Here is a 109868-nt window from a genome sequence, read left to right on the forward strand (position 1 = left end):
GGCCGCGCCGGGCTCGGCCAGCAGCCGCTGCTCCAGGGCGCGCAGCCAGTGCCGCAGGGCGAGCAGCTGCTCCTGCACCTCCGCTCTGAGCTCCGAGCGCACGCGGGCCCTGCGGGGGGAGCAGAGACACTCGGGATGGGGGGGACGAGGGACTGTCCCCCCCCCGAGCCCCAGGCGAGCCCCCCACCCACACAAACAGCGAAAAATCCACACCCGAGCTCATGGCTGTGCTCACCCCACCCTGATCGCCCCAGCCCAGTGGTGCCCAGCTGTGCCCAGCATTGTCCAGCGGTGCCCAGCTGTGCCCGTACCTCTCTGTCTCCTCCCTGTCCCACGGCGACCCCTCCACACTCTCCCCGGTGATCCCAGTGACCTGCGAGCAGAGCAGAGGGACGCTGGGAACAGGACCCGGGTCCTGGCAGGGCACAAGGCTCCACATCGCCCCTGGCACAGGACCAGGTCCTGGCAGGGCACAAGGCTCCACATCGCCCCTGGCACTGCCGTGGGGAGGTTTGGGGTGTTGCTGTGTCTGCCCATCCCCAGCAGCCAGGACAGAGCTGCCCTGGCTAGGATGTGTGGGGTTGATGTGCCCAGCAATGTGTGTTCTGTCCATCCCAGCAATATGGATTCTGTCCCCATCTGCTGACCCGGCTGGGGCAGTGCCCCTGATCTCCTGGCACACATTCTCTGCTAATGGGCCATCTTTAAACCAGCTGGGCAATCATCTTTATCTTCCCACAGCCCATCCTCCCTCCAGGAGATATCTCCTGTTCATGGCCAGTCAGTCCCAGGGCATGGCTGATAAAATTCCATCATCCCACTGGGAGATGCTCCAGCCAGGGCAGGAGCCAAGCCTTTCCTATCCAGAGAAAAACTGACATTTGGAACACCAGAGCAGCCTTTCCACTGGATCCCAGAGGAAAACCAGACCCTTCCACATCATCCCTGGAGCTTCAGAGGAAACTGCACCTTCTCCAGGAGCACTGCTCCAGCTGAGCCACATCTGCCCCTGCAGGAGGATGCAGCACCATGGAATGGGACTGTGCCACCACCCTGACTGACTGACTGTGCCAGCTTGGATTCTGACTCTGGCAGGGTTGGGATTGTTCTGTGTAATGCTGCATTTCTATTTTAATTGTTCTAGTAAAGAACTGTTATTCCTATTCCCATCTCTTTGCCTGAGAGCCCCTTCATTTCAAAATTATAATAATTTGGAGGAAGGGGGTTTACATTCTCCATTTCAAAGAGAAGCTCCTGCCTTTATTGACAGACATCTGTCCTTCAAACCAGGACAGAGGATCCCCCAGTCTGTCCTGTGATCCAGCATGACCAGTACAGCTCCAGCATGACCAGTACAGCTGCAGCTCCTCAGAATTTCTGTGCTACACCCCGATTTCCCAGCCTTTTCCAGCTGGGATCACTCCCAGACCTCACCCTGCTGCCTCTCAGTGCCCACCTGTCCCTGGTGTCCCTGCACCTGCTCTGTGCACTGCAGAGCCACAGTCCTGGCCGAGCCCAAACTGACCCAAGGCAAAAAATGACCAACAGAGAACTGACCCATGGAGAACTGACCCATGGCAAAAAATGACCCATGGAAAACTGACCCAAGGCAAAAAATGACCCATGGAAAACTGACCCATGGAGAACTGACCCAAGGCAAAAAATGACCCATGGAAAACTGACCCAAGGCAAAAAATGACCCATGGAGAACTGACCCAAGGCAAAAAATGACCCATGGAAAACTGACCCATGGCAAAAAATGACCAACAGAGAACTGACCCATGGAAAACTGACCCATGGAGAACTGACCCACGGAATCCCAGCACACCAGCACGGGGCAGTGGTGCCCCAGGTGCTCCTCATGCTGCAAGTGCAGACACTTTGCCACAACACACTGGAGAAAATACCAGGCAAACACCAAAATCTACAAACCAGCGATGCCCTGGGACAGACACAAGCACGGGGCACAAGCAGGGAGCTGTAACTTCACTCCCCAGAGGGACTGGCAGGAGGGATCACACCTAAAACCTGAGGGTGATGCTGCTCCCACAGCCCGGGAGCTCTAATTAACTGTAATTAACTGTTTGCTAATCCTGGTGATTAATTAAGTCAAGTCACCTGGCTGAGCACAAGGAGGGGGAGACATTGCTGGGAAATCCTCTGGGAAATGGGGCACAGTGATGCCACAAGGATGGAGATGGACCCAAGACATAAGCAAGGACATGATCACATCTCCAAGATGTACCAGGGAAAGGAGCCCTGGAATGTGGGCTGGATAAACGGGAGAGAAATGTGAGCTGGATAAAGAGGGGATAAAAGTGTAGTGGATAAAAGGGAGAGAAATGTGGGCTGGATGAACGGGAGATAAACGTGGGCTGGATAAACAGGAGAGAAAAGTGGAGTGGATAAAAGGGAGATAAATAAAACCCCCGTGCTGCAGGGCTGATGCTGCACTGCTGCCATGGGTGGACCCGGGGAAGGTGACATGAGGCAGCTGAGCAGGGGGCTGGGAGTGCCTGGGATGTGTCTGCTGCAGAAAAAACCTCAGCCAGGCTCTGGTCAGGAGCAGCTGGGAATTCCCTGATGAGGGGAAGAGGCAGCAGGCAGGTGCTGGTGCCACGGCAGCTCCTCGTGGCTGCGGCGCCCGTTGGGGACATGCTGGGGACATGTGCTCACTGCTGTCACAATGCCACCAGCAGGGCCCTGACCAGCCCACAGCGTGGCCACCTGCCCCAGCACTGTCACCAGGGCTACCCACCAGCTGGACATGCCACCAGCAGCGTCCTGCTCCCTCCTGCCCAGGGCCAGCTCAGGGTCCAGGGAGGGAGCAGGGTGGCACAGCTGGGGCCACCGTGGGGTGGTGGCAGCTCCAGCACAGTCACAGGTGATCCCACAGCCCCCCTGACCCCTGCCAGTGGCCCCCTCATGACCAAGTTCTGTCTACAACTGTGGGCCTCCACTGAAGATATCAGTGTGTTTCAACATTCACTAGAACTCACTCTGCTGCTCTGGCATTTGAAACCTTTCACTCTCTAAAACCATTAGAGCTCATCCTAAAACTACTGACTGACTTCTACTTAAACATAACTTTATGTGTGAGTGGTTTAATGTACTTCAATCCATGCAAAGGCTTTGATTCAATCCCTGCACTCTGATTTCTCTCTGAAGAACTCGGAGATTCCCTGACACTCTGACTGGGGTGAGCTCTCACCCCAGGGCAGGACTGGGGAACTGGGCAGGTGGGGATTCCACCAGAGGTGGGCAGAGGAAACCGAGTCTGCACTGGGAAATGCTTAAACCCAGCTCAAACCTGGCATGGCTTGGGCTGGGGAATTCCAGCCCCAAAATCTGAGAATTGCAGCCCAAAAATTATTGGAAATTTCAGTCATAAAATCTTGGGGATATTGTGACTCAAACCCCAGGAATTCTGCCCCAAAAAACCTGTGATTCCAAGCTTAGAACTCTCAGGATTTCAGCCTTCAAACTCTGGGAATTTCATCCCCAAAATCCTTTGCATTTTAAGACCCTAACCCTGGGAATTCCTGTCCCAAAAAACCCAGAGATTGTGGCCCCAAAATCCTGGAAATTTTGGCCTCTATATCCTGGAATAATCAGCCCTGAACCCTTGGAAACTCAGCTCCAAAACCCGGGAATTTCAGCCCTGAAAATCTGGGAGTTCCAGCCACAAAATCTGGGAATAGCAGCCCAACAATCCTGGAAATTTCAGCCCCCAAATCCCGGGAATATCATGGCTCAAACCCCAGGAATTCTGCCCTCAAAAACCTGAGGATTCCAAGCTTAGAACTCTCAGAATTTCAGCCTGAAAATCTTGGGAATTTTGGCTTCAAAACTCTGTGAATTTCAGCTCCCAAATCGGGGAAATCCTGCCCCAAAATGCTGGGAATTCCAAGCTTAGAACTCTCAGAATTTTCAGCCTGAAAATCCTGGGAATTTTAGCTTCAAAATCCTGGGAGTTTCAGCCTTAAAACTCTGGGAATTTCATCCCCAAAATCCTTGGAATTTTAAGACCCTAACCCTGGGAATTCCCACCCCAAAACTCCATGGATTCTGCCCCCAAAATCCTGGGAATTCCTGCCACAAAACTCCAGGGATTATGCCCCCAAAATACTGGAAATTTTTGCCTCAGAATCCTGAATAATTTTGCCTCAGCATCCTGGAATAATCAACCCTGAACCCTTGGAATTCCAGCCCCAAAACCTGGGAATTTCAGCCCTGAAAATCTGGGAGTTCCAGCCACAAAATCTGGGAATAGCAGCCCAACAATCCTGGAAATTTCATCCCCCAAATCCCGGGAATGTCGTGGCTCAAACCCCAGGAATTCTGCCCTCAAAAACCTGGGGATTCCAAGCTTAGAACTCTCAGAATTTCAGCCTTCAAACTCTGGGAATTTTAGCTTCAAAATCCTGGGAGTTTCAGCCTTAAAACTCTGGGAATCTCATCCCCAAAATCCTTGGAATTTTAAGACCCTAACCCTGGGAATTCCTTCCCCAAAACCCCAGGGATTCTGCCCTGAAAATCCTGGAAATTCCTGCCCCAAAACCCCAGGGATTCTGCCCTGAAAATCCTGGGAATTCCTGCCCCAAAACCGCAGGGATTCTGCCCCCAAAATCCTGGAAAGTTTTGCCTCAAAATCCTGGAATAATCAACCCTGAACCCTTGGAATTCCAGCCCCAAAACCCGGGAATTCCAGCCCCAAAACCCGGGAATTCCAGCCCCAAAAATCTAGGAATTCCAGCCCCAAAATCCAGGACATGCGGGACAACCGGAGCTGCCGGACAGCTCCGGGAGGGCACCGCGCTGCCAGCCTGGTGCCCACCCCCGCTTTCCACGGCTCTTGGCCAGTGCAGCACGGCCGGGGGGGGGGGTCTGGGGGTCGCTGGCCATGAGGAGGGGGCGTGGGAGAGGCCGGCCGGGCTTTGTGGAGCCGCTGTACAGAGCGTTCCCGGCGCTCGCCAGCAGCGCCCGGGGCGGTGGGCACGGGGAGCTGGCAGCGCTCGGTGCCAGCTCGGGACAGCGGGCACGGGTCCCGCACGGCCAGCACTCGGGGCCTCAGGTGCCACCGCTGGGCTGAGGGAGGGTTTTGAAGCCTTGGGTTTTAGCTTTTGTGTTTTTCAGAATTTCTGCTGCTTAATGTGCAACTCTGGAAGTTCATGTTGGGTGTTCTAAGTTCTCTCCACAGGGGAGTTGGGCAAAACAATTCATTCTCGGCTGGAGAACCCAAGGCAACCAGTCCCCAAAAAGCAGAAACAACAGCGAGGGAAAGGGGGAAAGCCAAGGGGCTGAGACTTCATAGCCTGGGGCTGTGGTTGGATAATTAACCCCAATAAGTCGATGAACCAAAACTTATAAAAGTGTACAACTCGTGACCAGAATCCATCTAGGATTTGATTTGGGTGTTTCCCCGGCCGGGCTCTTGATGCCCAAGGTGGATCCTTTCAATAAATTCACGTTTTATCCCTTTTTCTCTGCCTGGTCTCTGTTCCAGCTCAGCCTTTCCAGGCTGGTTCAGCTCGGGGGGCGGGGAGGTTCAGCCCCAGCCGCAGCAGCAGCAGGGCAGGGTGACAGCCAGGGCATTAAAATGGGGAACACCGTGGAGTTCTCCATGGTGACCAGCTTGGCCCGGTCACTCCCAGCTGAAGGGGCTTTGGGAGGGACAGGGGGGGTCAGTGGGGCACGAGAGCGGCGTGGAGGAACACAGGATGGTGAAGAGTGTCCCTGGAGTGCCCCAGGAGCAGCCTGGATCTCAGGGCATCCCCCTGTGCCCCTTTTCCCAGCAATTCCGGGGGTCCCACTGCCTCGGGACACCGTGCCAGGGGTGGGGGGCACAGAGTCCCCTTGGCACATGGATGTGAGTCCCGTGGCTCGGCCTGGGAGTGGGGGGCTTCTCAGCAGGAAACACAGCTGGACCCCAGCAGTGTCGGGGGTGGGGGGCGTGCGGGGCTTCCAGCCCGTGACGTGGGACTGGGCCGTGGCCAGAGGGCTCTTGGTGGCCTCATGAGCTTTAGGAGAGGCGACCGGCCCTGGGGGAGGAGCCAGGAAGTTTGGGGGGTAAGCAAGGAATATCTTGGGAAGCAGGGAACACCTGGGGAACACCTGGGGAAATTTCGGGGGGCAGTGAGAGCCCCCAGCAGCCTGTGCCACCTGGGGGAGTGTCCTGCTGTTCGGGGACCCCTCCTGAGTCCCTCAGTGCTGCAGCAGCCTGTGACCCCCCCTCTCCCTGAGCCCCCTTGTCCCTAACGGCCGCACCCCTGCCGGCGCGGACAGACGGACGCTGTGGTTAATTGCTGATGGACAATGCAATTAACGTCCCACCAGCCGCCGCCATCTGTCCCGGCCTCCCCACCCGGCGCTGCCGACGTGCTTGGCTGGTCCTGGCACAGCCCAGACCCCACCAGCCCCTGGACATTGCAGGGGTCCTGCGAGGTCCTGACGGCTCTGGCGCTCCTGGCACAGCGCCTGGGGCTCCTGGCACCGCTCTGGGATGATCCTTTCTGCCCGGGGAGTCCCAGCCTGGCTGTGTGGTGGCACCTGTGTCACTGGGTCGGACACACCCCTCGAGCCACCTGTGCCAGTGCCTGCACTGATGTCCCCAGGTTTGCCAGGCTTTCCCTTCTGAACGCTGCTGTGCTTCCAGCCAGGCCAGGCCTCACATCCTGAACCATCCTGAGCCCCCTGAACCCCTCAGCCTCGCTGCCATCCACCCACAACAGCCCAAAAAGGGAGAGCACAGCCCCCACTGGGCAGAGGCCAGGGGCAGGCCCAGCGGTGGTGGCAGCACACATGGGACAGTGCCATGGAGGAGAGTGTCCCTGCCCAGCCCAGAGCCCTGCTGATGAAGGGACAGGTCTGTCCTCACACAAGTGATGCTCAGAAGCCCCCAGAGCACCAGCAGCACCCACTCCCCAAAACCAGGGGTGCAGTGGCCCAGTGGGGCAGCTCTGGGGGTGACCCCCTGGCCCTGCTCTGTGCCCAGCAGCACCCGGGGTACAGCCAGGCCCTTTGCCTGCACCAGGAGTTGCTCAGAGCCCCAGCACCTGTGACACTTCACCACGACCTTGGCAGCTCACACAGCCCAAGGCACGAAGCTGCAGGAGGCACTGGGAGCCCATGGCCATGTTGGCAAAGCCAAGGGGTGAACAGACCACGCAGAGCTGCCGGCTGGTTTCAGAGGATTCTCGTTTACTGCCCTTGCAGGCGAGCCCTGGGTCCGCGCTGCTCCTTTTACAGAAACTTCGCGGTATGTACAAGTTTAGTGTTTTGCCCCCAAAAAGAGATGTGTTTGGGTCATCCATGGACCCCCACTGTCCCCATGAGTGGTGGTTGGGGCGTGGGGGGCCCCGGGAGTGGGGACTGTCCTGGAGCCGCGTGCGGTGGCATCTCATGCAAAGCCAAACGGGGTAATGAGAGCAATAACGACACCAGAGGCGGAGGGTAACATGACTGGATTTACAGGAGGCAGATGAGAGCGGGTGGGAAGGAGGAGATGTGTTGGAGATCCGCAGTGAGCCCGACACCACACTGGGAAGCCACCCCCGGGGAGGAGGGGCTGTGTGGGGCAAGTGGGGGCCAGGTGACCCTGAGGGTGCTTCTTGGGCCATTGGCTGCTCGGGCACTGTGGGCCCAGTCTCTGGCTGGGGACTCTGGCAAGTGCAAAGGGTGAGGGAGAACGTCCCTGTGTCCTCAGGTGTGGCCCCACCGGCCTCAGGGCGGGGGACGGGCTCCACGGCGGCGATGAGGGGAAGTGGTATGGACATCCAGCCACACTACAACAAAGCGAACAGAAAAGATGGGATGAGACAGGGAGAACAACCCATGGAATGAAGCCCGGCCGTCAGCACCGCTGTGGGACCGGGACAGACCGGGGAGCTCGGCGTTACCTGTGCCGGCGAGCACGGCCGAGCTGCTGCCGCCTCCGGGGCTCCCCTCGAGCCCATCCACGACCTGCTGATGTCGGAGACCCAGCTCAGGAGCTCGCCCAGCGGCACTGGGAGGTCTTTGTTGGGACTGGAAAAAGAGGTCTGCCAGAGAGAGAGCGCGTTAGCGCTGGCACGGGGGGGAGCCAGGGGATGGAATTACCGCGAAGAAGGAAAAGGAGGCCGGTTTTACTGAAATCTGCCTATTCCTAACAAGAGTGTGTGCCAGGCTGCTACAGCCTCCCATGGCCACCCTGTGCTGCAGGGGGCCCTTGGCCCTCACGCCCTTTGCGAGGGTCAGGAAAACCCACATGCCTCTGGGGGGTTCTGGGTGCAGGAGCTGCGCAGACCCAGGCTGGGGCACGGGCTCTGGCAGACACCTGCCAACGGGTCACGGAGTGTGAGGAAATCACCCTCGAGCAGAAGCACTTCCCAGATACACGGAGAGACAGACAGACAGAGCGGCCGGCCGCGGCGGGCGCGTCCCGGAGGACGGGTGAGCGGGTGGGCTGGCGGAGGCAGGCACGCAGCGAAGCCCCTCGGCAGGCGCAGTGGCGAGCGGAGGCAGGTTCCCCCCGCGTGGCGCGGAAGCACCGGGCAGCGCCAGCGCGGCACTTACGGTCGGGGCATGGGCTCCGCGGCGTGGTGGTGGTGGTGGGGACGTGACAGGAGGCCAAGACAGGGAGATGAGGGGGCAGCTCAGGGGCCGGGGTGCAGAGCCCCCTCCTCGCTGCACTGAGGGCGCGTGGAAGGGGTCCAGGCAGCAGCTTCAGGGCTGGTGTGGTGTGGCTGTCCAGTGCCGAGGAGCCCGCAACGTCCTCCTCCAGCACATCAGCTGCAGTAGGGTGGGTGCACCGCGGGGCCAAGGCAGTCTCCTCCTTTGGGGTGCAGGGGCTGAAGCCGGCAGGTTAATTACAAAAGAGTGCTAAGTGGTTAGATCCAAACTGGGAACTGTTTTCCTGGTGTCCGGCTCGGCCGCGCCGTGTGCGAGCAGCGGCGGGATTGGCGCCGCCAGGAGCAGGAAGGGTGTCCGGCTCCCGGGGCGCAGGGTGGGGAGGGTAGTGTGTATTCTCTCTGTTCTCTTAATATACAAACACTGTCAGCACATTCGCATATATTAATTTATTAGTCTTTTTTTTTTTCTTTTTTTGGTTAAACTTGAGGCACTGCTTTGGGAGAAGAGTGGAGGTTCAAAATTAAAAAAAAATACTAGTGATTAGCCAGCAGCGTTGCCACATGCGGAGCGGGTGAGGCGGCACCTCGGGGGGCTGGCAGCTCTCAGGCCGCGTGGAGCAGGGGCCCGCACAGCCTGGGGCACTCCCTGCTCGCCTCCCACCCGCAGCTTCTGGATGCGGCCAGGGCGAGGGCAGCCACCTCCACGGTGCCCTGGGTACCCTCCGCGTATCTGCGCCCGAAACTCGAGGAGGAGTAGGAGGAGGAAGAGAAGGTCATGGAGAAGCTGGAGCCAGTGGCGTCGAAGCTTCCGCGCCGGGAGCCCGCGCGGGAGCCGGTGCGGGAGCCCGAGCGCGATCCCGAGGCGGAGCCGGCGCTGCTGATGTTGTAGGGGCTGTAGTAGCCCTTGCTGGACTGGGAGGAGGCCTCCAGCAGCCGCAGGCCGGTCCCGTCCTCGATCATGCTCCGGTCCATGGCATCCTTGTAGGAGATCTTGAGCTTGGTCTTGGGGCAGGTGAGGTACTTGGAGTAGGTGTTGACATCGCGCAGCTTCTGGGCAGTCCGTGCGTCGATGGTGCCCTTCTGCAGCGCCTCGTCCAGGGAGACGCGGCCTGGGGCGTCGGGCTCGATCAGGCCCCCCGTCAAGTACTGCACCTCCAGGAAGCGCTGCCCGGCCTCGTAGTACAGCCAGCCCTTCTTCAGAGCCTGTGCCGCCGACATCTTCGTCTTGGTCCGGGGGTCCTCGAAGCCATAGAAGGCTTTCTGTGCCAGGTTGATGCGGTCCACCATGATCTTGTCAACCAGGCCCTTGGTGACCGCGTCGGCGACGGTGCATTTGTCACCGGTGTTGGGGTCGATGATGCCGCCGGTGCAGGCCTGGGCTTCCAGCAGCCGCTGCCCTGTGATGTTGTCCACCAGGTTGCGGCGCATGGCCTCCGTGATGGACACCTTCTCCAGAGTGTCCGTGTCCAGGATTCCCGCCACCGGCCCGGTCTCTTCAGTTGGGTCAGTCCACATGGAGATCTGGGTCCGTGACAGGGCTGGGCTGACAGTGTAGGAGGAGGAGGATCCAACTGAGGACGACCGCGACCGGAAGCCACCCATGTTGCCAGAGAGCATGTCAGCAAACTCGGTGATGGAGAGGGTGCCCGAGCGGTACTGGTCCAGGGCCGACTGGTCAATCAGCCCCTTGCCAATGGCATCGTCGATGTCGTACTGGCGCCCCGAGCGCCTGTCAATGATCATTGACTTCACCACACCGTCGGAGGAGGAGGTGGTGATCTCCTCCCACTCGCACTCCTGCTCTGACAGCTCCAGGTAAGTCTGGTGGTCAATGAGGCCCTTGCGATAGGCTTCGTACACGGACATCTCCTTGCCTGTCTCCGGGTCAACGATCACCACCCGGCGCTTGCGGACGGAGGACTTGGACGAGGTCTTCCTCTCGCGCTTCTTCTCCTTCAGAGGCAGGAGGCAGAGGCCGGTCTCTGGGTCCGTGATGCACCGCTCCATGAGCTGCAGGTAGGTGAGGTTCTCCTCCGTGTTGGGGTCGAAGAAGCCCTTGGTGTCATCGCTGGGGTCCAGCAGGATATCGTTCATCTCCTCATCGAAGAGGCCTCTCTTGTAGGCCACCTCCACGGGCAGGCGGTGGCTCTCCTCAGGGTCAATGATGCCGCCAGTGGCGATCTGGGCCTCCAGCAGGCGGATCCCGTGGTCCTTCAGGATCAGACCCTTCTTCATAGCTTGGAAGAGCGAGATGAGCTTGCCGGTGTAGGGGTCCCGGTAGCCGGTGACGGCCCTCTCGGCAGAGAGCAGCTTGTCCTTGAACTCGGGGCCCACAATGCCCATGCGCACGGCTTCCTCCACCGTCAGCTTGAGGCCCTTGATGGGGTCAATCACATAGCCCGTGGCTGCCTGCGCCTCCAGGAGCTCGAAGGCAGTGCCGGGCCGGATGATCCCCTTCTTCATGGCCTGGTAGATGGACAGACGCTCCTTTGTGGAGTCCACGAAGACACCAGCGATGCAGCTGGTGCCCTCCAGGAACTTCTTCAGGTTCTTTGAGACCTCCTCGACAGAGGTGAGGCCCTCCTGGAGGCGCTGGGCTGTGGCTTCGTCCATCACCTGCGAAAGGACCAGCTCCTCCACGGTGATCTGCTTCCGCAGTCCCCGGAACGTGAGCTTCCGCGTGTCGCAGAGCGGGAGCAGCAGGAGCCCGGAGCTCTCGTCCTTGCGGCAGCGCCGCAGCAGCTGCGTGTAGCTGAGCTTCTCGTCTGTGGAGGGGTCCACGTAGCTGCGCACCTCGCTGGGCTCCGACAGCATGTCGTACGTCTCCTTGTTGATGAAGCCCCGCTGGTAGGCCACCTCCAGCGGCAGGTGGAAGCCCAAGTGCGGGTCAATCACGCCACCGGTGGCGATCTGGGCGTCCAGGAGCTTGAGGGCCTCTTCGCTGGGAATGAGATCCTTCTTCATGGCCTGGAAGAGGGAAATCTTCTGTTCGCTGTACGGGTCTCTGTAGCCAGTCACGGCCCTCTCTGCGGACAGGAGCCGGTCGTGGATCTCCGGCCCCACCACGCCCTTCCTGACCGCCTCGTCCACGGTCAGCATTTCATTCTTCGTGGGGTCGATCATGAAGCCGGTGGCTGCCTGGGCCTCCAGGAGGGAGCGGGCCACTTCAGGGTTGATGAGCCCCTTCTTCAGCGCCTGGTAGACACTGAGCGTCTGCTTGGAGGAGGGGATGTAGATGCCAGCCACGCAGCCTGACCCGTAAAGGTAATTCCAGACGGTCTCCACGTCCAGGAGCTCCCGGAAGGTTTTGGAGCCCTGTTTCAGCAGGTTGTAGATGTCCTGCGAGATAATCTTGGCCTCGTAGAGGTCCTCGGCTGTGATGCGGCGCCGGATGTAGTCGTAGGACGTGAGATTCTGCTGCCGGATGATCTCGGTCTTCTCGATGATCTCAATGATGATGATGATCATGCGCTCCTTGGACACGCGGCCCGACTGGAACTCCTCCATGAGATGTTTGCGCTGCTCCTCGGGCAGCAGGTCCGAGTGCATGATCTCCCACAGCGACATGGAGGAGCCCGCCCGGCTGCCCACGGGGATGTCCACCTGCGTTTCCTCGAACACCTTCCGCGTCTCTGCTTCCGTGTACATGTGAGTGGTTTCCACCACCTTCGGCTTCTCGGGCTCCCGCAGAGGCAGCAGGTACAGGCCTGTCTCGGGATCCTCAATGCACCGCTCCTTCAGCTGCACGTAGGTGAGGTTCTCCTGAGTGTTGGGGTCGAAGAAGCCCTTGGTGTCATCAGTGGGGTCGGAGAGGGTCCTGTTCATCTCCTCGTCCAAGTAGCCGCGCTTGTAGGCCACCTCCACGGGCAGGCGGTGGCTGTGCACGGGGTCGATGATGCCGCCCGTGGCGATCTGGGCCTCCAGCAGGCGGATGCCGTGCTCCTTGACGATCAGCCCTTTCTTCATGGCCTGGAACAGGGAGATGGTATCGCCTGAGTAGGGATCCTTGTAACCCGTGACAGCCTTCTCAGCTGACAGCAGCTTCTCGTGCAGCTCGGGCCCGACGATGCCAGCCTTCACCGCCTCGTTGACGTACAGCTTGCGGTTCTTCACGGGGTCGATCAAGAACCCGGTGGCTGCCTGGGCTTCCAGGAGGACCACGGCAGTGCTGGGCCTCAGCAGGTTCCTTTTCATGGCCTCATAGATGTTCAGCTTCTCCTTGGTGGCCTCCACATAGACACCGGCAATGCAGTCGCTGCCATGCAGGAATCTCCTCACCGCGTCGGTCTCAGAGAGGTCCTTCACTGATTTCTTGCCTTCCTTCAGCTGCTCGTACTGGGTTTTACTGATGATGCGGGACTCCAGCAGCTCGCTGGCTGGCACTGGTGCTCGCAGGCCACTGAACGTCAGCTTCTCCTGCTTTTTGGTCTCTGCCTCCTCGATGATGGTGATCACAATCTTGATGATCTTCTCGATCGTCACTTTGCCGGTCTTGTACTGCCGGAGCAGCTCGCGCCTGTGCTCCTCGGTGAAGTACTCGGAGTGGATCAGTTCCCAGATGGTCATTGTCTGGCCCTTCATGCTGCCCACCGGGACCTCGATGGTGGCTTTGTCGAAGCACTCCTTGGCCTGGCTGTCGGTGTAGACCTCCTCCTGCTGGGACTGGATGGCCTCGTCCGACAGGGGCAGCAGGCACAGGCCAGTCTGCTTGTCGCGGTGGCAAGTCTTCTGCAGCTCGGCATAGGTGAGGTGCTCCTGGGTGTTGGGACAGTAGAAAGCCTTGGCATCATCTCGGAACTCGGCCAGAGCTTTGTTTATCTCTGGGTCGAAGTAGCCGCGCTTGTAGGCGACCTCAAGCGGGAGCCGGTGGCTGTTGACAGGGTCAATGATGCCACCAGTGGCGAGCTGGACGTCCAGCAGCCGCAGCCCGGTGTCACTGGGGATGAGGCCCTTCTGGAGTGCTTGGTAGAGGGAAACCGTCTGACCCGTGTAGGGATCCTTGTAGCCAGTCACTGCCTTCTCTGCCGACAGCAGCTTCTCGTGGAACTCTGGCCCCACCACCTCGGCCTTCACTGCCTCATCCACAGAGAAGAGCTTGTTGCCCACGGGGTCAATGATGTAGCCGGTGGCAGCTTGGGCCTCCAGTAGGGACAGGGCAACCTCTGGCTTCAGCAGGTTTCTCTTCAGGGCCTCATAGAAACTGAGCTTCTGGCCCGTGGACTCCACCAGGACGCCGGCGATGGCATCCGTGCCCTTCAGGTACTGCCGTACGGAATCCATCTCTGCCACATCCTTTACGGACTTCTTGCCCTGGTGCAGCTGGTTGTAGAGGTCCTTGTTGATGATCTTGCTCTCCAGCAGCTCGGCAGCGGGCACGGGGCCCCGCAGGCCCTCAAAGCACATCTGGCTCTTTTTCTCACTTTCCTCCACAACCGTGATGACGATCTTGATGATCTTCTCCACTGTGATCTTGCCAGTCCTGTACTGCTGGATCAGGTCCCGCCTTTGGTCCTCGGTGAAGTATTCGGAGTTGATGAGCTCCCAGATGGTCATCGTCTTCCCTTGGAATTTGCCGAACGGCGCTGTCACTGTGGCCTTCTTGAAGACATCCTTGGCTTCCTTGTCGGTGTAGACCAGCTCTCGAGATTTGGCTGCTTGGTCAGTGAGTGGCAGGAGGCACAGCCCCGTGTCCGGGTCGGTCACGCACCGCTCCATGAGCTGCAGGTAGGTGAGGTTCTCCTGAGTGTTGGGGTCGAAGAAGCCCTTGGTGTCATCAGTGGGGTCAGACAGGACCTGGTTCATCTCCTCATCGAAGTAGCCGCGCTTGTAGGCGGCTTCCACGGGCAGGCGGTGGCTGTGCACGGGGTCGATGATGCCGCCCGTGGCAATCTGGGCCTCCAGCAGGCGGATGCCGTGGTCCCTGACGATGAGATCCTTCTGCATGGCCTGGAACAGGGAGATCTTGTCACCCGTGTAGGGGTCCTTGTAGCCGGTGACAGCGCGCTCGGCCGACAGCATCTTGTTGTGCAGCTCCGGCCCGATCACTCCTTCCCGCACCGCCTCGTTCACCGAGAGCCTCGCGTTGCGCACGGGGTCGATGATGAAGCCAGAAGCAGCCTGTGCCTCCAGGAGCACCAGCGCCGTGCCTGGGCTGATCAGCTTCTTCTTCATGGCTTCGTAGATGCTCATCTTCTGGTTGGAGGGCTTGATCAGCAAGCCAGCAATGCTGCTCTTGCCCTGCAGGTACTTCCTGACATCCTCCCTCTGAGAGAGTTCGCCCACGCTCACAACACCCTTCGCCAACTTGTCTAAGCTCTCCCTGCTCAGAATGCCGGCATCAGCCAGCTTCTCTGCTGACACCTTCTGCCGGATGCCGTCAAAGGCGAACTCCGGCTCCCCGTTCTGGGCTAAGCCGTCCATTGCATCCCGGCCGTTGGGCACAGCCTTGATGTCCAGCAGCTGCGTCGTCGTAACCGCCTCCCCGGGCAGGTCGTCGGTCTGGATCATGATCTCCCGTCTCTGGGCCAGGGCTGCCTTGTACTCCTCCTGCATCTGCTCCAGCCTCTCCCTCAGCTTCTTGTTCTCTTCTTCCAGAAGTTTCTCCTGCTGCTGTCGCTGCCTCTCCAGCTGCTGTAGCTCCTCCTGCTTATGCCGGACGTTTTCCTCAGCTTCCATCTGATGCTTCTTGGCTTCGTCTAGCATAGCTTTCAACTGCTGCTTCTCCTGCTCCATCTCCTGCTGCTGCCGCTCCTGCTCTGCCTTCAGGTTCTGGGCTTTGTTCACCTCGTCCTTAAAGAGCTTCTCCAGCTTCGATTTCTCCTCCTCAATGAACTTCTCCTTCTGCAGCAGGGCATCTTTCTCCGTCAGGAAGCTCTGCTGGAGGAGCTGCGTCTCCTGACGGAGCTGAGCCTGCTGGGCCACCTGCATCTGGGGTGGGAGAGAGAATAGTGCAGTCAGACACCCAGGAGGGCAGTGGGGCACTGAGGGTGGGCTCAGGCAGGGGGACGGTCGGCAGAGGGGGCACGGAGTCACCCACACACTCCCCACATCAGAGTTAAGGAGCAGAGCCGGGGTTAGGGAGCCACACACAACACGGGACAGGATGAGCAGGGGAAGGACACAAGGGAGCCCCCAGCACTAAGGCTGGGAGGTGGGCACAGAGAGGAACACGGCAGGACGTGCCACAGGTGGGGGAAGAGCGGTGGGGATCCCACCTCCACAGCTCCAGGGGTTGGGGGTCCTGCTCCGACGCTGCCTGAGGGGTTTGCTACACTGGCCCCAACTCTACGCACATCCCTGACCTGCACAGGGGGCCCTGCCCCACCATCCCCAGCGCTGGTCCTTGGGGACCAGCCCAGGGATGGTGTGGGCTGGCCGGGAAGAGGGACCCTGTGCACCGCCACCACTAAGGGGGACCCACAGCCCAGTACCTCCTCTGCCTTCTGCTGCAGCAGCGCCGCCTCCTGCTTCAGCTTCTCCTTCTCCTTCTCCAGGTCGGCGATTGCCTTCCGCAGCTTTTCCGCATCCTCGTCGCTCTGGTGCCGCTGGATCTCCAGGGTGTGCACCATCGTCATCTTCTCCCGCGTGGCCAGCTCAGTCTCGTGCAGCTTCTCGCTGATCTCCTCCGCCTGCTTCTTGAACCGCTTGGCCTCCTCCTCAGCCTTGGCCTGGGCCATGCTCATCTCGGCCACTTGCAGCTTGAGGCGCTCAGCCTCGGCCGTGATGTCCAGTTGCCGCCGGCGCTCGGCCTCCAGCGTCTTCTGGAAGCCCTCGGTCTCCTCAGCCAGGCGCTGCTGCATCTGCTCCTTGTCCTCCTGCAGCTTCTTGGCGTGTTCCTGCGCCAGATCCTTCTGCTTCTGCAGCATCTCAGCCTCAGCCCGCAGCCGCGTGGCCTCCTGCACCGCCTGCATCTTCTCCTTCAGCATCTTCTCCGCCAGCGCCCGCTGCTGCGCCAGGTCGTCCTCGGCCAGCTGCCGCATGCGGGCGGCCTCCTGCGCCTCCACGCTCAGCCGGGCCACCTCCTCTGCCACCTGCTTCATCTTCTCTGCCTCCTCCGCCAGGAACTTCTGCGTGTTGTCCTTGTCCTTGAGGATCAGCGCCTTGTTCTCCTCCTCGATGCGACTCTTCAGCTTGGCCAGCTCCTCCATCTGCACGCGGACCTTGAAGAGCTCCTCCTCCACTTGGGCCTTCTGCCGGACGGCGTCGGTCACCTCCTCCTTCAGCCGCTGCAGCTCCTCGTCCAGGATGCCCTTCTGGTGGTCGGTCTCGTCCAGCTGCAGCTTCACCTTGGTCAGCTCCTGCTCCACCTGCGCCTTCTGCCGCAGCGTCTGCTCGGCGAACTTCTTGTGCTTCTCCATCTCGGCGTCGGCCAGCTGCTTCTGCCGCAGGGCCGCCTGCTCCGCCTGCGCCCGTTTTGCCGCCTCCAGCTCGGCCTCCTTTCGCAGCTTCTCGGCGTCCGCCTGCGCCTGCGCCTTGGCCTGCGCCTCCTCCTCCGCCCGCTGCTTCAGCCGCTCCGCCTCCTCCACGCGCTGCCGGGACAAGCTGGCGTCCTGCTCGGCCTTGCCACGGGCAAACTCGGCCTCCTCGGCCGCCCGCCGGGCCCGCTCGGCCTTCTCGCGCAGCCGGTCCAGGAGGCTCTGCTCCTGCTGCCGCGTCTGCAGCAGCTCCTGCTCCTTCTGCTGCACGGCAGCCAGGTGCGCCTTCTCCTCCGCCGCGATCCGCTTCTGCGCCGCCTCTCGCGCCAGCTGGATCTGCCGCTCCGACTCCTTCTCCGCCAGCTCCTTCTGCCGCCGTGCCTCCTCCACCATGGCCCGCAGCCGCTCCACCTCCTCCAGGGCCAGCCGCCGCTGCCGCCCGGCCTCCTCCTCGGCCGCCAGGATGGCCTGCACCTTCTCCTCGGCCTCGCGCCGCCGGCCCTCCTCCTCCAGCGCCAGCGCCCGCTGCCGCTCGGCCTCCCGCTCCGCCTGCTCCCGGCTGCGCTGCACCTCCTCCGCCTCCCCGCGGATGCGGTTCAGCTCCCGCTCCAGCTCGCTCTTGCCGGCCGAGGCCCTCTCAAAACTGGCCTTGAGGGCGCGGATCTCCTCCTCCACTTGCCGCCGCTGCCGCAGGGTGTCCTCCACCAGCCCCTTCTGCCTCTCCAGCTCGCTCTCTGAGGAGCGCTTCAGCAGGGCGATCTTCTCCTCGATGTCCTGCTTGTGCTGGGCCGCCTGCTCCTCCAGCAGCTTGCGCTGGTAGGCCTCGTCCTCGGCCAGCCGCCGCAGCCGCTCGTTCTCGGCCTCCTTCTCCTTCAGCGCGATCTCCGCCTCCGCCTTCAGCCGCGAGGCCTCGTTGATGGCCGCCAGCTTCTCCTTCAGGATGCGCTCGGCCTCGGCCCGTTGCCGGCTGGCCTCGTCCTCGGCCAGCTGCCGCTGCCGCTTGGCCTCCTCGGAGAGGGCGCGCAGGCGGGCGGCCTCCTCGGCCAGCTCCCGCAGCTTGTTGGCCTCCGCCTCCAGCCGCTGCTTGGACTTCTCGCTGCTGGAGCGGGACTCCTCCTCTGTCTTGGCCTTGCTCTCCAGCAGGATCTCCATCTCCGCCCGCAGCTTGGCCAGCTCCTCCTCCAGCTCTTTCCTCCTCTGGATGGCCTCGTTTACCTCACCCTTCAGCCGCGAGAGCTCTTCCTCCAGGAGCAGGCGCTGCTGCTCCCCGTTCTCCATCTCCGCCTTCAGCCGGATCAGCTCCTGCTCCGCCGCCAGCTTCTGCTGGGCCGTGCCCTCTGCCAGCTCCCGCTGCTTTTCCAGCTCTTCCTCCGCCAGCTCCTTCTGCCGCAGGGCCGCCTCCTCCGCCTTGGCGCGCTTGCGGGCCTCGCGCTCAGCGTCCTCCTTCTGCTTCTCGGCCTCCTCCTGCGCCAGCGACTTCTTGTGGGCCACCTCTTCGGCCTGCAAGCGCAGGCGCAGCGCCTCGTTGGCCTTCTGCCGCCAGCGCTCCAGCTCCTTCTCGGCCTCCTCCCGCGAGCGCTCGGCCTCCAGCTGCTGCTTCTTCAGCCGCTCGGCCTCCTCCTGCAGCTGGGCCACCACATCGTGCTCCTGCTGCAGCGACAGCTCCAGCTGTGCCGTCTTCTCGGCGAAGGAGAGCCTCTTGCTCTGCAGCTCAGCCTCAGCGCTGCGCTGGGCCACCTCCTGGGCCACCTGGATCTGCCGGTCCTTCTCAGCCTCCGCCTGCCGCATGCGTCGCTCGGCCTCCTCCGCCTGCAGCCGCAGCTGCTCCAGGTCCGCCACCGCCTTCTGCTTCTCGCGCGCCGCCTCGCGCTCCGCCTGCACCTTGCGCTTCAGCTCCTCCTCCGCTTCCCGCTTCTTCTGGCTCTCCTCCTTCACCTGCCGGCGCAGGCGCTCGGCCTCCTCCTGCGCCTGCCGCTTCTGCCGCTCGGCCTCCTCGGCGCGCGCCCGCAGCTCCTGCAGCTCTGTCTCGGCGCCCTCCCGCTGCCTCTCGGTGCTCTCCAGCTGCAGGCGGATGAGGCGGATCTCCTCCTCCACTTTTTTGCGGTTGTACTCAGCCTCCTCGATCAGCTTCACCTTGGCCTTGATCTGGTGGTCCGAGTTCTGCCGCAGCTGCATCAGCTCCTGCTGAATGTTCTGCTTCTGCTGCTCGGCATCCACGGCCACCACCTCCCGCCGGGTGACCTCCTCCTGCATGCGGAGCTGCAGCTCCCGCGCCTCTGCCTCTGCCTGCGCCTTGGCTTTGGCGTGGGCCTCGGCCAGCTGCCGCTGCTTCTCCAGCTGTGCCTCCACCTCCGCCAGCCGCTTCCTCTCCTCCTCTTTCAGCTTCTCGGCGGCTTTCTGGAGGGGAAACAGGGTGCAGGGGACAGAGAGGGGAGAGAGAGACAAATCACAAGGGATGCGGTCGCGCCGTGGAATCGATGCTGGCCCAGCCACGCACCGCCAAGACGGCGGAGAGGTGGCAGATGCGCGTGGAATGGCTTCGGCCCCTGGGCCACCGCACGAGTCGGTGACGCCAGCTTCCAGAAGACGTGTGGCATGAGAGGGGACACACGACAGCACAGGCAGACAGGCAAGAGGAGCCCGACAGCAGCGCAGGAAGCCACATTCCAGAGAGAAGGGACAGAGAGTGAGCGGAGCCCAAGCGATGACGATGATGCGAGCAGCGTGCACATCAGCACCGTGGCTCCCCTGGCACAGACAGCCCCTGGCACGGGCAAAGGAGAGAGACGGAGCACCGGGAGCAGAGCAGAGGGGAGCGGAGCGAGGGCGGTGCCAGCAGAGCCTTCCCTGCCGGGAAAGCCTCAAGAGGAGAGAGCAGTTCAGCTGGTTCTAACCCCTGCCAGCCCTCTCCAGGCAGCTGGCAGCAGGGTCTGCCAAAGAGCCAGCACAGCTGGTGCCCGGCTGGGGGCCGTGCCACATGCACCGTGAGCGAGACAGCCGCACGCTCTGCAGGGCAGCGCATGCAGGGGAGCCGGACCCGCACCAGACCCCTGATCCTGGAGCAGCACAGACGAAGAGGAGGGCGAGGAGGAGAGGGTGAGGCGTGGGGGAGGCGGAGGGTGCCGCGGGGAGAAGGCATGCGCAGAGTGAGTACCTGGTGCACGGCTGCCAGAGTCATCCTGGTTTTTTACCCTCCATTAGATCCCCACCAACACAAATATTCCCCAAGAAAAAGCACCGGCAAAGCGGCTCCAAGGGCAGAAACCAAGAGTTAGAGAGGTGACCCCGCACCACAGCCCGCGGGGCAGCGCCCAGCACAGCAGCATGCGCAGGCAGGTCCTGACTGCACTACGTGTATCTGGGAAGTGCCTGCGACCACCAGAGCCCCCAGTGCCCAGAGCCAGCTGGGCTCAGAGACCCACTGAGCTCAGAGCCAGCAGCCTTGCTCCCAGGAGCCCAGCAGGGAGCAGGAGCTACTGGGCCAGTGTCAGTGATGGGACAGGAGTCACAGCCATGGGCCAGTGTCAGTGATGGGGCTGGAGTCACAGCCATGGGCCAGTGTCAGTGATGGGGCCGGAGTCACAGCCATGGGCCAATGTCAGTGGTGGGGCTGGAGTCACAGCCATGGGCCAGTGTCAGTGATGGGACCAGAGCCACAGCCATGGGCCAGTGTCAGTGATGGGGCCGGAGTCACAGCCATGGGCCAATGTCAGTGATGGGGCCGGAGTCACAGCCATGGGCCAGTGTCAGTGATGGGACCAGAGTCACAGCCATGGGCCAGTGTCAGTGATGGGGCTGGAGCCACAGCCATGGGCCAGTGTCAGTGATGGGGCTGGAGTCACAGCCATGGGCCAGTGTCAGTGATGGGGCTGGAGTCACAGCCATGGGCCAGTGTCAGTGATGAGGGTGGAGTCACAGATGGGCCAGTGTCAGTGATGGGGCTGGAGCCACAGGTGGGCCAGTGTCAGTGATGTTGCTGGACTATAGCCATGGGCCAGTGTCAGTGATGAGGGTGGACTATAGCCATGGGCCAGTGTTAGTCCTGGGGCCAGTTCAGACCCCGTGAACCACATTCCTTTTTGGTTACACTGCCGGCCATGCTGCCCTGCTCCCCTCCCTACCTCCTCATCCTCCAGCCGCCGCAGCGTCTCCGTGATGAACTTGATGTACTGGGTGGTGAGCGTGGTCAGCTCGCTGAACTGTGTCCGCAGGTCCACGTACTGTGGGGACAGGGGGTCAGCAGGGGACAGGGGGGCTCACCCCAGCAGGACCCCCAAATCCATCCCTTCAGTGAGCAGCCACGCCCCATGAGCTTCAGGACAGGGGCAGCCAGACCCCTCCCCACCCGGGGCAGGGAGACCACCCACAGGGGCAGGGAGACACCCCCCCCTGGACAGCCAAACCCCCTCAGGGTAGCCAGACCCCCACCCCTGGGCAGGGAGACCCCCCCTTACCTCCTGGATGATGCTGTCCGACGCCGACTGCACCTTGGGCTTCTTGGCCGGCGATGCCACCGGCTCCACCTGTGCCTTGAAGCTCACCAGCTGCAGCTCGTAGTCCTGCCCAGGAGAGAGTCAGCAAAGCTCTGCTACGAGCCACGAGCCCCCTGGCCACCACCCCCTGCTGCCCCCCACCCCCTGCCCCGGGGCTGTGGGCGCACCTTGATGGCGTCGATGTACTGCTTGGCGTAGCGCTGGCACTCCTCCACCTTCTCCTTGTGCTGCTCACACTCCTCCAGCAGTTTCTGGGGAGACACGTGGGGGTGAGCCCAGGCACCCCATGGCCACACAAGAGTACATCTCACTCCTGTTGGGATGCCCCACTGGGGATGCCAAGCAGCTCCGCTTGCCCAATACCCAGGAGCACTCCGTGCCCACTGGGGGTGTCCAGGAGCCCCCCTTGCCCACTGGTGAACACCCAGGAGCCTCTCTTTCCCCCTTGCTCAATACCCAGGAGCCCCCTTGCTCAATACCCAGGAGCACTCCTTGCCCACTGGGGGTGTCCAGGAGCCCCCCTTGCCAACTAATGAATACCCAGGAGCCCCCCTTGCCCACTGGAGATGCCCAAGAGCCCCCCTTGCCTATTGGTGAATACCCAGGAGCCCGCTATGCCAAATACCCAGGAGCCCCCTGTGCCCAATACCCAGGAGCACTCTTTGCCCACTGGGGACACCCAGGAGCCCCCTGTGCTCAATACCCAGGAGCCCCCTGTGCCAAATACCAAGGAGCACTCCTCACCCACTGGGGACACCCAGGAGTCCCCGTTGCCCAATACCCAGGAGCACTCCTTGCCCACTAGGGACACCCAGGATCCCCCCATGCCCAATACCCAGGAGCACTCCTTGCCCACTGATGAATACCCAGGAGCCCCCCATGCCCAATACCCAGGAGCACTCCTTGCCCACTAGGGGTGTCCAGGAGCCCCCCTTGCCTACTGGGGACACCCAGGAGCCCCCTGTGCTCAATATCCAGGAGCCCTCCTTGCCCATTGGTGAGTACCCAGGAGCTCCCCTCACCCACTGGTGACACCCAGGCCCCCCCATGCCCCAGAGCCAGCCCTACCTTCTCCTGCAGCAGCTGCTGGCGCACGGCCTGGCTGTCGGTGATGGGCACAGCCTGGATGCCCTCCTGGCGCTGGCGGGCGTCGTGGATCCAGCGGCGCAGCGCGTCGCAGCTCTGCCGGTAGTAGCTCAGCTGGCGGCCCAGCTGCTCCAGCTCGCGCTGCCGCAGCTCGGCCTGGCCCAGCACGGCCTGCCAGCGCTCCAGCAGCGCCTGCACGCGCTCCCGGTACCGCTCCAGGTCCACGTCGCGCTCGCTGTGCCCGCGCACCATGCGCTCGTTCACCTCCTTGGCCTTGCCCAGCTCGCTCTCCAGCGTGCTGAAGAAGGGCTGGTGGCCCTCGGCCTCGGCCCGCAGCCGCTGCAGGAAACGGGGAAAGGGTCGGTGTGAAAGTTCCCTGACTTGCCCCATGGCCAACGTCAGCCCCTGGACCCAGCACTGCTCTGGGCTGAGCTCTGCCCTGGCCGAGCTGGATGGTGGTCCAGGATTGTCTGTGGCTGTGCCCAGGGCTGTTTGTGCCTGTGCCTGGTGCTTGCCCAGGGCTGTGCCTGTGCCTGGTGCTGCCCAGGGCTGTGGCTGTGCCTGGTGCTTGCCCAGGGCTGTTTGTGGCTGTGCCTGGTGCTTGCCCAGGGCTGTTTGTGCCTGTGCCTGGTGCTTGCCCAGGGCTGTAGCTGTGCCTGGTGCTTGCCCAGGGCTGTGGCTGTGCCTGGTGCTGCCCAGGGCTGTTTGTGGCTGTACCTGGTGCTTGCCCAGGGCTGTTTGTGCCTGTGCCTGGTGCTTGCCCAGGGCTGTGGCTGTGCCTGGTGCTTGCCCAGGGCTGTGGCTGTGCCTGGTGCTTGCCCAGGGCTGTTTGTGGCTGTGCCTGGTGCTTGCCCAGGGCTGTTTGTGCCTGTGCCTGGTGCTTGCCCAGGGCTGTAGCTGTGCCTGGTGCTTGCCCAGGGCTGTTTGTGGCTGTGCCTGGTGCTTGCCCAGGGCTGTGGCTGTGCCTGGTGCTTGCCCAGGGCTGTTTGTGGCTGTACCTGATGCTGCCCAGGGCTGTTTGTGGCTGTGCCTGGTGCTGCCCAGGGCTGTTTGTGGCTGTACCTGGTGCTTGCCCAGGGCTGTTTGTGGCTGTGCCTGGTGCTTGCCCAGGGCTGTGGCTGTGCCTGGTGCTTGCCCAGGGCTGTTTGTGGCCGTGTCTGGTGCTGCCATGGTGCTGCTCTCAGCAGGTTCTGCTCATAGCCCCCTGTTCCTGCTCCTGTTTCTTGGAGCAATGATCTCCACATACAACAGTCCATAAATCTCCCCATATTTTGGCCAGAGGCCACTCACTTTGCAAAAGGACTGTAAAAAGTGACTTTCCTAAAGAGACTTTGAGATCCCCAGTGGATGGAAGACACATCTATCGTCTGACAACCACGAGGATGTGTCCCATCTGTGGTTGCTATATCCCATCCTCTCTCTCTCTCTCTCTCCCCTTTTACTTGATTTCCTTTACAGCCCACTCTCTCTCTACCACAAAACTGAATTGTTATATGCAATAAACTGCATTACAGCTTTCTGCTGAACAAACCTGAGTCTCTTGCCTTTTGTCTTTTGCACCCTGGGGTCGAATGATCCCTCACGGCTCCCACTCGGGTTGAGCAATCGTGACACTGGGCACTGGTCAGGGCCGGTCACGGTGTCCCCCAGCCACCCCCCTGTGCCCTGGCAGCCCCTGTACCTTCAGCTCAGCCCTGCTGGCCTCCAGCTCGGCCAGGTCGGCTGGCACAGCCTGCACGTCCTTCAGCTGCTCCTCGTACTTGCGCAGCAGCTCCTCGGCGCCCTGCGTGCTGCGGATCACCAGCCCGATGGTCTTCAGCCTGCGGAACAGCAGGGGTCAGCCGGGGGGATGGGAGCAGGAGTGGGATGGGAGCGGGGGTGGGATGGGAGTGGGGGTGGGACAGGAGCAGGATTGGGACAGGAGCAGGATTGGGATGGGAGGGGGAGTGGGATGGGAGCAGGAGTGGGATGGGAGCGGGGGTGGGATGGGAGTGGGGGTGGGATGGGAGTGGGGGTGGGACAGGATCAGGATTGGGACAGGAGCAGGATTGGGATGGGAGCAGGATTGGGATGGGAACAGGATTGGGATGGGAACAGGATTGGGATGGGAACAGGATTGGGATGGGAGCAGGATCGGGATGGGAGTAGGGTTGGGATGGGAGGGGGAGTGGGATGGGATGGGGAGTGGGATGGAAGTGGGGGTGGGATGGAAGCAGGATTGGGATGGGAGCAGGATTAGAATGGGAACAGGATTGGGATGGGAGGGGAAGTGGGATGGGATCAGGATTGGGACGGGAGCAGGATCGGGATGGGAGTAGGGTTGGGATGGGAACAGGATTGGGATGGGAGCAGGATTGGGATGGGAGCAGGATTGGGATGGAAGGGGGAGTGGGACAGGAGCAGAATTGGGATGGGAGTGGGAGCAGGATGGGAGCAGAACAGATTAGCCAGGATCAGGATCAGGATGGGAGTGGGACAGGAGCAGGACGGCTTAGCCAGGATCAGGGTGTGAGTGGGACCAGGAGCGGGATTGGAGCGGGATGGGAGCAGGAGCAGGATGGGAGCAGGAGCAGGATGGGAGCGAGATGAAAGTGGGACGGGAGCAGGGTGGATTAGCCGAGATCAGGATGGGAGCAGGAGGGATTAGCCAGGATCAGGGTGTGAGTGGGACCAGGAGCAGGAACTGAGTGGGATGGGAGCGAGAGCAGGATGGGAGCAGGAATGGGATGGGAGCAGAATGGATTATCCAGGGGCGGGATGGGATGGGATGGGATGGGATGGGATGGGATGGGATGGGATGGGATGGGATGGGATGGGATGGGATGGGATGGGATGGGATGGGATGGGATGGGATGGGATGGGATCAGGGCAGATCAGCCAGGATCAGGATCCCATTGGGATGGAATCAGGGTGGGACTGGGACAGCTCAGCAAGAGCAGTACCCCAGATCCAGCAGGGAAGTGAAAAGGTAAAAAAGGAAGAGGAACAAAAGAACGAAGAGAAGAGGGAAAGAGAAGAAAGGGAAAGACTCTCCACGGCCTCCCAACCACGCAGGCTCGCTGCCAGCCCAGCTGCCAGGCAGTGACAGTGCCAGGGCACTCACTTCTCCAGGTAGATGCTGGACAGGCTGTACACCTGCTCCATCTTGTGCAGCGTCACCTCAAGCTCGGAGCGCAGCACGGGCGCCGAGCCCGCCGGCTCCGGCTGCGCCAGCACCTGCTCCGACTTCTGGCTGACCTTGCTGAGGTTCTGCTGGATGCCCTCCAGCTCCAGGTGCGTCTCCTGCGGGGACGGAGCCCCTCAGTGCTCCCCGCTCTGGGGCAGCAGGGGCGGGGCAGGGCACGGGGGGCTCGGGGGGGATATCGGGAAAATTCCTGCTGGAAATCGCTGGGGCAGCCCTGGGGCAGCTGGGCAGGGCAGGACGGAGTGCCACCCTCGGGGGTGTGACATGTGTGTGACATGTGTGTGTGACAGCCGTGTCACACACGGGATTTTACAGCCGTGTAGAGGTGGCACTTGGGGACACGGTCAGGGGTGCAGTGCCACCCTCACTGGGGGTTGTACAGTCATGTGGATGTGGCACTTGGGGACACAATCAGGTGGCACTTGGGGACACAATCAGGGGTGGCCTTGGCAGTGCTGGGGGACTGGATGGACCCAAGGGGCTCTGAGGATTTTCCAACCCAAACCGTTCCCCATTGTCAGTCCCGTCCTGGCACTGGGGTCCCCATCTGTCACAGGCGTGTCACAGGCATGTCACGCTTGTCACACACGTATCACACACATGGCACATGCATCACACGTCACACAAGTGTCACACAAACACATCATACACGTCATACACGTGTGTGTGTCACATGTGTCACACACGTCACACATGTTGCAGATGTGTCACACATGTGTCACACACATTACAGACGGACCATGCATGTGTCACACGTGTCACACATGTCTCAGGCATCACATATGTCTCACACACACACGTCACAAATGTGTCACTCACCTGCCACAAACGTGCTACACACACGTCACAAGTGTCACACATGCCACACACGTGTCACTCGTCACATATGTCACACATATCACATCTCACACACATCACACGTGTCACTCATGTAACACATGTCACAGGCGTGTCACACATCACAGGTGTGTCACACGCGCATCACATGCGTGTCACACATATCACACGTGTCACACACATCACACATGTGCCTCACAGACGTCATACACATGTCACACGTCACACACAGTCATTCATGTGTCACACACATGCCATAGGCGTGTCACACATGTCTCACACGTGCCAGTCACCTGTCACACACATGCCATGCACATCACACACACGTGTCAGAAGTGTCACACACATGCCACTCATGTGTCACACACTTGTCCCAGGCATGTCACACATGTGCCACAAGTGTGTCACAGACATCTCACAGTTGTGTCACACGTGTCACACATCTCACATGGTTCACACACGTCTCACACGTGTCAAACATGTCTCACACGTGTCACACACACATCACGTGTCACACACACGTCAAAGGCGTGTCACATACATGTTACACACATCCCACACATGTCCCATAAGTGTCACACTTGTCACACACATCACACATGTCATGCATGTCACAGGTGTGTCACATATGTGTCCCACATGTCCCGCATGTGTAATACACATGACACACATCACACGTGTCACACACACATCACAGGCATGTCACATACATGTTACACACATCCCAAACATGTCCCATACGTGTCACACTTGTCACATATATCACACACGTCCCACATGTGTCACACACATGTCACACACGTCACAGGCATGTCACACAAGTGTCACACACACATCACATGTGTCACACACATATAACACGTGTCACACACACATCACACGTCCCACACTTGTCACACACACACATCACATGTGTCACACACGTGTCCCAAACATGTCACAGGCATGTCACACAAGTGTCACACACACATCACGTGTCACACACATATAACACGTGTCACACACACATCACACGTCCCACACTTGTCACACACACACATCACATGTGTCACACACGTGTCACACACATCACAGGCATGTCACACAAGTGTCACACACATCACATGTGTCACACACACATCACACGTGTCACACACACATCACACATCCCACACATGTCACACACACATCACATGTGTCACACATCACACACACATCACATGTCACACACATATAACACGTGTCACACACACATCACACGTGTCACACATCACACACACATCACATGTCACACACATATAACACGTGTCACACACACATCACACGTCCCACATGTGTCACACACACATCACACGTCCCACATGTGTCACACACACATCACATGTGTCACACACATATAACACGTGTCACACATGCATCACACGTCCCACATGTGTCACACACACATCACACATGTCCCACACGTGTCACACACACATCACATGTGTCACACACACATCACACGTGTCACACACATATCACACGTCCCACACGTGTCACACACATGTCCCTCGTGTCCCAGCCGTGCCCACCTGCTGCTCAGCCTGGCGCTGGGCGCACTGGCGCAGCGCGTCGCCCTCCAGCGGCAGCCGCAGCCGATGCACCGTGCGGCTCTCGCAGCTCTCCAGTTGCAGCCGGATCTCCTTCAGCTGGGAGATGAAGCTGCGGCACAGAGACTCGTCCTGCTCGCCTGGGGGGCGGGGATGGGGAGGGGTCAGTGCTGTGGGGACACCGCGGGGACATCGTGGGGACATCATGGGGACACCGTGGAATGGGGGGGACGGGTCAGTGCCGTGGGATACCATGGGGACACCATGGGGACACCGTGGGGACGGGTCAGTGTCATGGGAACAACATGGGGACACCGAGGATGCTCAGCACCATGGGGACACCCTGGGGACACCCCAGGGGCACTTTGGGGACCCCCTGGGCACACCCTCGGGACACTTTAGGTACACCCTGTGGGCACTGGCACAGCTCAGTACTTGGGCACACCCCGGGCACACCTTGGGGAAACTCTAGGGACACTTTGGGCACACCCCAGGGACACCCTGGGCACACCGTGGGCACACTTTGGGCACATCCTGGGCACACCCCGGGGACACTTTGGGCACACCCCAGGGACACTTTGGGCACATCCCGGGGACACTTTGGGCACACCCCATGGACACTTTGGGCACACCCCAGGGACACTTTGGGGAAACTCTAGGGACATTTGGGCACCCCCTGGGCACACCCTGGGGACACTTTGGGCACATCCCGGGGACACTTTGGGCATACCCTGGGGACACTTTGGGCACATCCTGGGCACACCCCGGGGACACTTTGGGCACACCCCAGGGACACTTTGGGGAAACTCTAGGGACATTTGGGCACCCCCTGGGCACACCCTGGGGACACTTTGGGCACATCCCGGGGACACTTTGGGCATACCCTGGGGACACTTTGGGCACATCCTGGGCACACCCCGGGGACACTTTGGGCACACCCCAGGGACACTTTGGGGAAACTCTAGGGACATTTGGGCACCCCCTGGGCACACCCTGGGGACACTTTGGGCACATCCCGGGGACACTTTGGGCATGCCCTGGGGACACTTTGGGGAAACTCTAGGGACATTTGGGCACCCCCTGGGGACACTTTGGGCACACCCCAGGGACACTTTGGGGAAACTCTAGGGACATTTGGGCACCCCCTGGGCACACTCTGGGGACACTTTGGGCACATCCCGGGGACTCTTTGGGCACACCCCGGGGACACTTTGGGCACGCCCCAGGGACACTTTGGGGAAACTCTAGGGACATTTGGGTACCCCCTGGGCACATCCCGGGCACACTTTGGGCACACCCCAGGGACACCCTGGTCACACCATGGGCACACTTTGGGCACATCCTGGGCACACCCCAGGGACACTTTGGGGAAACTCTAGGGACATTTGGGCACCCCCTGGGCACACCGTGGGCACACTTTGGGCACATCCTGGGCACACCCCGGGGACACTTTGGGTACATCATGGGCACACCTTGGGGACACCCTGGGCACCCCCGGGGACCCCACCTTTCTCCAGGCCGCGCAGCAGCAGCTGGCAGCGCTGGGTGCAGGCGCTGTAGTCGCGCTGCAGCCGCTGCCGTTCGTCGGGCGGGAAGCGCGGCGCGCCCTCGCTGTCGCGCAGGAACTGCTGCCAGCGCTGCTCCAGGCCGGCCAGCGCCTGCCGCGCCTCCTCGGGGGGCAGCGCCGACAGCTGCGGACGGGGGGTCAGCAAACGGGGGGGCAGGCAGGGGACCACCCCTGGGACCCACCCAGATCACACTGGGACCACCCTGATCACACTGGGACCAGCCCTGGGACACCCCTGGATCACACTGGGACCACCCCAAATCACACTGGGACCACCCCGAATCACACTGGGACCAGCCCTGGGACCCCCTCAGATCACACTGGGACCACCCCAAATCACACTGGGACCACCCTGAATCACACTGGGACCAGCCCTGGGACCCACCCAGATCACACTGGGACCACCCCTGGGACCCCCCCGAATCACACTGGGACCCCTGGGACCCCCACGAATCACAGTGGGACCCCCAAAACCACACTGGGAGCCCTGGGACCACCCTGAGACAGGGTGGGGACCCCAAAGACACAGTGGGACCCACAGAACCACACTGGGACCAACCCAAGCCAGGCTGGGACCCCCTAAGCCCCACTACAGACCCCCAAGCCCCACTGAGAACCCCAAAGACCCACTTTGGACCCACCAGCCCTACTAGACCCTTCAACCCCCACTTTAGACGCCCCCAGCCCCATTTCGGACCCCCCCAGCCCCATTTCACACCCCCCAGCCCCATTTCACACTCCCCAGCCCCATTTCTGTCCCCCCCAGCCCCATTTCACACCCCCCCAAGCCCCATTTCGGACCCCCCCCCAGCCCCACTGTGCCCCCCCCCGCACTGACCGTGGCCTGGGTCCAGCCCTGCAGCCGCTGCATGTCCCGGGTCAGGTCCTGCCAGGCGCGGAGGCTGCGCAGGTCCCGCTGCAGCTCCTCCCACAGCTCCTGCAGCTGCTGGTGCTCGCTCTCCAGCCTGGCCACCCCAAAAACAGCGGGTTGGGGGTGAGCCGCCACCGGGAACCCCAAAAACAGCGGGGTTTGGGGTGAGAATCCCCAAAAACAGGGGTGAGAATCCTCAAAAACAGGGGTGAGAATCCCCAAAAACAGGGGTGAGAATCACCAAAAACAGGGGTGAGAATCCCCAAAAACAGGGGTGAGAATCACCAAAACCAGGGGTGAGAATCACCAAAAACAGGGGTGAGAATCCCCAAAAACAGGGGTGAGAATCACCAAAAAAACAGGGGTGAGAATCACCAAAACCAGGGGTGAGAATCACCAAAACCAGGGGTGAGAATCACCAAAAACAGGGGTGAGAATCACAAAAAACAGGGGTTCGGGGTGACAGGGACACCCAAAAAAAAAGGGGTTCGGGATGACCATCTCCCCAAAAAACAGGGGTTTGGGGTGACCATCCCCCAAAAAATCAGGGGTTCAAGGGTGACTATCCCCCAAAAAGAGGGGTTCAAGGGTGACCATCCCCAAAAAGAGGGGTTCAGGGTGACAACCCCCATCTCGGACCCCCAAAAACAAGGGCTTGGGGTGACCATCCCCCAAAAAAACAGGGTTTGGGTGATGATCCCCAAAAAGAGGGGTGAGAATCACCAAAAAGAGGGGTTTGAGGTGACAATCCCCAAACTGAGGGGTTCAGGGTGTCAGGGACCCCCCAAAAAAGGGGTTCAGGGGTGACAGGGACCCCCAAAGTGAGGGGTTTGGGGTGACAGTCCCCAAAAAAGAGGGGTTCAGGGGTGACAATCCCCAACGGGGAACCCCCAAAAAGAGGGGTTTGAAGTGACAGGGACCCCCAAATTGAGGGGTTCAGGGTGACAGGGACCCCCAAATTGAAGGATCAGGGTGACAGGGACCCCCAAATTGAGGGGTTCAGGGTGACAGGGACCCCCAAATTGAAGGATCAGGGTGACAGGGACCCCCAAATTGAGGGGTTCAGGGTGACAGGGACCCCCAAATTGAAGGATCAGGGTGACAGGGACCCCCAAATTGAGGGGTTCAGGGTGACAGGGACCCCCAAATTGAGGGGTTCAGGGTGACAGGGACCCTGAAATTGAGGGTTTCGGAGTGACAGGGACCCCCAAATAGAGGGGTTTGGGGTGACAGGGACCCCCAAATTGCGGGTTCAGGGTGACAGGGACCCCCAAATCGAGGTTTCGGGGTGACAGGGACCCCCAAATCGAGGTTTCGGGGTGGCTCCCACCTTTGCACAGCCTCCAGCGCCTCGGGGTTGGGCGGGGGCAGCAGGAAACAGACGGAGGGCAGCGAGGCCTCGGCACCGCCCGCGCTGCGAACCCGCCACTGCTGCGGCTGCGAGTGGCTCAGCAGCGACCAGGGCTCGTTCTTGTGAACAGTCACCTGGGGGGGCACGGGGGGGGTCAGGTGTGTGCGCCCCCAAACCCACCAGGGACCCCTGAAACCCCCAGAGACCCCCCCCACATTCCCCAGTGTCCCCCCTGCGAGTGGCTCAGCAGAGCCCAGGGCTCGTTCTTGTGCATGGTCATCTGAGGGGCACGGGGGGGTCACCTGTGTGCGCCCCCAAATTCCTCTAGGACCCCCCGAACTCCTCAGGGACATCCTGTAATCCCCAGGGACCCCCCACATTCTCCGGTGTCCCCCAACACTCCCCAGTTCTTGTGCACGGTCACCTGCGGGGAGGGGACAGGGGGGTCACTTGTGCACCCCCAAACCCACCAGGGACACCCCAAATTCGCCAGGGAACCCCTGTAAGCACCAGGGACCCCACACATTCCCCAGTGTCACCCCACACTCCCAGAGACCCCCAAACTCCCCAGAGACCCCCAAATCCCCCAAGCCACCCCAAATTCCCAGAGCCTCCCAAACCCTCTGAGCCCCCAAATCTGCACCCCCCAAACTCCCGGAGCCCCCACATTCTCCAGTGTCCCCCCACACTCCCAGAGTCCCCCCAAATCGCCCGAGCCCCCCAAACCCCCTAAGCCTCCCAAATCCCCGTGCCCCCCACATTCCCCAGTCTGCCCAAATTCCCAGAGCCCCCCAAACTTCCCAGTGCCCCCCACATTCTCCAGTGTCCCTCCACACTCCCAGAGCCCCCCCAAACCCCAAGAGCCCCCCCATTCCCATAGCCCCTCACACCCCCCCTGAGCCCCCCATAACCCCCCGAGCCCCCCAAACCCCCCAAGCCCCCCACATTCCCAGTCTCCCCACACTCCCAGAGCCCCCCCAAACTCCCTGAGCCCCCCAAACTCCCCCACATCCCCCTGAGCCCCCCAAACACCCTGAGCCCCCCACATTCCCAGTCTCCCCACACTCCCAGAACCCCCCAAACCCCCCAAACTCCCCCACATCCCCCTGAGCCCCCAAACCCCCTGAGCCCCCCACATTCCCAGTCTCCCCACACTCCCAGAGCCCCCCAAACCCCCCAAACTCCCTGAGCCCCCCAAACTCCCCCACATCCCCCTGAGCCCCCCAAACACCCTGAGCCCCCCACATTCCCAGTCTCCCCACACTCCCAGAGCCCCCCAAACCCCCCGAGCCCCCCAGAGCCCCCCTGTCCCCCACCTCCATCTGCTTGTAGTCGCACACGGCCCGCAGGGGGGGCCGCCCCTGCAGGGGGGTCTCGGGGCTGCGCGGTTTCAGCTGCACGATGCCCCCGGCCCGGCGGGACAGAGCTCCCAGCTGCACCTCCAAATCTGCCAGCTGCTCCTTCTGCTCCTGGGGGGCACGTGTGGGGCGCCTCAGCATCGGGGGGGGCTCGGGGTGGGGAGGGGCGCTGGGATTTTGGGGGAGGTTCCAGCGGTTTTGGGGAGAGGTTGAAAATAGCAGGAGGCGCCAAAGGTTTGGGGAGGGGTTGGGATTTTGGGGAGGGGGTCCCAGGAGAGTAGGAAGGGGAGGGAGGGGGGTCTGGGGGTCACTCTGGGGTCACTGTGAGGGTCCTCCCGGGGTCTGGGGGTCCCTGTTGGGGTCACTGTGGGATCCCCTCAGGGTCTGGGGGGTCACTGTGGGGGTCACTGTGAGGGTCTGGGGGTCACTGTGTGGTCACTTTGTGATCTGGGGGGTCACTGTGAGGGTCTCCCCATGTTCTGGGGGTTCACTGTGAGGGTCCCCCTGGGGCCTGGGGGTCACTGTTGGGGTCACTCTGGGGTTCACTGTGGTTGCCCCCCCCAGTTCTGGGCTCTCCCCAGGGTCTGGAGGTCACTGTGAGGGTCCCCCCCAGTTTCTGGGGGTCCCTGTGGGGTCCCCCTCTTGGGCTCTCACTGCCAGGTCCTGTGGGGATCCCCCTCAATTCTGGGAGTCACTGTGGGGTCTGTGGCTCACAGTGGGGTCATTGTGGGGTGCCCCCAGTTCTGTGGCTCACAGTGGGACCCCCCGGGGTTCTGGGGGGTTCCCCCGGTTCCTGGGGCTCACAGTGGGGTCTCCCCGGTTCTGTGGTTCACAGTGGGGTCTTCCCGGGGTCTGGGGGTCACAGTGGGCTCACAGTGGGGTCATTGTGGGGTTCCCCCGGTTCCTGGGGCTCACAATGGGGTCCCAGTGGGGTTTGGGGGTCCCAGTGGGGTCCCAGTGGGCTCTGGGGGTCCCAGTGGGGTTTGGGGCTCACAGTGGGGTCCCAGTGGGGTTTGGGGGTCCCCGTGGGGTCCCAGTGTGTCCCTCACCGCCAGGTCCTGCAGCAGGTCCTCCAGGCGCGTGGCCGTGGTGCCGCGGTCGCAGCTGAACTTGCGGCGCATCAGCTCCTCCGTCCTGTGCAGCTGCTGCTGCAGCGCCTGCACCTCCGAGAAGAACTGGGGAGGGGGGCAGGGGTCAGTATGGGGGGACAGGGGTCAGTATGGGAGCCAGGAGGTCATTGTGGGGGCCCAGGGGTCAGTGAGGAGTCAGCAAGGGGTCAGGGAGTTACTGTGGGGGGGTCAGGGGGTCATTGTGGGGGCCAGGGGAAAGTATGGGGGGTCAGGGGTCATTATGTGGGACAAGGGTCAGTATGGGGGGGGCAGGGGTCAGTATGGGGGTCAGGGGGTCATTGTGGGGGCCTAGAGGTCAGTGGGGGGTCAGCAGTGGGTCAGGAGGGCAGTGGGAGTCAGAGGGGGTCAGTATAGGGGTCAGGGGGTAATTGTGGGGGTCAGGGGTCAGTATGGGGGGTCAGTATGGGAGGCAGCCCAGCCCCGCCCCTCACCTGGAAGTAGCTGCTGTTCTCCCTCAGGTGTGTCTCCACGCAGCAGCAGAGCTGCAGCATCCAGCTCCACTGCGTCTGCAGCGCCGCCAGGAACGCCTGCGGGCACGGGGGCTGGCACCGCGCACCTGGGCGGGGGGTGCCCTCACCTGTGCCTCACCTGATCCCTACCTGTGCCTCACCTGATCCCTACCTGTGCCCTCACCTGTGCCTCACCTGATCCCCACCTGTGCCCCCATCTGTGCCTCACCTGATCCCCACCTGTGCCCCCATCTGTGCCCTCAGCTGATCCCTACCTGTGCCTCACCTGTGCCCCCACCTGTGCCTCACCTGATCCCCACCTGTGCCTCACCTGATCCCCACCTGTGCCTCACCTGATCCCTACCTGTGCCCCCATCTGTGCCCTCAGCTGATCCCTACCTGTGCCTCACCTGTGCCCTCACCTGTGCCTCACCGGATCCCTACCTGTGCCTCACCGGATCCCCACCTGTGCCCTCACCTGTGCCTCACCTGATCCCCACCTGTGCCCTCACCTGATCCCCACCTGATCCCTACCTGTGCCCTCAGCTGTGCCCTCACCTGTGCCTCACCTGATCCCCACCTGAGCCCCCACCTGAGCCCTCAACTGGGCAGGTGGGACCCCCCAGATCCCCCCATCCCTGCACTCCCCCAGGCCCCCCCAAGACTCCCATCCCTGCAACCCCCCACCTCCTTCATGCCCCTACCAGGACCCCCCACATCTCCCCATCCCTGCAGCCCCCCCAAGACCCCCCATCCCCCCCATCCCACCTCCAGGGTCTGCGCCCCCGGGTGCTCCTCCCGCAGCAGCCGCTCCCCCGAGCTGCGCAGCTCCTGGATGCGCCGCTCCCGCAGCTCCAGCTCCCGCATCAGCGCCTGCGCGGCACGGGGGAGGGGATTGGGGAGGGGGCACACAGGTGTGAGGGGTGGGGGGAGTGGCACATGTATGTGGGTGTGTCCATGGGTGTGTCCACGGGAGCAGCTGTGCCCACACGTGTGTCCATGCCATGGCTGTGCCCATCTCTGTGTCCATGCCACACCTCTGTCCATCCCTGTGCCCATGTCTGTGTCCGTGTCCATCCCCATGTCCATGCTGTGTCCATCCCTGTGTCCGTGTCCATCCCCGTGCCCATCTGCATGTCCATCCCTGTGTCCATCCCCATGTCCATGCCCATCCCTGTGTCCCTGTCTGTCCATTTCTATGCCCATCCCCGTGTCCATGCTGTGTCCATTCCTGTGTCCATCCCTGTGTTCGTGTTGTGTCCATCCCCATGTCCATGCCCACGTCCCTGCTGTGTCCATCCCTGTGTCCATCCCCATGTTCTGTCCATCCCCGTGTTTGTGTTGTGTCCATCCCTGTGTCCATCCCCATGTTGTGTCCATCCCCGTGTTTGTGCTGTGTCTATCCCCATGTTGTGCCCATCCCCATGTCCCCATTGTGTCCCTGCCTGTCCCCGCCGTGTCCCTGCCGTGTCCCTGCTGTCCCCTCACCGAGTAGCTCTCTTTCTTGGCGGCCATGGCGGGGTTGTTGTGGCTCCAGTCGAAGGCCAGCTCCTCCTCCTCGCGCTCGCTCAGCCACAGCAGCTCCTTGGTGGCGGCGCTGACGAAGCTGTGCAGGCTCTCCAGGTGCCGCAGCCGCGCCTTGGACGAGTTCTGGGGCAGGGGCAGGGGGGTTTGCTGCCTGCTCAGCCCCAGCCACAGCCCCCAGGGGAGCCCCCACAGCCCCAGAGCCCCCACAGCTCCACAGCCCCCAGGCTGAGCCCCCACAGCCCCCACAGCCCCCAGGCTGAGCCCCACACCCCCACAGCCCCCAGGCTCACCCCCAGAGACCCTGAGTCCCCAGGCTCACCCCCACAGCCCCCACAGGCTCACCCACACAGCCCCCACAGCCCCCAGGCTCACCCTGACAACCCCCACAGTCCCCCGAGCCCCCACAGCCCCCAGGGTCATCCCCAGAGCCCCCAGAGCCCCCCAGGCTCCCCTCCAGAGCCCCCAGGCTGAGCCCCACACCCCCACAGCCTCCAGGCTCACCCCTAAAGCCCCCCGAGCCCCCCAGGCTCACCCCCACAGTCCCCAGGCTCACCCCCTGAGCCCCCCCATCCTCCTCCCCAGATTCCCCTAATCCTCCTCCCCACAGCCCCCACACTCACCCCTACACCACTGTCCCCCCATCCTGTCACACCTTCCTCCCTCCAGCAGGTCCCTCCCATGTCACACCCCTCTGCCACCCCCCCAAATCACATCCCCCTCCCCATAAGCCCCCCCATTTGCCCCCCGCCCCCCGTTCCCCCCAGGCTCACCAGCAGCTTGGCGTACTGCAGCTCCAGCTTGCCCAGTCCCTCCCGGTACGCGCCCACGGGGCCGGGGGCCAGCTGGCTCTGGGGGAGACACCCCATCAGCACCGGGACCCCCCCCCTGCTTCCCCCTGCCCCCCACCAGGAGAGGGACAGCGGGGAGGGGGGATTCCCTCGGGGCACGGCGCCCCCCACCCTCCCAGGGCAAGGGCACAGCTGGGGGGTGGGGGGGCCAAACTTTCCCCAGATCACGCCCCCCCACCCTCCCACAGCCCCAGGAGTCGAGGGGGGTGAGCCCTGGGGACCCTCAGAGCAGAAAACGGGGTGGCCAGGGTGGGACAGAGCAGAGGGAGCCCCAGAGGAAATGGGGAGCAGGGGAGGGGGTAGCACTGGGGGGACAGCTTGGAGCAGAGTGGGAACAACCCCAGAGGACCCCCAGGACCAGGGGGGGCCCAAAACCCAGGGGTCTCACCTCATCACCAGGGGATTCCCAGCACCCTGTAGGGTCTCAGCTCATCACCCCCAGCACCAGGGGGTCCCCAGAGCCCAGGGGTGTCATCTTGTCTCACCCCCAAGAGCTGGGGATCCCCAGCAACCAAGGGTCTCACCTCATCACCCCCAGCACCAGGGGATCCCCAGCACCCTGTAGGGTCTCAGCTTGTCATCCCCCAGCCCCCAGGGGTCTCCCCTGGTCACCCCCAGCACTGAGGGGTCTCAGCTCCTCACCCCTACCACTGAGGGGTCTCTCCCCCTCCCCCCAGCACTGAGGGGTCTCTCCCCCTCCCCCCAGTACTGAGGGGTCTCTCCCCCTCGCCCCAGCACTGAGGGGTCTCAGCTCCTCACCCCAGCGCTGAGGGGTCTCCCCGGATCACCCCCAGCACTGAGGGGTCTCTCCCCCTCACCCCCAGCACTGAGGGGTCTCAGCTCCTCCCCCCAGCACTGAGGGGTCTCCCCTGATCACCCCCAGCACTGAGGGGTCTCTCCCCCTCCCCCCAGCCCCAGCTGCTCACCTCATCCGCCCGTGCCCGCTCCACCTTGCCGCGGAACTCCTCGATGGCGCGGTGCAGCCCGCGGTGCGCGCCCAGGTGCGTCTCCACGCTGGGCAGGTCGGCTCCCCACTCTCCCGCGGCCACTCGCCGCTGGTTCTCCTCCACCCAGGCCAGCAGCTCCTGCAGGTAGCGCAGCGGGGGCCTCGTCCGGCTCGGGCCGCCGCTGGCTCGATGTCACTGTCACCGTGGTGGCTGTCGCCCCCGATTTGAGGCGCAGGTTGTACTCGGTGCGGATGGACACCAGGCGCTCGTGCAGGCGGTACACGCTGCGGGAGGAGCTGTCAGCAGGGCAGGGGGCTCTGCGGGCATGAGGGGGCTTTGGGGGGCATGGGGGGCAGGGGGGCATGGGGGGCGTTTGGGGGCACAAGGAGTTTGGGGGCACAGGGGGGCTTTGGGGTGTACAGGGATCACAGGGGGCATAGAGACTTTGGGGACATGAGGGGGCTTTGGGGGGCTCTGGGGACAGGAGGCGCTTTGGGGGCACGGGGGGTTTGGGGGGCTTTGAGGGCACGGGAGGTTTGTGGGTATGAGGGGGCTTTGGGGACAGGAGGGGCTTTGACACATACAGGGGTCACAGGGGGTTCAGGGAACATGGGGAGTTTGGGGCATGGGAGCTTTGGGGGCATGGGGAGCTTTGGGGTGTACAGGGGAGTAGAGCAAACATGGGGAGTTTGGGGCCATGAGGAGTTTTGGGGGCACAAGGGTCACAGGGGCCATGAGGGGCTTTGGGGGCACAAGGGGCTTTGGGGTGCACAGGGGTCACAAGGGGAGTTTGGGGACATGGGAGGCTCTGGGGTCATGAGGAGCTTTGGGATGTACAGGGGTCACAGCAGGGTTCAGGGAATATGGGCAATTTGGGGTCGTGAGGAGCTTTGGGGACATGAAGATTTTTGGGATGCACAGGGGTCACAGGAGGCTTTTAGGGGTGCAAGGGCTGAGGTGAGTGCGGGGGCTTTGGGGGGCACAGGGGACATGCAGGGTCTGGGGGTCATGGGAGGCTTTGGGGGGCACAGGGGGGGTACAGCGATCATGGGGACTTTTGGGGTCATGAGGAACTTTGGGGTGCACAGGGGTCACGGGCAGTTTGGGGACATGAGGAGCTTGGGGACATGGGGAGTTTGGGGACAGAAGGAGTTTGGGGTCGCGGGCTGTTTGGGGACAGGAGCGGTTTGGGGTCACAGTGAGTTTGGGGTCAGGCAGTTTGGGGTCAGGCAGTTTGGGGTCACAGTGAGTTTGGGGTCACAGTGAGTTTGGGGTCAGGCAGTTTGGGGTCGCAGGCAGTCTGGGGTCAGGCAGTTTGGGGTCAGGCAGTTTGGGGTCACAGTGAGTTTGGGGTCAGGCAGTTTGGGGTCGCAGGCAGTTTGGGGTCAGGCAGTTTGGGGTCAGGCACTTTGGGGTCACAGTGAGTTTGGGGTCAGGCAGTTTGGGGTCAGGCAGTTTGGGGTCACAGTGAGTTTGGGGTCAGGCAGTTTGGGGTCAGGCAGTTTGGGGTCACAGTGAGTTTGGGGTCAGGCAGTTTGGGGTCACAGTGAGTTTGGGGTCAGGCAGTTTGGGGTCAGGCAGTCTGGGGTCAGGCAGTCTGGGGTCACAGTGAGTTTGGGGTCAGGCAGTTTGGGGTCAGGCAGTTTGGGGTCAGGCAGTTTGGGGTCACAGTGAGTTTGGGGTCAGGCAGTTTGGGGTCAGGCAGTTTGGGGTCAGGCAGTTTGGGGTCGCAGGCAGTCTGGGGTCGCAGGCAGTCTGGGGTCAGGCAGTTTGGGGTCACAGGGAGTTTGGGGTCACAGTGAGTTTGGGGTCAGGCAGTTTGGGGTCAGGCAGTCTGGGGTCACAGTGAGTTTGGGGTCAGGCAGTCTGGGGTCAGGCAGTCTGGGGTCACAGGGAGTTTGGGGTCAGGCAGTTTGGGGTCAGGCAGTTTGGGGTCACAGTGAGTTTGGGGTCAGGCAGTCTGGGGTCGGGCAGTTTGGGGTCACAGGCAGTTTGGGGTCAGGCAGTTTGGGGTCAGGCAGTCTGGGGTCACAGTGAGTTTGGGGTCAGGCAGTTTGGGGTCACAGTGAGTTTGGGGTCAGGCAGTTTGGGGCCAGGCAGTTTGGGGTCACAGGGAGTTTGGGGTCAGGCAGTTTGGGGTCACAGTGAGTTTGGGGTCAGGCAGTTTGGGGTCACAGTGAGTTTAGGGTCAGGCAGTTTTGGGTCAGGCAGTTTGGGGTCAGGCAGTTTGGGGTCACAGTGAGTTTAGGGTCAGGCAGTTTGGGGCCAGGCAGTTTGGGGTCAGGCAGTTTGGGGTCACAGGGAGTTTGGGGTCAGGCAGTTTGGGGTCAGGCAGTTTGGGGACACAGGGAGTTTGGGGTCGCAGGCAGTTTGGGTTCAGGCAGTTTGGGGTCAGGCAGTTTGGGGTCGGGCAGTTTGGGGACACAGGGAGTTTGGGGTCGCAGGCAGTTTGGGTTCAGGCAGTTTGGGGTCAGGCAGTTTGGGGTCGGGCAGTTTGGGGTCAGGCAGTTTGGGGTCAGGCAGTTTGGGGTCAGGCAGTTTGGGGTCACAGTGAGTTTGGGGTCAGGCAGTTTGGGGTCAGGCACTTTGGGGTCACAGTGAGTTTTGGGTCGTGCAGTTTGGGGTCAGGCAGTTTGGGGTCAGGCAGTTTGGGGTCACAGTGAGTTTTGGGTCGGGCAGTTTGGGGTCAGGCAGTTTGGGGTCAGGCAGTTTGGGGCCGCACCGGCGGTACATCTGCTCGCCCTGCGGGTGGCGCCCGTCCTTGAGGCTCTGCACGTCGTTGAAGAGCAGCCGGATCATGGAGTCCGCCTTGTCCAGGTCCCGCTCCACCTCCGCCGCCTTCTGCGGAGCCTTCCCGGCCGCCAGCAGCCTGATGTCCTGCGGGGACACGGGGACAGTGGGACAGGGACAGGGGACAGGGGGACAGGGACACGGGGACAGGAACATGGGGACAGGGGGGACAGGGACAGCAGGGACAGGGATGTAGGGATACAGGGACAGGGATAGGGGACATAGGGACGGAGACACGGGGATGGGGGGACAGGGACATGGGGGCATAGGGACAGAGACAGCAGGGACAGTAGGGACAGGGACACAATGGACAGTAGGGATGGGAGAGGGACATGGCGACATAGGGACAGGGGGACATAGGGACAGCGACAGGGGAGATAGTGACATGGGGACATAGGGACAGGGACAGCAGGGACAGTAGGGACAGGGAGAGGCAGCACGGGGTTGATGCCATCCCGGTGCCATGCCGGTGCCATCCCAGTGCCATCCCGCTGCCATCCCGGTGCCACTCACCGCCTGCAGCAGAGCATCCGCCTGGTTCAGCTGCTCCTCGCACAGCCCCGACTCCATCTGCAGCTTGGTGACCACGCGCTGCAGCCGCTCCAGCCTGGGACAGGGGACAGGGACAGAGGGACAGGTCAGCTCCTGGATGGGGGGGACATGCTGGACCAGCACAGCGTGGCTGCTGTCCTGGTCTCTGTCCCATGCTGTGTCCCTCTCCCTGTCCCGTGCTAAATCCCTGTCCCTGTCCCGTGCTAAATCCCAGTCCCTGTCCCATGCTAAATCCCAGTCCCTGTCCCGTGCTAAATCCCAGTCCCTGTCCCGTGCTGTGTCCCTGTCCCTGTCCCGCTCTCCACCCTGCTGCCAATTCCCCCTCCCCATCCCCATCTCGCTTTTCCCAGCCCCATCCCACTTCCAGCCTCAATCCCAATCCCTCCTATCCATCCCATTTCAACCCCCATTGTGACCCCACCCCATTCCCAATCCCATCCCACCCATTTCAAGCCCCATCCCGCCCCCCATCCCGTTTCAAATCCCCCTATCCCATTTCAACCCCCACCCTGCCCCATCCCACTTCCAACCTCAATCCCGATCCCATCCTATCCCATTTCAACCTCCATCCCGCCCCCTATCCCGTTCCAAGTCCCTCCCATCCCATTTCAACCACCCCATTCCCGATCCCGCCCACCCCCATCCTATCCCATCCCCTCCCGCTGTCCCGGATCCCCTCCCGTGCCGATCCGTGCCGATCCGTGCCGATCCGTGCCGCGCTCCAGACTCTCCCCAGCCGGGCCGGTGACTCAGAGCGCTGCGGTTCCCCCTCGGGGGGGCCGGGACACCCCACCCCGGCCCAGCCCCGCGGTTTGGCAGCGGGAGGGGGGTTTGGATGCCAACCCGGCCCTGCCCAGCCCCCCCGGCCCCCCCAAACTCGCCTCTCGAACTCTGCCCGCAGCAGCTTCTCCCGCTCCAGCACCGCCACGTGCAGCCGCCCCCACTCCTTCTCCACGTCCAGCGGGTGGTACCCGGGGGGCACCTTCAGCTGTCCCGACTGCACCGCGCCCTGTGCGCCCCGAAAATCACACAGTGCCCTGGGGGTGCGCTGGGACCTGCCCCGGGACCCCCGGGACCCCTCGGGACCAGGGGGGCACCTGCACACCCCAAAAGTCACACACTGCTCTGAGCGGAGTGTCTGGCACTGCCCTGGGACCCCCGGGACCCCCTGGGACCCATCCCACACCCCCCAAAACCCCTGACACCCCCCTACCCCTAAGGACCACCCTGGGACGTCCCCAGAGCCCCCCGGGATTATCATCCCCAGCTTTTCCAGCCCCCCGGCCGCTCTGGACCCCCGAGACCCACAGGGTCTCCCCTTCAGGGCCCCTTTCGGACCCCAAACCCCCCCAGGACGCCCTCAGGACCCCTCCCCAGCCCCGCCCATCCCTCGGGTACCTCCAGCGCCTGGAAAATGGCTTTGGAGCGGTTCTTGTCGGCCTCCCGAGCCGGCAGCTCCGTCTCCTTGAACTTGAGGAACTGGCGCCAGAGGATCTGCGGGTGGGGGGCACAGCTGAGCGGTAACCCCCCCCAAAGCCGCTGCTGCCCCCTCCTTTCCCCCCCCTCCACGATTTTCAGTTTTCCATGTGTGCAGGGCCGGAGGGAAGGAAGTGGCCGTGCCGGGCTTTGCCAGCGGTGAGTCACGGCACAGCCAGGCAGGGTGAGTCACGGACCCCCCCGAATGGGACACGCGGGTCTGGCACGGCCCTGAGCCCCCAGAGCCCCCAGAGCCCCAGAGTGGCACCGGGGCGGGGTCTGTGCCCGTGCCAGGCTGGCAGCACCATCCCTGTGCCCATTCCTGTCCATCCCAGTGTCCATCCCTGTGTCAATGCCAGCACTGTCCCTGTCCCTGTGTCCATCCCCAGCCAGCAGCACTGTCCCTGTCCCTGTGTCCATCCCTGTGTCCATCCCTGTGTCAATGCCAGCACTGTCCCTGTCCCTGTGTCCATCCCTCTGTCCATCCCTGTGTCAATGCCAGCACTGTCCCTGTCCCTGTGTCCATCCCTGTGTCCATCCCTGTGTCCATCCCTGTGCCAGCACTGTCCCTGTCCTTGTGTCCATCCCTGTGTCCATGCCAGCACTGTCCTTGTGTCCATCCCTGTGTCCACCCCAGACCAGCAGCACTGTCACTGTCCCTGTGCCCATCCCCTGCCAATGTCATCCCTGTCCCCGTGTCCCTGTCCCATGCCAGTCCTGTCCCCGTGCCCCTGCCATCCCTGTCCCTGTCCCCATGTCCCCGTACCCCTGCTATCCCTGTCCCTGTCCCCGTGTCCCCGCCCCTGCCATCGCGGTGGCCGTGTCCCTGTCCCTGTCCCCGTATCCCTGCCATCCCTGTCCCTGTGGCTGTGTCCCCGTGTCCCCGCCCCTGCCATCGCCGTGGCCGTGTCCCTGTCCCTGTCCCCGTGTCCCCGCCCCTGCCGTCCCTGTCCCTGTCCCCGTATCCCCGTACCCCTGCCATCCCTGTCCCTGTCCCCGTGTCCCCGCCCCTGCCGTCCCTGTCCCTGTCCCTGTCCCCGTATCCCCGTGCCCCTGCCATCCCTGTCCCTGTCCCTGTGGCCGTGTCCCTGGCCCTGTCCCCGTATCCCCGTACCCCTGCCATCCCTGTCCCTGTCCCTGTATCCCCGTACCCCTGCCATCCCTGTCCCTGTGGCCGTGTCCCCGTGTCCCCGCCCCTGCCATCCCTGTCCCTGTCCCCGTACCCCCGCCATCCCTGTCCCTGTGGCCGTGTCCCCGTGTCCCCGCCCCTGCCATCCCTGTCCCTGTCCCCGTACCCCCGCCATCCCTGTCCCTGTCCCCGTGTCCCCGTGTCCCCGCCCCTGCCATCGCCGTGGCCGTGTCCCCGTGTCCCCGGCCCCGCCCTCACCTCGATCTCCTCGTAGCTGGCCGGGAGGCGCCGCTCCTCGAAGAGCGCCGAGTGCTGCCGGCTCCACTGCAGCAGCCCCGTCACCACCTCGTAGTACTCCTGCCAGCGCAGCTGCAGCTCCTGGGGACAGAGGGGACACCTGCGTGACCCTGCGGGGGTGACACCCCACCCCCCGTGCTGCACTCAGTGCCTCAGGGGTCTCCCTGAATTCTTCAGACAGAAATCAGAGTGCAGGGATTGAATAAATTTTAGGATGAGCTCTAATGATTTTAGTGAGTAAAAGGTTTGAAATGCCAGAGCAGCAGAGTGAGTTCTAGTGAAGGTTGAAATACACTGATATCTTCAGTGGATATCAGGCACAGTTATAGACAGAACTGAGACATAATAGAGCTGAGGTAAGAGTATTGCTGACATTTCTCACATAGAACAAGACAGATTATATGAGTAGTTCTATAGGTAACCTGGTGTGCTAAGAAACTGGAATTGTAACAGGTTAAGGAGTGCTGGTCTGAGTTTGTTGGGAAAATCCTGTATAAGAGTTTGTACTGGGGAGAGTTGATGCCTTTTTAGCCATTGTGGCTTTTAGCCACTTGCCTTTTGCCTTTCTTGCTTTTCTGCTTTGCTCACATTGCATTTGCCATTGCCTGTTGAGACTGATGTGCTTTGTAACAAATGACCTTTTAACTATCAGCTGCTTTGCTTGCTTAGAAGATAACCTGACAAGCAGGATCCTCAGAGCTCCAGAGTAGGATCCTAAGAGCTCCAGAATTTGGCTCCCTAGAGCTCCAGAGGCCCCGAGATGCCCCAGCCCAACTCACGTTGGCCTTGACGCCGTCCTGCACCTCGGGCACGCGCGGCATGGCGTCGTACAGCGACGACACGTAGGTGATGATGGACTTCTCATCTGGCTGTGCCACATCCACGTCTGCGGGGAGGGAGGGGGTCAGGGGGGACCCCGAGGTGGGGAGGGACCCCCCCAGTTCAGCCCAGGCCGTACCTTCGGGGTCCAGCAGCCGGGTGACCCCCAGATCCCGCTCAGCCACGGTGAAAGCCTGGTCCAGGTTCTCCAGGTTGCTCTGGCGGTAAACCCGGCTCATGTCGATCAGCATGGGCCTGGGGTGAGGGGAAACAGGGGTCAGGGGGACCCCAAAACCTCCCTGGGGCTGCCAGGGCTGCCTGAGCTCCTGCCTGGACACCCCACACCCCACAGCCAGCACAGGGACAGGAGGAGCGGGGATTCACAGTCACCAGTGGGAACAATGGCACAGCCAGAGCCCCCAAATGTCCTGTAAATTGGGCACCCCAACCCCTGTGGGGCTGGCACCCCAATCCTGCACAGGGCTGACACCCCAATCCCCTGTGGGGCTGACACCCCAATCCCTGGTGGGCTCTACAATCGTGCCAAGCTCAGCCTGGCAGTGCCTTGGCACAGAGCTTGGCACAGCCATGGCATGGTGCAGGTCCCTCCCCCCACCTGGCACAGCCCTGCCCATGTTTTCTCTCCCGAAAAACATGCAGAGGTCCCAGCAGGAGCCGTGAGGACCTGCCTGGCATTGCCCTGGCACACCAGCTGTGCCAGGACAGGCCCTGGTGCCAGGACTCGTGGGGAACACGCGCCCACATGGCCCCGAGCGGGGTTGGCACGGCTGCCCTGGTGAGCACAGGATTGGCACAGCTGCCCCACGGGAACAGGATTGGCACAGCTGCCCCACGGGAACAGGATTGGCACGGCTGCCCCATGGGCACAGGATTGGCACGGCTGCCCCATGGGCACAGGATTGGCACAGCTGCCCTGGTGAGCACAGGATTGGCACAGCTGCCCCAAGGGCACAGGATTGGCACAGCTGCCCCACGGGCACAGGATTGGCACAGCTGCCCTGGTGAGCACAGGATTGGCACAGCTGCCCCATGGGCAAAGGATTGGCACAGCTGCCCCACGGGCACAGGATTGGCACGGCTGCCCTGGTGAGCACAGGATTGGCACAGCTGTCCTGGTGAGCACAGGATTGGCACAGCTGCCCCACGGGCACAGGATTGGCACAGCTGCCCCACGGGCACAGGATTGGCACACCCCCCACCTGGCCTTGAGCCCCACGGGCACAGCCCCGCCCACGGTGCCCACCTGTGCCGGTGGATGATGGCGTTGAACAGGCGCCCGTCCCGCCAGCTGGTGGTGAAGTTGTCGCAGCGCAGGCCCTGGTAATCCTCCACCATCCGCTGCGACCACAGCAGCAGCTTCTCCTTGGCCGTCATGTCCTCCGACTGCCCCGTCACCTGGATGTCCGAGATCTGCCAGGACACGGCCGTTACTCTGGGAACTGGCACTGCCACAGTGCCATCTCTCCTGCCCCTCTGGGCACCCCACAGTCCCGGCCCGTCGGTGTCACCATCCCGTCCCCACCGCGGGGCTCACCTGGAAGTGGAGGATGATGGTCCAGATGAGCCCCAGGGTGAGTTTGGGGTTGCCATCGGCGATGTCATCGTTCCGGATGTTCACCAGCTTCACCTGCGGCACAGGATTGGCACAGGATTGGCACAGGATTGGCACAGGGACGGGCGAGCGCGGCACAGCAGGCACAGCCCCGGAGGTGCTACCCCATCTCACCTGCCGATGCTTCAGGTAGTTGAGGGCGATCTGGACATTCTGCAGCTTGTGGAAGCGCATCCGGCCCTTCTCCCGGGGCTGGGGGGCAGAGAGGAGTGCTGTGAGTGCGACCACATTGGGCACAGCGCCGTGACACCGGACACAGCGCCGTGACACCGGGCACAGCGCCGTGACACCGGGCACATTGCCGTGACACAGCAATCATGACACCAGGCACAGTGCCGTGACACCAGGCACAGCACCGTGACACAGCAACCGTGACACTGGGCACAGAGCCATGACACCGGGCACAGGGGCCATGGCACAGCAATCGTGACACCGGGCATAGTGCTGGGACACCGGGCACAGCGCCATGACACCGGGCACAGCACCGTGACACCATGACATGCCCCTGCCACCGCACCCCACCCTCGATGCCACCGCGCCATCCTGCCATCCCCAGCCCCATCCGGCCCATCCCGGCACATGCCGATGGCACCGCCCGCGCACTTTGCCCCTTTTAGGGTGGGGACATTCCCCGTGCTCCCCCCGCCGGCACAGGCTGTTCCCGCAGCACCGGGAGCGACACAGCGCCCCGAGGGGAGCCCGGCGCCCGAAATGTGCCCACGGGGGGCTGGGGCTGCCAATGCACCGCGGTCCTGGCAGCACCACGTGTGGCCACTGTGGCCACCTCGCCATGCAGCTCCCCAGTGTCCCCTCGGCAGTACCAGGAAGTGCCAAGCTGGGTGAGCCCCCCAAACTGGTGGGTGCCGCCCGAGCAGGCTCTCCACAGGTTCCTGCCCATGGCAATGCCAAAGTTCCACCAGCTACGCCCAGCTTTGGGTACTGGGAGAGCTGGGGACTCCACAAACCCCCTTGTGCCCCCAGGGTCACTCCTGTCCCACAGAAAGGGGCCAGCATGTGAGCCAGGGAGTTGGTGGCCACATGCCACCCCCTTGCCAGCCACCCCATCCCGCAGTGGTGCCAGGAGCCACAGTGCCGCTGCAGCACGGTGGGATCACTCTGGCCCAGGGAAACCCACCCACCCTCACAGCTCTCGGCATCAGGGAGCACCAGGACAGGCAAAGCATGCAGCCAGAGCACGGGGATGGCACTAGGACAGGCATAGCACGCAGCCGGACCACTGGGACAGGTGTGGCACGTGGCTCATGGCTCATGGCACATGGCTCATGGCACATAGCACACGGCTCATGGCTCATGGCACACGGCTCATGGCACATAGCACACGGCTCATGGCTCATGGCACACGGCTCATGGCTCATGGCTCATGGCACAGGGCACACGGCTCATGGCACACGGCTCATGGCACACGGCTCATGCCTCATGGCACACGGCTCATGGCACAGGGCACACGGCTCATGGCACACGGCACACGGCTCATGGCACACGGCTCGTGCCACATGCCACGCAGACAGTCCCAGGACGCGCTCGGTGTCACCGGTGGCCGCGCGGCCGCGCCGAGAGCCCACGGCAGAACCACTCACCAACCGCAAGGTCCGCAGGACGTCGCGCTCCCGGGGCTGCCCCGGCCGAGCCGAGCGGAGAGGAGCAGAGAGAGGAAGGAGGAGGAGGAGGAGGAAGAGGAGGCGCCAGGAAGCAGAGAGGGCACCAAAGCAAAGAGAGGTTAGAGGCAGGAGCGCGGGGCAGACCGAGGGCCGAGCGGGAGGAGAGGGAACAGAGGCAGGCAGCGAGGGGGAGGAGGATGAGGATGATGAGGATGATGAGGACGATGAGGATGATGAGGACGGGCGGAGGGGGTGGGGTCAGCGTGGGGCGGGGCAGCAGCACCTACCAGGGTGTCACCCGACAGCACCTCCAGCAGCGAGATGAGGTTGTGCCCGTCCCGCAGGTCCTCGTACAGGTCGTTGACATGGCGCTGCGCCTGCGGGGATGTGACAGTGTCAGGGGGCAGCTGAGCGACCCCCACCCCACAGCCACAGCGGGGGGGTGTGAGCCCACAGTGCAGAGGATGCTCACACACAGCCCCGAGTGCAGCCGGAGTGCCCAGAGCCCCCAAACACACACAGCAGCTCCCCCGGGCAGGGATGGATCCAGCAGCACTGCAGCAGCGCTCTGGCATGCAGGGACAGCCAGCGTGAAAGGGTTAAACCCACCGTGGGGGGGCCAGACCCACTGCCCACCACAGAAGGGTCAGACCCAGTGCCCATCCTAGAGGGATCAGACCCACACTGGAGGGGTAAGACCCACTGTGAAGGGTCCGACCCACCCTAGAGGGGTCAGACCCACTGCCCACCACGGAGGGGTCACACCCACTGTGAAGGGTCCGACCCACCCTAGAGGGGTCAGACCCACCATACAAGGGTCAGACCCACTGCCCAGCACAGCAGCAGCCCCAGAGCCCCCCCCCACCCCCCCCCCCAACACGGAGAAAGGAGGGTGTGCAAAGAGGAAGAGCTCAGTGGGGCACAGAGAGAGGAAGGACCTACCTCTGGTCGCCAGTGCTGCACAGGGCAGAGAGAAGAGAGCAGTTAGGAGAGAGCAGAGAGGGGACACGGCACGGGCAGAGCACGGGGGTACCACAGTGGCACCACGGGGTCAGGGACATGTGGGGACACACCGGGGGGGCTGGGCCGTGTCCCAGTGTGGGCAGGTGCCCAGGTGGGGCTCTGCCTGTGGCAGTGGGGACTGGCAGGAGTGGGGCAGGATTGAGGGCATCGAAGCCCCACGTGCCAGGGGCACCATTCCCTCCTGGCACACATGGGAGGGCAGAACCCACCTGGAGGGGGGAAAACCACACCTGGAGGGCAGAACCCACCTGGAGGGCAGAGTCTACCTGGAGGGGGGCAGACCCCCACCTTGGAGGGCAGAACCCCTCCTGGAGGGGGGCAGACCCCACCTGGAAGGGGGGCAGACCCCACCTGGGGGGCAGAACCCACCTGGAGAGGGGGGCAAACCCCAAGCGGAGGGCAGACCCCCACCACAGAGGTGTGGTTCCACAGGTGTGGCACTGTCACTGTCACTGGGGACCCTGCCCGTCCCCGGCCGTGCTGGCACACGGGGCTGTGCCTGGGGGTGATTTTGGGACCTGGCACCGGGGCTGACAGTGCCCATACCTTGATAAGGTGCTTGTTGACCCATTTGGTGAAGGTTTTCTTCTGGACACGGTCCCGCTCATCTGCAAGAGAGGAGAGGGGCGGGTGAGCCGGCGGCACTGGGGCTGCGGCACGGGCAGAATCCAGGCGCCGCCGGCGGCGCCGCGGGGCACGGCTGGCGCAGGAAGCGGTGAGCCAACGGCTGTGGGGAAGCACGGTGAGTCACGGGGTGTGGGGAAAGCAAAGAGCTAACGGGGACCGGCCCCAGCGTGCCAGCACCCAGAGCACCCAGCACTGAGATTAGATCAGCTGGCCAGAGCGAGCTGCTAAAAACGCCGAGGATGCAGGTTCAACCCCAGTACGGACAAATGACAATTAAAAATTGGGTTTGGTGAACCTGGTGGAACTCCTTTTAACTCAGAATACTCTGTGCCTCGGAGGAGGAGGTGCCCACCCAGCCCTGAGCCCCCTGGCACTGCCCTGGGCTCAGCGGGCACGGCCTGAGTGGGGTGGGGACGGTATAAAAACCACGGGGGTTTTTGTGCTGGCACCAGCCTGGCACAGCTCCAGCCCACAGGCAGGGCCCTGGTGGGACACGTATGGGATGGAGAGAGACGAGCCCACGCAGCGTCTGCAGTGCCAGAGCCGTGGGACAGCCCGGGACACCCCGTGGGACACACCAGGACATCCCGCAGCCCCGGGACACCCCGGGACACCCCAGGACACCCCGGGACACCCCTCTGCGCGGGCACAGCGCCAGGCGGGGCCGCAGTGACTCACGGCGCTCCCTGCCCGCTGCCCTGTCATTAGGGGATGGCATGGGAACGGTGACGCATCGGGATGGGGACCGGCGATCCCACAGGATCCCACAGGATCCACACCGTGCCAGCTCCCCTCTCATGTCCCCCAGTGTCACCGCCAGTGTCACCCAGAGCCAGCGCGGTGCCCAGGAGGGCTCGGGGACCCGCAGTGCCACCCCACGCACGCGGGGCGATGCCGTGGGGCCAGAACTCGCCGTGCCGAGCCGGGCGCTGCGTGCCGGGTCTTGCCCCGCTGCAGCGTGCCGGGATCTGCCCGTGCGGCACCCACAGCCAACATTCCCCGCCGGGAGAGCACCCGGGGACGCTGCCGAGCCCCGAGCGCCCCGCGGGCTCACAGCGGCACAGCCAGGGCGCGCCCGGCCCGGCCGGGAGTGGCCACGGTGCGAGAGGAAGGAAGGAAGGAAGGAAACGTGGGGCACAGCGAGCGCCGAGCGGGGGGCACCCGCAGCGTCCCCCGGCACCCTAGCCCACAGCTCTGACACCCAAGGGGTCCCGGAGCGGCGCCCACCCCGCGGCGGCGGCGCCGGGAGAGGCCGGAGCGGGCACAGGGCGCGGCAGGAAGCGAGCGCGGCACCGGGGATGGAGCTGGGGAATGGGGCGGAGCGGGGTCTGCTCGGGTGTGCCCCAGAGCGCGGGGGGCTGCCCCACAGCCCGGCCGGACCCCCAGCCTGCCCCGGGGACACCGCCCCGGGGACACCGACCCGGGGACACCGACCTGGGGACACCGCCCCGGCGCGCGGCTCTGCCCCAGGGACACCGCCCCGAACCCCGGGGACACGGACCCAGCACGGGGGCGTCCCCCAGGGACCCCGCCCTGGTGCGGGGGGTCTGTCCCGCAGCCTGCCCTGGGGACACCTCCCCGGGTGGGGGTGCGGTGCTGGGGCGGCGCCCCCAGGCCCCAATTTCGGTACCTTTGCGGCCCCCCCACGCCCCCCATCTCGGTACTTTTGCGGCCCCAATTTCGGTACCTTTGCTGTCCCCCCACGCCCCTATTTCGGTACCTTTGCGGCCCCAATTTCGGTACCTTTGCTGCCCCCATTTCGGTACCTTTGGGCCCCCCCCCCCACGCCCCTATTTCGGTACCTTTGGGACCCCCCACGCCCCCCATTTCCGTACCTTTGCTGCCCCTATTTCGGTACCTTTGGGACCCCCCCCACCACGCCCCTATTTCGGTACCTTTGCGGCCCCCCCATTTCGGTACCTTTGCGCCCCAATTTCGGTACCTTTGGGACCCCCATCACGCCCCAATTTCGGTACCTTTGGGACCCCCCCCACGCCCCTATTTCGGTACCTTTGGGACCCCCATCACACCCCCATCTCGGTACCTTGGGACCCCCCATGCCCCCCCATTTCGGTACCTTTGGGACCCCCCAAGCCCCCCCATTTTGGTACCTTTGGGACCCCCCATTTCGGTACCTTTGGGACCCCCATCACGCCCCCGTTTCAGTACCTTTGCCGCCCCCATTGCGGTACTTTTGGACCCCCCCACGCCCCCATCCAGGTACCTTTTCGCCCCTCGGCCGCCCGCAGCACGGCCAGGTACAGGTTGTCCTCCGAGCCCGTCCTGGCCGGCGCCTCCTCCGAGCTCTTCCGCGGCCGGGACATGCTGAGCCCGACCCCGCTGCTCTCCCTCCCGCTCCGCCGCCGCTCCTGCCGCGAGTGGGGCGGCCCGGGGAGGAGACGGGGCTCTGACCCCCCCCCGCCCCACGCCCCACGCCCCACGCCCCGACCCTGCCCACAGGAAACTCCCGAGCTTTAACCCTTGCCTGGCTGCGCCTGCAGGCGGGATGGGGCACGGCCCCGCGGGGCACGGGCGCGCCCAGTGTCACACGCGGGGCTGCGACGCCCCCGGGGATGGGACCCTCCTTCCTGAGGATCGGGGGGCTCAGAAACCCCTCACCCAGACCTCCTACCCCACACTCGGGGTCTTGGGACACAAGCGGGGGGGATGGGACCCACAGCCTGGGGCTGTTGGACCCCCAGTCATCAAGCTCAGGACCACCAGTCCCCCAGACCCACCTTGCCCCTCACAAAGGGTCCCCAGGACTCCTCTGCCCCATGGCCAGGAGCTCCCCAGCCCCCCAGGCCTCAGCTGGGACCCTCAGTCTTTTTGGGGGTCCCCACAGGCTGGGGACCGGCCCAGACCCCCAGCACACGCCCCACGGGCTCTCACATGGGGTGGGGGCACTGGCACCCCCTCCCTCAGTGGGTGACAATTGTGGTAAATCCAGGGGTTGTGCCCCACTTGGTGGGTGCTGCACCCCCCGGGACGCCCCTCCCTGGGGCACTCGGGGTTGGGGACCCGCAGGGCGGCACGGGCTGAGAATCCCCAGCCCCTCGGGGTGACAGGGAGGCGACAGCCCTGCCCATGTCACCAACGTCACCCGCGTCATCCGCCGCAGGGCTGGCACTGCTGGGGGAAAGTGCAGCTGCCCTGGGCGCTGCCAGCCCGGCACGCCCCAAAACCCGGGTCTGCACCCCAACACACGCGTCAGTGCCCTAAGGTCACATCCTGTTCCCCAATATCCATGGCTGCACCCCAACATCCGTGTCTGCACCCCAACACCCGTGTCTGCACCCCAATATCCATGGCTGCACCCCAACATCCCTGTCTGCATCCCAACATCCCTGTCTGCACCCCAACACCCGTGTCTGCACCCCAATATCCATGGCTGCACCCCAACATCCCTGTCTGCACCCCAACACCCGTGTCTGCACCCTAACATCCCTGTCTGCATCCCAACATCCCTGTCTGCACCCCAACACCCGTGTCTGCACCCCAATATCCATGGCTGCACCCCAACATCCCTGTCTGCACCCCAACACCCGTGTCTGCACCCCAATATCCATGGCTGCACCCCAACATCCCTGTCTGCATCCCAACATCCCTGTCTGCACCCCAACACCCGTGTCTGCACCCCAATATCCATGGCTGCACCCCAACATCCCTGTCTGCACCCCAACACCCGTGTCTGCACCCAAATATCCATGGCTGCACCCCAACATCCCTGTCTGCACCCCAACACCCGTGTCTGCACCCCAATATCCATGGCTGCACCCCAACATCCATGGCTGCACCTCAACACCCGGGTCTGCACCCCAACACACGCGTCAGTGCCCTAAGGTCACATCCTGTTCCCCAGTATCCATGGCTGCATCCCAAAACCCGGGTCTGCACCCCAATATCCCTGTTTGCACCCCAATATCCATGGTCGCACCCCAACATCCGTGTCTGCACCCCATTATCCATGGCTGCACCCCAACATCCCTGTCTGCACCCCAACATCCGTGTCTGCACCCCAATATCCATGGCTGCACCCCAACATCCATGGCTGCACCCCAACACCCGTGTCTGCACCCCAATACCCCTGTCTATCACCCCAATACCCCTATCACCCCAATATCCGTCTATCACCCTAATATCCGTGTCTGCACCCCAATATCCGTGTCTATCACCCCAATATCCGTCTATCACCCCAATATCCGTGTCTGCACCCCAATATCCCTGTCTATCACCCCAATATCCGTGTCTGCACCCCAATACCCCTGTCTATCACCCCAATATCCGTGTCTGCACCCCAATATCAGTCTATCACCCCAACACCCCGTCCCGCCGCCCCCGCCCCTCCCCAGTGTGGAGTCCAAGGCCGAGTCCCGCCGTGACTCACGGTCCAAACGCGCGACCGAGGGGATCCCGCCGGCCCCGCCCACTGTGACACCCCCGTGTCACCCACCCCCGTGTCACCCACCCCCGTGTCTCCTGTGCGTGCCGGGGCCGCGGCCGGTTCGGTGCCGCTGGGTCGGAGCCAGCGCGGCCGCCGCGGAATGCGGGCGGCACCGGCCCGGCCCCAGCCCCGGCACGCACATTTTTCCGCCGAGAGCGCATCTGGCACAGGCACATCTGGCACCGGCACATCTGGCGCCCGGAGAGCGGTGGGAGCCCTGCTGACGCACGGCGGGGGAGGCAGGGACACCCCGAGTGCCACCGGACGGGGGAGGGACAAGGGTAGCACCGCTGTGGTTCAGCACCGCGCTCACACGGACCGAACCGAGACCGGGCACGGCGGGGTCTGGGATGAGACCGAGAGGCTGAGATCGCTCCGGGGTGAGGGGCGAAACCGGATCGCCGCTCAGAACCGGCACCCGCAGAACCGGCACCCCCACACTGGCACCCCCAGAACCGACACCCTCAACACGGCACCCTCAGAACCGGCACCCTCTGGCTGCAGCACCCCCAGAACCGGCACCCCCCGGCTGCAGCACCCCCAGAAACGGCATCGCAGCTCAAGTATCCCAGAATCAGCACCCTCAGAACCGGCACCCTCCCGAAACGGCACCACCAGAACCGGCACCTCCCGGCTGGAGCACCCCTAGAACCGACACCCCCAGAACCGACACCCCCAGAATTGACATCCTCAGAACGGGCACTCCCCAATACCGCCACCACCAGAACCGGAACCCCTCGGCTGGAGCACCCCCAGAACCGGCACCCCCAGAACCGACACCCCCAGCACCGATATCCCCCGGCTGCCGCACCCCAGAACCGGCACCTCCAACACCGGCCCGGCACCCCCAGAACCCGCACCCCCACACCAGCACCCCCAGCACCGGCGCCCCCAGCACCGGCGCCCCCCGGCTGCCGCACCCGCTCCGCCGGGCACCGACCGGGAGGACGCGGCGGCGCTTTGAAGACCGGACCGGGCGGCTCCTGGCACCGGCCCCGCGGCTCCGGGGGCAGGCGGCGCCGGGCTCGGGGCCCTGGCAGCTCCGGGCCCCGGCACCTCCCGGGCCCGGTACCTCCCGGGCCAGCCGGGCCGGCCGGGCAGGAGCTCCTCAGCCTCGCCCGCGGCTGCCGACGCCACCGGGCCGGCCCGGCTCCTTCCCACGGCGTCTGGGGGCTCCGAGGGAACCCCCGGGAGCCGCCCCCACCCCGACACTGCACCGGGCACTGAGCTGCCACACCGGGGCCGTGGGGACACCCGGGGGACATCCAGGCTGCGACAATGGGGCGGCAAAGGGCTGCGGGGGCAGGGGGACAACAGCAGGGAGAGGGGCAGGGACAGGGGGACAACAGCAGGGAGAGGGGCAGGGGGACAACACTGGGAGAGGGGCAGAGGGACAAGAGCAGGGAGAGGGTCAGCACCAGGGGGACCTGACACAGCAGGAGGGGCACACGAGGCACTGGGGCCCACAGGGGGTCCCCGAGGTGTGGGAGCACGCCAGGAGGGGTGGGCAGGGGGAGCTGAGCTGAGACAGACACACAGACACCAGCAGACCCACACACGTGTGAACAGACACAGTGAATACACCTGTGTGACAGTGTGTGACATGTTTGGATACACACACCTGCACCAGGACACCGTGTGCACACACACAGAGACACACACAGAAAATACATCTGTGTGACAGTGTGTGACACGTTTGTGCACAGAAACCTGCACCAGGACATCGTGCACACACACACAGAGACACAGAAAACACGTCTGCCACTGCGTGTGACATTCCTGCACCAGGACATCATGTGCACACACACAGAAACACACAGAGAAAATACATCTGTGTGTCACTGCGTGTGACACATTTGTCAGATGTGGCACATTTGTCAGATGCACCAGGACATCGAGTGCACACACACACACACACACACACACACACAGAACATATATCTGTGTGTCACTGCATGTGACACATTTGTACACACACCTGCTAGAGGACATTGTGTGCACACAGACACACGGAAAATACATCTGTGTGCCACTGTGTGTGACACATTATTGCACACACACCTGCACCAGGACACAGTGCACACACACACACAGACATAAACACACACAGAAAATACATTTGTGTCACTGCATGTGGCACATTTGTACACAGAAACCTGCACCAGGACATGCTGTGAACACACACACACAGAAAACACATCTGCCACTGCATGTGACATTTCTGCACACACAGATGCACCAGGACACCGTGTGTGCACACAGAAGAAAATACATCTGTGTGCCACTGCGTGTGACACATTTGTGTGCACACCCACACACACAAACACACACAGAAAATACATTTGTGTCACTGCATGTGACACATTTGTGCACACACACCTGCACCAGAACATTGTGTGCACACACACAGAGAGAACACATCTGCCACCGTGTGTGACATTTCTGCACACATAGATGCACCAGGATGTCGTGCACATACACACACAGACACACACAAACACACACACAGATATAAACACACACAGAAAATACACCTGTGGGTCACTGCGTGTGACACATTTGGACACAACACATGCACCGGGACCCTGTGTGCAGACAGACACACATAAGCACACATAAACACACACAAACACACATAAGCACACATAAACACACACACGTGCACACTGAGACACACGCTGACCCGCACAGGTGCGCACAGGCTCCCGCACACCTGTGTGCGCTGACAGACGTGCACACACAAACAAACACAGAAATAAACACAGAAATAAACACAGAAACAAACACGCACATTTACACAACCACCCCGTCCCGGCTCAGCCCGCCCCAAACTCAGCTCAGCTCAGCCTGGCCCCGAGGGCGGCGTCACGGAGGGGGCGTTGCTCAAGGGGGGGGACCCGCGCTTCCCCCGCCCTTCCCCGTGTCCCCCCGCCCTCCCGCCCCTCCCGGGTGTCCCCCCCGTCCTGCCGCTCCCGCACCCCCGCCGCGAACCCCCCCGCGCTCCCCTGCCGCGCCCCGGGACCCCCCCGCTGCCTCCCCCGCGTCCCCGCGGTCACCGGTGCAGCAGAGCCGGGCGCTCAGGTACCGCCGCCGCTCGGGCGCGGAGCCGCCGCTCAGCCAGTCCCCACCGGCACCGGGAGCCGCCATTGCCGCGCCGCTCCACCGCACCGGACCGGAGAGGAGCCACCATCCACCGAGCGAGCGCCGGACCCACGGCCGGGACCGAGCGGCGGCACCGGGCGGACGGGACGGGGAAACGGGCGGGACCCGCCCCGCTGCGCCCCGCCCTCCCCTCGGCGAGTCCGGCTGCGCCACCGCCCGCAGCGCCCGGGGAAACCGGAGAGAACCGGGGGGGACACAGGGACTCCCCGGGGGTACCCGAGGGGAAACTCCACCCCACAGCCCGGGTCCTGCACTCGGGACCCCCACACAGCCCCACCCGCGCCCCCCCTCCGCCCGGAGCCCCCAAGCACGGGGCACCCCGACATCTCCAGCACCCCACCGGGGGTGGGGGCAGCCCGTGCCCCCCAGCGCGAACCGCTTATGCAGCACACATTCCCGGAATTCCCCTCCCCACAGGGGTCCCTCTGCCTCAGGGTGGTTTTAGGTGGGACCCCCAGTGCCCATCGCCCCCGCCCCGTTTGTGCTGGGAAGGGGCCTGCGGCGGGCACGGGGGTCCTGGGGGATGCCCCCAACCCCCCCGGCCCGCAGGTCACCTTCTCCCGGCCCGCAGCAGCAGCAGCAGCAGAGCGAGAAGCCCATTGCGCGTCCCGCTCGCCCGGAGCCCCCCGCCCCGCGCAGCGTCCGGCCGCGTCTGGTGGGAGTGCAGCGGAATCCAGAGCGCGGCCAGTGAGTCACTCAGCCCACGGCCGCCGCCAGCCCGGCTCCTCCTGCTCCTCGGGCAGCGCCGAGCCCAACCCCGGCCGCTCGGCGGGACCCCCGGGCCCGCACGGCTGCGGGCACCGAGCGCGGCTGGGGAAAGCTGGGGGGGCTCCAACTGCTGGGTACGGACACGGCATGGCATGGCATGGCATGGCATGGCATGGCATGGCATGGCATGGACACAAGAACAGAAACAGGCATGGCATGGCATGAACATGGGCATGGCATGGACACAGGCATGGCACAAGCATGGCACAGGATGGACACGGGCATGGCACAAGAAAGGCATGGCATGGACACAAAAACAGGCATGGCATGGCACAGCACTAGAATGGCATGGACACAGGCATGGCACAGGCATGGACACAGGGATGGCATGGCATGGACACGGGCATGGCATTGCATAGCATGGCATGGGTATGGCACAGCACAGGCATGGCATGGACATGGCACAGCATGGATATGGGCAGAGACATGGGCATGGCACAGGCATGGCATGGCACAGGCATGGCACAGCATGCCACGGACATGGCACAGACATGGCATAGCATGGCATGGACACAGGCATGTCATGGACGTGGGCAGGGACATGGCACAGCATGGCACACACATGGCACGGCGGCACTGGAGTGGTTTGAGGACCACAGCCCGTTCCAGCACGCTGGATACTGAAGGGGCAGCTGGAGCAAGGCCCAGCCCTGCACGGGGGTCTCAGGGGGTCTCGGGGGGCTCTGGTGTCAAACCCCACCACGGCAGAGACAACCAGGCTGAACCAGGCTGAACCAGGCTGAACCAGGCCAGCAGCAAAGCCCGGCAGTGGGGGCTGGGCATGGCACGGTGCCACCCCACGGCTCTGCCCCACGGCAGCGGCAGCGTCCCAGCTGTGCTGCGGAGATAAGGAGCCGGGGGGGGCCGGGAGGGGGGGGGGGGCCGAACCGGGGCGATAGCAGCCGGTGAGCGGGGAACACCGCCCGGAACGGGACACGCGTCCCGGGGATGCGCCCGCTGCGCTCCCGGCAGCTTCCCGCGGCTCCGGGACCCTTCCCACGGCTCCGGGACCCTTCCCACGGCCGCACCGCCGAGGAGACACGGGACAGCGCGGGAAGAGCTTCCCCAGGGCCGCCAGAGACGGTGCCGGGGGGCGGAGGCCGTGCCGGGGGGGCCGCGCCGGGAATGCCGCGCCTTGCCAGCCACGGCCCCTCGAGGCCGGTGAGTCACTGCTGCGGCCAGAAACAGCATCCAAACCCTCCCGGCCTGGCACCGCCAGAACCGCCAGCGCGGTGGAAAAACTGAGTGGAGAGGAAAGGGGGACACAGGGGGGGGTTCCCAAACCTCTGGGGCCCCCGCCCGCCCACTGTCGCCACGTCTGTGGCAGCCTTGGAAACCGGAGCGGGGCCAAACAAACAGCGGCATCCTGCTGCCAAAACCAGCCGGCGCCGCCAGCGCGCTGCCAAGCCGTGCCTCACCTCCCGAGCTTCCCCAGGACTCTGCCCCCCAGCGCTGTGCCCCCCAGCCCCCTGCCCTCCCAGCCCGCTGCCCCCTGCCCTCCCAGCCCCGCGGGAGCAGCTCCGGCTGAGCTGCGGTGCCCCCGAAAACACCTGCCCTGGCACTGTGCCACAAGCGACACCCCAAACAGCTGGAACAGCCCCCCATGTGCACCGGGCAGCCCCTCGGTGGGCACCGGGAAACCCACCCGCGGGCACCGGGCAGCCCCTCTGTGGGCACCGGGAAACCCACCCGCGGGCACCGGGCAGCGCCCCGTCCCCCCCAGGAGGGTTTAATGAACAGCGCTCAAAGCAAATCCACCGTGGGCACCGGGAAACTCATCACGGGCACCGGGAAACTCATCATGGGCACCGGGAAACCCCCCGTCCCCCCCAGGAGGGTTTCACGAACAGGGCTCAAACCAAGCCCATCGCCCCGGCGTGGCACAGGGACCACCGGGGGCACCCCCGAGCCCCGGAGGGACCCCAGGAGCCCTCCCTGGCATAGGGGTCACCGGGGGCACCCCCGAGCCCCGGAGGGACCCCAGGAGCCCTCCCTGGCACAGGGGTCACCGGGGCACCCTGCGAGCCCCGGAGAGACCCCAGGAACACCCCCCGCCACAGGGACCACCGGGAGCAGCCCCCGAGGGACCCCAGGAGCGCCCCCCGGCAGCTCCCGGCGGGATGATGGCCCCGGGCAGGTGCGACCTTGGGGGTGTCCTTCGGGCTGGACCGCGGCCAGGGACAGTGGCCCCCCCTTTGCCGGCTGGGAGCAGCGGGGGCTCCGGCCCGGCCAAGGTGCCCTGCCCGCCTTATCTGGCACCGGCACCGGGCCCGGGCCCGGCGGTGAATTCCCAGCGGGACCGGGGCCATCCCGGAGCGGCGGCAGCCCCGTGACGGTGCCAGTGCCGCACACAGACTGACGGAAACCGCGGCCAACGCCCTGGAAGCGCCGCGGGGCAGGGCAGGGGCGGCTCGGAAGCAGGTGGCTGCCGGGGACGCGTGTGGGGGTCTCATAGGACCCCACCTCAAACACCGGCATCCTCCCCGGCTCCTCGTGTCACCAGATACCCGTCCCCAAAAATATTTGGCGGCTCCACGGCTGGGGATGGGGATGCTGCGGGGGGGTTGGGCAGAGAGCTCAGCGCCAGGAGCTGCTGTGGGAGCTCCACTCGTGAAAGTGTCAAAGTGAGGAGGGGGTGGGTACTGGGGGACCACCCTGTGCCAGTGCTGAGTCACCCTTGGGTACCACCGCCCCCCCCCCCACGCGGGGACCGCTCCCCCACCTCCGGCAGGTGAAGCCCCCCCACCCCCAAAAACCAGCACAACACACCCCTCCCCTCATCCCCACCCCACTTTGGGAGGGTGGGTCCCACTTAAATCCCTCGAGGACCCTCCCCACCCACTCGGGGCTGCAGGTGTGGGTGGCTCCCCCCCTCCCCGGGCCGGTGGCGGGGCGAGGGGCCGAACCGAGCGAAGCGCGGGGGGGGGGGGGTGGGGGGCGAGCGGAGCCCAACTCACCGGTGCCCCCCGGCTCGTCCCGCCGCCGCCGCCAGTACCAGACCAGGGCGAGGGATGCCGCGTGTCCCGCGGCCACCAGCGACGGGAACAGCGACCCGCTGTCCTCCATGGGGGACACGGCACGGGCTCGGCACCGGCGGGTCAGGGACGGACCAGCGCCCGCCCCCGCGGGGCAGCGCCCGCTCCGCCTTAACCCCTCCCGAACCGCGGCCTGGAGACGCCTCCTGCCCGCCGCACCGTGTCCTGTCCCCCCCCTCCATTCCGCGTGCCCCCCCCCGGAGTGTCCCCTTCATATTCCTGCTTTTTATATCCCGGGACAACGCGCCCCGGCGGCGCCAGCCCCCCCCCCGCCCCCAAACTATCCCCGTCCTTTCCGCAGCCCCGCCGGTCTCACCCACCCGGTACGACCTTCATGGGCAGGCAGGGTGCGGGCAGGTGCGGGACTCAGGTGCGGGACACAGGTGCGCAGCGCGGAGCGAGGGCGCAGCGCGGCTCCGCCGGTGGCGGCGGGGGCTGAGGGGGGGCGGGCGCCGATATAAATAACCGGGTCCCGTCACCGAGCCCGAGTTAGAACATGACACGGGCGGGGGCGGGACGGGGCCACCGCGGCGGCGCCCCAGGACCCCCGGAGCCCCCGGCAGCGGGGCAGGTGGCCAGCCCGTCACCTCGGGGGTCGCCGTGGCATCGGGATTAAGAGCTCCAGCACGGCCCTGCCGCCGCAGGAGGCCGGACCCCCGAGCTGGGGGAAAGTGGGGTCGATGGGGGGCACCGGGATCCCCCCCGCTCCACGGGGACCCCGCATTTCCCCGCTGCCGGCGCGACCCCGTCCCCGCAAGCCGCTATTCCAGGCCGGGTTTTCCGGCAGCGGCTCCCGGGGCGGAGGGAAAGCCCGGAGCCGGATCCACTGGCACGGCGGGACTGGACGGGACGGCCGGGGCTCCGCGATCGCGCCCCACGCGTGGATCGGGCGGCGAGCGGAGCCCGGCGGGAGCCGTGACCCGCGGACCGGAGCTCGGGGAGCCCTCCCGGCCCGCGGGACGCGGGACCCGCATCCACGGGGCAGCAGCGGCCCCCCCGGCGGCCGGTGACTCACGGCGCTGGCAGGGCCCGGGCTCGGCGCCTCCGGGCTGGAAACTTGGCCCGGAGGCGGCTGCCCACGGCCACGGGCTGAGTCACAGCCCGCGGGGACCGGGGGCCCTCAGCGCCGCCTCGGAGCGGCACCGCAGCTGCCCCGCCCGCGGGGGGGTGGGTGGGACACCGGGCGCCCCGCACCCCCGGCGGGTCCAGCTGCCGCCGATCGTGTGTCGGGATCGCGTGTCGCCGGCGAGGCGGGGATGGGGACCCCCCCGGCAGTCACAGCCCCCTCCCCAGCAGCGCTGCCCGCCCCAGCTGCCGCCGTCTGTCCGGCCCACGGGGGGGGGACGGAAGCTCGGGGTGCGAAATCCCCGCGGAATGCTTCCCCCCCACCCGCCAGGGCCCTCCTGAAATGCTGCTCCCCCCGGCACGGGGACCCCACGGCACATCACAGCCCCCCCACGGCACATCACAGCCCCCCACAGCCCAATTTCCCCACGGCCTCCCCACCCTGGCACAGTCCCGGGGGGGTGGCAGCAATGTCACCCCTGCAGCTCCCCGGGTCCCATCACCCCACCGGCTTTTTGGGGACCCCACGAAGCCACCTCACTGCACCCCGTGATCCCGCAGAGATCACTCCAGCCCAGAGGGTCCCCGTGGGGTCAGGGGGGCACGGTGAGCAGCCCCCCCGTGCCTGCAGGGACCCCCCACCCCGTGCTTGGCTAGGACGCAGGGAGAGCTTGAGGAACTTCAGGATACAAATCAGGGGGGGCATTAGGGCAACTTCAGGACTTGTCCCCTGAGAAAAGAGGGGCTCGAGTGCCCCCCACCCACCGGAGCACCAGGTACCTGTGGCCGGGCCGGGCTGGGGGGGCGGCTGGGACACCCCCAGCCCCGCGCTGACGGCGACGGGCTCCACGTGCCGCTCGCCCTCGTCCTTCCTGCGGTAGAGCAGCCGCTCGCCGCCGGCCGGACGCGCCCGCTGGGTGCGGGGCTCGGCCCGGGGCACCGCGGGCCGCGGGACGCGCTGCAGGGAGCGCGGGACGACGTCGGGCGGCAGCCGCAGGTACTGGCGCAGGTGAGCGACGCCGGCGTCCGTCAGGTACCAGTAGAGGTGTCGCCAGGCCGCCGTCTGGCGCACGAGGCCGCGGGAGCGCAGCGAGGCCATGGCACGGCGAACCTCCACGTTGGCCACGCCGGGCAGCTGCGGGTGGGGGCGCCGGGGGCACCCGTCCCGCTCCCCGACCAGGACACCCTCGCGGAACAGCAGCTCCAGGATGGAGCGGAGCCGCTCCAGCGGCATCAGCATCCCCGCCACCATGGCTCGGCTCGGCTCGCCTCGGTTACGGCTCACCCAACACAGCCCAACTCAGTCCGTAAGGCACAGCTCAGCCCGGCCCAGCACTGCCCAGTATGGCCCAGCCCAGCCCAGTATGGCCCAGCAGAGCCCAGCTCAGCGCGCTCCGGTCCAGCCCAGTACGGTCCAACACGACTCCAGCCCAGCCCGGTATGGTCCAGCTCGGCTCGGTGCAGCCCAGCACAGCCCAGTGCAGTCCAGTACAGCCCAGTATGGCCCGGCACGTCCCGGCGCGATCCGACACGGCGCGGCGCTGGCTGCCGGCACGGCGGGAGCGGCTGCAGCTCCACCCCCGCTCGGGGGGGCTCGGGGGGGCCCCAGGCCCAGCCCTGACTCACCAGCGGCCCCTCCCCGGTTCCAGCTCCCGCCCGGGGGGGGCACGGCCGGACCCGCCTCTCCTTCCCCCCCTGGCCCGACCCACCCGGCCGGTTCCTGCGTGGGAACCCCCGCGGGTCCCGCCCCGCCCCCGCCCCGGGACCGGCCCCGCGGGGTGCCCGGGGGGACCCCGAGCCAATGTGGGGGGGGGGGGGTTCGTGGGGCTTGGAGGGGACCCTGGGCTCAGGGGGAGGGGGACACTGAGCTGCGGGGGTCTCTGAGCTCGGGGCAGGACCGTGAGGGGGGGTCCCTGAGAGGGGGGAGACCCTGAGCCGGGCACGGCCCCCCACACTCGCCCCTGCACCCCGAAGTGCCGCGGGCGGGGGTCGCGCAGGGGGATGAGCAGGTGCCCGGGCAGGGCTCGGTGCCACATCCTGCCACGTCAATATTTGCGCTGCTCCTGCCCCTGTTGATGGTCCCCCATCGCCAGGGGGACCCCACGGCTCTCGCACAGCGCCCGGCAGTACCACAGCCGGGCGGTGACACAGCTGCGCCACCCGCGCCACGCCCTCCGGCTGGCAGGTGGGGACGAGGCGGCTGCCACTCCCCTGAGCCCCCCCTCCTGCCCGGGCACCGAGAGCCGCACTGCGACCCCCACCGGGAACGGAGAACCGCCCTGCGACCCCCACCCGGACCGCGGGGACCCCCGAACCGCAGTGGGAAGAGCCCCAGCACCGGGGACCCCCTCCTCGATGGGGACACCCAGGTTGTGTGTTTGGGGGTGCGGGGGTGGCACCCACACCACAGAGCAGGAGGAACTCTGAGGGATGAATTGGGGGGTCCCCCACGCTGCCCCGATCGAGGCCCAGAGACCCCAAAAGAGGAGGAACCCCCCAAAGCTCCCTCAGCACCCCCAAGCGCAGTGAGGTCGGGGCACAGCGATGCTGCACCAGGAGCCCCCCCTCAGCTTGGGGGAAATGGGGGGACACCCCCCGAGCACCCCAGTCCCTGCCCATGGCACTACTGGGAGTGACAGCGGGGTTCACTGGGATTAACTGGTGGGGAGCAGCGGCCCAGGCGGGGGGGCCGCTGTTTGTGGGGTGCCCACCCCACAACTGCCAGGTCCGGGGGATCCCAAACCCGCAGGGGCCCATCACGACTTGCACAACTTCCCCATCCTGGAGGGCGGAGGGGGGCGACAGAACGGGGCTGCCAGCGCTGGGACACCCAGCACAGCCAGTGCAGGGGCACTGGGAGCACTGGGCAAGGAATCCTTTGGGAGAGCATCACTTGCCTGAGCCCCACAGCACCCCAGAACCGCAACGGGGAGGGACAGACGGAGCGAGGGGGGCTGGGGGAGGGCTGGGGGGAGTGATGTGGGGCAGGGATGGGGACAAAGGGCGGCAGAGATGAGAAACGATGGGGAGCAGTAATAGGGGAGCGGTGGAGGAAGCGATGGGGGCATCTCTAGGGAAGCGATGGGGGCAGCAGGACCCTGTGTCCCCCCCGCCGCCGCCCCGCACCCCCAGCCCGCAGCGGGGTCACGGCCGCGCCGGCGGCTCCCTGCGGGAAATGCCGCGTCAGCGCCCGCCGCCCGCCGTGATCCAACGCGATGTGACAGCGGGGCCACCGCCAGCGTCCTGCCGCTGCCCCATCGCCCCCCCAAAACCCCCGCGGCTGAGCCCGCAGCTCCGCATCCCGGGGGCACCCCCAAACCCGGTGCCGTGTGCGCCCCTCACCCCTAAAACCAACTCATAGAACCCCAAGGAGGGGCAGCCCCCCAAATTTGGGGCGGGCAGCGGCTTCTGGCCCTGGGCCCGGCGCTGCCGTCCCGGTGCCGGTGCCAGCGCCGGTGCCGGTGCCAGTGCCGGGGTCTGGCGGGTTCCCCGTGCCCTGCAGAACAAAGCCGCGGCTGTTTGAGGAGGGCACGGCGGCCAGAGGCTGCTCCTAATGAGGCCGGGGCCGCAGGGGGTCCCGGTGCCGGCGCCGGTGGGAGTCCCGGTGCTGGCGGGGTGCCGGTGCCAGCGGGGGTCCCGGTGCCGGGATGTTTCTCACCCAAAATCAGCCTGGCCACATCCCGGGGGGGACAGAAACCGGGGTCCCCTCGCTGGGGACACGAACCGGGGTCCCCTCGCTGGGGACACGAACCGGGGGCTTCTCTCTGGGGTCTGCAGCATCGCCACAGCCGCGGGGCGCCCCGATCCTTTCGGGGTTCATCCCGAACCTCGCCAGGATCATCCGCACCCCCCCGAGCTCCATCCCATCCCATCCCGACCCTCGCCGTGTCCCTCCCACCCCGACCCTCCGGCTCCATCCCGGTTTTCCCGGGTCCCTCCTCTCTCTCTCCGGGCTCCGCTCCAGCCCGACCCTCGCCGCGCTGCGGGCCCCGCGGTGGCTCCGTGCCCGCTGCGGTGACACAGGGGCCCGGTGGCCACCAGCAGCCCCGTGACCGACCCGTTACTCACGGCCGAGCGCTCCGGGAGCGCTGCTGGCACCGGGAAACTCCGTGTGATACCGGGGCGTCCCCGTGACCCCCGCGCTGCGACACTGGCACAGCAGCGATGCGGGACGCGGATTTCCCTTCCCACCCCCCCTCCCCCGGGAGCGGGACCCCCCCTGGCAGCGGGACCCCCACCCAGGACGCGGATTTGGCCCCGGGACCCCTCCCGGTGCCCCGCGCCCCGGTACCTTTGAGGGAGGCGATCTCGTGGTGGATGCCCCGCGCCCCCTCCATGGCCGCCCGCGCTCCCGCACGCTGCCGGCCGCTCCCGCAGCCCCGGGGGGCGGGGCTGTCCCGCCCCCGGCCCCTCCCCCCGGCCGCGGCCCCGCCCCTGCGGCACCGACACCGCCCCCCGCCCCCCAACCCCCACCCCCCAGATCAGCGGGTGGGACCGGAGCCGGTGCAGCAGAGACCCCCCCAAAAAGCGACAACGCAGCCCCCACCCACCAGCACCGGACCCCCCCCATAGCACACACCCCCCGTCATAGCACAGACCCCCCCACAGCACAGACCCCCCCACAGCACAGAACCCCCCTTCATAGCACAGACCCCCCTCACACCACAGACCCTTCCCCACAGCACAGACCCCTCCCCACAGCACAGACCCCTCCCCACAGCACAGACCCCTCCCCCACAGCACAGACCCCTCCCCACCCACCAGCACAGACACCCCCACAGCACAGCACAGACCCTTCCCCATAGCACAGAGACCTCTCCCCACAGCACAGACCCCCCCCATAACACAAACCCAGCACTGCCACCACACTGTGGCCACCAGCCGCCCTGGGGACACCAGGAGGCCACCACACGGTAGCCACCATAGCCACTGGCCACCACACTCAGGACACTGGCCAGTCTCCAAGCCCCAGGGACATCAGAGGGACTCCAGCACAGGCACTGCCCTGCGGCCACCACGGCCACTGTGGCCAGCAGCCACTCCCAGATCCCCAGGGACACCAGGGAGACCTGCAGGGACATGTGGCAGCCACTGGGCCACTGTCCACTCCAGGGACACTGCCCTGTGACCACTGTGACCCCCAGGGACACTGCCCTGTGACCCCTGTGACCCCCAGGGACACTGACCTGTGACCACTGTGACCCCTGTGACCACTGTGACCCCTGTGACCACCAGGGACACTGCCCTGTGACCCCTGTGACCCCCAGGGACACTGCCCTGTGACTCCCAGCCACCTCAGGGACACCAGGAGGGACCCTGGCACAGCCCTGGGGAAGGGCTGGGGTGTCCCAGGGGCCCAGCTGTCCCCACAGGTGACAGGTGGGTGAGCACCGCGCCGAGCCTGGGGCCCAGCTGCCACTGTGACAGTGGTGATGGTGGCAGTGGTGACAATGGCAGCAGTGACCATGGCAGGGGTGACAATGGCAGTGGTGACGATGACACTGGTGACAGTGACAGTGGTGATGGTGTCAGTGCTGATGCTGGCAGTGGTCACAGTGGTGGCAGTGGTGACAATGACAGTGGTGATGGTGACAGTGGTGAGAATGGCAGTGCTGATGCTGGCAGTGGTGGCGGTGGCAGCAGTGATGGTGGCAGCGGTGACAATGGCATTGGTGACAGTGGCAGTGGTCACGATGGCATTGCTGATGGTGGCAGTGGTGATGGTGACAACAGCAGTGGTGACGGTGGCAGTGGTGACAGTGATGGTGATGGTAGTGACAGTGGCAGTGCTGATGGTGGCAATGGTGACAGTGGCAGTGGTGGCAGTGGCAGTGCTGATGGTGGCAGCGGTGACAATGACAGTGGTCACAGTGGCATTGCTGACGGTGGCAATGGTCATGGTGGCAGTGGTGACAGTGACAGCAGTGACAATGGCATTGGTCACAGTGGCAGTGGTCACAGTGACAGTGGCATTGGTGACGGTGGCAGTGGTGATGGTGGCAGTGGTGACGGTGACAGTGGCATTGGTCACAGTGACGGTGGCATTGGTGACGGTGACAGTGATGACGGTGGTCACAGTGACAGTGGCATTGGTCACAGTGGCATCGGTCACAGTGACATTGGTCACAGTGGCAGTGGTGACAGTGGCATTGGTCACAGTGACATTGGTCACAGTGGCAGTGGTCACAGTGGTCACAGTGGCATTGGTCACAGTGGCATTGGTGACAGTGACATTGGTCACAGTGGCAGTGGTCACAGTGGTCACAGTGTCCCCAGCCCCGCTCCAGCCCCGCTGTCCCCGCGGCTCTGCCGTGGCTCTCACGGGGGTGGCTGGAGGTGCCCGGCCCCGCCCCCCCCCGAGCATTCCTCAGCATCGTGACACCAGCCCCCCCCAGGGCCACCATCAGCCCTGCCACCCCCCAGGGCCACCATCAGCCCTGCCACCCCCCAGGGCCACCATCAGCTCTGCCACCCCCCCAGGGCCACCATCAGCCCTGCCACCCCCCAGGGCCACCATCAGCTCTGCCACCCCCCCAGGGCCACCATCAGCCCTGCCACCCCCCAGGGCCACCATCAGCCCTGCCACCCCCCCAGGGCCACCCTGGCAGGTGGCTCCTGGCACGTGCAGGGATCAGCAGCCCCGACGGGCGCCGTGCCACCGCCGCTGTGTCACCCTGCCCGGCCGTGCTGGCTCAGCCCTGACATCATCTCCCCTGCACGCAAACTGTCCCCTGGCCACTCGGCCACCGGGCAGCCGTGCCCACGCCTGGGCCAGGGCAGCAAACCCGCCAGCACCTGGCAAGGGGGTGACAAAGAGGTGACAGGAGCCCCCAAACCCGCCAGCACCTGGCAAGGGGGTGACAAAGAGGTGACAGGAGCCCCCCAAACCCGCCAGCACCTGGCAAAGGGGGGACAGGAGACCCCAAACCCGCCAGCACGTGGCAAAGGGGGTGACAAAGGGGTAACAGGAGCCCCCAAACCCACCAGCACCTGGCAAGGGGGTGACAAAGAGGTGACAGGAGCCCCCCAAACCCGCCAGCACCTGGCAAAGGGGGGACAGGAGACCCCAAACCCGCCAGCACCTGGCAAAGGGGGGACAGGAGACCCCAAACCTGTCAGCACGTGGCAAAGGGGGTGACAAAGGGGTGACAGGAGCCCCCAAACCCACCAGCACCTGGCAAAGGGGTGACAGGAGACCCCAAACCCACCAGCACCTGGCAAAGGGGTGACAGGAGACCCCAAACCCACCAGCACCTGGCAAAGGGGGGACAGGAGACCCCAAACCCGCCAGCACCTGGCAAAGGGGGGACAGGAGACCCCAAACCTGTCAGCACCTGGCAAAGGGGGGACAGGAGACCCCAAACCTGTCAGCACCTGGCAAGGGAGAGACAAAGAGGTGACAGGAGTCCCCCAAACCCGCCAGCACCTGGCAAACGGGTGACAGGAGCCGCCAGGCTCGGTGCCACAGCCACCCAGTGAGGTGGCACTGCGTGGTGACACCAAATCCTGGCTCTGACTGCACAGTGACACCAAACCCTGGCACTCAGTGACTGTGGGGACACCAAGCCCTGGCACTCAGCGAGGTGGCACTGTGCAGGGACACCAAATTCTGGCACTAAGTGACTGCACAGTGACACCAAACCCTGGCACCCAGCAAGGTGGCACTGCATGGGGACACCAAACCCTGGTACTCAGTGAGGTGGCACTGCATGGGGACACCAAATTCTGGCACTCAGTGACTGCACAGTGACACCAAACCCTGGCACCCAGCAAGGTGGCACTGCATGGGGACACCAAACCCTGGCACTCAGTGAGGTGGCACTGCATGGGGACACCAAACCCTGGCACTCAGTGACTGTGTGGTGACATCAAACCCTGGCACTCAGTGACTGCATGGTGACAAAAAACCATGGCACTCAGCAAAGTGGCACTGCACAGTGACACCAAGCCCTGGCACCAACTGACTGCATGGGGACACCCAGCCCTGGCACTTGGTGACCGTGTGGGGACACTGAGCCCAGCCCGTGTCCACCAGCACCAAACCCTGGCACCAAGCACGGTGGGATCACGTGGTGACACCAAACTAGCCAGCTCCTGACCATGTGGGATGACACGGTGACACCAAACACCTGCCCCAGGACCTGCAGCACTGAACCTGCCAGGACCCGGCGAGGTGGGAGCAGAATGTGACACTGAACCTGCCAGGACCCAGCGAGGTGGCACCAACAGTGTGACACTGAACCTGCCAGGACTCGGCGAGGTGACATCACAGGGTGACACTGAACCTGCCAGGACCCGGTGAGGTGACATCACAGGGTGACACTGAACCTGCCAGGACTTGGCGAGGTGACACCACAGTGTGACACTGAACCTGCCAGGACCCGGCGAGGTGGGAGCAGAATGTGACACTGAACCTGCCAGGACCCGGTGAGGTGGCACCACAGTGTGACACTGAACCTGCCAGGACCCGGTGAGGTGGCACCACAACAACACCAAACTGCCACATCAAGAGCTACAAGACCAAAGCCACCAGCACCTGGGAAGGTGTGACAGCACGGTGACAACGAACCCCTGCCAGCACCTGGCAGTGTGACACTGAACCCCCAGCCGAGCCTCACCAACCCCCCCGTGCCCCGGCCCCGCCGAGGTGACACCACCTGCCGCAGTGACACCTGCCGGGCTCAGCCCTGTCCTCACAGCAGGGGACACCGGGACCGGTGGCACCGAGCGGGGGCTGCTCCCATCCCACCGCCCCGACACCGGGGTTCCGCTCGGGTGGGGACAGCTGGGACCCCCGCCGTGGGGCCGGGAGGGGGGGGCTCCCCCCGCAGCAGCGCCCGCTCCCATGTAAGGGCATGGCCGAGGCTCTACCGCGACACCGGGGCGCCCCCGGCCACGCGCGGGCACCGGGGGCACCGCGGGGAGCACCCGAGATGCCACCAACGCCACCGGTGTCACCAGTGCCAGCGATGCCACAGCCCAGCACCGCGTCCCCCGCGCCGCCCCACAGCGGCTCCCCTGTCCCCGGGACACTCGCAGCGACCCCCCCGCCCCACCGCGCCTCCCCCAGATCGCTCTTGGGGGGCAGACACAGCCCCCCCCGTCCGCGGGCACCGAGCCCCGGTTTGGGCAGCGCCCCGGGGGTCTCCCCGTGTCCCCCCCAGCGCTCCCCCCAGTCCGAACCGCCCCCCCCCCCCCCCCCACCGTGCCGGAGGATCCCAACGTGCCCAATTATGGGAATGAGCGGCCGCGCTCCCCCCGCGCTCCCCCCGCGGCCGCAGCCCCGCGGCGCCCCCCGGCCGGCCCGCGCTGGGGTGGGGGTCCCGTACCCTTGTAGCGCTCCCGCACGTCCTCGTAGGCCTGGATGAAGTCCTGCTCCTCGGGTGCGGGAGGGGGGCCGGCGGCGGCCATGGCGGCGGCGGGGGGCGGCTGTGGGGGGGCGAGGGTGGGGGGCCGCGGCCGGGGTCCCGAGTGGCCGGAGTGTCCGGCGTGTGTCCGGCGGCTCGGCGGCCCCGCACCCCGCGGCTGGGCAGGGGAACGGGACAGGGGACGGGACAGGGGACGGGACGTGCCCCCGCCCAGCCCTTTAAAGGAACCGCCGGACACCGCCCCCGGGGCGCGCCGTGACTCACGGACACGGCACCCACGGACACTCTGCGGGGCAGGGGGCAAGTGAAATCCCCTGCGCCCCCCAAACGGGTCACACGGTGCTGGGGATGTGGCCCGAGCCCCGATAATGCTGGCCCCGTCCGTGGGGTGCCCACGGGTGCCCAGAGGAGCGCGAGGGGTGGTGATGAGGGGCTGGGGGCGCAGGCGATAGGGGTCAGTGTGGGACTGGGGTGCAGGTGATGGGGGTCAGTGTGGGACTGGGGTGCAGGTGATGGGGGTCAGTGTGGGGCTGGGGGCGCAGGTGATGGGGGTCAGTGTGGGGCGGGGGGCGCAGGTGATGAGGGTCAGTGTGGGGCTGGGGGTGCAGGCGATGGGGGCCAGTGTGGGGCGGGGGGCGCAGGTGATGAGGATGAGGGGTGCCTGCTGCACCCCACAGCCGGCGCAGGGACCCTCCCCATTCCCCCCTTGACCCCCCACCCTCGCTAGAGGTACGGACCGGGCGTCCCCTCCCCTTAGCCCCTCACAGAGACCCCCATCCCGGACGTGACGCCCCCACGGCACCGAGGGATTTTTAAAGCTCCGTCTCCCTGAGCCACCCCTGAGAGCCACTGAGGGGGCCCCACCGCGGCCCCCCAACAACCCCCCCGCCCCCGGAGCCAAATCCCAGCCGTGGGCGAGCTGGGGAAGGGGGGGGGGTGACACACCGGCCCCATGGGACGGGGCATCGTCATCCCTAAAAATAGAAATAGACACTAATGCCCCGAAACTCGAGCGGGGACAGCGCGGGGGGGGGGCGAGGGAGGGAGGGAGGGAGGCGGGGAAGGACAGGGAGGTGTAACGGAAATAGCCGGGGGGGAGGGTTCTGTGTCGGGGGAGGGGGGAAAGGCTGAGCATTTTATGGGGACACACTGGAAGCTGTATGGGGACGGCGCGGCACGGCACAGCTCGGCACGGCACGGCACGGTTCCCCTCACTGTGTCACCCCCCGGTCCCCCGACCCGCGTGGGACTCCCACGGCATCGCCCCACGGGTCTCCAGGCACCGCCGACCCCTCCATCCTGAGTCCCTGGGTCACACCCCAGACCCCCGTACGCGTCCCGGACCCCCGGACACGTTCTAGAATCCCGGACACGTTCTAGAATCCCGGACACGTTCTAGAATCCCGGACACGTTCCGGACACCCCCGACCCCCCCACCCCAGCTCTCGCCGAGCCCCCCACTCCCGTCCCCGCTCCGCTGTCCCATCCCGACCCCGCTGTCCCGCCCCGCCCGCGTTCCGCGCCCCGCGCCGTACCTGCGATGCGGATGACGGCTCTCTCGGCGGGGTCCAGCACCGTCCCGTTGCCCGCGGCCGCCTTGGCTCGCTGCGAGCGCTGGTGTTTGCCCAGGTTCCAGGGCAGCGTGTCCCCGGCGCCGGGCGAGCCGCTGCTGCCGCTCGAGCTCTCCTCCGCCATCGCCGCCGACCCCGGCTCCTGCGGCAGAGGGGCGGCGTCAGGGACCCCCGGCACCGGGACCACCGCCTCCGGACGCTGGGGACCCCCGGCACCGGGACACCAGGGACCCCCCAATCCCGGCATGGCCACCTCCTTCCTCCTCGCTTCAGGGACCCCCGGGACCGGGACCATCGGTTTCGGCACCGGGGTACCAGGGACTCCCGGCACCGCCACTGCCCTGATTTTCGCCTCGGGGACCCCCGGCACCAGGGCACCGGGGACCCCCGGTATCGCCACTGTCCTCGCCTCAGGCACCCCCGGCACCGAGACCACCACCTTAGTAATATGGAGACCCCCGGCACAGGGGACCCCCGGCATCACCACTGCCCTCCTTTGCGCCTCAGGGACCCCCGGTACCGGGGCACCAGGGATCCTCCCCCCACCCCGGTAGGCCAGTTCCTTCCTCCTCTCTTCAAGAACGCCCGGTACCGGGACACCAAGGACCCCCGGTACAGGAGCACTGGGCCACCTTCTTCCTCATCGCTTCACGGGCCCCCAGCATCAGGGACCCCCGGTATCATCACTGCCCTCCTTCTCGCCTCAAGGACCCCCGGCTCCTGCGGCAGAGGCACGGTACCGGGGACCCCGGGCACCGGCACCGCGGCCCGCGGCAGAATCACGGAGGTACCGGAACCCCTCGGGACAGCCCAGAAGGAGCGGGGCCCGTTCCGAGCCGTGCACGGACACGATCCCCACCGGGCCACCGCGACGATGGCTGGTCCGGCACCGGGACCTCGCCCGTGGGATCCCCGCCGGGAAGAACACCCGGAGCGAAGCCGTGCGGGGCAAGCCCGTACCGGGACAGCGGGGCAGCGCTCAGACCGGCTCCGTGTCCGGGGTTCGGCCCGCGGGTCGGTGCCGCTGCAGCATCTCGGTACCGGGAGCGCTCCCAGGGGAGCGGGCGGAGGGCGCCGGGAGCGGCGGGGATGGATCTGTGATCCCGGTAGCTCCGTGGATGGCTCTGTGATCCCGGTAGCTCCGTGATCCTGCCCTCTCCATCCCGGCACCTCCGCCATCCCGCCTCCATCATCCCGGCACCCCCGTGATCCCGCCCCCGCCATCCCGGCACCTCCGCCATCCCGCTGCCTCCGCTCGCCCGGCATCTCCGTGATCCTGTCCCCCGCATCCCGACACCTCCGCCATGCCGGCAGCTCCGCCATCCCCGCTCCGCCCCGGCGCCGCCGCAGCCCTGGCACCGACTCGTTCCCCCAGGAGCCCGCGGCACCGGGCGTTTGCCGCGGCCGAGGCGCCATTTGCAGAAGCTCCGAAACCGGGAAAGCCACCGGCGCCGGCATCACCGGGCCCGGTACACGGACCCACAGGCATCATCGGGCCCGGTACACGGACCCACAGGCATCACCGGGCCCGGCACTCGGACCCACCGGCATCACGGATATCACCGGACCCACCGATATCACGGACATCACCGGGCCCGGTACACGGACCCACCGGTATCACCGACATCATCGGACTCACCGACACTCGGACCCACCGACATCACCGGGTCCAACACTCAGACCCACCGGCATCACCGACATCACCGTCCCCGGCCCTCTCGGCACCCCGGGACCCCAGCGTGACCCGCATCGCCGGCGCCCCCAGCCCCACCGGCGCCCCCAGCCCCCCGGCAGGGGGGTGGCAGAGGGGAGTGGGCGTGGGGCTGGCAGGTGAGGGGGAGCAGGCGGGGGGCGCGGTGCCAAGCCTGAGTCAGCGGCTCCATCGCCCACGTCCTCCCCCCACCGCAGCCCCACACTCCGCCTCCTCCCACCACAGGGACCCCCCCCCGCCCCCAGATTCGGGGATCAGTACCCCAACACCCCCAGAAGACCCTCCTGCACCACGCCGCAGCCTCCACGGCTCCTGCAGCACCACCCCCCCCCACCCCCAGCCCTGCGGCATCCTCCAACCCCCCCCCCCCCCCGCCTCTCCCAGCCCCACGGGGGAGTGGGTAACGGGGGGTCCCACGCGCGGGGACTCACCGAGCGCCACGATGTTCGCCAAGACGCCACGGGGGGGCATGACCGGGGGGAGGGGGGAACGGTACCGGCACCGGGAGGGCTCCGGAGTGGGGGGAACCGGCACCGGTACCGCGGGGGCTCCGGGGGAAAATGGCCCCGGGGGCTCCGCCCGCACCGGCACCGGCTCCGGCTCCGGCTTCGCGGCAGGGGCGGGGCGGGGGGCGGGCAGCGGGGGGCGCCTTATCTCAGCGCCCCACCCTCCACACCCGGCCCACCCGGCGGGGGAGGATTAACCCGGAGCAGCACACCCTGCACTGGGTGTAACCCCGACCAGTGCTCCCAGTACCGCCAGCATGGCAAGGGTTAACTGTGACCAGTGCTCCCAGTACCGCCAGCATGGCATGGGTTAACCCGGAGCAGCACACCCTGCACTGGGTGTAACCCCGACCAGTGCTCCCAGTACCGCCAGCATGGCAAGGGTTAACTGTGATCAGTGCTCCCAGTACAGCCTGCATGGCATGGGTTAACTGTGACCAGTGCTCCCAGTACCGCCAGCATGGCAAGGGTTAACTGTGATCAGTGCTCCCAGTACAGCCTGCATGGCATGGGTTAACTGTGACCAGTGCTCCCAGTACCGCCAGCATGGCAAGGGTTAACTGTGATCAGTGCTCCCAGTACAGCCTGCATGGCACGGGTTAACTGTGACCAGTGCTCCCAGTACCGCCAGCACGGCACGGGTTAACTGCGACCAGCGCACCCAGTACACTCCCAGTATGCAGGTTAACCCTCCCCAGTACACCCAGTACGGAGAGGATTAACTCTCCCCAGTAAAACCAGTATGGAGAGGGTTAACCCTGACCAGCGCTCCCAGTACACCCAGCAGGCAGGGGTAAGCTGACCAGTACACCCAGTACATCCAGTTCAGAGAGGGTAACTGTGACCAGCACACCAAATACGCGGAGGGTTAACCCTCCCCACCGCACCCGGTGTGCAGAGGGCGAACCCCGCCCCGCGCTCCCAGCGAAACCGGGCCCGCCCCGCGCTCCCGCTGGGAAATCCCGCAGCCGCTCGGCGCTCCCGCTCCGGCTGGGCGCTGCGGCGGGCACGGCACCGGTTCAGCACCGGCACGGTACCGGCACAGAGCTGGCACAGCGCCGGCACGGTACCGGCACAGAGCTGGGACAGCACCGGCACGGCACCGGCACAGAGCTGGCACAGAGCTGGCACGGTACCGGCATAGAGGTGGCACAGCACCGGCACGGTACCGGCATGGTACCGGTACAGCACCGGCACAGAGCTGGTACAGCACCGGCACAGAGCTGGCACAGCGCCGGCACGGTACCGGCACAGAGCTGGTACAGCACCGGCACAGCTCTGGTACAGAGTTGGCACAGCACCGGCACGGTACCGGCACAGAGTTGGCACATCACCGGCACACCAGCTCGGGCCCCAGATTGTTTCCCGGTTTCCCGGTAGCACGGGCACGGCTGCTGCATTCGGAGCCCGGGGAAGCTCTGGGTAGAGGAGGGATGAGATGGGAGCCCCGGCTCGGCCCTGGCACGGTTCCGGTGTGGTGTTCACACCCTGCCGCGCCACCAGCCTCTGTTCTGGCCAGAGAACAGAGCCCGGCTGCGGCCACCGGCACGGCGGGAGGGCGACTGGGGAGGATGGGAGTCAGGGATCCCCTGTGGGGCTGGGGAGGATGGGGGGTCAGGGATCCCCTGTGGGATGGGGAGGATGGGGGGTCAGGGATCCCCTGTGGGGTTTGGGAGGATGGGGGGTCAGGGATCCCCTGTGGGGCTGGGGAGGATGGGGAGTCAGGGATCCCCTGTGGGGTTTGGGAGGATGGGGAGCCAGGGATCCCCTGTGGGGTTTGGGAGGATGGGGGATCAGGGATCCCCTGTGGGGCTGGGGAGGATGGGGGGTCAGGGATCCCCTGTGGGGTTTGGGAGGATGGGGGGGTCAGGGATCCCCTGTGGGGCTGGGGACTGGAGTCAGGGCCGGCAAGTGGGGCCGGTGCCGGGGACCAGTGCCGGGAACCGGCACCGGTGCCTTGATCCAGAGCTGGTGCCGGGAACTGGAGCTGCTGCCCAGAATTGGAGCTGGTACCAGGAACTGGAGCCAGTGGGAAGCAGAACTGGTGCCAGGAACCAGAGCTGAAGCTCCCGGTGCATGTGCACACCTGGGTGTGGGCACAGGTGGGCACAGGTGGGCACGCGTGTGCCCGGCCCTCAAGCAGCGCTGTGAGCACGGCACAGGAACACACCTGGGCACGCACACCTGGGCACGCACACCTGGGCACGCACACCTGGGCACATACTTGGGCACACACACATGGGCACACACACGCACTGGGGGGGTCTCGGGGGTTTCAGAGACTCCCGGTGCCCCCCGCCACATCCAGTTGCATCACGCGGCACAGCCCCGCGACCCCCAGCCCCAAAATGATCCCGTGCCAAACCGACCCCGGCCACCCCAGCTGAACCGCACCCACCCCGCGGGGCGCAGAGACCCCCAGAGCGCCTCGCCGAGCTCAGGGCGCTCTCCCGGCTCCCCAGGACGCTCGGTGCCCGCCGTGGCACCCGCCGTGACCGGGGCTGAAGCTCGGACCCCCCACCCGCCGTACCGGAGCCGCCGCTCGCTCCGTCCGTCCGGACCCGGCGCTGTCGCAGCCGCTCTGGCCGCGGTCATGTGCCGGTGGCGGCACGGGCGCAGGAGCGAATCCCCCGGCCAGAGCCGGACAAAGGGCCCTTTTCACAGCGCTGGGCCCCGCGGGCCCCTCGGCGTCAGGGGACAAAGGTCCGGCACGCTTGGCACCGGCGGCGCCGGGCGCTCCCCGCCCGGGGCACCCGCGGGGCGCGGGGCAGCGGGCTCTGCAGAGGGGGTGGGCGTGCGGCCAGGACCCTCCCGTACCCCCCGCACCCCCTCGGCTCTCACCTCCGCCCGCGGCGAGCGGGGCTGGCGCCACGTGCGCGGCGCTGGCACGGCTGGCACGCCGCCCGCCGGGATCCCAACGGGGCTGGCACACGTCAGCGGGGCTGGCACACGCCACCGGGGCTGGCACTCGCCACCGGGGCTGGCACTCGCCACCGCCGGCCCTGCCCTGGAACCGCCCGAGCCCGCGGGGCCGCTGCTGTCACACCCGTGTGGGGTCCGCAAAGGGGCGCGGGGGTCACCCCGGCCCTGCGCTCGCCCAGCTGGGACCCGGGGCGAGTCGGAGGGTGCGGATTGGAGGCTGTGCGCCCCCCCCTCCCCCTCCCCCTCCCCTGCCTGCTGGAGGGTCTCACCCGGTGCCCCCAGCGCTGCCCATGGCGGGGGCTGTGCCCGCACACACAGGGTGGGCACACGGGTACCCCCAGCACGGCTCGGGGGTGCGGTGGGGCAGGGGAGCAGGTGAGGAGCAGGATGCAGGTAGGGAGGAGGCAGGAAGCAGGTGGGGAACAGGCGTGCAGCAGGGTACAGGTAGGAAGGGTGCAGGAAACAGGTGGGGAGCAGGTAGAGGTGCAGGAGTGGCTGGGTCCAGCCCTGGGGTGGCCCAGAGCCACCAAGCAGCACAGCCACCACACAGGGGGGACACAGCACCCACACACAGCTGCTGACCCCACTTCCAGTGCTCCCAGTTGGGACTGGAACATTCCCCCTCCTTCGATTGCAGCCACACAAAAAGCTCCAATTTATTCCAATTTTATTCACAGTTTTATTACAAATTTCACTGGTGTCACACAGGTGATCCCAAATCCTCCTGCCCACCACCTGCCCTGGCACGAGGGTGCCCAGGAGCGTCCCCAAGTGAGGATCCTCCCACTCTGAGCTACTGGGCAGGGCAGGAACCTCTCTGGCACAGCAAAGCACGAGGGCAGCGTAACCCCCAGTGGCACCAGTGCCAGGGGATGCCAGGGGGATGCCAGGAGGGACAAAAGGGGGGATAAAAGGGGGATCAGAGGGGGGATACCAGGGGGATCAGAGGGGACCCCCCTGGCGCCTGCGGCAGGTGATGAGGTACTGCGGGTACGCCTGGGTGTCGTTGAAGATGACGAAGATTTCGGGCCGCCGGGGGTCGTCCACCACGCTGTGGAAGCGCTGGGGGGCCCCGGAGCCCTCTCGCAGGGGGGGCGCCCGCAGCCCCGGCCGGCCGGCCGTGAACTCCCCGGTCAGCACCTTGGCCATGAAGATGAACTTGGCGCCGCCGGCGCTGGGCGGCGAGTAGCGATCCCGCGCCGAGACGGCCGCGCGCGCCGCGAAGTACACGCCGAGCCCGTAGAGCGTGGCTGGGGGGGCATCAGATGGGCACGGGGGCTGCCAGGGGTGCCGGGCACGCGGCGGCACCCCGGGGCACCCAGGGCACCATTCACACCGGGAGCATGGTGACCATAATGGCACCATTCACACCGAGGGCACTGTGCCCATAATGGCACCCCATTCACACTGAGGGCACTGTGCCCATAATGGCACCCCATTCACACCGGGAGCATGGTGACCATAATGGCACCATTCACACCGGGAGCATGGTGACCATAATGGTACCCCATTCACACCGAGGGCACTGTGCCCACCTTTCACCCCATTCACACCGAGGGCACTGTGCCCACAATGGCACCCCATTCACACCGGGAGCATGGTGACCATAATGGCACCATTCACATCGAGGGCACTGTGCCCATAATGGCACCCCATTCACACCGGGAGCATGGTGACCATAATGGTACCCCATTCACACCGGGAGCATGGTGACCATAATGGCACCATTCACACCGGGAGCATGGTGACCATAATGGCATCATTCACACCGAGGGCACTGTGCCCATAATGGCACCATTCACACCGAGGGCACTGTGCCCATAATGGCACCCTATTCACACCGGGAGCATGGTGCCCATAATGGTACCCCATTCACACCGAGGGCACTGTGACCATAATGGCACCCCATTCACACCGAGGGCATGGTGACCATAATGGCACCCCATTCACACCGGGGGCACTGTGCCCATAATGGCACCCCATTCACACCGAGGGCACCTTGCCCACCTTTCACCCCATTCACACCCAGGGCACTGTGCCCATAATGGCACCCCATTCCCACACCATTGGCACTACCCCGCTTGGCACCCCATTCCCATGCACCCATGATCACCCCATTCCTGTTCAAATGTCGCTTTGCCCACCTTGGCACCCCATTCTCACACCAATGGCACCCTGTACCCTGTACCCATGCCAATGTCACCCTGCCCCCCTTGCCACCCCGTTCCCATGCCGATGGCACCGTTCCCACGCCGGTGGCACCACACCTCCCTGGCACCCCGTCCCCGCACCGCGGGCACCGCGTGCTCGCCCCAGGCGCCGGCGCTCACCGTTCTTGCCGCAGAAGCTGCGGTTGAAGCCGTGCAGGCAGATCTCGCGGCTGGAGGCCTTGGTGGTGCCGTGGAAGAGGACGCGCTCCACGGCGGTGCCGGCGGCACAGGCGCGCTGCACGCTGCCCTTCTTCAGCTGGTACTGCTTGTACAGCACCGGGTGGATCAGCTTCTGCACCTGCTGGGCACCGCTGGGTCACTGCTGTGCCACGGGCACGCCCCGGGGGTCCCATGCACCCGGACCCACCTGCACGACGCTGATGTGGCTGTGCAGCTCCTCCAGCGTGGCGCTGAAATGTGTCACCGTGTCAGTGAACTCCTCCGAGTCCTTATCCAGGGCCATCAGCCGCACCTCCTCCTCCAGCCCAGGCACCTCTGGCCCTGCCGGACAAATCCCAGTGAGGGGGGCACGGCGAGTTGGGCTGGCCCCATGGTGACCCCCCACGCACCGAGCAGGCAGCAGGTGCTGTCCAGCGGGGGCTGGCTGCGGCAGACGGGCAGGGCGCGGGCGCTGCCGAGGTCGAACTCCTCCATGCGCTCCAGATCCACGGTGACGGGCCGCCCATCCAGCACCAGATCCAGCCTGCGCTCCTGGCGCTGCCAGGCCTGCTCCAGCAGCGCCGCTGTCTCGGGGGCGTAGGGGACAGCGGTGCCACAGGGGTCCCAGCGCACCCAGTGTGCGGTGGCGGTGGTGGCAGCAGTGGCGGTGCTGGTGTCAGCAGTGGTGGTGGCACTGCTGGTGGCACTGGTGGCACCGTGCCCCGGCGGTGGCAGGCGCTGCAGCAGCTCCGTGAGCTCCTGGGCGGCAGGGCGCAGGTAGTCGGCGAAGCCGCGCAGCGTGGCGGTGTCGCCGCGCAGCAGCAGGTGCACGGCGTGCCGGCGCCGCAGCAGGGCCAGCGCGCAGCAGCCGGCGGCCGGCAGCGCCCGCAGCCGCTCGCTCACCACCTCCCGCGCCCGCTGCTGCGCCGCCAGCGCCCGCTCCAGCTCCCGCGGCACCGCCGCCGCCTCCTGCTCCGGGGAGCAGAACACCGTCACCCGCGCCACGTCTGCCGCCTGCAGAGCCTCCTCCAGCGAGGCCTCCAGCGCCGCCAGCAGCCCCGCGTCCTCCTGTGCCTGCTCCTGCCGCTGCTCCCGGCTGTAGGAGCGCAGGGACAGCGCCGTGGCGAGCGCCAGGTCCTGCTCCTCGCACCACGTGTCGTCCATGGAGCACTGGATGGCCAGGGCCATCTGCACCTCCTCCTCCACCCTGGTGTGGGACAGCGGCTCCTTGGCACCGTTCCCGCCGCCCGCACGCGGGTTTTCATCCTCGGGGTCCCACTCGGTGTTGGGGACGGTGCCAGGCCACAGCTCGGGGCTGCCGGCGCTGCTGGGGTGCAGCGCTGCCATCACCTCCTTGATCTCCTCTGCGGGAGCAGCGCGGTGTCAACCACGAGGAGCAGCACCCGTGGCACCCTCACCCCACTGCACCACCCTCACCTGCGTTGGAGTGAAAGCCATCATCACCATCACCATCATCACCAGCAGCAGCGCTGGTGTCCTCAGGCAGGTCCTGGCTCGGGGGCAGCAGCCCCTCCAGCTCCAGCTGTGGGGATGCAGGGGTGGCATCACCACCACAGCAGGGACGGGCAGAATGGCACCTGCTCGCCAGACCCCTCCCCGTGAGGCTGACCTGGGGCTCTGCAGGGCTCCAGGGCTCCCCTTCCAGCTGGATGACGCACTGGAAGCGGCTCTCCAGCTGCTGCAGGAGGCTCTGCCCTGCCAGGTCCTGCAGGAAGCGCGCGACGCCGGGGAAGCGCAGGGTGCTGGGGTGCGAGGACACGGAGTCCAGGAGGCTCTGCAGGAAATCTGCCACGGCCTGGCACCGGCCCGGCTCCCCACTCACCTGTCGGGAGATGGGCAAAGGGTCAGCACCTGGGCACCAGCACCTGCCCAGCTCCCCACTCACCTGGGGAGTGTGGGCAGCACGGGGGGGCTGGCAGCCTCTGGCACCAGGATGTGCCTGTACCTGTGCCCTGTGTGAGCACAGGGAGGTGGGAGAACAGAACAGAGCCCTGCTCACATCCCTGCCCATACCTGCCCACTCCTGCCTGTACCTGTCTGCAACCCTGCCTGTACCTTCCCACTCCTGCCTGTACCTGTCCACATACCTGCCTGTACCTGCCCACCCCTGCTCACACCCCTGCCTGTACCTTCCCACTCCTGCCTGTACCTTCCCACTCCTGCCTGTACCTGTCTACACACTTGCCTGTACCTGCCCACAACCCTGCTTGCATTCTGCCCACCCCCCTGCCTGTACCTTCCCACCCCCCTGCCTGCACCTGGCCACACCCCTGTCTGTACCCACCCATGTCCTTGTCTGTACCTGCCCAACCCTGCCTGCACTTGCTATCATCTGCCCACACCTGCCTGTACCTGCTCTCACCTGCCTGCATGTGCTCTCATCTGCCTGTACCTGCTCACACACCTGCCTGTTCCTACCCACACACCTGCCTGTACCTCCCTGCACTGCTGCCAGTACCTGCTCACACCTGCCTGTACCTGCTCACACCCCTGCCTGTACTCGCCCACACATCTACCTGTACCTGATCACGTCTACTCACACACCTGCCTGTACCTACCTGAACCTGCCTGTACCTCCCTGAACTGCTGCCTGTACCTACTCACACATCTTCCTGTACCTCCTCACACCTGCCTGTACCTGCTCACACCTGCCTGTACTTCCCACAGCCCCGCCTACAGCTCACCCGGAAGGCAGAGATGTCCCCCCCCTCCAGTGGCAGCAGGGACACTTCGGGGATGCTGCTCAGCACGTCCTGGTGGTGCTGCTGCAGGTACCGCAGAGCCCCCGGCTCCGCCGGCACCAGCACCTCGTCCTGCACCGGCACCGCCAACAGCGGCTCCGGGACCCCCACGGGCACAGGCCCCGAGTGCTGGGCCTGGCTGGGCACGGCCCCGAGCCCCTCTGTGTCCTTGTCACTGCTGGGGACGGCGGCCGGCGGCGGCTCCGGCACCGGGAGTGATGTTGGTGCTGCCGGTGCCACGGCAGGTGTGTCCGGCGGGGGGTTCGTGTGTGCCACGCCAGGGGCCGTGTCCGGCGGGCAATCCGTGTCCAGCAAGGGCTCGGTGACCAGCACGGGCTCCACGTCAGGGGCCCGGGCCCCGTCCGCAGCAGTGCCGACGTCCAGGGGCAGCTCCAGGAAGGGGAAGTGGGGGACGAGCTCCAGCACCGCGTCCTGCAGCCGGTGCGGCCTCTGCAGCACCCGCTCTGCGGCTGCGGGGCACAAAGGGACGGGCAGCGGGCGGCCCAGAGCGCCCGCGTCCCCTGGCACGGGAGGGGGGGTCACCCTCACCTGCCGCCTCCTGGAAGGTGACCACGGCCCCACGCCCGCCCGGCAGCGGCCGCACGTCGGTGACGGGGCCGCCGCCGCTGCGCCGGTTCTCGAAGTAGAGCTCGAGCAGGTCGCGGCCGGGCGCCGGCCCCCGCGCCCGCACCAGCACCGCGGGGCTGCGCGGCAGCTGCAGCAGTGCCAGCCCCCGCTGCCGCGCCCGCTGCTGCGCCGAGGCCAGCTCTGCGGCACGGGCAGCGCTGGCACCGCGCCCCGGACTGCCACCCTGGGGCGCCCGGACACCCCCTCCGGGCCATCAGTACCCCAGTACTCCCACCCCTGGCACCAGGGTCCCCACAGCCCTCAGCAGCCTGACTGTGCCACCTCACTGTCCTCCAAGCCCTTGGCAGCCCCATCCCATCACCTTTGCTCTCCACAACCCCACCCACAACATCCCCACCCCACTCTGGTGTCCCCATCCCATCTCTGCCATTCCCATCCCACCCCACCCTGCTGTCCCTATCCCACCCTGGTGTCCCCACCCCAGCATCCTCATCCCACCCAGGGGTCCCCATCCCACCCCCACCATCCAGATCCCATCCCACACCAGTGTCTCAATCTCACCCCAGTGTCCCCATCCCATCCCCAACATCCCCATCCCACCCCTGGTGTCCCCATCAAACCCTCACCATTCTCATCCCACACCGATATCCCCATCCCAACCCAATGTCCCCATCCCACCTCGTTGTCCCCATCCCACCCAGTGTCCCCATCCCACTTCTGCCATTCCCTATCTCACCCTAGTGTCTCCATCCCACCCCCACCATCCCCATCCCACCCCAACATCCCCATTCCACCCTGATGCCCCTGCCCCACCCTGTTGTCCCCATCCCACCCCAGCGTCCCCATCCCACCCCGGTGTCCCCATCCCAATCCAGTGTCCCAATCCCACCCCAGCATCCCCATCTCACCCCAGCATCCCCATCTCACCCCAGCGTCCCCATCCCAATCCAGTGTCCCAATCCCACCCCAGTGCCCCCACCCCACCCCAGTGCCCCCACCCCACCCCAGTGTCCCCCCACGGCCCCCAGTCCCACCTGGGGGGCTCAGGGGGTCCCGCAGGCACACCAGGCCCCCGCTGGGCACCGAGCCCTGGCACAGGGTGGCAGTGCCGGGGGGGACCCCCAGCAGGGTGTCCAGGGGCACGTCCAGGGGCTCGGGGGGTTCCTGGGGTCCAGGCTGTGCAGCAGAAGGTGGGTGGGGTCCCAGGGGGGGGCCGGGCGCACCCCCAGCTCGGCCCCCCCCAGCCTGTGGCTGCCGTGAGCCAGCACATTCTGTGCATCTGGGGAGGGAAACTGGGGTCACTGGGGACACTGGGGACACTGGGGACCCCACAGCCAGCACCCCCACAGCCCCTGGGACCCCCGGGGCACAGCACCAGTGCTGGGAACCCCAAATACCAGCCCAGTGGGGCTGGGAACCCCAAACCCTATCACGTTGGGACTGGGGACCCCAAATACCAGCCCAGTGCTCCCAGTGGGACTGGGATGGTCACACCCCCCATCCCAGTGCTCCCAGTGGGAACTGGGATGGTCACACACACTATCCCAGGGCTCCCACTCGGAACTGGGATGGTCACACACACTATCCCAGTGCTCCCACTCGGAACTGGGACGGTCACACCCCCCATCCCAGTGCTCCCAGTGGGACTGGGATGGTCACACACACTATCCCAGTGCTCCCACTTGGAACTGGGATGGTCACACACACTATCCCAGTGCTCCCAGTGGGAACTGGGATGGTCACACACACTATCCCAGTGCTCCCAGTGGGAACTGGGACAGTCACACCCCCCATCCCAGTGCTCCCAGTGGGAACTGGGATGGTCACACCCCCCATCCCAGTGCTCCCAGTGGGACTGGGATGGTCACACCCGCCAGCCCAGTGCTCCCAGTCGGAACTGGGATGATCACACCCCCCATCCCAGTGCTCCCAGTGGGAACTGGGATGGTCACACCCCCCATCCCAGTGCTCCCAGTGGGACTGGGATGGTCACACCCCCCATTCCAGTGCTCCCAGTGGGACTGGGATGATCACACCTCCCATCCCAGTGCTCCCAGTGGGACTGGGATGGTCACACACACTATCCCAGTGCTCCCAGTGGGACTGGGATGATCACACCTCCCATCCCAGTGCTCCCAGTGGGACTGGTATGGTCACACACACTATCCCAGTGCTCCCAGTGGGACTGGGATGGTCACACCCCCCATCCCAGTGCCCCCTGCCCGCGCTTACCCTGGGGGTCCTCGAAGGTGAGGAAGAGGAGGGGCCCGAGGCGCTGGCAGCTCTGCACGGGGCCCCCCCCCGAGTGCCGCCGGCTCTCGAAGTACAGGATCAGCACCTCCTCGGGGGCGTCGGGGGGGACCCCCTGCACCTCCAGCACCCCCCCGGCCATCCTGGGGGGCACCCACACATTTGGGGCTGCCACCTTTTCCCCAGTGCGTGATCCCAAATCCCCGCCCCAAACCCCAAATTCGTGCCCCTCCCCCAGCCCCGGGGCGGCGCCCCCCCGATCGCTCCGGACCTTTCCAGCGCCGTGGGGACCCCCCGGCCGCCGGCAGGGACCCCCCCACGCACCGGACGCGGCGCGGCTCCGCCCCGGGCAAGAAGCGAAACCGAAACCGGGCCAAAAACGGGAAGGGGAGGGCGGGGGGCGGGGCCGGGGTGGGGACACGGGTCACGGGGAACGCGACAAGGGACACGGGACACTGGACACGGGACACTGGACACGCGGACAGGTGAGCAGCTCTCGGGGAGTGAGGGACACGGGGCCAGCCCCACGGGTGACAGGGAGACAAGTGACTGTCCCTTATGCGTGACCGGCCCCACGAGTGACCAGGGGACACGGAACTGACCCCACGGGTGACTAAGGGACACGGAACTCAGCCCACATGTGACGAGGGGACATGGAAAAAGCCACACGGGTGACGGGGGGGACAGTCCCTCAGAATTATAAGGGGACAGTCCCACGGGTGACAGGGGGACAAGTGGCTGTCCAGAGTACGTGGCCGGCCCCACGAGTGACCAGGAGACACGGAACTGATTCCGGACGTGACGAGGGAACATGAAAAAGGCCCCACGGGTGACAAGGGCACACGGCAATGCCATGGGCACCCAGGGGTGACACACAGGGGGACGCGTGGCTGTCCCTTGCGCGTTACCGGAGGCGCGTGACCGCCCCCAAGAGTGACCAGTGGACACAGAACTGACCCCACATGTGACAGGGGCACACGAGAATGCCGTGAGCCCCGGAAGGTGACAGACAGGGGGACGCGTGGCCGTCCCCTTGCGCGTTCCCGGGGGCGCGTTCCCGTCGCCACGCGTGACCGTGTGCGCGCTGCCGCCACCAGGGGGCGCTCTGCCGCGCGGCCCCAATGGCCCCGCCCACCCTTAACCCCGCCCACCCTCTCAAGCCCCGCCCACCGCAAGCCCCGCCCACCGGCGCGCAGCCAGCGGACCCCGCGCAGCTCGGCCCGCCCGGTGAGCGGGACTCGGGGGGTTCGGGGGGCTCGGCGGGCCCGGGGCTCGGGTGGGGGGGCTTCGAGCGGTAAAGGGGGGGCTGCGGGGGTCCGGAGCCGCCGCCGAGCGCGGTTGGCTCCGCCGCTTACCGCTGCCGCAGTCCGCAGCGCGCGGGGCCCGCCGCGGGGAGGGGGGATAGGGGTGCGGGGGTGGCGGGGCCGAGCAGGACCCCGCGGGCACGGCGGGGGTCTCCAGGTTGCTGCCCCCTCCCCGCGGCAGCGCTCGGGGATTAGGATCGCTGCTGCCGTAAATAGGCCGCGGCTCGGGGCTTTACCGAGCGTCAGGGCAAAGCGGCTTACGGGACTCGGAGAGAACCGGGGGGGGGCGGCACCCCCGCAACCCCGTGATGCGGGAACAACACCTGCACCCCCGCAACCCGCCCGCAGCGCCGTGCGTGTGCCTGCGCCCCCAAAAACCCGCCCGCAGCCCGTGACAGCCCCCCCAAACCCGTGATGCGGGCACCCCCATATCCCCGTTCTGCGGGTTCCCCCCTACCCCGCCATCCGTGATGCGGACACTCCCCCGCACCCCGGGCTGCGGTCCCCCCGAAGCCCCGCACCCCGTGTCGCATGCAGCACGCCCCCCTCCGGCTCCGCACCCCGTGCCCCCGCTCGGGGTACCCCCCTCTGCCCCCCGAAATGCCGCAGGGCCGCGTCCCCCCGTCCCGTCCCGTCCCGCCCGGAGCACGGGGCCGTCACGCGGCCGCTGTGGTTGCGCCACCGGCCGGCGCTGCCCGTTGGCCGGGCCGGGGCCGCTGCGGCAGCGGAACGGCACCGGTACCGCCCCGGTGCCGGTACCGCCATCCCCGCCTAGGGAGGGCGCAGCCGCCGCTCCGGTTTTGTAACCGAGCTCCGGGAGGGAGCGGGGGCGGCCCCGCTGGGGCCGAGGCCGGGCCCGGAGCCGGGCCTGGCGGGACGCCGCCGCTCGCGGTGACGGCCCGGCGGGGACAGCAGCGGCGGAGCTGCCCCGGTAATCGCGGCACGAACCGGGCCCTCACACCCCGGTAAATCCCGGCAGGAACCGGGCCCTCACGCCCCGGTAATCGCGGCAGGAACCGGGGTCTAACAGCCCGGTAAATCCCGTTAGGAACCGGGCCCTCACACCCCGGTAATCCCGTTAGGAACCGGGTCCTCACAGCTCGGTAAATCCCGGCACGAACCGGGCCCTCACACCCCGGTAAAATCCCGGCAGGAATCGGGCTCTCACAGCCGGGTAATCGCGGCACGAACCGGGCCCTCACACCCCGGTAATCCCGTTATGAACCGGCCCCTCACACCCGGTAATCGCGGCACGAACCGGGCCCTCACAGCCCGGTAATCGCGGCACGAACCGGGCCCTCACACCCCGGTAAATCCCGGCAGGAACCGGCCCCTCACACCCGGTAATCGCGGCACGAACCGGGCCCTCACAGCCCGGTAATCCCGGCAGGAACCGGGCCCTCACAGCCCGGTAATCCCGTTATGAACCTGCCCCTCATCCCCCGGTAATCCCGTTATGAACCGGGCCCTCACGCCCCGGTAATCCCGGCCCTCACACCGCCCCGCAGCCCCCAGCGCGCGGCCCGGCCCCTGCCTCTGAGGGTGTTGCCATGGCAACGGCCTCGCCGCCATCTTGGGCGGGCGGGGGGAGCGGGACGGGACCCCCCCCGATGGCGGGGACCCCAAAATTGCGGAGTGTCCCCGAGTGGGGAACCCCCAGTTCTGCGGTGTTCCCGAGTGGGGAACCCACCCCACCGCGGTGCTGAAACCGGCCGGGACTTCCCGGGGGTGATGGCTGGAGAGCCGGTGGCCACGGGGGCTGATGGCCGTGAGGGGTGATGCCATGAGGGGTGATGGTCATAAGGGGTGATGGACATGAGGGGTGATGGACATGAGGGGATGATGCCATGAGGGGGTGATGGCCATGAGGGGTGATGCCATGGGGGGTGATGGCCATGAGGGGTGATGGCCATGGGGGGTGATGGCCATGAGAGGTGATGCCATGGGGGGTGATGGCCATGAGGGGGTGATGGCCATGGGGGGTGATGGCCATGGGGGGTGATGGCCATGAGGGGTGATGCCATGGGGGGTGATGGCCATGAGGGGTGATGGCCATGAGGGGTGATGGCCATGGGGGGGTGATGCCATGAGGGGTGATGGCTGTAATCAATCACGGGGTGACAAACAGGAGGGTGACACTGTGACAAACAGGAGGGTGACACCTGTCATTGAGGGTGACACTGTCATTGGGGTGTCACTGCTGATTAGGGGGGTGCCCCCATCTCTAACCCCTGTCCCTCCCCCACAGCCCCGAGGCGGCCGCAGCCAGCGGGACACCATGTCTCACGAGAAGAGTTTCCTGGTGACCAGCGACGGCTTCGGGGGGCAGCAGCCCCCCACGGCCCCCCCTGCCTACCCCCAGCCCCCCTACCCCGTGGCCCCCTACCCCCAGCCCCAGTTTGCCCCCACGCCCTACCCCCAGCCCGGCTTCACGCAGGGCCCGGGGCCGTACCCGCCCCCCACCCCGTACCCCCCCGCCGGGCCCTACCCCCCCGGGCCCTACCCCCCGCCCGGGCCCTACCCACAGGGCCCCTACGGCCAGCCCCCCTACGCCCAGCCCCAGCCCATGGTCCCGGGAGACCAGGACTGTAAGTACCGGGAGGGGAGGGGGTGGGGGGTACTGCGGGTGGGGGGGCTACACATGGGGTGTGTGACCCCGTCCTGGGCTCCACATGGGGTGTGTGACCCCCTCATGGGCTCCACATGGGGTGTGTGACCCTGTCCTGGGGGTTGTGTGACCCCTTCATGGGCTCCACATGGGGTGTGTGACCCTTTCATGGGCTCCACATGGGGTGTGTGACCCCCTCATGGGCTCCACATGGGGTGTGTGACCCCTTAATGGGCTCCACATGGGGTGTGTGACCCCTTAATGGGCTCCACATGGGGTGTGTGACCCTCCTAGCCCCCACATGGCCCCCCCCAGTGAGTGTGTGACCCCCTCATTGGCTCCTGTCTGAGTCTGGGGGCTTTGGGCGATTGAGCAGCCTGGGGGGCTTCCTTGGAGGAGGTGGGGAGTCCTATTTTGGCAGTGTTGTCTCTGTTTCAGATAGTTGGGGGGCCCAAGTGGGACAGCAGGGACCCCTCTGTGGGTGCTGCTCCCTGCCCCACACATCCTGGGGGGCAGCAGGGACCCTTCTGTGGGTGCTGCCCCCTGCCCCACACATCCTGGGGGGCAGCAGGGACCCCTCTGTGGGTGCTGCCCCCTGCCCCACACATCCTGGGGGCAGCAGGGACCCCTCTGTGGGTGCTGCCCCCTGCCCCACACATCCTGGGGGGCAGCAGGGACCCCTCTGTGGGTGCTGCCCCCTGCCCCAACACATCCTGGGGGGCAGCAGGGGCCCCTCTGTGGGTGCTGCCCCCTGCCCCACACATCCTGGGGGGCAGCAGGGACCCCTCTGTGGGTGCTGCCCCCTGCCCCACACATCCTGGGGGGCAGCAGGGACCCCTCTGTGGGTGCTGCCCCCTGCCCCACACATCCTGGGGGGCAGCAGGGACCCCATACCCACTGGGGACAGAGGTGTGACACTGCCCAGAGCTGCGTGAGCTGTGACAGCTGCCTTTGGGGTGGGCTGGGGGGCACAGAGCTCCACTCCCCACAGCTCCTGAGCCCCCCACTCCTGCCCACAGCCCCCCTGCACAGCACCTACCACGAGGACGGGCCCCCCTCGTACTATGACAACCAGGACTTCCCCTCGGCGCACTGGGACGACAAGAGCGTGCGCCAGGCCTTCATCCGCAAGGTGGGACATGGGGGGCTCCGGGGGGAGGCCGGGGGGGCGTCAGGGGGCTCCCTGTGACCCCTCCCCACCTGCCCCAGGTGTTCCTGGTGCTGACGCTGCAGCTGACCGTCACCTTCGCCTTCGTGACCGTCTTCACCTTCGTCAAAAGCGTGCGGGGCTTCGTGCAGCGCAACGTCTGGACCTACTACGTGTCCTACGCCGTCTTCTTCATCTCCCTCATCGTCCTCAGCTGCTGCGGGGACTTCCGCCGCAAGCACCCCTGGAACCTCGTCTCCCTGGTGGGCTGCCAGGCCTCTGGGGGGCCCTGGGCTGGGGGGGTGTGGGGGGCATGGGGGCATGTGGAAGGTTTGGGGGTGTCATGGTGCTGGGATGGGGCATGTGGAAGGTTTGGGGGTGTCATGATGGGTGTCATGGTGCTGGGTTGGGGGGCATGTGGAAGGTTTGGGGTGTCATGGTGCTGGGATGGGGGCATGTGGAAGGTTTGGGGGTGTCATGATGGGTGTCATGGTGCTGGGATGGTGCATGTGGAAGGTTTGGGGGTGTCATGATGGGTGTCATGGTGCTGGGATGGTGCATGTGGAAGGTTTGGGGGTGTCATGGTGCTGGGATGGGGGCATGTGGAAGGTTTGGGGGTGTCCTGATGCTGGGTTGGTGCATGTGGAAGGTTTGGGGGTGTCATGATGGGGGCACTCGGTGGGGTGGGTTTGGGGATGCTGAGCTGGATGGAGGTGATGGGGCAAGTTTTGGGGTGCTGAGTCAAGGGGCACACAGAGGGTTTTGGGGGTGCTGACCCAGGGGGCACACAGAGGGTTTGGGGGTGCTGACCCAGGGGGCACACAGAGCATTTGGGGGTGCTGAGCTGGGTGGAGGTGACAGGGCAGGTTTGGGGGTGGCCAGGATGAGGTGTGGGGGCAGATTTGAGGGTGATGGGACAAGTTTGGAGGTGCTCAGCCATGGGGCACACAGAGGGTTTGGGGGTGCCAGGATGATGGAGCAGATTCAGGGTGCTACACCACAGAAGTGTTGGGGCAGATTTGGGGGTGCTGAGCTGGGTGGAGGTGATGGGGCAAGTTTGGGGGTGCTGAGCCAGGGGCACACAGCATGTTTGGGGGTGCTGAGCTGGGTAAGGGTGTCAGGGCAGGTTTTGGGGTGCTGAGCCAGGGGCACACAGCCTGTTTGGGGGGTGCCAGGCTGGGCAGCCAGGCCTGATGGGCTCCCCCCTTTCCCCCCCAGTCCATCCTGACTGTCAGCCTGTCCTACATGGTGGGGATGATCGCCAGCTTCTATGACACCGAGGCTGTCATCATGGCTGTGGGCATCACCGTTGTCGTCTGCTTCACCGTCGTCATCTTCTCCCTGCAGGTCAGCCCCTGCCCTGCTCCTGCCTTGGGGGCTCCAGACTGGGGCTACAGTCCCCTGGGGGGCTCCAGACTGGGGGTACAGTCCCCTGGGGGGCTCCAGACTAGGGGTGCAGTCCCCTGGGGGGCTCCAGACTGGGGGTACAGTCCCCTGGGGGCTCCAAACTGGGGCTACAATCCCCGTGCTCCTTCCTGGGGGCTCCAAATTGGGACTACAGTCTCCTGGGGGTCTCCAAACTGGGGCTACAGTCCCCTGGGGGCTCCAAACTGAGGCTACAGTCCCCTGGTGGGCTCCAAATTGGGGCTACAATCCCCTGCTGGCTTCCTGGGGGCTCCAAATTGGGGCTACAATCCCCTGCTGGCTTCCTGGGGGCTCCAAATTGGGAGTCCAATCCCCTGCTGTCTTCCTGGGGGGCTCCAGACTGGGGCTACAATCCCCTGCTCCTTCCTGGGGGCTCCAAACTGGGACTACAGTCTCCTGGGGGTCTCCAAACTGGGGGTACAGTCCCCTGGGGGCTCCAAACTGGGGCTACAGTCCCCTGGTGGGCTCCAAACTGGGGCTACAATCTCCTGCTCCTCTCTGGGGGGCTCTATATTGGGGCTCCAATCCCCTGGAGGGCTCCAAACTGGGGCTCCAATCCCCTGCTCCTGCCTGGGTGGCTCCAGACTGGGGGTACAGTCCCCTGTTGGGCTCCAAACTGGGGGTACTGTCCCCTTCTGGGTTCCTGGCAGGTTCCAAACTGGGAGTCCAATCCCCTGATGTGTTCCTGGGGGGCTCCAAACTGGGGGTACAATCCCCTGGGGTACAGTCCTGTGCTGGCTTCCTGGGGGGCTGTGTGATCTCCCCTCAGCCCTGTGCACCCCAGACAGGGTGTATGACCTCCCCCAGCTCCCTGCTGGCTCTGTGGGGTATGAATGGGGTGCTGACCTCTCCCTCTGAGTCCCTGCTGGCTCTGGGGGGCTCTGATCCCCCCAATCCCCCTCCCCACAGACCAAGTATGACTTCACCTCGTGCCGGGGCGTGCTCGTCATCTGCCTGGTCGTGCTGATGCTCTTTGCCATCCTCTGCATCTTCATCCGGAACCGCATCATGGAGATCGTCTACGCCTCGCTGGGGGCCCTGCTCTTCACCTGTGTGAGTCCCCTGGCCTCCCAGCTGCCCCTCTGGCCCCTGTCCCTGTCCCCAGCTGCCCCTCTGGCCTCTGTCCCTGTCCCCAGACTGACCAGCTCCCCCTCTGGCCCCTGTCCCTGTCCCCAGACTGACCAGCTCCCCCTCTGTCCCCTGTCCCTGTCCCCAGACTGCCCAGCTCCCTCTCTGTCCCCTGTCCCTCTCTCCATGTGCCCCTCTGGCCCCTGTTCCTGTCCCTCTCCCCAGCTCCCTCTCTGTCCCCTGTTCCTGTCCCCAGACTGACCAGCTCCCCCTCTGTCCCCTGTCCCTGTCCCCAGACTGCCCAGCTCCCTCTCTGTCCCCTGTCCCTCTCTCCATGTGCCCCTCTGTCCCCTGTTCCTGTCCCTCTCCCCAGCTCCCTCTCTGTCCCCTGTCCCTCTCCCCAGCTCCCCCTCTGTCCCCTGTTCCTGTCCCCAAAATCCCCAGGTCTCTCTTTGTCCCCTGTTGCTCTTTCTGCCCCCCAACACCACCCCATCCTGCAGTTCTGGGTTCCCTGGCTGGTTTGGGGTTTGGTTCCTGCAGGTGCATTCTGTCCCCCAATGCTGCAGTTCTGGGGTTCCTGGCTGGTCTGGGGTAGGGGTTTGGAGTCTGCAGGTGCATTCTGCCCCCCAATGCTGCAGTTCTGGGGTTCCTGGCTGGTCTGGGGTGGGGGTTTGGAGCCTGCAGGTGCATTCTGCCCCCAATGCTGCAGTTCTGGGGTTCCTGGCTGGTCTGGGGTGGGGGTTTGGAGCCTGCAGGTGCATTCTGCCCCCCAATGCTGCAGTTCTGGGGTTCCTGGCTGGTCTGGGGTGGGGGTTTGGGACATGCAGGTGCATTCTGCCCCCCAATGCTGCAGTTCTGGGGTTCCTGGCTGGTTTGGGATGGGGGTTTGGGACATGCAGGTGCTTTCTGCCCCCAATGCTGCAGTTCTGGGGTTCCTGGCTGGTCTGGGGTGGGGGTTTGGAGCCTGCAGGTGCATTCTGCCCCCAATGCTGCAGTTCTGGGGTTCCTGGCTGGTTTGGGATGGGGGTTTGGGACATGCAGGTGCTTTCTGCCCCCAATGCTGCAGTTCTGGGGTTCCTGGCTGGTTTGGGATGGGGGTTTGGAGCCTGCAGGTGCATTCTGCCCCCAATGCTGCAGTTCTGGGGTTCCTGGCTGGTCTGGGGTGGGGGTTTGGAGCCTGCAGGTGCATTCTGCCCCCAATGCTGCAGTTCTGGGGATCCTGGCTGGTCTGGGCTGGGGGTTTGGGACATGCAGGTGCATTCTGCCCCCCAGTGCTGCAGTTCTGGGGTTCCTGGCTGGTCTGGGGTGGGGGTTTGGGACATGCAGGTGCTTTCTGCCCCCCAATGCTGGCCCACCCCGCAGTTCCTGGCAGTGGACACGCAGCTGATCCTGGGGAACAAGCAGCTGGCCCTGAGCCCTGAGGAGTACATCTTCGCCGCGCTCAACCTCTACACCGACATCATCAACATCTTCCTCTACATCCTCGCCATCATCGGCAGGGCCAAGGAGTAACCCCACCCAGCCTGGGATCTCCCAGCCCAGCCCAGTCAGGGATCCCCCCCCGTCCAGTTAGGATCCCCCCATCCCGGTTTGGGATCCCCTCAGTCCAGTTAGAGATCCCCCCCAGTCCAGTTGGGATCTCCCACTCCAATTAGGGATCCCCCTATCCCAGTTGGGATCTCCCCCCACCCCAGTTAGGGGTTTTTCCCCCAGCCCAGTTAGGATTCCCCCCAGCCCAGTTAGGGATCCCTTCAGTTCAGTTAGAGATGCCCCCAGCTCAGTTGGGATCCCGCCCCCCCAGTTAGGGATCCCCCCCCAGCCTGGTTGGGATCCCCCCCACTCCAGTAAGGGTTCCCCCCCAACCAGTTTGGGATCCCCCAGCCCAGTCCAGGTAGGGATCCCCCCACCCAGTTAGGATCCCCCCATTTTAGTTTGGGATACCCCGACCCAGTTAGGGATCCCCTCAGCCTGGTTGGGATCCCCCCCATCCCAGTTAGGGATCCCCCCATCCCCCTGGGATCCCCCCACCCTCTGGGGTTCCCCATTCCCTGGAATCCCCCATCCCCCTGGGATCCCCCCAGAACCCCCCCACCCCCCGGGATCCCCATCCCCCAGGATCCCCCATCCCCCGGGATCCCCCCCGGGATCCCCCACCCCCCCGGGATCCCCCATCCCCTGGGATCCCCCATCCCCCGGGATCCCCCACCCCCCGGGATCCCCATCCCCCGGGATCCCCATCCCCCGGGATCCCCCCAGAACCCCCCACCCCCCGGGATCCCCCATCCCCCGGGATCCCCATCCCCCGGGATCCCCCATCCCCCGGGATCCCCAGCCCCCGTAGCCGGTTCCGGTTTGTTGCCGTTTCATCGCGGTTCCCCCGCCCCGGCTCCTCCCCGCTGTCCATCCCCTCCCCCTTGCGTTGAACGCGGACTGGAAGCACTTTGGACCCCCCCCGTGTCCTGTCCTGTCCCCTCCCCGTCTCCCCAGCAGCAGGGGCAGTGCTGGCAGCACTGCAGACCCCCCGAGCCACTGTCCCTGTCTGTCCCCAGTGTCCCTGAGCCCGTGCACCCTCCTGCTCTGAGCCACTGTCCTCGTGTGGAGGCGCCCCCTGCCCCCCGAGCCACTCCAGCCACCTGCCTGTCCCCCCTGAGCCACAGTGGCACCCCAGACCCCCCAGCCCAGCCCCTCCCCATCCTGGTCCTGCTGTTAATAAATTGTCTTGTTCATCTCCCACGGCTCCAGGCTGTCCTGGTGTCCCCATGTCAGGGCTGGGGACAGCCTGGGGACAGGAAGGGGCCCCAGCAGGACACAGCCAGGTGAGAGAAGAGTGACAGGGTGTGGGGGGTTTTGGGCCTTTGGTGCTCTATGGCACTTTACTCTGGAGCTCTTGGGCTTTTACTCCTTAGGCTTTGTTGGGTTATTTTAAATAAGCAAAGCAGCTAATAGTTAAAAGGTTTTTTATTACAAAACACATTCACTTATCAGTCTCAAGAGTACACTGACAAGCAAAAAGCAGTGGCAAATGAAATAGCAATAAGTGAATGGATAGAAGCCAGAATGACTAAAAGCACCAACTCTCCCATTACAAACTCTTACACAGGATTTTCCCAACAAGCTCAGACACAAACTCAGACCAGCACTCCCTAACCTGTTACAATTCCAGTTTCTTAGCACACCAGGTCACATATAGAACTACACATACAATCTGTCTTGTTCTGTTTGAAAAATGTCAGCAATATTCTTACTACAGCTCTGTTAAGTCTTGTCTACAACTGTGGGCCTCCACTGAAGATATCAGTGTGTTTCAACCTTCACTAGAACTCACTCTGCTGCTCTGGCATGTGAAACCTTTCACTCACTAAAAGCATTAGAAATCCTCTTAAAACTACTGACTGACTTCTGCTTAAATGTCCACTTTATGTGTGAGAGGTTTAATGTACTTCAATTTATTTAAAGGCTTTAATTCAATCCCTGCACTTTGATTTCTCCCTGAAGGATTAGAGAATTCCCCAACTCACTGACTCCAACAGCAGGGGATGAGGAAATGGCCTCAGGGGAGGTTTAGGTTGGATATTTGGGAAAATTCCTTCCTGGAAAGGGCTGCAGTGCCCATCCCTGGGGGGGATTTAACAGATGTGTGTGTGTGACACTTGGGGACACAGTCTGGGGTGGCCTTGGCAGTGCCACAAGCAATGCTGGACCCGATGGGCTCAGGGAATTTTCCACCCAACCCAAACAATTCCATAATTCCTTGATGCCCTTTCCATGCTGGCAGCCTCCCAGCCTTGGCCAATATTTCTGTCTGTGTGTTCTCCCTCAAGAGACATTCCCTGCTCTTCCTTGGCTGCTCCCAGGTCTCTGCTGTCTTAGAGAGTTTGAAGAGAGGGTTTTAAGGTGGCAGCAGCAAAGGCTTCAGCAAAAACGAAATAAAAAAGGAACAGCACGATGAGGTTCATTGTCAAAGCTTGCTCTGCTACTCACTTAGAACCATACAGAGAGAAAAAATAATCTAAATCAATCTAAACCTAAAATTTTAGAGGGGTGAAGGATGCAACAGGAGCATTCCTGGAGTGTTTGCTGCAGGCACACTCCCACACAGACTGAGGAGCTGGGAGCAGGCAGGGCACACACAGGGGCAGGGACAGGTTCACAGCTGTGAAACGCCCCTGGAGCTCCGGGAAGGGCCCAGGGCAGGGTTGGTGCCCTTGCTCTGCTCCAGGGCTGGAGGAGCCCTAAGGAAGGGCTCTCAGCAAGTTCACAGGTCACAGCAGAGGGGACTTTGGCCTTCCTCCTTTGCCATCCCAGCTCAATCCGTGTCAGGAGCTCTCTCAAAGTTCCACAGCGAAAATGTTCCACTTGTGTTGTTCTTCAGGCCAGCAGAATGAGTTCCTGAGTTTGTTAGAGGAGGAGCTGGTTATCCCAGGAATTCCTGGGAGCAGACTGTTCCTGATAAGCTCGGGAGGAGCCCGGCACAGGTGCAGCTCCTGGGGTCTGGTGGAATTCCTGAGATCACAGTGTGGGGGTGCAGCAACAGCTGCCACCTGCCTGCCCTCTCTCAGGGCTCCCCAAAACCTTCTGTGTCTCTGTCCCTCTCTCAGGGCTCCCCAAAACCTTCCCTGTCCCTGTTCTCTCCCCAGCTCCCTCTCTGTTCCCCGTTCCTCTGTCAGGGCTCCCCAGTCTCTCTGTCCTTCTGTCAACGCTCCCCAGTCTCTGTCCCTCTCTCGGGGTCCCCAGTCTCTGTCCCTGTCCCTCTCTGTCCCTCTCTGCTCGGCTTTCCAGAGCAGCTCCTGGCTCCAGATCTGCCCTGGCAGCTTCTCCTCCGCTGCCCTCAGGGTTCCTCCTGCTCCTCCTTCGTTTATTTCGGTAAATCCCTCCCCAGCACCTGTCGCGCTGCTGCTGTCCCGGCCCGGCCCCGAGGCCGTGTTTGTGTCACACACAGTGACCCCGGGGCTGGGCTGTGCCGCGGTCCGTGTGCTGCTCTGACTGTCCCCGTGTCCCACGGTCCCTGCGCTGCTCTGACTGTCCCCGTGTCCCACTGTGCTGCTCTGACTGTCCCCGTGTCCCACGGTCCCTGTGCTGCTCTGACTGTCCCCGTGTCCCACTGTGCTGCTCTGACTGTCCCCGTGTCCCACGGTCCCTGTGCTGCTCTGACTGTCCCCGTGTCCCACTGTGCTGCTCTGATTGTCCCCGTGTCCCACTGTGCTGCTCTGACTGTCCCCGTGTCCCACGGTCCCTGTGCTGCTCTGACTGTCCCCGTGTCCCACTGTGCTGCTCTGACTGTCCCCATGTCCCACTGTGCTGCTCTGATTGTCCCCGTGTCCCACGGTCCGTGTGCTGCTCTGACTGTCCCCGTGTCCCACAGCCCCGGGGTGTCCCCGTGTCCCACGGTCCCTGTGCTGCTCTGACTGTCCCCGTGTCCCACGGTTACTGTGCTGCTCTGATTGTCCCCGTGTCCCACGGTCCCCGTGCTGTCCCCGTGTCCCCCAGTCCCCGTGCTGTCCCCATGTCCCCGGGGTGTCCCCGTGTCCGCCAGTCCCCGTGCTGTCCCCATGTCCCCGTGCTGTCCCCATGTCCCCGTGTCCCCGTGCTGTCCCCCAGTCCCCGTGCTGTCCCCGTGTCCCCCAGTCCCTGTGCTGCCCCGCCTGTCCCCGTGTCCGCAGTGCCAGGGGGGGCACTGGGGGTGCACACAGGGGCAGCAGCAGCTGCTGTGACGCTGCCAGAGGCCAAGGCTGGAGCCCCCGGAGCCCTGCGGGTGCGGGGCGTTGGTTCTGGGCTGGGAGTGGGGCACGGAGCCCTTCCCCCCATCAGCCATTCCCACTCGGATCGCGCTGCCAGCTCCGGGCTCCAGCGCCGAGAAACGTGGAGCTGCTGGAGCGGCCCAGAGGGCGCGGAGATGCTTCGAGGGGAGAAGCCCCTGTGCTGTGGAGGCAGCTGGAGACATCAAAGCCCCTCCACCGGCTAAAGGAGCTCCAGGAGAGCCGGGGAGGGACTTTGGACACGGCCCGGGAGTGCCAGGACAAGGGGGAAGGGCTTCCCAGCGCCAGAGGGCAAGCTCAGGTGGGATATGGCGAGTGACGTCACCTCGATAGCCCCGCGAAGCTGCGGCTGCCCCGCCCTGGAAGGGTTCAAGGCCAGGGCTGGACGGGGTTTGGAGCAGCCTGGCCCGGGGGAAGATGTCCCTGGCCAGGCAGGGCTGGCCCCGGGCGCGCTTTAAGGTCGCTCCATCCCGAGCCATTCCCGAGCCCGGGGCGGGCGCTCGGCAGCGCCAGCAGCTCGTGCTGCCGCCTGCTGGTGGCACCCGGAACTGCCGCTGCTGCCCGCGCTCGCTGCTGCCTCCGGTGGCCAATTCCGGAACTGCAGCTGCAGGGCGAGCTCGGGAGCCGGGCGGGCTAACGAGGGAAAATCCCCGTCTGGGAGGAAAAAGAGTTTCCTGAGTGGAAAACGCGGTTTCTCATAAATAAATGGGCGGCGCTGCCTCTCTCCCATTTCCTCAATTTGATTTCTCGTTAATAAATGGGCGGCGCTGCCTCTCTCCCATTTCCTCAATTTGATTTCTCATTAATAAATGGGCGGTGCTGCCTCTCTCCCATTTCCTCAATTTGATTTTTCATTAATAAATGGGCAGTGCTGCCTCTCTCCCATTTCCTCAATTTGATTTTTCATTAATAAATGGGCGGTGCTACCTCTCTCCCATTTCCTCAATTTCATTTTTCATCATTTTTTTCTCTTTTTATTTTATTTTCCTCCCAATATTTCTTTCGTTTTCTTGCCTCGAGTCAGGAATTTTGGAACTTTTTGAGCTGATCGTTCATCCTGTTTTAATTACCCCGGGTCCTTCCTGAGGAGCTGCAGTGAAGGAAGAAAAAGGGAGGAACGTTTCTCCATCTCCTCTTGGAAGGTTTGGAAAACAAAACTTTCAGTTCCCTTTAACAAAAACTCCAAAAACTGAATTATTTTTGCAACAGAGGCACCTGCAGGAAGGTGCTAAAGGAGTAGTGGATTTACCAAGTGAGTAAAAATCAAATTTCTGATAAAATTTTGTTACTCCATGTGAGTAAAAATCAAATTTTTCATAAAGTTTTGATACGCCCGGTGAGCAAGGATCAAATTCTGATAAATTTTTGATATGTCAAATCAAATTTTTTGGTAAACTTTTGATACGTCAGGCAAGAAAAATCAATTTTTTTATAAATACTTGATACTCCAGGTGAGCCAGAAGCAAATTTTTTGGTAAATTTTTGATACATCAGGGAAGAAAAATCAAATTTTTTATAAACTTTTGATATAGCAGGTGAGAAAAATCCAATTTTTGATAAACACTTGATACTCCAGGTGAGTAAAAATCAAATTTTATATAAACACCAGGAGAGAAAAAAAAAGAAATTTTTGATAAACTTTTGGTACACCAAATGAAAAAAATTAAATTTTTTATTGAACTTTTGATATGACAGGCAAGTAAACATCAAATTTCTGATAAACCTTTGATACACCAGGCAAGTAAAAATCAAATTTTTGCAAACTTTTGATACACCTGTGTCCAAGTTTAGGACAAATTTGGGGAAAAAAGAGCTCCAAAGGGCCCCCCCCCCTTTTTCTTTTTCACAATTCCTTCCTACACCAAGCTCAGAAAGAATTGTTCTTCAGGGGGTGCAGCTGAGCAGACGGCAGAGAGCAAGACAGCCCAAGACTGAAGAGCAGCAATAGCCAGCCAGAAAATAAACACCAGCTTAGATAAAACAGCTCGAGGGAGGGGCTGGCAGCTGCATGGGGGAAGCAAGGAGAGGAGCCAGTCAAAACATAACCCATAACATTCCACCCCTTATCCCATATCGTGATCATTGACACACGATTGGGATACACACTCACTAAACACGATATGAAAACTTCCTCTGACTTGTTTAAAACCTTCAACACTTACATATTTCCTTCTATTCATAAAATCTGGCATATAATGGTGGCAACACTCAACAATAACATTTGTGTATAATTCATCCTATAGTCAGATCTCCCTGAGGTACACAGCGGGTTGTTCCATCTTTCTGCATTATCCACCAAGTATATCCTGGTCCTTGAGCAAAGGCAATCCCACGAATGGGTTTGCCTGTACTCGAGGCAGGATGGATCCATACTGTCTTTCCTAGCAACCCTCTGACATGGGCCACTGGGACTTTGTCTCCGTCTACTGCATTAAGGCACTCAGACTGGGTGGGACCTGCTCGGTTGGTGGAACCTCGAGTGTTAACTAACCAAGTGGCTTTTGCCAGGTGCTGCTCCCAGTTTTTTAGAGATCCCCCACCCAATGCCTTTAATGTGGTCTTCAACAATCCATTGTACCTCTCCACTTTACCTGCAGCTGGTGCATGGTAAGGGATATGGTACACCCACTCAATACCTTGTTCCCTAGCCCAGGTGTTGACAAGCTTATTTTTGAAATGAGTCCCATTGTCTGACTCTATCCTCTCAGGGGTACCATGCCTCCAAAGGACCTGCTTTTCCAGGCCCAGGATGGTGTTGCAGGCAGTAGCATGGGACACAGGGTAAGTCTCCAACCATCCAGTGGTGGCTTCCACCATGGTCAGCACATAACGTTTTCCCTGGCGGGTCTGAGGCAGTGTGATGTAATCAATCTGCCAGGCCTCCCCATACTTGTACTTGGACCACCGTCCACCATACCAGAGGGGCTTCACCCGCTTGGCCTGCTTGATGGCAGCGCAAGTGTCACATTCATGGATAACTTGGGTAATGCTGTCCATGGTAAGATCCACCCCTCGGTCTCGTGCCCACTTATAGGTGGCATCCCTACCCTGATGGCCTGAGGCATCATGGGCCCATCGAGCCAGGAACAACTCTCCCTTATGTTCCCAATCCAAATCTATTTCCAACCCCCCTATCTTTGCAGCCTGATCTACTTGCTGGTTGTTTCGCTGCTCTTCATTAGCTCTGCTTCTGTGGACATGGGCATCTACATGGCAAACCTTGACAAGTAGTTTTTCTACCCGATTTGCAATGTCTTTCCACTCATCAGCAGCCCAAATTGGTCTTCCTCTACACTGCCAGTTTGCCCCTTTCCATTTCTTCAGCCACCCCCACAGAGCGTTGGCTACCATCCAGGAATCAGTATACAAATAGAGCTTTGGCTACCTTTCTCTTTCGGCGAAATTTAAGGCCAGTTGGACAGCTTTAAGTTCAGCAAATTGACTAGATCCTCCTTCTCCTTCAGTAGCCTCTGCAACCCGTCGTGTAGGGCTCCATGCAGCTGCTTTCCATCTCTGATTTGTCCCTACGACGTGACAGGAGCCATCAGTGAATAAAGCATAGCATGCTTCCTCTGCTGGCAACTGGTTATATGGTGGAGCTTCTTCAGCCCGTATCACTGGTTCTTGTTCCTCATCTGCAACACCAAAACTTTCACCTTCTGGCCAGTTTGTAATTATTTCCAAAAATCCCAGGGCGATTTAGTTTTCCAATCCGGGTACGCTGAGTGATAAGGGCAATCCACTTACTCCACGTGGCATTGGTGGCATGATGGGTGGAGGGAACCTTTCCTTTGAACATCCACCCCAGCACTGGCAGTCGGGGTGCCAGGAGAAGCTGTGCTTCCATACCAATCACTTCTGAAGTGGCTTGGACTCCCTCATAGGCAGCCAGGATTGCCTTCTCTGTGGGAGTGTAATTACCTTCGGACCCTCTGTAGCTTCTGCTCCAGAATCCCAGGGGTCGATCTTGGGTCTCACCAGGCACCTTCTGCCACAGGCTCCAGGACAAACCATGGCTCCCAGCTGCTGAGTAAAGTACGTTCTTCACATCTGGTCCCCTCCTGACTGGGCCAAGGGCTACTGCATGGGCAATCTCCTGTTTAATCTGATCAAAGGCTTGCTGCTGTTCAGGGCCCCAGTGGAAATCATTCTTCTTGCGGGTAATAAGGTAAAGAGGGCTCACAATCTGGCTGTACTCAGGAATGTGCATTCTCCAAAAACCGATGGCCACTAGAAAAGCTTGTGTCTCTTTCTTGTTAGTAGGTGGGGACATAGCTGTAATCTTGTTAATAACATCAGTAGGAATCTGACGCCGTCCATCTTGCCACTTCACTCCCAGGAACTGAATCTCCCACACAGGTCCTTTAACTTTACTCTTCTTGATGGCGAAGCCAGCTTCCAGAAGAATTTGGATAACTTTTTCTCCTTTCTCAAACACTTCCACTGCTGTGTTTCCCCATACGATGATATCATCAATATATTGTAGATGTTCCGGGGCTTTACCCTTCTCCAGTGCAGCCTGGATCAGTCCGTGGCAGATGGTGGGGCTGTGCTTCCACCCCCTGGGGCAGTCGGTTCCAGGTGTACTGCACACCCCTCCAGGTGAAAGCAAACTGAGGCCTGCACTCTGCTGCCAAAGGAATGGAGAAGAATGCATTTGCAATGTCAATGGTGGCATACCACCTTGCTGCCTTGGACTCCAGCTCGTACTGGAGTTCCAGCATGTCCGGCACGGCAGCGCTCAGCGGTGGAGTCACTTCATTCAATGCCCGATAGTCCACCAGTCAGTCTCCATTCCCCATCAGATTTCTGCACAGGCCAAATGGGGCTGTTAAAGGGTGAGTGGGTTTACTAACCACCCCTTGGCTCTCCAGCTCTTGGATCATCTTATGAATAGGAATCACAGCATCTGGAATTGTTCTATACTGCCGGCGGTGCATTATTGAAGTGGCAATTGGTACTTGTTGTTCTTCTCCCTGCAGAAGTCCTACTGTAATTGGATTCTCAGATAGTCCAGGCAAGGTGTTCAATTGTCGAATACGCTCTGCCATCACAGTTGCAATTCCAAATGCCCATCTTAGTCCTTTTGGGTCCTTTAAAATACCCACTCCGAAGGTAATCTATGCCCAAAATACATGGGGCCTCTGGACCAGTCACAATAAGATGTTTCTTCCAATCCTTTCCAGTTAAACTCACTTCCACTTCCACCAGGGTGAAGTCCTGCGATCCACCTGTCACACCAGCAATTGAAACAGATTCTGCTCCCATGTGTCTTGATGGAAGTATCGTACACTGTGCACCTGTGTCCACTAAAGCTTTATATTTCCGTGGTTTCGAAGTGCCAGGCCATTGAATCCACACAGTCCAAAAAACACGGTTCTCCCTCGCCTCACCCTGGCTAGAGGCAGGGCCCCTCTAAGCTTGTTTATCCTTCTTTTCTGGGGCATACATCTTAGAAGTTCCCTCAAGAGGATCAGACATGTCATTATCAGTATCACGTTCAGCACTTTGGCTGCGAGAGACAGGAGCAGCTTTCCTTCTGGTGGAACTTCCTCTTTCAATTTTTCCTTCCTTCAAATCCCACACTCATTTTGCCAGAGCAGCCGTAGGCTTCCCATCCCATCTTCTCATGTTCTCTCCAGAATCCCGCAAGAAAAACCCACAATTCAGCTTGGGGAGTGTACTTCTTCTCCCAACTGGGGGAACGTTTGTGTTGGGTAGCAGGGTTTCTAATGTGTACAGCTGAAATTTGGAGGAGGTCCTCTTTAATCTCCTCCCTGAGTCTCCGATGATTTTTTCTCTATTTTATCTTCTAAGTTTTGCAAGCGTGTTTCCACAGCTGCAATTCTAGCATGAGTCGGGCCATGTACTGCATCCGCATATGCACGAAGCTTCTTTGCCATATCGAGTACTGTCTCATACACCTCATCTCTCTTCATTATCGCTAGGGCAGACGCATACTCAGGTGGCCCAAGCCGCACGAGCTTTCTCCACATCACCGGTGTGCATGGTACCAGGTCTGGATTTCTAGTTGTTACATCATCCAAAAAAATAATTTCTGCTACTGCCATTTCCCTGAGGCGTTGGACCCCCTACTCTATGGTTTTCCATCGGGTCTGCTGCACATATAAGTCATCTGCACAGAGATATCTTTGTGCCACGCTATCCAGGACCCGTGCCCAAAGGCTTTGAGGGTTAGCCCCCCTCATCACACCTTGGTCGATAACAGGATCATGAGACAGAGACCCCAAATGTCTCGCCTCAGAGCCATCCAAAACTTTAGCCTCACCTGCTGCATCCCAGAGACGAACTAGCCAGCTAATAATAGATTCATCAGGTCTCCGGGTGTAATCTTTTCTTAAACCACAAAGATCCTTCAGGGAAAGTGATTCATTATTAGTCTCTGCTCTTCCATTACTTGTTTTAACTCCTGATTTACATCAGGAGTTGTTGAGGGTCCCTCTCCATCATCATCATCATCATCATCATCTTCCACTAGCCTATCAGTCTTCTTGGTGCATTTCCCACTTCTCGTACTAGTAGCCACAGCCATTGGTTGGGGCTTGTCTCCAGTTAGCTGCCTGGGTTTTTGGCCTAGGGGGTTGGCTGCAACTTGAGTCACTGGGATAGGGGATAATTTATCTCCCTGTTCCCTCTCCTCTGTCTCCTGCTCTATAGTGCCTAGCAGGGTACGATATGCATGTGTCCAGGGCCCAGCTCACTGCAATAATCCTTTTCTCTTTAGAACCATCCTGACACTCCCCTTTAAGTACCTTGCAACCTCAATCGGATCTTGAATCTGTTCTGACAGAATTCCAAAATTATGGGGTCAGAAAACTCCTTTAAAATCTGGCCCATTTTCTCCCATTTGCCATTCCACTCAAGACTCCTCCTGCCCAGCTTGACTCCCAAATCAGGAGTCCTCCCAGACCCTTTAGAAATCTCGGCCTTAATTCTGTATAAACTGCAAATGGTGCAACAAAGACTTACCAAATTAACTGCCAGAAAAATAATGTCCTTAATATTCAGGGAGATCTGAATATTTCTAACACAGATGTAACTAATTCAGAGGAGAGGAAAGGAAATAAAGGCAGAAAATCCTCTTTTCCTGCTTCTCCTCTAATAAATAACACAAGCCATGAGTTTATATATTCCTGAAGCAGATTCCAACATTCTTATAAATCTCCAGTATGCCATTACCACCAAGCCTAGCCTGAAGAGTATTTTTGTTAATAACCCTTTAATACAAAAACTTCGTATTAAAGACAGCACTGGAGCTATCTCTGGATAAGTAAACAAGCCCAACGACCACAACGGTATTAACACTTCAAAGAAACTTAATGACCACCCATACAGGCAGGCTCCCACAACAAAAGACATTCTGGATTCAATAGACATACAATACAACAGTTGAAAACAAAATATTATTAGAATAAAGTTTTTTCCACTTTTTCTGGTTTCCCCGTACGGGCGACAAAATATTTGTCCAAGTTTAGGACAAATTTTAGGAAAAAGACCTCCAAAGGGCCCCCTCCCCCCCTTACAATTGCTTCCTTCACAATCTCAGAAGAATTTTTCTTCAGGGGAAAGTGGAAAAACTTTTTATTTAACAAAAATACAAAAACTTTTTATTAACAAAAATCTGGGCACACAGGAACCCAGATTGAGATGAACTCGGCTGATCTTCGCCGGGAAGGGCAGCAGAGCTTCTTTGGCAGACTTCCAGAGGTGGTCTCCGAAGTTCAGATCCGTGTCCTCTGGAAGCCGGTGCAAATCTTAGGGATGAGGAGGAGGGAGAGAGGAAGAGGGGCAGCTTAAGCAGCCGGGGGGGGAAGCAGCTGAAGCAGTGGGGGGGGGGGGGGGGGGGAGCAGAAGCAGCAGAAGGAGCAGAAGCAGCAGAAGGAGCAGAAGCAGCAGAAAGGAGCAGAAGCAGCAGAAGCAGCAGAAAGCAGCAGAAGGAGCAGAAGCAGCAGAAGCAGCAGAAGCAGCAGCGAGCAGCAGAAGCAGCAGAAGGAGCAGAAGCAGCAGAAAGCAGCAGCGAGGCAGCAGAAGCAGCAGAAGCAGCAGAAGCAGCAGCGAGCAGCAGAAGCAGCAGAAGCAGCAGAAGCAGCAGAAGGAGCAGAAGCAGCAGAAGCAGCAGCGAGCAGCAGAAAGCAGCAGCGAGCAGCAGAAGCAGCAGAAACAGCAGAAGCAGCAGAAGGAGCAGAAGCAGCAGCGAGCAGCAGAAGCAGCAGAAGCAGCAGAAGCAGCAGCGAGCAGCAGAAGCAGCAGAAGCAGCAGAAGGAGCAGAAGCAGCAGAAGCAGCAGCGAGCAGCAGCGAGCAGCAGAAAGCAGCAGAAGCAGCAGAAGCAGCAGCGAGCAGCAGCGAGCAGCAGCTAAAGCCCCCAAAGCAATAAAACACCCACCTAGATAAAACAGCCTGAGGGAGGGGCCGGCAGCTTCATGGTGGGGGGTAGGGAGAGGAGCTAGTCAAAACATAACCCATAACACCAGGTTACGTAGGAACTATGCACATGGTCTATCTTGTTCTATCTGTAAAATATAAACAATATTCTTTCTATAGAATTATATAGAAAATATTTTTTTTCTTTATTCAGTCTCAAACTGTTCCTGGAGCCTCCATGGAAACATGGCTATCTAAGACTACGTTTTCCAACCTTCACTTGAACTCACACTTCTACTCAGGTCTCTAAAATCTTTTGCTCACTAAAAGCACTTAAAGCTCTTTCACAAATTTACTGACTGACTTGCTTGTTTATTTCTAAAACTTGAACTTACACCTCTACCTTATGTGTCAGTGGCTTAACATACTTCAATCCGTGCAGAGGTTTTAATTTAATCCCTGTACTCTGATTTCTCTCTGAAGAATTCCGAGAGACATCCCCGACTCACTGACTCCAACACATCACCAATCAGGGGACCACGGATTGTACCAGAGGGTCACGGAGACTTGATAGACTTTCCTTACTTTATCTTTCTGGAATATTGACCCAATTTGAGACAACTGACCAAATTCAAGGGAAGAATTGAGCACTTGTGATGGCAATTGGCCATCATTTTAAGGCTAAATGAGGCTATTGGAATCATTTTAGTACAGAGCAGGGACAGGAGGTGCTGGGTTATGCAATGTATGGAATGTAAGGTCTTGGGAAATAAATAGAGGATAAGGAAACTTGAACGGATATTACTCCCATGCAGCCCCTCTCTTATCCTAATAAACATGAAATTTTCTAAATTTAATTAGTAAGAGGCTCCTTGTCCATCAACATACCAGTTTCACTGATTCAGTTCTATCCTGGCCCATGCCTTTCCCATAAAAACCCAGCTCCCTCTGACTTCTCAAACTTCTTTTGTCCTTGTCCTAGGTTACAATATAAAGATATGTTCAAAAGAGTTTATTGTATCACCATCTGTTGAAACCAGGTGGGGCAGTGATTCTTATTCCTGTGGGAGATATCTTCTGTTAATGGGCCATCTGTTAAAACCAGGTGGGGCAATGTTCTTTATGTTCCTCCAGGAAGATGTCTCCTGTTAATGGCCCATTGAGTCCCACTGCATGACTGATGACATTACATCATCCCATTGGGAGATGCACCAGCCAGGGGGAGCCAAGCATTTCCTACCTAGATAAAAACTGAGATTTTGAACACCAAAGCAGCCCTTACCCACTGGATTCCAGAGGACAGGAGCTACCAGACCTTTCTACGGGATCACTACTTCAACCAGACCACTTCATCTGGACTGCTGCCACCACCCGAACCAGCAGGGTCTCAAGTTGTGTTCTGACCCTGTCATTGCTTTGCTTTTCTACTATTGCATGTATTTTATTGATGTA

The 109868-nt window shown here is 63.5% G+C and overlaps 3 protein-coding genes across 3 annotated transcripts; 1 reads left to right on the top strand and 2 right to left on the bottom strand.

The window, feature by feature from the left end:
- Positions 1-7453: 7453 nt before the first annotated feature.
- On the bottom strand, positions 7454-63945 carry PLEC (plectin). Its single transcript, XM_079301833.1, is given in 37 exon segments — positions 7454-7784; positions 7899-8039; positions 8554-15536; positions 16040-19420; positions 21145-21243; positions 21478-21582; positions 21684-21767; positions 22585-22941; positions 24284-24422; positions 25706-25884; positions 28174-28331; positions 29699-29882; positions 30597-30723; positions 31960-32114; positions 33297-33449; positions 34388-34513; positions 34900-34995; positions 35686-35790; positions 36406-36567; positions 37215-37292; positions 38219-38395; positions 38397-38523; positions 40962-41116; positions 41543-41636; positions 42463-42590; positions 42980-43075; positions 44445-44564; positions 45263-45369; positions 45442-45557; positions 46567-46733; positions 46858-46950; positions 47050-47127; positions 48534-48569; positions 48842-48931; positions 49497-49511; positions 50124-50185; positions 63459-63945. Coding segments are annotated over 35 exon segments (14145 nt in total). The 5' UTR covers positions 63931-63945; the 3' UTR covers positions 7454-7784; positions 7899-8039; positions 8554-9212.
- A 15503-nt stretch (positions 63946-79448) lies between these two features.
- PARP10 (poly(ADP-ribose) polymerase family member 10) lies at positions 79449-88794 on the bottom strand (the record flags this gene model as incomplete). Its single annotated transcript, XM_079299562.1, has 13 exons — positions 79449-80006; positions 81087-81264; positions 81334-81467; positions 81536-82489; positions 82563-82668; positions 82756-82968; positions 83831-84357; positions 84437-84655; positions 85510-85754; positions 86708-86868; positions 87050-87180; positions 88081-88259; positions 88520-88794. The coding sequence occupies 13 exons, from the start codon at positions 88792-88794 to the stop codon at positions 79699-79701; spliced, it is 3630 nt and encodes a 1209-aa protein (XP_079155688.1). The 3' UTR covers positions 79449-79698.
- A 1483-nt stretch (positions 88795-90277) lies between these two features.
- GRINA (glutamate ionotropic receptor NMDA type subunit associated protein 1) lies at positions 90278-95793 on the top strand. Its single transcript, XM_079301844.1, has 6 exons — positions 90278-90617; positions 91657-91769; positions 91847-92047; positions 93003-93131; positions 94119-94262; positions 95640-95793. The coding sequence occupies exons 1-6, from the start codon at positions 90308-90310 to the stop codon at positions 95787-95789; spliced, it is 1047 nt and encodes a 348-aa protein (XP_079157970.1). The 5' UTR covers positions 90278-90307; the 3' UTR covers positions 95790-95793.
- The last annotated feature ends 14075 nt before the right edge of the window (positions 95794-109868 follow it).

Source organism: Erithacus rubecula (assembly GCF_903797595.1).
Source record: "Erithacus rubecula genome assembly, chromosome: 3".
Lineage (NCBI taxonomy): Eukaryota > Metazoa > Chordata > Aves > Passeriformes > Muscicapidae > Erithacus > Erithacus rubecula.

Coding starts and splice junctions, on each gene's coding strand:
- GRINA (XM_079301844.1), top strand. CDS start 90,308: ATGTCTCACGAGAAGAGTTTCCTGGTGACCAGCGACGGCTTCGGGGGG. Junction 93,132..94,118: donor TCGTCATCTTCTCCCTGCAG/GTCAGCCCCTGC, acceptor CCCTCCCCACAG/ACCAAGTATGACTTCACCTC. Junction 94,263..95,639: donor GGGCCCTGCTCTTCACCTGT/GTGAGTCCCCTG, acceptor CCCACCCCGCAG/TTCCTGGCAGTGGACACGCA.